The sequence below is a fragment of the Bufo gargarizans genome, chromosome 9 (assembly GCF_014858855.1).
Source record: "Bufo gargarizans isolate SCDJY-AF-19 chromosome 9, ASM1485885v1, whole genome shotgun sequence".
NCBI lineage: Eukaryota > Metazoa > Chordata > Amphibia > Anura > Bufonidae > Bufo > Bufo gargarizans.
Genome location: NC_058088.1, coordinates 107,399,846 through 107,544,024, shown reverse-complemented (window position 1 = coordinate 107,544,024; position 144,179 = coordinate 107,399,846). Strand labels below are relative to the sequence as shown.

General features: G+C 44.0%; 1 protein-coding gene across 1 annotated transcript; it reads left to right on the top strand.

Moving 5' to 3' along the window:
* Positions 1–70,193: 70,193 nt before the first annotated feature.
* Positions 70,194–130,989, top strand: LOC122919565 (wiskott-Aldrich syndrome protein family member 3-like). The gene is made up of 8 exons (XM_044268655.1): positions 70,194–70,326; positions 88,144–88,278; positions 111,160–111,313; positions 117,163–117,280; positions 122,325–122,500; positions 122,861–123,121; positions 129,203–129,588; positions 130,832–130,989. The coding sequence occupies exons 1-8, from the start codon at positions 70,194–70,196 to the stop codon at positions 130,987–130,989; spliced, it is 1,521 nt and encodes a 506-aa protein (XP_044124590.1).
* The last annotated feature ends 13,190 nt before the right edge of the window (positions 130,990–144,179 follow it).

Below are 144,179 nucleotides of genomic sequence, written 5' to 3'. Positions count from 1 at the left end.
CTAAGGCTTTGTATGACAAGCATGGAGTATTAGTCACATAATCAGTAGCTATGAGCAGAAGTGGATCTGCTTATAGAGTTGTGTAAATCTTTATCATAGAGCATCTGTTAGGAGTCAGAGACACAGATGTGCAGGGAGTCTGGCTGAGAAGCCATCCTTTCAATATACTCTTACAATCTTTTTATACTTCCCACATGTCTAGACAATAACGCCAATTTATATCTGCTTTTCTTTGGTTTAAAGGATCCCTGTACTCTGAAAAAACTTGTGATCTGTCATAACATAGTAATCAGTGGGGATCCGCGTGTTCAGACCCCTACCGATCACTAGAATGAGGACAGAGAAGGGCAGTTTGTCCTTGGTGCAGGAGACTGAATCAAGATGAACTCATCGACTTTGTATTGAGCCTGTGTCCTGCAGCGAGGAGAGACGGCGCTGTACGTGAGTGCTTCTCTCTCCTCATTCAAGCCATCAGTGGGAGTCTCAGCTCTCAGACCCCCACCAATGAAAATCTATGACATGTATTTTTCATCCCACTTTGTTGGTTTAACCTGGGAGCCCAAAAGATATCTATATATTTCTCCTATTAGCAGTCAAAGTACCCTTGTAATAAACACCATAAAAGTGCCATCCGCAGTGCCCCGTATAAGTGCCATTTATATAGTCCCATAAAGGTGAATTTACATTATGAAGAATTGCCAAGGAAATCTGAAGGCGTGTACAGTGCAATACATGTGGATGGGGTTTCCTGCAATTGATGGGAGTTTCAGTAATTCAGACTCTCACCGATCAAAACATGTAATTTAAATGCACTGTAACAGTACCAGACAATGGCCCAGAACTTACCTGCAGCATTATGATGAGTGTGTGCTCACCTGTGCGCTGTTTTCCTGGCAGCAAAGACGAGCTGTGGTCTCAGATAGCTGTTTTCGCTAAATTACAAATGATTAACAGAAGCAGTGAGTCCTGTGATCACTGTTACAAATAAAGAACAACTAGTCTGGAATTTGGGACACAGTTTTTAGACATGTCTGTCAATGCTTAATGAGACAACGTAAGGGTAGGTTCACACCTCTGTTGATCCGGCAGGCTGTTCTGGACTTTGCTGCAGAGGAGATACCAGGCTTCTACATGTTGGATTCATCCTTGTGTGTTTGACAGCCAGTCCACATGGTTCAGAGACACCGATACAGAGCACTGAAGGATCAGGCAATCTCGTAGTCAGTAACAGGCCAAGGTCAGGGCAGGTAGAGTACGTGCGTATCCGAGAAATAGTCTGAAGGTCAGGGCAGGCAGCTCACGGTCAATATGATAAACAGACACAGGTCAGGAAGCAGAGGGTCAGAATCCAGGAATTGGGCAGTTGTTGGTACACAAGCAGATAAATGTAAGCGGGCACATCCTTGTAGGAGGTAGCAAGCTAGGAAACTTATTTCCAAGGGTAGGTGCCTCAAGCAGCCCAGGGTTACCAGCCACTGGCTGGCAAAAATTAGGGTGCACGCGCTGGAGGCATGTAGTATCTATGCACCCTATGGGAAGGCTGTAGGGTCCTAGCAGGCAAGTGGGCCGCGGACTGCAGCAGAAGATGGGACCAAAGAACTGTGGCTGAGCCCACTGCTAGAGGACAGAGAAGGGCTAGCAGGTCCAGGCTGCTGTAGAGCTGTGGTGGCAGCAACAAGGAAATTTAATGGTGCCCATCCCAAGGATGGCGGCGGGCATGGGCTGCTGACCTAACATTTTTTCTAAAGAAAATATTTAATTGAATTTAGAGATTAGCATTTTGTGACATCTGTTATGTCTGCACCATGTTATTGGTCCAGATTTTATGCATTTGTCTTGTGTAATATCCTGTCCTTGCATGATAACGTAAGGTTGGCCTCTTCTCTTGAAGAAATGCCTCATGGGTTATACAACAATATATATACTGAGTTGTACATTCTAGCAATTATCTGTAAAATGCACAATTAATTAGTCAGTAATATGTGCAGAATTCAATGTCTGATGATTCAGAGGCCGGTATATTACTTTCACTACTACTACGTTTTCTTTTGTCTGAATTAAGCTCTGACTCCTATATTCAGGATTATTTTGTTTTGAGACAAATCTATTTTTAGTTTTTGAATTTGTATTTTTACAACAGTTTTCTAAGGGAGTTAAATTAGATAATAGCTATCTTATATGTATGACCTGCCTGAAGGTGGCCATACACCTTCAGCAGCTGTTGGCCAAAAGCTTGGTCAACCAACATCTACTGTATTCCTCCCAAATCCACATGCCCAGTTGGCTTGGCCATGTGTCCATGTATTTTCAGTTGTGAGAGGTTAATAAGCTGCTGCAAGATACCCCTGGAATTGGCTTATCTCTCCTGGTAGCAAGGGAACAGGAATGTTGATTAGGCATGTTGATGTCTAACATGCCTAATCCTTTTTTTTCCCGAATATCTACTTTTGGAGGGAAAAATCTGAACCCTCACATACATATGACATAGATGGGTGATCCTATTGAAATTGGCAAGTTTGCTCACTTTCCTCTAATGTGTATGGGCACTTCCAAAATTGGTAAATTGTAAGAAGTCCTTACAGTAAATGTCATGTCTATGTTGCACATTTATGACTTTTTGTGTGGCGTTTTTAAGTTTAAAATTTTTAAACACACAAAAAAAAAAAATTACATTTCTCCAGGACACCCCCCCATCGAGACTGCTTTTCAAGTGGTGACGGTCAAACCACTAATTACCCAGGGTCATACCCAGACCAACTCTCCACAGACAATCTTCTGTTGACCAATTTTTACTTCTTTTGGATGGGTTCAGAAGTGGCAGATACGCTGTAGATTCGCTGTTGCAGATTTTCATGCAGCAAATCCACAGCATTGTACCGTACCAGGAAAGTAGGCGAGATTTTAAGAAATATCATCAACATGCCGCGTGAAAATAAGTGGTGTATATTCACCTGCGATTCGGTGTTCAAATCTGAATTATGCCGCTGATCTCCACCATGGCTTTCACTCTTTTCCACAGCCATTTCCAAGTCAAAATACGCGATTTTTGCTGCATCTTTTGCCGCAGAGGACTTTCCTCTGTATTTTATGTCCCATGTAGATGTACCCTAAGAGTATTTTATTTATAGGCATGTTGCCAGGTTCTCATATGTATCTATAGATAGATGTACAGTGAATACACAGGAAAGGCTGTGTTTAGATTTTCAACAATACGTGGTTTGAAGAGGAAGGAAACTGCCTGGAGTTCTGGAGTGCCTGAGGTTACCATGGTAATGGTGTTTGTATGGCGTATTTTTTGTCTTGTTTTGCTATTCTGTGAGCTCCGGCTTATCCCCACTTTATTGCTACTCAACCCAAGAAGAACATACAAAGGGGGGAATATTCAGAGTCAGTTTTCCCTGAGTCTGGATTTCCATACTTTGCGCCAGATTTGTCAGACTGTGCACATTGACCCTGATTCATCAAGGCCAGCATATGCTTGATGGGCCTGGCCTGTGCTGCCAGAAAAGCCATGTAATTTATGACGAGGATCAGGCCTCCTCTGGCTCTCCATGCGCCAGAATGAAATCGGCAGCAGCTCGGAGCTGCCATAGATCTCAGTCATTACTTATGCCTCTTTTTGGCGAAAATAATGATGAATGAGCTAGAGTCAAAGTTGGATTTGCAACTTTTTTATGCCAAAAAATGACGTAGGGAAAATAATGAATTTTCCCCATGGTTTATTAAATCCAGCTCATCTTTAAGGGGCTTCTGGCACACTGAGGAAGGAGCGGCCAAGCGAGCGTCCTCCTCTCAGTGAGCCTGCGCCGATTGAAGACCGGTACGGCGCAGACGCCAGATTTTGAACGCAGACAGGGCTAGCCAGAGGACGAGTGCATTCGCTTGCCCTATCAATCAACATGAGGAGGGGGCGTCTTTATGAAAGGAGGATGCGGCTGCTACCAGCAAGTAACCGCCCTACTTGCTGGTAGAGAGGTAATTTACATATTATAAAAGTCAGTTTTTTAAAGAAACTGCTGAACGAAAATGAGTAAGAGCATTATATATTGATATATCGCAGGATAAGGAATTTAAGTAGCCAAAAAAAAATGTCTTTAGTGGGGTGACAGAAGCCCTTTAAATCTAACTTTTTCTGTCTAGAAATTTTACTTCAGTTTACTGCACCACCTGCCTGCTGTAGAGGCTTTGGGATTTTTAATTTTTTTTTTGCGAGTTTAAAAAAAAGCCCCAGTCAAATACAGGGAGTGAAACTCATTAAAGAGCGTCTATCAGCGTAATCAACCCTATTAAACCAGATATATTGCTGAGTATGATTCTATATTTCTTTTCTCTTTGAATAGTTACAGAGATATATAGATTTTTATATTTATGCAGATTAACTAGTTGGAGACCCCTTGTGAATTTAAAAAATATAAGTATTCATACAGTACAGACCAAAAGTTTGGACACACCTTCTCATTCAAAGAGTTTTCTTTATTTTCATGACTATGAAAATTGTAGATTCACACTGAAGGCATCAAAACTAGGAATTAACACATGTGGAATTATATACATAACAAAAAAGTGTGAAACAACTGAAAATATGTCATATTCTAGGTTCTTCAAAGTAGCCACCTTTTGCTTTGATTACTGCTTTGCACACTCTTGGCATTCTCTTGATGAGCTTCAAGAGGTAGTCACCTGAAATGGTCTTCCAAAAGTCTTGAAGGAGTTCCCAGAGATGCTTAGCATTTGTTGGCCCTTTTGCCTTCACTCTGCGGTCCAGCTGACCCAAAACCATCTCGATTGGGTACAGGTCCGGTGACTGTGGAGGCCAGGTCATCTGGCGCAGCACCCCATCACTCTCCTTCATTGTCAAATAGCTCTTACACAGCCTGGAGGTGTGTTTGGGGTCATTGTCCTGTTGAAAAATAAATGATGGTCCAACGAAACGCAAAATGGATGGAATAGCATGCCGCTGCAAGATGCTGTGGTAGCCATGCTGGTTCAGTATGCCTTCAATTTTGAATAAATCCCCAACAGTGTCACCAGCAAAGCACCCCCACACCATCACACCTCCTCCTCCATGCTTCACGGTGGGAACCAGGCATGTAGAGTCCATCCGTTCACCTTTTCTGCGTCGCACAAAGACACGGTGGTTGGAACCAAAGATCTCAAAGACTCATCAGACCAAAGCACAGATTTCCACTGGTCTAATGTCCATTCCTTGTGTTCTTTAGCCCAAACAAGTCTCTTCTGCTTGTTGCCTGTCCTTAGCAGTGGTTTCCTAGCAGATATTCTACCATGAAGGCCTGATTCACACAGTCTCCTCTTAACAGTTGTTCTAGAGATGTGTCTGCTGCTAGAACTCTGTGTGGCATTGACCTGGTCTCTAATCTGAGCTGCTGTTAACCTGCGATTTCTGAGGCTGGTGACTCGGATGAATGTATCCTCCGCAGCAGAGGTAACTCTTGGTCTTCCTTTCCTGCCATAATACAAACCGGATTCCCAAAAAGTTGGGACACTATACAAATCGTGAATAAATACTGAATGCAATGATGTGGAGATGCCAACTTCTAATATTTTATTCAGAATAGAACATAAATCACGGAACAAAAGTTTAAACTGAGAAAATGTACCATTTTAAGGGAAAAATATGTTGAATCAGAATTTCATGGTGTCAACAAATCCCCAAAAAGTTGGGACAAGGCCATTTTCACCACTCTGTGGCATCTCCCCTTCTTTTTACAACACTCAACAGACGTCTGGAGACAGAGGAGACCAGTTTCTCAAGTTTAGAAATAGGAATGCTCTCCCATTCTTGTCTAATACAGGCCTCTAACTGTTCAATCATCTTGGGCCTTCTTTGTTGCACCTTCCTCTTTATGATGCGCCAAATGTTCTCTATAGGTGAAAGATCTGGACTGCAGACTGGCCATTTAAGTACCCGGATCCTTCTCCTACGCAGCCATGATGTTGTGATTGATGCAGAATGTGGTCTGGCATTATCTTGTTGAAAAATGCAGGGTCTTCCCTGAAAGAGATGACGTCTGGATGGGAGCATATGTTGTTCTAGAACCTGAATATATTTTTCTGCATTGATGGTGCCTTTCCAGACATGCAAGCTGCCCATGCCACACGCACTCATGCAACCCCATACCATCAGAGATGCAGGCTTCTGAACTGAGCGTTGATAACAACTTGGGTTGTCCTTGTCCTCTTTGGTCCGGATGACATGGCGTCCCAGATTTCCAAAAATAACTTTGAATCGTGACTCGTCTGACCATAGAACAGTCTTCCATTTTGCCACACTCCATTTTAAATGATCCCTGGCGCAGTGAAAACTCCTAAGCTTGTGGATCTTGCTTAGAAATGGCTTCTTCTTTGCACTGTAGAGTTTCAGCTGGCAACGGCGGATGGTACGGTGGATTGTGTTCACTGACAATGGTTTCTGGAAGTATTCCTGAGCCCATTCTGTGATTTCCTTTACAGTAGCATTCCTGTTTATGGTGCAGTGTCGTTTAAGGGCCCAGAGATCACGGGCATCCAGTATGGTTTTACGGCCTTGACCCTTACGCACAGAGATTGTTCCAGATTCTCTGAATCTTCAGATGATGTTATGCACAGTTGATGATGATAAATGCAAAGTCTTTGCAATTTTTCGCTGGGTAACACCTTTCTGATATTGCTCCACTATCTTTCTGTGCAACATTGTGGGAATTGGTGATCCTCTACCCATCTTGGCTTCTGAGAAACACTGCCACTCTGAGAAGCTCTTTTTATACCCAATCATGTTGCCAATTGACCTAATTAGTGTTAATTGGTCCTCCAACTCTTCGTTATTCTCAAATTTACTTTTTCCAGCCTCTTATTGCTACTTGTCCCAACTTTTTGGGGATTTGTTGACACCGTGAAATTTTGAATCAACGTATTTTTCCTTTAAAATGATACATTTACTCGGATTAAACGTTTGATCTGTCATCTACCTTCTATTACAAATAAAATATTGACATTTGCCATCTCCACATCATTTTTATTCACGGTTTGTATAGTGTCCCAACTTTTTGGGAATCCGGTTTGTACAAATTCTAACAGTCTATTCAGTAGGACTATCCACCTGACTTCTCCACAACGCAACTGATGGTCCCGACCCCATTTATAAGGCAAGAAATCCCACTTATTAAACCTGACAGGGCACACATGTGAAGTGAAAACCATTTCAGGTGACTACTTCTTGAAGCTCATCAAAACAATGCCAAGAGTGTGCAAAGCAGTAATCAAAAGCAAAAGGTGGCTACTTTGAAGAACCTAGAATATGACATATTTTCAGTTGTTTCACACTTTTTTGTTATGTATATAATTCCACGTGTTAATTCATAGTTTTGATGCCTTCAGTGTGAATCTACAATTTTAGTCATGAAAATAAAGAAAACTCTTTGAATGAGAAGGTGTGTCCAAACTTTTGGTCTGTACTGTATATCTCTGCAACTATTCAGCCTGGAGAAATAAAGAGGGTAATTTATTAAGACCAGTGTTTTAGACGCCAGTCTTAATAAACCCATAAGCTGGTGGTGGATCAGCCGAAGTTATGAAGGGGCGCAGGCCAATATCTATATTTTGCTGATTCGTGCTTTGCGCACCACAAAATACATACGGTCGTGTGTTTTAGCCTTAATAGGGTTGGTCATGCTGACAGATACGCTTTCACATAGCTAACCACACCCACTTTTCCATCTATTTTTCAGAACTGGAGTGGTGTAAAAATGCGAAAAGGCACAAAAATGTAACACCTGGCCACAAAAGCCCTGTTCAGCAACTTTTTGAAAACAGCATTCTGGAGCAGGGCTTGATAAATTCCTGCAAAACTCTTTACATGTAGTTAGTTGCCTGGTTGAAATTCCTGCTTACCAAGAATTACGCGCTTCTACAACAGCCATTTAATTTATGACGATTTGCAGAATGCCTCTTCTGGCAGTCCATGTTCTAAACTGACATCTAGTCTAGCTCTTGGCTGGCATACATGATAAATGTGCTGGAGCAGGTGGCCTTACCAAAAGATGCCAGCAGCCCTGACCTGCCGTAGATTTCTAGCTTCATATGAAGATAAATTTTTTGCGGGGGCTGATCACGTCCCCTTCCCTGCCTTGGCCAAGTCCCCTGTTTGGAAACTGTCAACGGCAGCATAAAGATGCTAGTTGCAACTAAATATAGTCACAAAACCATTTCAAAAGTTGCAAAACCAGGTTTTGTGACTTTTTATAGGGGTTGTCCGGGATTGGGGACATTGCTGTAATAGTACTAGAGTGACATACATATTACATACATGCATGTCCTACCTTTGCCACATATTTCTGAAGCCCCGTTTTCATATAGGAAATTCTTAGCAGGAAGTGACTGTTTTCTTATACTCAGTGATTTACCGGGTCTCTTGCAGGCGAGCTGAAGCCTCTTCTTCTGGCTGCTCAGGGAGCCCGGTAACCTCACCGGCACTGATGGGCAGGCTTTACCGCTGCTCTAGCCAGTAAAACGGCTAGGGCAGTGCTAAAGCCCGCCCATCAGAGCCAGTGACGTCACCGAACACACTGCTGGGTGGAAGCTTCCACCCAGCAGTGTGTTATTGTAAACGAAAGAGCCTTTGCTCTGCGTGATATAGCGTAGGGCAAAGGAGAGCATCGGAGCATGAACTGCTCTGATGCTCAAGTCAGGGGCGCTGCCTGGGTGGAAATGGAGGTTTGTCCGGGTTCAGAGCTGAACCAGGACAACCCCTTTAACACTAAATCGATGGCATAGGGGAATGATAGATTTCCCTCATTGTATTTTTAGCAGCTGACTTATTGACACTTGCTCCATCTATAAATCTTAGTATTTTTCATCTCCATCAGCTGGCGAAGTATTTCCTGCAGATCAGCCAGCTGATTTCTATCCAGATGACAGCTTTGTAACTTATTGATTCTGGAAACCTAGATCTTCAATGAAGATGTAACAAGATGAACAGTTCGAAATGGAGAGAGAGACTGACTCATGGTGCTGCCTGCAATTCTAAGCTAAGGTGGCAGAATTTCAGAGACATTTGGCAGCTTTATTTTATCTTCTTAAAGGGGTCCTCCCACAAAAAAAGTATTACTGAGCAATAAATAGGGCATTTGAAGTAGTATTGCAATATACTGTACATGCAATAAAAATAATATTTTATTAAGAGTACATTTTCCTCTATGGTAGCGCTCCCTGCTGTGGATCATTCTACACTCAGTGATGGACCAGACGTGCTCAGTAGCTTCCCTGCTCCCTTCTCTCAGTGCTGGCATGGTCAGCGGTAGACTGGCCATAGGTCCTCCCAGGAAACTCCTGCAGTGGGTCTATGCCCAGGGGACCACTTGAGATCTCCTCTCAGCCTTACGCCAGGTACATAGTGGAATAACACTCCCACATTAAGTACTTATTACCATGCCGGTGGCCACAGGTGTGCTCCCAAATTCAACTGTGTCTCGGTCATCAGGAAGGAACTATAGTTAAAGGGGTTATCCAATCCTAAATAAAGCCCCCCTATGTGCCGGGCCCCCCACACGAAATATACTTACCTGGGTACCCGCTCCCTGTGCCACTCCTGGTCCACGGATGTAAACATCCGGTGTCGAGGGGAGCAGCCAATGACAGGCAGTGACGGGGACGAGCCTTCCTAGCATCGCGGGTGACCAGGAGCAGGCGCAGGGAGCGGGGACCTGGGTAAGTATATTCAGAGTTTTTTTTAGGATTGGATAACCCCTTTAAATACTGAGGTGGTACATGAGAGCCAATGATACCCTGCTCTGAAGTTCACCCTTAAGACAGTGATGCAGTGCATGAACGGCACAGGAGGCTGTGGAGTGATGACATTATCGTAACTGTGTGTGCCGGGGTCACAAGTGGCATGATGATGTCATCAGGACCGCCTATGCTGGGACGCTGACAGTGCGATTGTTCCACAAAATGTTGATTGCGCTGCCTTATGAGTGTAGAGTTCCAGTCTCCGACCCTTCTTTCCAATGTTCAGGTTAATCCACCTTGTAGCCAAACAATCGGTAACCAGAGGCTGGTGCACTCACGTACAACAGCACCCTAGAGGGAAGTTATAGCACAAATAGTGAAGTTCCACCAGGTAGTTCCGCAACCAACAGGTTTTATTGTACTTACAAAATATAATAAAATTCAAGCCTAAAATCAAATTGCTTTCATCAGAGATCCACAGTGCGATTGCAACATGGAGCATCTTTTAGTTTTCTTCCATTGCATTTTACATTTCTAACCTGGACATGGTGATCTCATAGTAAACACCTTTCATTCATTTGTCTCTACTTTTAAATTCATAGCTATATCTCTCTCTAGACAGTGGAGAAGGAAATGGGTGGGGGGGGCATTATATACCATAGTGCTACTATTTATTAGTGGAATTGCTGGGGATATATGTGAAGGACTGTGAGGGCAAGGAGAGGTTGACAAGAGCTCCCTACAATGCATTTATGGGAGATGCTGGTGCTTGATTGTCATGTGTGATGGGCCTGCCTACGGAAACTGAAGAGGCCAGAGTTGACGATAGGGTGAGTGAGGGTGAAATTACCCTGCAGAGCAGTGTTTTTTTTGTGTTGTTGTACTGTAGTTAAATTAGAACTTCCACAAAAATGTTTATTCTCTAACCAGGTAGAAAGGTTAATGATGTAAACTGTAGTAAAGGTAATCTCATTGGTGATTGTATTTGTGAGTTATATCCTCTCTTCTAAACCTCAGCTGTGTCATGTGACCAACACTCTGCCTCTTCAACTGACATACGACAGGAAGACAGTTACTTCTCCATTCATTCCTGTGAGACTGACATTGAGGCTCCCATAGGAATACATAGAGAAAGTGACTTCCTGTCCACACTGTGTTATTTGAAGGGTCACATAACACAGCTCAGGATCAGAAGGGAGACTATAACTCACAACTACAGTCACTGGTAAGAAGATTGCTTTTACTACAGTTTACATCATGCACCTTTCTAACAGGTCAGAGAATACATTTTTTTGTAGGAATGCTACTTTAAAATAATGGTGTCCATTGCTACATCTGTAGTCTTTGAATGGAGTGGCAGGGTGCATGACCACCGCTCCATTCAAATACCTCTGGAACAGGTAGCTCTGGATCCCTGTTCTAGTGATTGGTGGGGGAGCTAGTGGGACCCCCGTTGATCATAAATTTATAACCTATTGTGTGGATAGGTGATAAATGTTTGTCGTTGAATAGCCGTTTAATGTATTCTTGCTTCACAAGTCCATATTTTTCCTTGGTAGCTAATTCTCATGCTCTGCTGTGCTTAATGATAGCTTAGTGATAGAATGCAAAAAATGGTAATTTAGAGCAATTAACAGCAACGTCACTGTAGAAGAAAAAAGCTTTTATGTGCCGCTTTTGCCGCTTATTTTGTTTATAACATGAGCTGCGACTACTCGCCAGATGATATTGTACCGTGCTACTCCTACCTATGTCCGGGCACCTTTATTCACAGATCAAATCAGGGTATACTTCGTCAATGGGAATAATACAGCCTTGTGTCAGACTTTGAGAACAGGTTCCTGTGGTGCTTTGCGTGTAGAGTGATTTGGCCTGAAAGGTCACGATCTCATCCGAAATGCCAAATTCCACGTGTGAATATTCACAGAAAGAGCCTTCTCTGACAAGCTTCCCTAGGGGTTTTTCCTTTTAGACAAAAAACATCAGATACGAGCTTCAAGCTACACCTCTGGTGTTATGGGTCCAATAAATGAACCATCTATTACAGAGCACTGTTCAGTAGAGCTACCACTGCTTGTAGACAACTATTGACATTAGTGCTACTGGTGACTACCCTGTAATACTTTAATGGACTTTAACACACAGAGGGTTGTCCGTAATTCTGGTCTTCCATCACTTATCCAGAGTGGTGAATAGATATAAACAGAGTTTCTCTCTTGGGGGACAGCCATGGATCATGTAACACTTCATCTCCCCTGTTGTGGTGCTTTAAAATTGAAAGCTTTCTGCCAGGTTTTCCATAGACTTCATTCACATTTATTTGTCCATTTGATGTCAATGAAAAATTTGGTCTGTGTTTCATCCATGAAGGGTCTGTGTTTGGTCTGTGTGTCTGTTTTTTGCAGTCTGTGTGTCATTCTTATTCCATGGACTATATGTGGTCATTGAAAAACAGACCAAACATTGATGCCATAGACTTTAGTGGATGTGTGTGGTCCACATAACAGACCAAAGTAGTGCATGTCTCTGTGATTTTTGTCACGGACCCACAGTCAAAACATATTGAAAATGTGGACAGCACATGTCAGTGAAAATCAGAAATGTTAACAAGGCCTTATAGTGGTTGTCACATGAAAAATATTGTCAACTCATAATTATGATATTTTTTTATATTTACACTAATTAAAAAAAATGCTCATATGCAGAGATATTTCAGGAATAATGTAAGAATAGCTCCATTTGTTGTTTCGATGGAGCAGCCTTTCTGTGTCCAGGTCATTAGACATGCACAGGTGGTCACACAGGCTCAATCTTGCCTTCCCTCTACTTCTTTGGATGTGTGAGTGGTCCCTGGTGTGATGATCTAGATGTTTCTGAAGCCACAGCATCTTCTCTGACAAGCACAGAAAATTCTGCAGCTTCAGAAGTAGCCGGCTTTTCTCACCAGAAATCCCTCTTTTACACCTGAAGAAACATAAAGAGAAACAAAATGAGCATGTGTGTCCACCTCTACACATTTACTGAGGTGGATACATCATGGCTGTTAAATAGAAACATCAGGTGGCGCTATACTAACATAACTCCTTGAATATTTAGGGGTATAAACTTTGTTTGATAAATGTAAATCCCCCCCAAAAAAGTTTATAATTATGGGCTGGATTTAACTATAAACAATTCTTTGTAGGACAAACCTTTAAGATTATAGCTGATCATGGTATCCCATTTGATTGGCATGCTGTGATCAGATTATTTTTAGGAAATCATTATAAATACAGATTTTTCAAAGTAGACATGCATCTTAATATCTTACCTTAAACATTGTATTGCTCAATTACTGTACTTTTGCTGCATATACCATAGTGAAGTGGATATTCTGTCACTCAATACCAGGAGTAACATCTGCTGTGGCAGAGATCACTGGCTCCAAAGGTTTCTTGCTTTTGTATTCAATAGGAACTTTTCCCAACTTTTCCTTGCATATTTCTCCTACTAAGAGATTTTTGAGATCTACCTACAATTAAAAAAATAATTACATCTAGGACAGTGAAGACCATTCGAAAACCAGTATCTTCTTCTGATGGCTTTTGTCTGCAGATCATGGTTGTAGATGCAAGACAGCCAGATACTCCTTTAATGAGATCTGTCACCATGAAAATCGGCCATGAACTACTATAATGTGTGGATAACTGAATTCAAATTTCAGATTCCAATGATGTAATTATTGTTTCTGCACTTACTTTTACTCCCCCACAGAAAGTTAGCAAACAGCCTCTGTATACTAATGAGACAACTAGGAATCCTTCTGTACAGTTTGTCAGAGCTTAAAGGGCCTTTCCGGTTAAAAATCATTTACGAAGGAAACTCATTTTGCAATGTGTTTTTTTATCTTTATTGCTCCTATCTTCCGGGCTGTGGGCTTCCTTATTTCCTATGAGTTTATGTTCATGCCCGTGATAGGGGAGTGTCTATGTAACTAGCTGGCTGGGAGGAGCTATAAACTACCTGGGCGTTCCTAGAGCTGTGGCAGAGAACGGAAAAGTTTATCGTAGGTTTGGTGGGCTACAGTAACAGGAAGTGCTACATACAGGATGTGAACAAACCAGAGTGATTGGTATACATAAAAATGGGTCAGAAAAGTCCAAATTGAAAAATAAAAAAAGGATGAGCAAGATGAACATGAGCAAAGCACTGTATGAACATGTTTATTAAAAATTAATCTCAGAAAATCCCTTTAAGAGTCCGGGGTGGGGGAGGGGGCATTACAATGTAGAGCCTGACCATTTGCTACAGTGAAAATGATTTCAGAAGTAATAAATTACATATTTGGAATCTACGTCTCCACAGCTATCCACATATTATAGTAGTTCGGGGGGACTTTTCCTGTTGACAGGTCTTCAAATGGACTTCAGTTTTATAACGTGAATTCAAAAGATTTGAGAATAAATAAGCTTACTCAGGCTAAGTGAATAAATATATTTAGTAAATGTGAAAATATATAAAACAAAAAATTCACATGCAGAGTAGTAAAAGTAAATTACTGGCCTGCACACAATATGGGGGTGACTTTGGTAACACATGGTCGACACCCCAAGGTGATACAAGAAAGAAATAGTGTTTCAGCCGCAATATCCTGCCTGGATGTTTTTCCTCAATGGAGTGCCTATTAACTGTCTGTGTGCAGCAAAGTTTATACCTTTGAGCCCCTTCCTCTTGAGGATGTCCAGTGTGAAGCACGCTCGTCTCTGAGATAATGACTCAGGAATGTGGCCTTAACAGCACAATGAGTGGTTTGTATATGTTATATAACCAAACTATCCCTAACTCACTACATTACAAATAAAAAAATAAAAAATAATATATATATATATGAAGAAGGTCATATAATAATTAAAAAGGAGACACAACCAATTAGTACTTAAAATACCCTTACAACACAACTTCATTGTTAGAGACTTAAAGGCTATGTGTCACGGGTGAAATTGCAGATAGCTGGAACTTATAAATAAACAACCGACTGGCTTGATCCCAAACTAAGGAGCATATAGGTGAGCCCTATAAAACCCTAAGAGCTCTCCCTGACTGCTGTGCACATGCAAGGGTCTCAGTGGTAGACGATTGCATGCCCACGTGCCTAAGACTGTGTGACACCTGAAAATCCTATAATAGTGAGGGGACACGACCACCGGCTCCCTGCACTAAATACGGACGGAGTCAGGGTCACCTAGAATCAAGCCAGCAGGGAAACACCATAAAGTAAAAGACTTATCTGAGCAAACAGCAGCAGCAGCCTCCAGCAGTGAACACTTTATCCAGGAAGTAGTATAAACCGCAAAGTGAGGCAGTATGGGAGGGAATATAAAAGAAGACGATTAGTCTAAATAAGTGACACCTGGCCGAAGGAAAAGAGATGACAAAGTGAAACCAAAACAAAGAACATCATACAAGAGGTAGAGAAGAACGTCTGCCAGACCTTCTCACAGAACTGGTGGTGACACTATGTACACCTATGGAGTCAATTTTTTTATGATTGCATTTAACTTATTTTTGGCTAAAAATCATATTTTCAATTGGTCTTTATTAAAAAATATTGGGCTACTGAGTCACAAAGGGTTAACTTTTTTTCTAACTGTGTAACTTGTAATTTCACTTTCACTTTGTGCTGGTCATCTAATAACCCTTATTTCTAAACTATTGAGAGTCATAAACACTGATTTAAGCCACATTCTTATCAGTAAGATAAGGATTGAGCTTTAATGAGTGTTTATAATGTGTGAAAGCATAAATAAGAAGTCCGTCTGCTCCTCAGATCACTGAAAGGACAAAAAAAATCCACAGGCAGCTAGTAGAGAAAAAAGTATTCCATATTGTTAATAAAGACCAAATGAAAAAATGTTTTTAGCTCAAAATAAGTATAATGCAATAATAATAATAATAATAATAATAAAAAATGCCCCCAAAAGGTTTACATAGACTTTAAATACCACTGAAAACTTGTTGTTATTGATATTTGTCTTTCAGGGTGAAATTACTGGAAAACGTAAAAAGGGCATTTAAGTAGAAGCATGTAATGGTGATTTCCTCATCTCAAACAATTTATTGAAACAAAAGCCAACAACAGTGGTGGGTATACCCCATAAAAAAAGTCAATGACTCAAAAACTTGGCACGTGGCCTTAAGCATTATGGTATTCAAGTAGTATGGGCTTGTTACTATACCATTCACAAAGTGTAGGGCAGTGCTGTATTAAATAGACACACCTGCCCACACTTTAACCCCACCACCACCAGAGGCTTGTCTGGTGACAACAGTGGCTGATGCATAGCGCTATCTTTGACGTTTCCAACATTGTTGGCCGCCATAATTTCTGCTCAGCGTGAATTAACTTTCATCAATTACCAGCACTGAGGACCACTGGTCCCTTGTCCAGCGTAGATGCTTCCAGGCCCATGAAAGACATTGATGCCTGTGCCTGGTGGTGTGGTCAGGTACCCTTGCCGGTCATCTAGCACGCACACAACGCTGATGTAAGTGGTTTCAAATGGTCTGATGTGACACTTGGGTGCCTCTCACCTCCCTTAAATGAGTTGTGTGGCATTCATGATTCTGTTCCACAAGGCATTGTTCACAATAAAGTGGTCATCAGTGTGGGATGTGGCCAGAGAGCGTTCACTCCTATGCCTTTCTGTGACTTCCAGTCTCTCTGTATCTCTGTTGCAAACTGCTGATGACACTCTGTGACACTCTAAGCTCAGTAGCCATTTCCGTCTGAGAACATCCTGCTTGACGTCCCACAATGGCGAGGTACTGTTGATCAATTGTTAGGTGTCTTCTTGGTCTCAAGGTTTAAAAATGTAAACAGCATGACGAGGAGGGCTATTTAAATACCAATTCTAACTGAACCAGGACTTTTATTGGGCGATTCATCGGTCAAACACACCTGTTGTGAATTTTGCCGTTAAGCTCCTTGTTACAGAACAGCAAGTTGTGCAAAAAGTACTGAAACATTGAACAGTTGGACATGTGCATTCGAAAGTTTAGAAAAGGTCATATTATGTTCACCTGTAAAGGATAGAGTGTATTTTAGGTTTATCCTGAAATTTCACCCATAAGCCAAATATCCCTAACTGTTTGTGAGTAGTTTATATGGTTTATGCAGAACCAACCACGAATATAACTGAAATAGAAATGTTCATCAAGGATTAATAGGGAAAAGTTCCTAATTAATACAGAATCTAGTTACAAGAAACATTTGCTTTTGAAAATGCCCAAGCCCATCGCCCTTTCCTGTGGTTTTTTCCTCCCCTCTCCCAATGCAGGGGAGGAAGCCTTGGGAGATTAAGGGAGGAGCAGGCAGCAGGAAAGGGCGATGGGCTTGGGCATTTTGAAAAGGACAGCCTGCCTCTCACGTTTGGGTGTGCGAGGGAAACACCACACTGAACATAGGAGGGAAGGGGATGAGGGAATAAGGGTCGGAAACTAAGGAAAGGAGATGGACACCTCCTAATAAACTCCTAATCAAAGTCCTGACTAACTACTAGTATGAACAGACCCCAGAGGTAGGGGAGTTCATACACAGGAATACCTATTGTCCTAACTCAACCGATAGGACCCTGGTACTAATGTCAGGACTGAGACAACCTGTTCCTCCAAAAGGAAGGATGAACAGGAGTCTCCCTCAGGCCTTAATACAAATGACAGGGAAATGCAATACACAAAATAACCCAAACAAAATACAAAAGGGAAAGAAAACACTTAACTTCAAGTGGCTATGGCAGCACCAGGAACTCAGCCGAGATCCACACACCAGCTATCCACAACTCAAACTGAAGCTATAAACCGCATAGCATAGTGGGAGAAACAACAATAAATAGAGAAAGTTAAATGACCATAATAGCCACACCTCGGGAAAGAAGATGTAGCAAGCACCAGAAACAACACAGATGTGATTTGATCCAAACAGAAAACGTGTCGGATCAAACCACGTGTTGCCAGTCTCATCGATCTCCTGTCGCAGGAACATCCGTGACACTGCCCAGCTGGGCACTTGGGAGCCCTTTTTCACAGGAATGAAAGTGCTTTTCTTGGACATGGAATAAACACCCAGATGACATAAAGTTATGGTCGTAATGGTTTCACATCGTTCTGATGGCCACTGCTGTTAGCTATATTAATGAAATCTACGTGACAGACTCCCATTAAGCTCTACTATTGGTTTTAGTAGGTCATACATTTGCAGTGATGTGGGATCTTTACATCAGCCGGTGTTAAAGACAGTGTTTTATCTATTTATATCTGCCATCTATTTCGCTTCATGTGGCTGCTTATTCATGTGCACACACTGCACTATGCAAATATTGCCTCCCGATGAGACTCAGAAATGTGGCTAAGCTGAACTGTGCTGGGAACTTTAAAGCAAACCTTTCACCTGCATTTCACTTAATAAGCTATCAAAAGTACCTTATAGATCAGGCATGTCCAAACTGCGGCCCTCCAGCTGTTGCAAAACTACAACTCCCAGCATGCCTGGATAGCTTACAGCTATTATAGCATGCTGGGAGTTGTAGTTTTGCAACAGCTGGAGGGCCGCAGTTTGGACATGCCTGTTATAGATCATCCTCATTGTGTTATCATACAGTCTTGTCCCGCTTTTCTGCCATGTATATGCATGAAAAAAATCGCCATATAAAGTACTCTTCTCCAGCTCCACAAGTCACGATAGAAGTCACTTCTATCGTGACTTGTGGAGCTGGAGAAGAGTACTTTATAAGGCGATTTTTTTCATGCATATACATGGCAGAAAAGCGGGACAAGACTGTATGATAACACAGTGAGGATGATCTATAAGGTACTTTTGATAGTTAATTAAGTGAAATGCAGGTGAAAGGGGCATGACTGTGACCATCCTCTACTACATACACTAACTACATATCATACCCTAATACTAACAGCATTTTAGGAGGGTAAACAAAGAGAGGTAGCTCCTTTGTTTCACCCCTATCTACCCTGGTATTGCCATTGCCAGGACTGATGATTTTCAGCCTAGGGCATTAGCCCCATTTGCTGCCCAGTGCCCAAAAGTACAGTACTCCAGAGATCATAGTGACATCACCATAGTCACCCCCAAAATAATATTGCCATACAGATAATGCCCCAAAAATATGAGTATCACACACATACAGTCGGATGCGAAAGTTTGGGCAACCTTGTTAATCGTCATGATTTTCCTGTATAAATCGTTGGTTGTTACGATAAAAAATGTCAGTTAAATCTATCATATAGGAGACACACACAGTGATATTTGAGAAGTGAAATGAAGTTTATTGGATTTACAGAAAGTGTGCTATAATTGTTTAAACAAAATTAGGCAGGTGCATACATTTGGGCACTGTTGTCATTTTATTGATTCCAAAACCTTTAGAACTAATTATTGGAACTCAAATTGGCTTGGTAAGCTCAGTGACCCCTGACCTACATACACAGGTGAATCAAATTATGAGAAAGAGTATTTAGGGGATCAATTGTAAGTTTCCCTCATCTTTTAATTTTCTCTGAAGAGTAGCAACATTGGGGTCTCAAAACAACTCTCAAATGACCTGAAGACAAAGATTGTTCACCATCATGGTTTAGGGGAAGGATACAGAAAGCTCTCTCAGAGATTTCAGCTGTCTGTTTCCACAGTTAGGAACATATTGAGGAAATGGAAGACCACAGGCTCAGTTCAAGTTAAGGCTCGAAGTGGCAGACCAAGAAAAATCTCGGATAGAGAGAAGCGACGAATGGTGAGAACAGTCAGGGTCAACCCACAGACCAGCACCAAAGACCTACAACATCATCTTGCTGCAGATGGAGTCACTGTGCATCGTTCAACCATTCGGCGCACTTTACACAAGGAGATGCTGTATGCGAGAGTGATGCAGATGAAGCCTTTTCTCTACCCACAGCACAAAAAGTGCCGCTTGAGGTGAGCTAAAGCAAATTTGGACAAGCCAGCTTCATTTTGGAATAAAGTGCTGTGGACTGATGAAACTAAAATTGAGTTATTTGGCCATAACAAGGGGCGTTATGCATGGAGGAAAAAGAACACAGCATTCCAAGAAAAACACCTGCTACCTACAGTAAAATATGGTGGTGGTTCCATCATGCTGTGAGGCTGTGTGGCCAGTGCAAGGACTGGGAATCTTGTCAAAGTTAAGGGACGCATGGATTCCACTCAGTATCAGCAGATTCTGGAGACTAATGTCCAGGAATCAGTGACAAAGCAGAAGCTGCGCCGGGGCTGGATCTTTCAACAAGACAACGACCCTAAACACTGCTCAAAATCCACTAAGGCATTTATGCAGAGGAACAAGTACAACGTTCTGCAATGGCCCTCTCAGTCCCCAGACCTGAATATAATTGAAAATCTGTGGTGTGACTTAAAGAGAGCTGTCCATGCTCGGAAGCCATCAAACCTGAATGAACTAAAGATGTTTTGTAAAGAGGAATGGTCCAAAATACCTTCAACCAGAATCCAGACTCTCATTGGAACCTACAGGAAGCGTTTAGAGGCTGTAATTTCTGCAAAAGGAGGATCTACTAAATATTGATTTTATTTCTTTTTTGTTGTGCCCAAATTTATGCACCTGCCTAATTTTGTTTAAACAATTATAGGACACTTTCTGTAAATCCAATAAACTTCATTTCACTTCTCAAATATCACTGTGTGTGTCTCCTATATGATATATTTAACCGACATTTTTTATCGTAGCAACCAACGATTTATACAGGAAAATCATGACGATTAACAAGGTTGCCCAAACTTTCGCATCCCACTGTATTAATCCCAAAAATAATGGTGCCCCAGTAGTATTAGTGCCTCCAACAATAACCCTGTCAAGCAGATAGTGACACAATGTGCCAGCCACAATAATTGTGCTCAGCAGATCAATAATAATATCCCCATATTGTTAAACTATAACTGTACCAGGGTGCTATCATAGTGCCTAGAAGTGTGCCCCCAACAGTAAGTGCTGTCATAGTTTCCCCAAGATAATGCTACCAACCAGAGTGCCCTCATCATATTCCCATAATGCCCTAACATTAATAGTACCTATATGGTGCCCCACAAAATAATTGTGCCAAATCAGAGGTCTCCATAGTGTCCCTAACATAAATAGTTTCCCCTTGTGTTTCTAAAACCGCCATAAAATTTAATAGTTCTTAACACTATGTACAATCCCCCCTCAAAATATTCACCTAACCCCATTCCCAAGTTGCACACACAAGGTTGACCTTTTAATCTCATGTACAGTCCTGTGCTAATCAGTTCAGAGGGAGGTCTATGAGTCACAGGTTTCTGTAATTTTGAAATGATATTATTTTCTAAGAAACCTCAGGGAAAGGCCTCTTGCCCATGAATGTAAGGGTTCCATGCGGTCCGCAATGCACGGGCACCGACCGTGGGAAAGCCGCATGCGGAACGCAGACCCATTCACTTAAATGGGGTCCGCAATCCGTCCGTTCCGCAAAAAGATAGAACAAGTTCTATCTTTTTGCGGAACGGAACACCACAGAAGCATTCCATAGAGCTTCCGCAGGGTTCCGTTTCTTGCTTCCGTTCTGTTCCGCACCGAATCTCCGGATTTGCGGACCCATTCAAGTGAATGGGTCTGCATCCGTGCAGGGCCGGTGCAAGGATTTTTGCCGCCCTAGGCAAGATAAAAATTGCCCCCCCCCCCTTATCAGATGATCTGCCCATATCATGACATCACATATGTTCGGATCCGCAATTCCGATCCTGAAAAAAATAGAACATGTCCTATTATTGTCCGCAATAGTGGACAGGAATAGGCATATTCTCTTAGTGCCGGCAATGTGCAGTCCACAAAATGCGGAACGCACATTGCCGCTGTCTCTGTTTTGTGGATCCGCAAAACACACACGGATGTGTGAATGGACCCTAAATGTGAGGTAAATTAGTTTCCAATGTAGTAATAATAATTAAACAATTAAATAATAAACATATTGCATTGTCTACTTACCACCAGGACAATAAGATGATCTGGTCTCTGGCTGCAGTCTGGCTCTTGGTCTGGCTCTGGGGACTCCCTTGTCACTCTCTTCTCCCCCCTCCCTCCCTTGTCACTCTCTTCTCCCCCTCCCTCCCTTATCACTCTCTTCTCCCACTCCCCTCCCTTGTCACTCTCTTCTCCCCTCCCCTCCCTTGTCACTCTCTTCTCCCCCCTCCCCTCCCTTGTCACTCTCTTCTCCCCCCTCCCTCCTTGTCACTCTCTTCTCCCCCCTCCTTGTCACTCTCTTCTCCCCCTCCCCTCCCTTGTCACTCTCTTTTCCCACTCCCCTCCCTTGTCACTCTCTTCTCCCCCCTCCCTCCCTTGTCACTCTCTTCTCCCCCCTCCCTCCCTGGTCACTCTCTTCTCCCCCTCCCTCCCTTGCCACTCTCTTCTCCCCTCCCTCCCTTGCCACTCTCTTCTCCCCCTCCCCTCCCTTGTCACTCTCTTCTCCACCCTCCCTCCCTTGTCACTCTCTTCTCCCCCTCTCCCTTCCCTCTTCTCCCCCCTCCCTCCCGTGTCACTCTCTTCTCCCCCCTCCCCCCTTCCCTGTGTCACTCTTCTTCCTCGTCTCCCCCCTCCCTCCCTTGTCACTCTCTTCTCCCCCCTCCCCTCCCTTCCCTTGTCACTCTCTTCCCCCCCTCCCTCCCTTGGCACCTCCTTCTCCCCCCTCCCTCCCTGTCACTCTCTCTCCCCCCCCCCGTCACTCTCTTCCCTCCTCTCCCCCCTCCCTCCCTTCACTCTCTCTCCCCCTCCCTCCCTGTCACTCTCTTCCCCCCTCCCCTCCCTTGTCACTTTCTCTCCCACCCCCTCCCGTCACTTTCTTCTCCCCCCCCCTCCCTTGTCACGCTCTTCTCCCCCACTCCCCTCCCTTGTCACTCTCTTCTCCCCCCCCCCTTGTCTCGCTCTCCCCCCGCCCTCCCTTGTCCCGCCTCTCCCCCCCCCCTCCCTTGTCACCCTCTCTCCCCCCCCGCCCTTGTCACTCTCTTCTCCCCCCTCCCTCCCGTCACTCCGCTCCCCCTCCCTCCCGTCACTCTCTTCTCCCCCCCTCCCTCCCTTGTCACTCTTCTCTCCCCCCCCCCTCCCTTGCACTCTTCTCCCCCCCTCCCTTGTCACTCTCTTCTCCCCCCTCCCTTGTCACTCTCTTCCCCTCCCTCCCTTGTCACTCTCTTCCCCTCCCTCCCTTGTCACTCTCTTCCCCTCCCTCCCTTGTCACTCTCTCCCCCCCCTCTCCCTTGTCACTCTCTCCACCCTCCCTTGTCACCCCCCTTCTCTTGTCACTCTCATTTCCTCCCCCCTCCCCCTCCCTTGTCACCTCTAGTGTAATATGGCCAAGCTCTGTTCGATCCGCGGTACAGGAGCATTTGTTTCCTGTACCCGGCTGGACTGAAAAGAAGTGCACACTAAGTGAGAGCTTCCTGTCAGTCCGGCCGGTTACAGGAAACAAAAGCTCCTGTACCGCGGACCTAACAGAGCTCGGCCACGCTACAGCACAGAGCAGACACAGCAGGCGCAGGCAGGCTGCGCAGCACTGAGCCGGCGGCCGGAGATTCTTTAGAGCGGCAAACGCTCAGCTGCTCAGGAGGCGCAGCATGAGGGGCGCCGCCGACCGGCCGACCGAACTTATATAACCAATTATTTTTTTTTACACCGCAATGGGCGCCCCCTGCTAAATGGCGCCCTAGGCGACTGTCTAAGTCGCCTTACTGGTGGCGCCGGCCCTGCATCCGTGATGCGGAATGCACACGGTTGATGACCTGTGTATTGCACAACCACCGTATGCGGTCCGCAGCACGGGCACGGAGCCCTTACGTTCGTGTGAAAGAGGCCAAAGAGTGTGAGATCTAGTTCCCTAGGAATTCACTGACTGTAAGGATTAAGTATGGGCCTGCATACAATTGCAAATTGTTTTATGTAAATTATTTGCACAATTATGCACACTTATGATAAACTATGGAGGGAATAGCCCAATTTATGAAAATGACATATTATTATTTAGTGTCAAACATAGAACTATACTCCACACATGCAGTCAAAAATGTCATGCTGCATGAGTCCTGCATTACTCAATATACAGTGGCATGCAAAACTTTGGCCACACCTAGGTCAAACTTAGGGTCCATTCACAGAGCCGCAAAATGGGTCCGCATCCATTCCACAATTTTGCAGAACGGGTGCAGACCAATTCATTTTCAATTCACTTCCGTTTTGTCCTATTCTTTTCCACAGACAAGAAAAGGCATTTCTATCATAATGCCGGGCATGTGCGGTCCGCAAAATAAGGAACACACATGGCCAGTGTCCGTGTTTGGCGGATCTGCAATTTGCGGACCGCAAAACAGTTGCGGACGTGTGAATGGACCCTTACTGTGAACAGTTAAGCAAGCTGAAGATGAAATGATCTCCAAAAGGCATACAGTTAAAGATGAAACACACTTTTCAACATTTTAAGCAAAATCAGTGTTAGAGTTGCACTGGGTATCGAAGTATTAATACCCAATCGATACTTTTAGATCGGGATCGGTCCGATACCGGGGTTTACTATTTAACGATACTAGGCTGCTCTACTGCGCAGGCTAGTATCAGTTAGAGAACATGGCACGCGCTGCGCTCAGCATGCACCATGTTGTCCTCAGCAGCACAGTGGCAGTTGCCACCAATGAGATCATTGTACTGAGAAGAGGGGGAGGGACTGTGGTCACTGTGCCACCAAATAATGTGATTAACACAATATTTCAAGTATAGGCATCACATACCAGGCACCTGGCCTTAATAACAGGGCAGTGCGATCCACCGAAGCGAGGCAATTAACTTTAACTGGTTAATTGACTGGGATCGCAACGTCATAGAGGCCAGTTGCCGGGTATGTGATACCGCCACCGGCACCAGCTGCCTACATTTGAATTAATGTGTTATTTATATTCATTGGTGTTGCAGTGCGCCTCCCCCCAACCCCAGTATTATAAATTAGAACCATTGGTGGCTCAGTGCGCCCCCCAACACCCCAGTCATTGGTGGCAGTGGCCACAGGGCCCCCTCCTCTTCATTGGTGCAGTGGCTGTTCTGATCGGAGCCCCAGCAGTGAAATCGCAGGGCTCTGATCAGTTACCATGACAGCCAGGATGCTACTGAAGCCTTGGCTGCCATGGTGAGCTCCCTGCTGCCGTGTTTACAGAGCACAGGGCAGCAGGGAGAGTGTAAAGTCATATTCACCCTAATAGGGTTCTAAACTAGTTTTGGTTGAGCAACAAAGTGCTTGGGTGATCGATTAGAACACCTCGGCTGAGCACCCGAGCACAATAGAAGTCAATGGGAGAACAGGAGCATTAAACCAGGCACCCCCTGCTCTGAAGAGGGAAGGGTCTCTGGTTCACAGGAAAAGGTCAGAAATTGATGGAAACTCCACTGAAATGGTTCGGGAACAGCATGGGGAGGATGTCTGGATGCATCTTGGACTCCCAGATCGCTGCTGGGAACGATGTTGTCAGAGTAGTACGCCACTTTTACAGACTGACAATAATACACACAAAACCAAAGATAAAATCGATTTTAGAGTAAAAATGGTTAGGAAACATTCTTTCCTGTATATTTACTTATATATAAAGTGCAAGTGCTGCCAAAATTTACAAGGGAGAGGCACTCCGATACAACCTGTATATCACACGAAGGAGGCCCTCATTGTGGTACAATAGTTCAGGTAGTGCAGTAGTCCTACACTCATAAAGCCTATGCACTAAGTGAAAGGGGTGCCAAAAATTACAAGGAACCAGCACTACAGTACACCCTTTATTACACATAAAGGAGGGCATCATACATACCACATGATTGATGGCCTGCTGGTGACCCTCAAAAACTATTGGACTAAGGGCCTGCTGATTTGACCTTCTAAAACATTAGGGACGAGGTTCTGCTGCTGATGTGACCATCTAAAACATTAGGGGTTAGGGTCTGCTGCTGGTGACCCTCAAAAACATTAGGAGCAAGGGCCTGCTGATGACCCTCTAAAACATTAAGAACAAGGGCCTGCTGGTGACCATCAAAAACATTATGGGTGAGGGCCTGCTGGTGACCCTCAAAAACATTATGGGCGAGGGCCTGCCAGTGACCCTTAAAAACATTATGGGTGAGGGCCTGCCGGTGACCCTCAAAAACATTATGGGCGAGGGCCTGCTGGTGACCCTCAAAAACATTATGGGCGAGGGCCTGCTGGTGACCATCTAAAACCTTATGGGTGAGGGCCTGCTGGTGACACTCAAAAACATTATGGGCAAGGGCCTGCTGGTGACCCTGAGAAACATTATGGGCGAGGGCCTGTTGGTGACCCTCTAAAACATTATGGGTGAGGGCCTGCTGGTGACGCTCAAAAACATTATGGGTGAGGGCCTGCTGGTGAGCCTCTAAAACATTAAGAACAGGGGCCTGCTGGTGAGCCTCTAAAACATTAAGAACAAGGGCCTACTGGTGACCCTCAAAAACATTATGAACGAGGGCCTGCTGGTGACCATCTAAAACCTTATGGGCGAGGACCTGCTGGTGACCCTCAAAAACATTATGGGCGAGGGCCTGTTGGTGACCCTCTAAAACATTATGGGTAAGGGCCTGCTGGTGACCCTCAAAAACATTATAGGCGAGGGCCTGCTGGTGACCCTCTAAAGCATTATGGGTGAGGGCCTGCTGGTGACCCTCTAAAGCATTATGGGTGAGGGCCTGCTGGTGACCATCTAAAACCTTATGGGCGAAGGCCTGCTGGTGACCCTCTAAAACCTTATGGGTGAGGGCCTGCTGGTTACCCTCAAAAACATTATAGGCGAGGGCCTGCTGGTGACCCTCAAAAACATTATTGGCGAGGGCCTGCTGGTGACCCTCTAAAGCATTATGGGTGAGGGCCTGCTGGTGACCCTCAAAAACATTATGGGCGAGGGCCTGCTGGTGACCATCTAAAACATTATAGGTGAGGGCCTGATACTGAGCTGACCCTCTAAAACATTAGGAGCGAGGGGAGCCTAATAAGTATGTTAATATAATGGAGGAAGAGGACGAGAAAAGGGACATCGAACCATATACCAGACTGAGAAACACATACCCCTTGGCCAGAGAGATTGCCGCAAGGGGGTGCTCCGGGGACAGTTGCGGGCCTGTTTGGTGTGGCCTTCTACCTTTTGCCACCCCACTGCCTCTTCCATCCTGTTGCTGTGCTGCAGATCCCTCCCCCTCTGTATTGCTGTCCTCGCTCGGCTTGCCACTTTCCCAGGTTGGGTTAGTGACTTCATTGTCCACCACCTCCTCTTCCACTTTCTCACTCTGGTTACCCTTCTGACTTGTTGATCTAACAGCAACCTCAGTGTGACGAAACCAACCTCGCCACAGTGTTTTGGAGGGGGATGGTTGCTAGCCTCTTGCCTCAGGATTATGGCCCATACTAACTTTAAAGAAAACAGGCCGGCCGCACAGCTTAAATCTGTCTTTGGAATTGTGTTTTATGTTATTATGCGTTCAGTTAAATTGTATGTTATGTGAGGGCACCCAGATAGCTAATATTATTGTATTCGTGTATTCTGAGTGCCATTCACCTAATGATATGCACTCAGACTTGAGCTATCTGGGGATATGTTAAATGTCTGTGTTTGCTGTGGGGGTGTGCCATTGTGTATTTGGGTGGTGATTCCTGTCCTGTTGTTCCCACATGTGTATTGGTGTTTTCCCTTTGTCCTGAGACATAATTGGATTGCTCCTCGGGTGTCGCCAGGCAGAGAGGAGGAAACCATGATGCATTGTGGGGATGTGTTGTGTCTGTGTATCCTGAATTTCTGCATATCTGTACTGTGTCGCAGTCTCCATTCTGGTCCCCTAAGGGCGTGGCCACCAGATGGGGACCTGCATAAATACGGGCGGGTAGCCCTCAATAAAGTGTTCCTGTTTTATCCTTCATCATGCTGAGACTGGTGTTTGGATAACTGATCAAACTGGGGGATTGCTATACGCTGAAGATTTGCTATACTCCCCTGGCATAACTACTAGCTCTTGTAAGAGCTGTTCCTGCTCTCTGGCTGTAGGAGAGGTTCACCCACTGGAGCCTGGAGCCTTGTCGTAGGTCCAGCGTGGGTGGAGGACGGTGAGACCCCAACCAAGCTGTGGCGGTTCGTGGGGTCTGCAGGGCGTACGGTGTCAAGTGGAGTGCTTGGAGTCCTCGGAAAGCACTAGGAGCATCTATCGCGGAGGTACCCAGTCGGGGTGCTAGGAGATCCGTTACACTCAGTTATTGACAACTGTGTCTCATCCTCATCATAAACCTCTTGAGACACTAATTGCGGTTTACTTATTGGCAACTGTGTCTCATCATCATCATCCACCTTGTGAAACACTAATTGCCGTTCCCCACCGTCATCTTCTTGTGACTGTGGATGCTTAAGTGTTTGGGAATCAGGGCACAATATCTCCTCATGTCTCTCTTCAAGCGGGCTTGTCGAGAGGCCCAAATCAAGCAATAGCAATGAAAAGAGCTTCTTGGAATATCTAAGTGTGGGATCACTTGTTTGCCAAGACTCTCCATAGTGGGAGGAAGGAGTATCAGGGTGAGGATTCTGTTGAACAGGCTCTTGGCTATTGAGACTGGACTTTGTGAAAGAAAGAGTGGTGCTTAACCGACTGGAGACATTATCTGCTGCAAACCAACCGATCACCTGGTCGCACTGGTCTGACTTCGAGAGTGGTGTCCTGTGCCGCCCTGAAAACTGGGACATGAAGCTAGGTATTGTGGATGAGTGTGTTTCTTTTGCTCCGCACCTTATATTTCAGATACGCAAGCGTTATACAGGAGATGTAGCGCACCGGACACCATCTACGGAAAAAGTACACTGGATGTCACAGATATTTTTAGGCTGCGCACACATTACACGGGAGATTTAGCGCAGATAATGTTGCTGTCTGCCGCGGCCAAACAATGGCAAGCTATTTAGCGCAGGTTGCGCTAAAAATATATATTACTGCCAGATACAATAGTCCTTCAAAGGACTTTTGAGTCTCTCTAACAATTCTACGCAATTTATCGCAGGTTGCGCTAATAATTATATTGCTGCCAGATACAACAATAGTCCTTAAAAGGACTTTTGGGTCTCTAACAAGTTTTTTCAATTAAATATCACTATTTCACTCCCTACACTATCTGTCCCTTCTTCAGCACAGCACTCCCTGACTAAGACTGAGCCGAACAATAGCTATATAGCACCCGATGACGCGTTTTGGCCAGCCAATCACTGTAATGCCAGTAGCCAGCATGGCTACGGAATTACAGTGAATGGCAGTACACTGTAGGGGTGAGGAGACTCGAGCATCGCGCTTGAGCACACGTGGTGTTCGGCCGAACACGGAGATGTGCCGAGCATCACGATGTTTGAGTAAAATTAGTTTTCAGCAGAGCATGCTCGCCCAACACTATTCTAAACCTCTAAGGAGGCTAATAGGAAAAAAAAAAAGTTTCTAAAAAAAATAATAATAAAAGTTTAAATCGCCCCCTTTCCAAATTTTACATATACTTTTTATAAATAATAAAAATAAACATATTACATATCGCGAAGCCCGAAAAAATGCGATTTATTGAAACATTTTAAAAATTTCCTATGCGGTGAACGCTATAACAGAAAAAAAAATCTAAACCGCCTAATTCATCATTTTTTAGTCACCTTGTCCCCCCAAAAAATAGGATAGTACTGTTCTATTATGGGCCGGAAGTTCCATAAAATGTGGAAAGCACGCAGGTTTTTGGGTGGTTTATTTTTTTTACGTGGTATCGAATATCGCAATACTTTTTTATGGTATCAAAATTAAGTCAAAATTTTGGTATCAAGAAAACCCTAATCAGTGTATTGCTTTGGTTTTGTATAATTTTAGAGTGAAAAAAGGAAAGGAACATCTTGCAAAAGTATGGGAATACAAGGAGATTTGAGTGCTCAGATAACTTTGACTGAGGTCTCAGACTTTAAATAGCCTATTTAAGGCTTGTTCACAGTCATCGTTAGAGTGAAAAAAGGAAAGGAGTACATTGCAAAATTATGGGAACCCAAGGAGATTTGAGTGCTCATATAACTTTGATTGAGGTTTCAGGGCTTAAGTAGCCTGTTAGGGTTAGGGCTTGTTCACAATCATCGTTAGGAAAGGCCAGGTGATACAAATTTCAAAGCTTTATAAATACCCAGACTCCTCTAACCTTGTCCGTAAAACAGCAGCCATGAGTTCTTCTAAGCAGCTGCTTAACACTCTGAAAAATAAAAATGAAAAAGTTTGAGGCGCAGAACACAGGAGAATGCTAGAGGAAGATAGCAAAGCGTGTTCAGGTTGCCATTTCCTTAGTTTGAAATGTAATTAAGAAATGGCAGGTCAAGAGAAGGTATGGAAGACCAAGAAAAATTTCAGAGACAGCTGCTCGTAGGATTGCTAGAAAGGCAATCACAACTCTCGCTTGACTGCAAAAGACCTTCAGGAAGATTAAGCAGACTTTGTAGTTGTGGTATATTGTTCTAGTTTTCAGCGACACCTGCACAAATATGGCCTTCATGGAAGAGTCATCAGAAGAAAACCTCTCCTGCGTCCTCACCACAAAATTCAGCGTCAGAAGTTTGCAAAAGAACATGTAAGCAAGCCTGATGAATTTTGGAAACATGTCCTGTCATGTATGTTTGGAGAAAAAAGGCCACAGTATTTCATGAAAATAACACCTCTCCAACCATTGAGCACGGGTGGGGATCACTCATGCTTTTGGGTTGTGTTACAGCCTATGGCAAAGGGAATATTTCACGGGTAGAGGGAAGAATCGATTCAATGAAATTACAGCAAATTCTGAAAGCAAACAGCAACTGTAAAAAAAAACTGAAGTTAAAAAGAGGACGGCTTCTACAAATGGATAATGATCCTAAACATACCTCAAAATTCACAATGCACTACATAAAAAAGGTGCAAGCTGAAGGTTTTACCACAGTCCCCTGATCTGAGCATCATTGAAAATCTGTGGGTATACCTTAAAAGAGCAGCGAATGCAAGACTTCCCAGGATTCTCATGGAACTGGAAGACTTTTGCAAAGAAGAATGGATGAAAATCCCTCAAACAAGAATTGAAAGACTCTTGGCTGGCTACAGAAAGCGTTTTCAAGCTGTGATACTTGCCAAAAGGGGGGCTACTAAGGACTAAGCATGCAGGTTGCCCAAACATTTGCTTCGGGCTCTTTTCCTTTTTTGCTATTTTGAAAATGTAAAAGATGAAAATAAAAAATTATTAAATTATTTATGCTTAATATACAAAGGGATGTGTCATCTTTAACTTTATGCCTTTTGGACATCATTTCATTTTCAACTTGCTTAACTGTTCACATTAACAGTAATTTGGACTAGGGGTGACCAAACCTTTGCATGCCACTGTACATGCATGCTAGGATTAGCCAAGCATGCATGCTGTCATACGGACAGAGACATAGACTGCCGCCTGACTCCTCTTCAGAGAAAACAAAGCATTGGGTATGTTAAATAGGCTTAACCCTTATTTTATGATAACACATTGGATTGTTGGTGAAGTAATGACTTTTTTAGAAATACACAAAACTTTATCAAAGTGATGCTAAGCGTATAGAGCTAAAACAGTTCTGCCAAGCAGCTTCTTGGGGATCTTGTATAACAAGTATTTTTAGTAGGTTTCAGCTGCAGAATTTTGGTCACCAAGGAGACCTAGTCCTTTGGATATGTTGCTCTGATCATATGAAGAACAGTCTGCTGCAGTGGGCATTGCACTTTAGAAATCCAGTTCTCTGATTTATGTGCTTATAAAACCCTGAATATCTACACCGTTAGAGCTGGACAGTATTTATCAAGTCACCTTTCCCACTGTGGCTCAGAAATCCATATTGTCAGGAGAAGTGCTATATGCAACAGATAGTATCCAACAGATTTTAGCAGGGGTTGTCTGGAAATTAAAGGGGCTGTCCAGCCTTTACTTAGTGATCGACTGTCCTTGGGTAGGCCATCAGAGGCTGATCACCCCACATCACTGCTGATCAGCTTTTTGGTTTTGGCTCTGTTGCATGAACTACACAGCGCCGTCAACCCTGTAGTGGAGGAAGCTCGCTAATTCAACAATGCTCTCTATTAGGGGCTACAAAACCAAACAGCTGATTGGTGGGAGTGCAGGTTGTCCAGACCCCCTACGATCCTAGTGATAGCCTTGGCTCACGGTATTGTTAACTCATTCTCCATGTTTTCACCCCCCTAATATTTTTCTTACTCCCTAAAAATGACCATTAAGTGGATTTAATTGGCCACAGCAGCCATTCTTTAAAATACAACATAAATAACAGCAAATTCCTGACAGCTCCTGTGTTTCCAGTGTGAGAAGAGAAAGCTCAGCTGCTGCATTACCCCTACAGCCAAGCCTGCGTCCCAGGAGCATTTTGCCCACGACTCCACCGGCATCCAAGCTTTGACTGCTGCCTCCCCCATCTGCTTCCCGGGCAGGACAATCATAAGTACACCAACATTAGCACGCCAGTGTTTTCTGCAAGCGGGCCCCAATGTTCGGATTGGGTTTATTGCTAGACAGTATGTTATATCAAGCTGAGTATTAGGAGTAGATAGCTGGGAAGAGTATAATGTCTTTATCTTCCAAAGGAGAGTATGTGTGACTACCATCATTACTTACTGTCACAGATAGCCCACGCTCTTCTCCAGGGGTTTTCCTTAGACAGAATTGCAGTCTGTGCTTTGTTCCTTTTATTGCATTATCTTTATGTTCTTCACCATTGTTCACCTTTTCCTAAATAAATCTGTTGATCAGTTAACTCTTTTATGGGGTGAGTGTGTGCTGAGCTCTATCTTATAGAGCTCCAAGCAAGTTTTGGGTGGAGGCACTGCGCCATAGTGAGGTAAGAACCACCATACACCCTGCCTACCAAGGGCTGTCTAAAGATATGTTACAAATATATATAGCATATAACATATTGTCTACAACAATGAAGTCACTTCCAAAAATCCCCAAACAAGCAAACAACCTAATAACATTCCCTGAATGCACCCATTAAACCAGGGGAGGGTCCATAGATCCTCAGAAAGCTGAAGGTGGTCTGCCTCCCCTGCTAAATTACCTATAGCCGAAAAATGACAGCTCAGAGGCAGAACTATCCAACCTATGGGCAGATCTCCGCCAGATCACACGTCTGATTCCTATACCTGGGGAGGCCAGAGCCTTTTGACTCCCTCCCCACAATCACAGAGACAGAATTACCACCAGCTCCAAGGACCCCCCACTGCCATGGCTACCATGACAAAAGAACAACTGGCCGGCCATCTCTCCACTTACTCCCACCAATCCAGGGAAAACAAAAAAGGTGGGTAGGCGGGGGCTCCAATCCATGTGGCAGTTATCCAAAATGGCCACCAGCCCGCGACTTTGCCCACCCTATTAAACCTACCTCCTCCGTCCCTAAGCCAAAACATTCCTAGCCTCCTCTTTAACCCTTGGTCTCTCGTCTCTCTGGCTGCCAATCTCTCCAAACCCAGTCATGCAGGCCTCACCCCAGGCTTGCAGCTCTAGTCTGGCCTTTTCTCTTCTAAGGATATGCCCTCACATTGTAAAGGCTGTGCAACTCCTTTAAATATTAATGACCTATCTTTAGAATACATCATTATGATCAAATCGGTGAGGGTCTGACTCCTGTCACCCACTCAGTGATCAGATAAGGGAATGCACCACTTGGTTTGAGCAATGCTGCCCTATAATGGTTGGGCTTGGTATTGTAGCTCAATCCCATTCACTTAAATGGGACTAATCAACAGAAAGACGATGTAGATGCATGCCTCCTATTATACAGCATACTTGCTGTTCTCAGTGTTAGCTGTCCCTCGTTTCTTCAATACATTATTATTGCTATCAAGTTTAATATCACAATTTCAAGAAGGCCTTAATTAGGTTGGAATACTGGCACTGAAATTAAATTGATACCGTGTACCCAGCCAATCTGTTCTTTGTAAGAAGGGTGTATTCTGTAAAATGTGCTCTTTGAATCAGATTTTCTGGAGATTAAGTTTGAAAAGCCATTAAATATATTTCACGTTGTACCAGAAGCAACACATGTGAGATAAGCGGTTCCACACTTGAGTACCTCTACTTCATTACAAATCCAAAACCCGTTTCCAGACGCTCACAGCTCATACTATCAGCATTAGGAATGCAATGGATATTTCCTTCATTCATACAATTTTAGTGACATTCATTGGGGACCAAACCACACTGTAAATGTTATATAGGTAGCTGGGCTTTTCTTCCCCCAGGACATATATTCAGTTCTCTGTTATAGTCTTGCTAAATATGATGGCCAAGGCCGCGTGGCTTGCTTTCCTTCTCCCTGACACCCAGAAGTTAGTACAGATGCTCTTCATCTCTGCTTACCTCAGTCACTAGATACTCTTTAGCAGTGTAAAGTCTGAATAATTACAGCCACAGGAGAGAGAGGATGGGAGTGGTGGTTGTGGTCCTGAGAGTGGTAGTAATGGTCACAGTTGACAGTGGCAAGTCCTCCTCCTATCACCTCCTAGGTCTGTGCAAGTGAATGGATGGTGCACCCTTTCTTCTCTCAGGGCACTCCCTGACATTCTAGGGCTCCTGCCTGGTGGTAGTTGTTGTGCCCTTGATGGTGAGGTGTTTGGCAGGGTGCAAGATAGGAGGTTAAGCGAGGGCCGTGAGTGGTGGAGGCAATGACCAGGTCCAGTTTAGCTGCAATAAATTAAAATCTCACTGTACTGAATAGATAATGGGGGTGGCAAGTTCATAGAGCAGCAGGAGGCACAATTCAGAAGTATGTTACAGAGCAGAATTCTCCTAATAGTTGTGTATATGTAGCAGCAATAATGATAGCAGTAGTAGTCCTCTCTGGGTCTCACTCTAAGTTCACTTTGCAATCTTCTCAAATAACCACAGATGTGCAATTCCATTCTCATTAACTTTTTGCAGTTCCTACAGTAGTTGCTAGGTGCAGATATTAGATAATTGGATGGCCAGTCCGTCTAAAAGTGTGGCTGAATATACATGCTTTAACTCTGAAATTGCAACACCATGAAGGACAAGTCTTAAGGTTATGCAAATTGAAAAAAGTTGCAGGTGTTGCTAACATCTGCAGATACTGTAATCACATTTTTAAGCTCCCAACTTCAATCTGTGGCACGTGGGAGGGACATAAAAGCTAGATTGAAAGGAATTTTTTTTTCTAGCCACATGGAACCTCAAAAATGATTGCTACTTGTCTAATGGTACTTTCACACTTGTGTTTTTCTTTTCCGGCATAGAGTTCCGTCCTAGGGGCTCTATACCGGAAAATAACTGATCAGTTTTATCCCCATGCATTCTGAATGGAGAGCAATCCGTTCAGGATGTCTTCAGTTCAGTCTTTTTGACTGATCAGGACAGAGATAATACTGCAGCATGCTACGGTTTTATCTCCAGCCCAAAAAATGGAACACTTGCTTGAATGCCGGATCCAGCATTTTTTTTCCATAGGAATGTATTAGTGCGGATCTGGATGTGCAGACCGAAAATTTTTTGAAAAAAATAAATGCCGGATTGGTTTTTCCAGGTGACACTGGAAAGACGGATTCGGCATTTCAATTTGTAAGACGGATGAGGATCCTGATCAGCCATCAGTTGGCATACGTTTTGACAGATCCAGCAGGCAATTCCGTCAACGGAACTGCTTGCCGGATCACTCTGCCTGCAAGTGTGAAAGTACCCTAAGCTTGAAATGTTAGCACTGTTCAACATTGTGTGTCCCAGGGGTTGGGAGAACGACAATGAAATAGAATGACAGCAATAGGGTGCTCAGAGGCGAACTTCTGCATGGACAGATTGATTAGAATAATAGAGTGTAGTGATCCATTCTGTACTGTAAGTAAAATTGGACGGCACATCCCAAGCCTTAGGTGGCATTGTCTACACAAACAGTCGGCTACAAGCCAGACGTCCAGCTACAGGTGTTCCATTGACCTTACACCACCATGCTCAAAGGCTATCATAGCGCACAGCAAGAAGGCAGTGGAGGCTATCCTATCCGCAAAGATAGCTGGAGACTGGACTTGAGACCACATGGGCCTCGCTATGAAGAGGCTTTCATAAGGGAAAGTCACACCAGTCCTACTCCCATAATTATGGTGTGGGCGTGGCATAATGTTCAGGAGCTGGACCCCTCATTTCAGTTACACTAGCAGCCATTTCTCCAAAGTGTCCTAGGGGGTACTGTGAGCAGCCTGCGTGGACTAAACGTGGTACTAAGGGTTGCATTTGCATATCATTAACATGTCTACAGATCTTGTAATTTCCATAATTCCAGCCACTTCTTCCTTCTTGGTGTTAAAATTCAGTGTTGAGGAGTGTATAAGCATTGGCCCCTGAATTAGTAATCTCATTATACCCAGCAATAAGAGTGCCCATGAACATTAGATAAACGTTGGCCAAACCCGCAGATTTTGTCAGGACCAGCGAACCATTTAATGTATATAAGGGTATCCAAACTTGGTAGCTGTTGGAAAAAGAGAAGCTGTGCCAGAGAAGTCTTCCCTCTTCCCATAAAAAAAATACATGCACATTTGGCAAAGTCACGCATGCATGTTTGTGGAGTCTGAAGGAATATATGTATGACCACCTTAAAGGGGTAATCCCATTTCATAAATTGGCATATTGCTAAGCCACTGTCAGGACCTGCACCTATCCTAGGAATGGAGTCTGCAAAGTGCAGGAGGGTACACCACTCATGCACAGCAACTCTCAATTCATTTCCATGGGACTGCCGAAAATAGCCGAGCGCTGGATTGGCTATTTTCGTAAGCCCCATAGAAGTGAATGGAGTGACCTCATGCAATTAGCAAGCTACGTTCTAAGGATAGGTACGGGTTCGAGAAATGGGACTCGCACCTATCAGACATTGAGGGCATAACCTAGCGTTATGCCTCCAAGGTCCAAGATGATACAAACCCTTTAAGACTAATTTCTTAATGAGGGAAAAATGGACACTCACCACAAAGTATTTGCATGTGTGACGTGCCAGTGGGCCGATGAGGGGCTAGTAATAATACAGTTCATCGGTTTACTCACGGTTAGCAGAAAGCCTCCCTGGGCCAGCAGCACAGTGATGAGGAAGACAGCACAAAATCCTCCGGGGCACACTCTGTGGTAGGAAAGCACCAGCCTAGATGGAGGTTGAGGTGCCCTTGATGACAGCTGTGTTTAGGGTGCTTGTGGCGGCTGGGTCCCTTGGTGGTATTTGTCGTGATGCCAGTACCCTTTATGGTGGTACAACCAGTTGTAGTGGTAATATTGAAGAATGAGGTAGACAGTGGTAAAATACAACTCACAACTTTTACTGTAGCTGGTTTTAATAGCGGCATATACATCCAGACAGAATACAGTCTTTTGATATTTAGAGGAATTCTGTTGATCCACTGTTAATAGGTTTTGCTAGGTTTTGACTCAGGCTGTGATTCTGTAGTACATACTGGTAGGTGACTTTGCTTCAGGTCCCTTTTTAACCTGTGTAATTTGGTGAGGTTGCCGGTGGCTAAAGAATCCTTCACCTGGGTTCCCAAAAGGTCTTTGATGCCTGGGTAATGGTTATTATCCTTTGGTTTTAAGTCTTTCCTTTCTTTGTCCCTTCTTGGACTTGACTTTTACCTGAGCAGACTTGTGCTTGATCTACACTCTCTCAAACTAACAACAGACTGACCACAGATAAGATCTGAGCTGGGCTGGATATCCCAGAGTAGTGCTATCCCCATCTAGTGGTGGGATGTATAAAGTAGGGATCGACCGATATTGATTTTTTAGGGCCGATACCGATAATTTGTGAACTTTCAGGCCGATAGCCGATAATTTATACCGATATTCTGGGAATTTTCATTTTTGAAAAAAAAAATAAAAATTCCCACAAATCTGCTGAAAATTAATGTTTATTGTTAATGTGTATTTTTTTTTTTGTAACTTTTTTTTAACTAACTTTTAGCCCCCTTAGGGACTAGAACCCTTGTCCTATTCACCCTTATAGAGCTCTATCAGGGTGAATAGGAGCTCACACTGTCCCTGCTGCTGTGTGCTTTGTGCACACAGCAGCATGGAGCTTATCATGGCAGCTAGGGCTTCAATAGCGTCTTGGCTGCCATGGTAACCGATCGGAACCCCAGCATTACACTGCTGGGGCTCCGATTGGAGGAGCAGGGGAGAGGGGATCCTGTGGGGGGGCGCGCACCACTGCTTAATACTGGGGGGGAGGGGGGGCGCACTGCGCCACCAATGTCTGATACTGGGGGGCTTGGGGGGGCGCACTGCGCTACCAATGAAGCTTAATCTCTAATTTATTCATATACAGGAGACGGGAGCTGGCTGCAGGATCACATAGCCGGCTCCCGACCTCTATGAGCTGTAGCTGCGATCCGCGGCACCTGAGGAGTTAACTACCGCAGATCGCAGCTACAGCTCATAGAGGCCGGGAGCCGGCTATGTGATTCTGCAGCTCCCGCCTCCTGTATATGAATGAATGATAGATTAATCTTCATTGGTGGAGCAGTGGCCATAGCTCCTCCCCTCCTCCTGTCCCCTGTACTTTCATTGGCGGCAGCAGCAGCAGCACAGGGGGGGAGGAGACACTGCTCCTTCTCCCCTGTGCTGCTGCTGAGGGAACACGGAGAGCGCTGACAGCAGCGCGATCTGTGTTCCCCATACACTATCGGAATATCGGCAAAATAAATGCCGATACCGATAGTGTTCAAAATCCTGAATATCGGCCAATAATATCGGTAAATCCGATAATCGGTCGATCCCTAGTATAAAGCACACTTGACCAGCCTATGAACAGGGATACAACAGGTAATATAATGCAAAATAACATGCAATTCAGTAATGACAATGGAGCAATACATTTGCAGTTCCCACATGTCCGGAGTGGGACGATGCATACCCTCATGGTAAAGCGTGAGTCGACCTTGACACATTCTTGACTCGATGTTGTATCTTCCTGTAAGAGATAAGAGAAGGGAAAGCATGCATGCATAGAAAATAACACCATAACCTCATTCTTGTACTCATTGTATCTGAAAGTAAAATGGGTTAGGCAAACATATCTCAGGCAACACCGAAATGTGACAAAAGGTGACAAATGGGGTTGTAATTTTTCCTCGGAAAACTGACGATGAAATGGAAAAACCAGGATAGTCCTTAATGATTAAAAAAAAAAAAAATAACATCTCAGGAGGCTCACAGGGTATGAGTCTGTTCCCTGGGCACAGGAAAATGTCCAAATAGAATATCACGGAGGCTCAGGTGCGTGAAAGTCTATCTCCAGGTGCAGGCTTGAATGTTGCAAAACAGGTGCAAAGTAAGTAGTCCCTTAAAAAGTCCTTTAAGGAAATAGAACATAACAAACGTAGATCAGTCTCTTTCTTAAATTCTGGAACTCCAGACGATGTAAGTATATGCTCAACGATGAAGTGGCAGGGCTGGAAGTTGTCTTCTCGACTGCAGAGGCAGGGAATCTCTATAACCGACAGGTGGTTGTCCTCTTGTAATCCTATCGGATCTACGAAGCGGCTGAGACTCTATAGGCCTTGTTTCAAGGGAACTTGGTGTTTCCTGAGCTGTAGTAGTTACTTCTTGAGATAGCTCTTCCGGTTGAAGTGCGGTTGTGTTGGTCTTGGCAGGCAGTAAGATATTGAGCCATGGGGTAAAGAACCATTGTAAAGGATCAGAGTCTAATAAAGTTTTTTTCCAAAAGACTGTATTGATTCTTCTGAATCAGATGATTTTATAGGCTCTGGTTCCAAGGATTGAGTTTCCTATTGAACAGCTTCTTGAAGAGTTTCTTTTTGAGTATCTTCCTTGAGACACAATTTAAGGCGATTTTGATGCACTACACATGATTTGTCCTCTTGGGTTATCTCATAAGTATCAGTCTCTGGATTGAGAATAGCGGTAATGGTGTAAAGTTCTCTCTCCCATTTGCTATCTAATTTGCTGGTACGATGGTTGTTTTTTAACCACACACGGTCACTAATTTTGAGAGGTTCTGCTTTGGCAGTTTGGTTATAATCTTTATGTTTTTCATGAGCATGTTCCATGCGTTGTTGAACAATTTATTGTGCATCAATTAAAAGTCTTTGGTGCTCACTCACCCAATCAGTTTTTGGTAGAGGGTTGATTGCATCAGGCACTTGTACGCCCAAAGTATGATCAGCAGGTAATGTACCTTGTCGGCCAAACATAAGGTAGTAGGGTGTATACCCAGTAGAACAATGAATAGTGTTATTGTAGGTGTACATCAATTGAGGCAATAGAGTAGGCCAATCATTTCTTGTAGCAGGTGGTACCGCTCTTAACATCTCAATTAAAGTTTGGTTCATTTTTTCGCAAAGCCCATTCCCTTGGGGATGGTAGGCTGTGGTCCTAATTTTCTGGCAATTATTAAAGGTACACAGTTCTTTGAAGAGTTGTGACTCAAAGGCAAATCCCTGATCTGTAAGGATTTTTTTCTGGGCATTCATATGGCAACAAGAAATGTTTCCAGAAAGCATCTGCAGTTGTTTTAGCGGTCAAGTCCTTGACAGGTTTGGCTACAACAAATTTAGTGTAATGATCAATAATTGTCATAACGTATGTGTAACCTGAGCGACTTGGTTCCAGCTTTACATGGTCAATTGCAACTATTTCTAGCGGTGTTCGGCTTACAATGGGATGTAAGGTTGCTTTTTGGTCATGTTTTTCATTTCTTCCAACAACACAGGTGGAACACTCTCGACACCACTTTTCAATGTCTCCTCTCATCCTGATCCAGTAGGATCTATGGATGGTGGCTTCTACTTTCTGCACGCCAAAGTGTCCTGATTGATCATGGTACATTTCAAGAATTATTCTTGCATCTCGGCGTGGTATTAAGATTTGGTACAGACGATCCCAGGTAATTGGATCTAAAGTCCTTCTTAATAGTAGGCCCTTCTGTGGAAAGAGGTGTTTTCTGTGTCTCCAAAATTTTGACAATTCTGGATCAGCATTCCTCCTGCGGATTCTTTCTGGTGTTCTTCCGCTGGTGAAGAAATCTTGCAGTTCACCCAACACTCTGCTTTCATTTTGCAGCTTGATCCATCTTTCTTTGTCCACTTGAGATTTTGGATCCACTTGTTGTTGAAGGTTAAGGACCTTTTTCTCTGTGATGGTGATAATGTCTTGGTGGGCAAAATTTTTGTAGAAGGATGGCATCTCTACCTCTTCCCAAACATCTACTTGTGTAGTAGGGTCTTCTTGGGTCGGCATATGGGATAATGCATCCGCATTTTCATTTGCTTTTCCTGTTCTGCATTTTACTGTGAAATTGTAGTTAGCAAGGCGTGAGGCCCATCTTTGTTCTAATGGTCCCAACTTGGCGGTGTGAACATGCGCTAGCGGGTTATCTGTGAAGGCCATGAAGGGTGTTGCGGCAAGGTAATCTTTAAATTTCTCTGTAACAGCCCACACGAGTCAGAGGAATTCCAATTTAAAGGAACTATAGTTTTGGATGTTTCTTTCAGTACCTCTAAGAGATCTACTAGCGTAGGAAATGACTCTTTCTTTACCTTCTTGTATTTGTGACAAAACAGCTCCCAGGCCTTTCTTACTGGCATCTGTGTAAAGATAAAATGGCTCTTGATAATCCGGATAGCCTAAGATAGGTGGTTCTGTCAACTTCTTCTTCAGGAGCTGGAAGGCAATTTCTCTTTCGGTGTTCCATTCAACGGGTATTGGAGATTTCTGATACCTTTTAGGATGTCCTCTCAGAAGTTCTAATATTGGCTCAGCAATTTTGGCAAAATGAAGAATAAAGCGTCTGTAGTATCCTGTGAAACTGAGAAAACTTCTCACTTCTTTCACCGTAGTAGGAGTAGGCCAATCTTGGACTGCGGCTATCTTTTCTGGATCCAGTTTAACACCTTCAGAGCTGACAATATGCCCAAAGTATTTGACTTCTGGCTTCAGTAGATAACACTTAGATGGTTTGACTTTGAGTCCATGTTTAATGAGGACTTGGAAAACTTCAGCCAGATGTTTCAAGTGATCTTCATAAGATTTGGAGTAGATGATGGCATCGTCTAAGTATAACAGGACAGTTTCAAAATTGTTGTGGCCCAGACAACGCTCCATTAATCTTTGAAAAGTTCCGGGCGCATTGCAAAGTCCAAAAGGCATGCAGTTGAACTCAAATAGGCCCATAGGGGTGGTAAAGGCAGTCTTCTCACGATCTTCAGGTGCCATTGGTACTTGCCAGCATCCACTGGTTAAATCAACAGTAGAGAAGAAGGCTGAAGATCCTAAATCTGTCTATGCGTGGTAAAGGGTAAGCATCTTTGTGAGTGATTTGATTAATTTTTCTGTAATCCACACAGAATCTGATGTTACTGTCCTTTTTACGGACAAGGACTAGCGGTGCAGTGCATGGGCTATGGCTGTTTTTGATGATATTGGAGTCCTTCATCTCCTGGATCATTTTCTTTACGGATTGATACATAGTTGGTGGTATAGGCCGATACCTTTCCTTGATCAGTGGGTGTGAACCTGTAGGGATGGAGTGCTTTATGATATGTACTTCTCTGTAGTCTGTAGAATACTTACTGAAGGCACGGTGATGCTCCTTCACGATTTTCAGTACTCCCTCAACTTGGTTCTCTGGCGTTGAAGCATCTCCCACATGAAGTTCCTTCCACCAGGGGGTGCTTACATTTTGGTCCTGTGGATACTGTTTCTTGGTAAGTTGCTCCGTGGTAGCGGTAGCCACACTGATGACATCTTGAAATGTAACTTGAATTAGCTGTGCAATGGGACGGTATTTTGTTAGTGTTACACTGTTATTACTCAAGTTTAGGAGTCGATTAGGCACTTTACCTTCAGAGACGGTTACTAGGCTTCTTGCAGCTCTAACTAGAGGATGGTCTTCCAAAACAACCGTCTCTACCAGGGCTTGGTAGTCTTGACCCTGAATTCCGACTATAGCTCGGCACAACAAGAGGGTTTCGGTATTGGGTTTGAGAATCACAGGTTGATTACCTCAGATGCGGACACAGCAGAATTCTCATTTTTCATTGGCGAATCTCTGTTGCGCATTTAGTACACGGATAGTTTGTTGGATCACCTTCTTAGAAGCAGGAAAGGCAGTAGGCACTGACCAGTGCAAGGCTTCCAGCATCTCAACATAACCGTTCCTGAGGGCATTCATTCATTCCTAGGACTATTGGAGGGTTATTGTTATTTTCTTTGACTTGCACTACAATAATGCCTTGTCGAGATAGTGTAGTTCCTCCTACTTGAATGGTAGGTTCCCAATAAACATGTATTGGTACGGGTTTGCCGTTACTGGCTATGAGACTCAGCCAGGATTCTGGGGGCTGGGTAAGCTGATTTTGGTCCCAGTAGTTTTCAAATGGTGCTTGTTGGATGGTAGTGACTTGGGATCCAGTGTCAACTAGGGCAACAAAAGGAACTCCATTTAGAGTGTCACTTCTGGATGGGATCCTACGTATCTTGGCATCCAATAGGGATCTTCTGGACCTATTGATTTACCTCCCGAGGGGTGGTCCTTGGCCTCGGGGGTCGTCCGTTTAACTTCCAGCAGGTTGCTTCAGTATGACCTGGCTTGTGACAGTATGTGCAGATAGGCCACTTAGGGGTACTAGTGCGGTCAGGAGGGCGTCCCCCCGAATTTCTGGAATAAGTCTCTTTATAGTCAGGAGAGAAGAGTCTTCTGGACACAGGTCTCTCATCCTCCAGCAATAATGGTTTTTCCAACTGTTCCAACTTTTGGTGAACTTTCTACAGACTTCTTCTAGTCAGGAATTGGACTTGCTCAGTAAGGGCAGCAACTGCGTCGGGAATTGGAGCTTGGGTTGCCTGAGTGACGACGGGTAAAGGTTTTAAAGAGGTGACCAGCTGTGCTACTGGCACTACAGCGGATCTAACAGGTTCGTTCGGTGGATTTTTTCCCAGTATACTGATAGCTAATTCTTTAAAGTCTAAGAAAGCAGCACTTGGGTGCTGGGCGGCTAACATTATTAGCTGGCTCTTTAAATTGTCTGTATTGACGCCTTCAATAAATTGCTCTTTCAGGGTTTTGTCCTGATTCTCTGCCTCACGGGGGTCTACTTGGACAACAGCTCTAAGGGCTTCCTGCAAAAGATAATGCAAAGTCTCTGAGTGACTTACCCGATTGTTGTTTCTTAATGAAGAACCTCATCTTGACCTCTGACACGGTTCTGGGTTCAAAGGTGGTGTAGAGACGTTCAAATATCTGCTCCAGTGTCCTCCTTCCTGAGCTTGGCCAGGATTTGACTTCTCTGAGAGCAGCTCCTTCCAATTGCGCAAGGAGGATCTCCATCTGTTGTTCTGGGGATACAGGGTACAATCTGAACACAACAAGAATTTTCTCTTTAAAATCCCTTAAAGTGTGAACTTCTCCAGTGCTGCAGCAGTTGGTATTGCGCTGGGACCAGCTGCGGCTGCCGCAGGGGGTCCGCGGAGGTCAGGCTGCACGTTATCATCCTGCACAGATGTAGCGGTCAGAGGAGGGAGAGACCGCAAAGCAGGATTCAAGTACAGTACAGCGGACAAGGAGACTGAAGCAAAAGCCGGCTTTATTAAGGAGCAAAATGAAACTGCCGGAAAACCTGAGTAACAATACAGTACCACCGCACCAGCGGCACAATGGGTCAATGACAGGAATGGTATGAACAGGTGAACATAACACAACACCAGTGGTAATGAGATTTTGTATAGACACAGAATAAGCTAAACAGCAAACCGTCAGCTTGCAGGCTACTCTCACTACCAATTACCTATCTAGCCCTGCTACCCAGGGGACTCTTCTACAGCGCACTGACTAAGTCCCTGACTCTATAACCTATCACAGATAAGCACCGGTGCCACTCACAGTTCTGCAGATTCTCTTGGATCCAATAAGATGCAGTCTGGATCCAGGTCCGGTTGCTTGCTTGTCTGTCTTTCTCTCTCTGGTCACAACAGATGCAGCTCTCCACCTCTGGCAGGAGGGATCCGTCTGGTCTCTACACATGGTCCCACTTCTCTGTAACACACTGTGCAGTCTCTTTCTCTGGGTCACAGCTGCAGCACTTCAGTTCAGAGTCTATCTTGGCCTGTCTCCAGCACAGCCAGCTCCTCAGGACTCCATCAGTCAGGCTCCATGTCCCATCACTAGCATTTACTTGGCTCCTAACATGGCAGCCATCCTCTCACAGCTCTCAGGGCACTCCCACCTCTAGCCAGGACTCAAACTCCAGGAACCTGGCTCCTCCTACCTCTTGTGTAGCTCAGAAACAGTTCAGCTTCCTCATTCTCAGAGCCACAGTGGCCTCTAGTGGCTGAAACAAGTCATCACAGTCTATGTAACACCATATTGTAAGATATCTGTGACAGATACACAGACATGGTAACAGCAGGTGAATTATGGTTAGGTAAGTTAACTGTTGCTATGGGCGACCGCTATCTTGCGGGTGTATGGCCCTTTAAGAAACTTGGTGCCGGCTGAATTCAGTGCCTGAGTAGCGCATGTTTAAATCTCTGACCGCTTCTGGCTATCGATGCTCCTTATGATTAGTCGGGGCAGATCGAGTACTCATAGGTCGCGATTACTACTTGGGGGACGGCAAGCAATGCGATCCTCTCCTCTCTGTTAACTCGCATGTGAAATCTTGCGATTTTTGGCTATGCGCACGTCACGCTCTCCTCCCGTGCGCGGCGTCTCACTTTGATGTGGCTGCAAACAGAGGAGGCGGCGCTGCGTTTGCATATAGGATCCGCCTCCCAGAATTGATACAGCAAAGGTAGGAGGGGCTTGGCTGGACAATTTTGCATAAATGGGCAGCACTGGACTTTCCTGCTCTTCAGGGGGTGTCACTAACTTTTCCACAGTGATGGCGCAGTATCTTTCAAACAAGGCCTCCAGCGGCCATCTTAAGTGCATAGAAACAGTCCATTCAATGACAGCAAGCCGTTTTAGTAACACACAAATATCAGATTTTCTCACTTTTGAGACTGTGATTTTTATGCTGAAGACTAATATAACACTTCCATGCAACTTCCAAACAGTTTAAACTGTTCTGTGGCCCAATACAGTGGGCAATAAGTAAAAGTCTCTCAATGAAGCAAAGGGGCTTATTCTCATGCGACAGTCTTTCAAATAAGGCGCAGGAGTTAATATCCTGTTCATGACGCCAAAACTTAAGATATGGCGTGCCAGAACCGCAGAGGCTACTTGTGAGGTGCACGGTGGGCCGATGAGGGGCCAGTAATAACACAGTTCACTCACGGTTAGCAGAAAGTCTCCCTGGGCCAGCAGCACAGTGATGAGGAAGACAGCACGAAATCCTCCGGGGCACGCTCTGTGGTAGGGAAGCATCAGCCAAGATGGAGGTTGAGGTGCTCTTGATGACAGCAGTGTTTAGGGTGCTTGTGGCGGCTGGGTCCCTTGGTGGTATTTGTCGTGATGCCAGTACCGTTTATGGTGGTACAACCAGTTGTAGTGGTAATATTGAAGAATGAGGTAGACAGTGGTAAAATACAACTCACAACTTTTACTGTAGCTGGTTTTAGTAGCGGCATATACATCCAGACAGAATACAGCCTTTTGATATTTAGAGGAATTCTGTTGATCCACTGTTAATAGGTTTTGCTAGGTTTTGACTCAGGCTGTGATTCTGTAGTACATACTGGTAGGTGACTTTGCTTCAGGTCCCTTTTTAACCTGTGTAAATTTGGTGAGGTTGCTGATGGCTATAGAATCCGTCACCTGGGTTCCCAAAGGTCTTTGATGCCTGGGTAGTGGTTATTATCCTTTGGTTTTAAGTCTTTCCTTTCTTTGTCCCTTCTTGGACTTGACTTTTACCTGAGCAGACTTGTGCTTGCTTGATCTACACTCTCTCAAACTAACAACAGACTGACCACAGATAAGAGACCACAACAGACTGACCACAGACCTGAGCTGGGCTGGATATCCCAGAGTAGTGCTATCCCCATCTAGTGGTGGGATGTATAAAGCACACTTGACCAGCCTATGAACAGGGATACAACAGGTAATGTAATGCAAAATAACATACAATTCAGTAATGACAATGGAGCAATACATTTGCAGTTCCCACATGTCCTGATTGGGACGCTGCACATGTGTAGTGATGTGTCCAAATCTGTAGTTTAATAAGGGGCATCATATACACTCCTCTCAGACAGTAATAAGTGGATCAAAGCGTGACGAGATTTAGACTCCAGCACTCACTTATTTTGAAGTGTCAAGTTCTCCGTCTTTATTTAGCAAGTATTTCACAGACAATACAGGACTCAAATTCTCTCTGGTGTAGGCTGTTGACGCGTTTCAAAAGATTCTTATTCGTAACAGTGGTGTACGTCTGGTATTCCCAGGTATAAGTAGGAACATAGGTGTATCTAATTAGTGCTAAGTTCCCTCCCCCTTCAGCAATACGAGAGGTAGGGAGCGGGCGAGCACATCAGAAAGTTGGGGTTCCACCCTTTTACCACACCTTTTGTTGATAATCATCACCTGGACCACCAGACTCTTTCAACTTTAACATTTGACATTCAGAGATTTTCAAAGTGTTGCATTAAAAATATTCATACAAAATTTTCATAAATATACATGGTTCAATATATGATAAAAACTAAGTGTCATGCAAATAAAACATTGAAAAAGAAAAAAAGAAAGAAGCTCTGCTAATGGACATACTGCTTTTATAGGTACCTGTTCACATTATGGTTGCGTTACTTCTAGGTTTATAGAATAAAGCAGGTTTGTATTTATATAATATAGAAATAATAATAATAATGGTGGCCCATTAGCGGATATACTAGGACTAAAACATTGACTGCTGTATGTGTGGCTGGGCCTGGTGCTGCAGCTCAGCTCTTTTCAAGCCAATGGAGTGGAGCTGCAGTGCTAGGCATAGCGGCTTGTATGAAGGTTCAGCAAAATTAAGAACCGTCCATCAACATTATAATTTAAAACTTTCTTTAAGTTGTCCTCTTCTGTAAAATCCAAATGTGGCAACCACTAATTACAAGCAGAAGAAAGCAAAACTATCAAATTTGCTTCACCATTCTGTGAGTTCGCAATGTCATCCCTTTATTCGCTGCTGAAATCCTTCCTGCATTGTGCAGCTTCCCCCGCAATATACTGATGGGTTGCTATGGCAACCAGGGCCTAACAGAGGTATTTCACTCCAATATTATTTACAAATTTAAATATATCAGTGAAAGTTCTGGGGGGACAAAATAAATAAATAAAATGTTCTCCCTTAAAGGGAACCTGTCACCTGGATTTTGTGTATAGAGCTGAGGACATGGGTTGCTAGATGGCCACTAGCACATCCGCAATACCCAGTCCCCATAGCTCTGTGTGCTTTTATTGTGTAAAAAATGTGGCCATCTAGCAACCCATGTCCTCAGCTCTATATACAAAATCCCGGTGACAGGTTCCCTTTAATGACTCTCCCACTGTCTTTTGACGGCAGGTGGTGCATGTCCTCAGTCAGCTGCAATGTCTGCTGGCATCACTGCAGTAGAGGGGGTTTACGGCTTCCTCTCTTCTAAGAGCGAGCTGTTACTAACAGCTCCAGTTCTTAGAGCTGCCAGGATTGGAGGGACCTCTGATCTAAGAGTTTAAAGTTCCGGGATTTAAATATTGATGGCATATGCTCAACTCCCAGACAGTATAATGCGCTGCACTGTGGTATTTAGATCTGCTGGGCTGGTATATTGTGCTGCACTGTGGTATTTGGTTCTGCTGGGGTGGTATATTCTGTTGCACTGTGGTATTTGGTTCTGCTGGGGTGGTATATTGTGTTGCATTATGGTATTTTGTTCTTCAAGCAGGCTTCAGAGCCTTTTATTTGAGGAATATACCAATACAGGTCACTAGGTGGCAGCATTGTATTGTTATATTGTAATGAAGTCTTCAATGATGGCTATATAGCCATCAATGAACACAATGGGCAATCTAATGATTGCAAGTTATTGTCACCCACGGTGACTTAAAAAAGTGAAAAAAAAGTAATTTTTTTTTGTTACAAATATATATATATATAAAAAAAAGTTCAAATCATGCCCCTTTCCACAAAATAAAAATACAAGTTATACAAGTGTGGTATTGTTGTAACTGTACTGACCTGGAGGATGAAGATAACAGGTCAATTTTACCGCATAGTGTACAGTGTGAAAAAAAATCCTTCATCAGAATTGCTTTTTTTCCCAATTCTACCCCATTTGGAATTTTTTTCCGCTTCCTGCTACATGGTATGCAACTGTAAATGATGCCATTAGAAAGTACAACTTTTCCCGCAAAAAATAAGCCCTCATTAGGCTATGTGAATGGAAAAATAAAAAGTTAGGACTATGGGAAGGCAGGGAGTGAAAAACGAAAACGCAAAAAAAATGTAAAATCTCAGGGTCCTGAATGGGTTAACGCTGGGAGCTGCAGATTGTTATGTACCTGACCGGAGGCCATAAGGAGGGCTCAGGCGGTCCTCTGGTCATAAGCCCAAAAGGAAACTTCCTGGTGGGATGTGAGGCCAGTTTGCCTATGTCAGGAGGTACGGGAGCTCCGCTGAGCATGCCAAGAGCCCTTTCCCAGAAGTTTAAACCTAACTCCCGTGGGAAGTCAGGCCATTTGCATCATTTCCTTGGACTTGTACTGCATTTGTTTAACTTTTTTTTGGATAATGTATATGTAGAAAATTATTTAGTTTACTGGAAGCAGTTTTCTCATATAAAATACACGGCGTCATCCTGGGTAAATGTAACCAGAAATGAAAGCCAGAATATAAACTAAATAAAAAAAAATGGAAGAATAGATCTGAAACCTCTTTTGCTTATGACATTTTTTATTCATTGTCAGTAAGAATTACACTACTCCACTATGAATAGCTATTGATCTTGTCTATCGCTTGACATAAAACAATGATTGATCACAAGATATAAGAGGACCCAAGATATAAAATACATTATCGCTGAGGGATTCTTCAAACATAAAGTGATTTCTCTCCTTTGTTGACATCTGATCTTTGGTATGTCAGGAATAACTAGTACATACCAAACAATGTCTGTCTTCCCCATGGCAACCAATCACAGTGCAGATTTCATTTTAGTAGAGCAGCTTACGAAATAGAAGCAGAATTTTGATTAGTTACCGTCGGCTAAGGACAGTTTTTAAAAATGAGACCCACTATTTTTCGCGGTCAAGAGATGTATTCAGTACATACAGTAGATGTGTCGAACATTTGTGTGGCTATATGTGATATTAATGTTAGTCTACCTATTTCAGGTTTGCCGTTCAGTGGCTCAGAGTTTAGCACGGTTGACTTTTACTTGTTTAGTTGCCATCATATGGGACATTTAAGACCTGCCCTCACGACCTCCTTGAAATGCCCTCATGACCTCCTTTGCAATCTGACTAATCCTTCCTCAGGACTGTTGACAACTATGAGAGCAACGGTTCTGGCACAGAAAGGGGTTGTGGAGAGGTGCAGGAGTAGTATTTGTCACAGATGGTGGAACTACTCGTGGTGGGGACGGTTCCACTTCAGCGGTCCCCCGGGGACAGTGAAAAGGGGGTGTACTTATACCTCCTTAGACACATTCTGCTAAAATTCCTGTCTGATGGAAGGTGGGGTGCTCATGATGAAGAAGATGGAGAAACCAGTGCAGTTTAACATAGAACTGGCTTCTACTGCTAACAAACCTTTAGTTTTAAATGTAGGCACAGTCTTTAACAGTCTCAGTAAATTCAAGGCTGAATCATTAGCTCCATGTACCTCATCCAGATGCACCTCACTCTACTCCAGCCTGGGGATGCAATAGTCTACAACATATCTTTCTACAATGCCCATTGCAGGGTGTAGACCTTAAAAAGACCTTTAATCTGTCTCTCTGGTATGACTGGAGACCCAAGGCAAGGAGTTGTGAAGTCCAGTAGCCAAAACAGGAGCAGTACCTCCATCGCCTGTTTTCCTCACACCCTCCCGTTGCTTAACCTTCTGGGCCTATTGCTGAGGAGCTTACAAATGTAAGTCTTTATTGTTCGTTAGGTAAAATTACTGAATAACTAATCAGGGGGCAGACCCAGGTCCATCTCCTGGCTATCTATCCTCAGGATAGGTCATTAATATTTGATCCGTGGGGGTCTGACACCTAGGACCCCCGCCGATTAGCTGTTTGAGAAGGCACTGGCACTCCTGTGAGCGCCACTGCCTTCTCCATGCTCACCTAGCACAGTGCCATACGTTGTATATAACGGTTGTACTTGGTATTGCGCTCATCTCCATTCACTTCTATTGAGCTGCGCCTGATGAGCGTGTCATCACAAGGCCTAGAAATAGCTGTGAGAAGGCAGAGTTGCTACTGTGAGCGCTGCTGCCTTCTCCATCAGCTGATCGGTGGGGGTCCGACCCCCACTGATCAGATGATGATGACCTATTCAGAGGCTAGGTCATCAATATTTAAATCTTGGAAAACCCCTTTAACTTAGCAATATAACATTACATCAATTAACCCTTTGCAGTAACCCTCTTCTGGGGTACTGCATACGCACATATTAGAAAATATGTGAAAAACTCAATTATTAGCAGTAAATTCTACTGTTATCAGAGAGATCTACTATTAGCAGTGGTATCCGGGTCACTGCATAAGCACTGGAGTCCAGTTCAAGGGCAACATCAACATAAAGCATGGATATTCTCCCCGTAGTTTAATGGGATCCTTACCAGAATCCAAAAAACAAATCTGGGGCTAGGTTAATTGCCTCCCTACGAATCTGACCCTGAGAAGGAAACTATCAAAATATGGAATATATATTAGCGTTAATCATGTAGCATGGGGCGGACAAAGTGATTTTATTGGTAGACATCTTTTACGTCATTAACCCTCGGTGTGACCTTTACAGCCAGCCATTCTTCCATTCTCCATGCAATCTGTGTGCATTCCTGGGTTGGGAACAGATGATTAGATGACTGAGCCTGGCAGTAATCATGTGTATGTGGCCCCCGAGCTGCTGGCTGGATGGTACAGTGTGTAGGAATGGGAAGTCCTATTTTGGCAGTTATGCAGTGTGGTCTGATGCGTGTTTATAAAGTGAGAAGACACGTTTTCAGTGCAATGTACTCCAATTGAAATATTTCGAAAGCTGACTGATTTCACAGATCATGAATTCACACGTCTCACTCGTGTGGATGCAGAGCTTACCGTTTATGCAGCTCGGACAGACACTGGGCCCATCTGCTACTATTGCACTGATTACATTGTGCTGATAGGATGGGAGCTCTGGATATTCATCACTGATCCTTGTAGTTAAGACGATGGAACGTAGACTGCATGAGGGGCAGAAATCCGCTCATCATACTCCTTCATATATCACATACCACTCAGCTGCATGATTTCTTTGTGGATGTTACCACCCCAAGTACGTTGCACCCGGTTCCAGCATTATTTGAGCCTACCTATGTGTCCGCTATCTATCTATCTAAGATAAAGTCCAAAGGTTGTGAGCAGCACAGCAGAAAACTTTGTAAAAGGGTGTCAGTGGCTGTGGAGGCGATCCAACTTCCAAAAAGATTTTAAAAAATCCACGGCACTGGAATTTTTCTCTTGTTATCTATCTATCTATCTATCTATCTATCCTTTATTATCTATCTATCTATTATTATCTATTATCTATCTGTCTAATATTTATCTATATCTATCTATTATCTATCTGTCTAATATTTATCTATCTATTATTATCTATTATCTATCTGTCTAATATCCATCTATCTATCTTTACCATATTTACCTATATATAGGGACCTACACTGAGGAGAAAAGTCCTGTAACAAAATTTAAATAGCCCAAAATAAAAATGTGGGATTCTTTTGAAGGTTTACTATATGGCCCCACATTTCTAAAGTAGTTGCACCCATGTTTGTCCCTATTTAAACAAACTGTGTATAGTAGTTTCTTATGTCTGGATCCCTTAAAAATGGAAATTTGTGATCCCCCGATGGCTGCCAGGAAGAGTAAAGATGCATCTGTATGGCTCTGTCTTTTGTAATTTATGGGAGTCACTGACTCCTGTGTCTGCATAATTCCCATAGACTCCACATCTGTGGCCACCTTTCCTATATTTGGTTGCTGTAAGTGGTCAGATAGGGTCTGTCACCATTTTTTGTTTTTTACCAAGAGGTATACACTCACCTAAAGAATTATTAGGAACACCATACTAATATGGTGTTGGACCACCTTTTGCCTTCAGAACTGCCTTAATTCTACGTGGCATTGATTCAACAAGGTGTTGATAGCATTCTTTAGAAATGTTGGCCCATATTGATAGGATAGCATCTTGCAGTTGATAGAGATTTGAGGGATGCACATCCAGGGCACGAAGCTCCCGTTCCACCACATCCCAAAGATGCTCTATTGGGTTGAGATCTGGTGACTGTGGGGGCCATTTTAGTACAGTGAACTTATTGTCATGTTCAAGAAACCAATTTGAAATGATTCGAGCTTTGTGACATGGTGCATTATCCTGCTGGAAGTAGCCATCAGATGATGGGTACATGGTGGTCATGAAGGGATGGACATGGTCAGAAACAATGCTCAGGTAGCCCGTGGCATTTTAATGATGGCCAATTGGCACTAAGGGGCCTAAATTTTGCCCAGAAAACATCCCCCACACCATTACACCACCACCAGCCTGCACAGTGGTAACAAGGCATGATGGATACATGTTCTCATTCTGTTTAAGCCAAATTCGGACTCTACCATTTGAATGTCTCAACAGAAATTGAGACTCTTCAGACCAGGCAACATTTTTCCAGTCTTCAACAGTCCAATTTTGGTGAGCTCGTGCAAATTGTAGCCTCTTTTTCCTATTTGTAGTGGAGATGAGTGGTGCCCGGTGGGGTCTTCTGCTGTTGTAGCCCATCCGCCTCAAGGTTGTGGCTTCACAAATGCTTTGCTGCATACCTTGGTTGTAACGAGTGGTTATTTCAGTCAACGTTGCTCTTCTATCAGCTTGAATCAGTCGGCCCATTCTCCTCTGACCTCTAGCATTAACAAGGCATTTTCGCCCACAGGACTGCCGCATACTGGATGTTTTTCCCTTTTCACACCATTCTTTGTAAACCCTAGAAATGGTTGTGCGTGAAAATCCCAGTAACTGAGCAGATTGTGAAATACTCAGACCGGCCCGTCTGGCACCAACAACCATGCCACGCTCAAAATTGCTTAAATCACCTTTCTTTCCCATTCTGACATTCAGTTTGGAGTTCAGGAGATTGTCTTGACCAGGACCACAACCCTACATGCATTGAATCAACTGCCATGTGATTTGTTGACTAGATAATCGCATTAATGAGAAATTGAACAGGTGTTCCTAATCATTCTTTAGGTGAGTGTAGGTCTTCCATCATAGCATATACACAATGGAAACGTAATAAACCATATTAAATAATGCATACATCAGCTTGAATATACGTCTAAATAAACAGGGTCCGCTCACAGCATGTTCAGTATGTAATAGGTCATGTTCACATCGGTAATTGTATTTCCATTGTTCTGCTCCATTCTAGGAGCAGAAAAACAAAAATAGCAGGAGTCGGATCACTCACACGACAGACACTAAATGGTATTAAAAACAGGAGCAAATGGAACTACAGCAGCCGTCCAGAACAACTCGCTGAGCTCTTGTGAACTGCAGTGATCACTCAAACCGGAAAGTCTCCATGTAGCCTCCGCCTAGAGACCCCAATTAGTAATGAAGGGCTTTGAAAATGGCACAATTCTAAGTGCTAGATATCCAGGTTGTCACAATTCTCTGATACCTCTATTAGGGGAATACTATTTAAATACCCCTATAAAAATGATTTAAAAATCTTCAAAATCAACTTCCTTAATTCAGATTCTAGAAATTAGATGCCAATAGGAACCGAAGCACCGTTTGTTTTCAAGTGGTTTTCCACTCAACTACTGAAGTTATTCAACTAAATCCTGCTCGACTTTATGAATAACTACTTCAGCTCATCAAAGCCCATACAGTCTAAGGGTCCATTCACACATCCATGTGTTTTGCGGATCCGCAAAACACGGACATCGGCGATGTGCGTTCCGCATTTTGCGGACCGCACATCGCCAGCACTTAATAGAAAATGCCTATTCTTGTCCCCAATTGCGGACAAGAATAGGACATGTTCTATTTTTTGGGGATCAGAATTGCGGACCCAGAAGTGCGAATCCGCAATTCTGGATCTGGGCAGCACATCGTTCTGCCCCATAGAAATGAATGGAACCGCAATTCCGTTCCGCAAAATGCGGAACGAAATTGCGGACATGTGAATGGACCCTAACTAATACTGTACGGAGACAAATCTTTTAAAAAGACGCAATTCCAATAAATAGGCTGGCTGAAATGCAGTGCCATCAATTGCACACATTGCTGTTTCCCCCCATTTTTGTTAGTACAAATTGCACTTAACTACTGCAAGAGCCAGAGCCTATTTACATTAAATACCGCACCATTTTCATGGCCACGCTGAGTTTTTCTAAGGTTACGTCTACACGACGACATTTGTCGCAGCATGTTGCATGTTGCAGTGCGACACCATAGACTGCCATTATAAAAATTGGTGCAACAAAATGTCGCCTGACAAATGTCATCGTGTAGACCTAGCCTAAAACTGTGCCATGCTGGTCTGGGAGCATTTTCCTGCAGCTACTATATTGACCACAACCCTGACTGCAGTACAACTGTATTCATATAATTGGATTTTTTTAACAGTGTTACCTGGAAAAGGGAAATGATAAGTCATAAACCTCTTAACATTGCAGTATAAGGCTACTTTCACACTAGCGTTTTGGCTTTCCGTTTCTGAGATCCGATCAGGGCTCTCACAAGCGGTCCAAAACTGATCAGTTTTGCCCTAATGCATTCTGAATGGAAAAGGATCCGCTCAGAATGCATCAGTTTGCTTCCGATCAGTCTCCATTCCGCTCTGGAGACAGACACCAAAACGTTGCCTGCAGCATTTTGCTGTCCACTTGATGAAACTGAGCTAAACGGATCCGTCCTGACACACAATGTAAGTTAATGCGGACGGATCAGTTTTCTCTGACACAATATAAAATGGATCTGTTCCCCATTGACTTTCAATGGTGTTCAAGACGGATCCGTCATGGCTATAGAAGACATAATACAACCAGATCCGTTCATGGCGGATGCATGCGGTTGTATTATTGTAACGGAAGCGGTTTTTGCAGGTCCATGACAGATCTGCAAAAAACGCTAATGTGAAAGTAGCCTAAGATGGAAAACAAACATATACACCAAATGCATGGCCCAAAAGTAATGTGAGCGTAGTGTCATTGATTCATTGATTTCTGTTGCCATAGCGCCACCTGGTGGACACTTCGATTCTTGCTTCTGAGTTTTTGTAGATAATTTTCTTTAACAGAAAGTAGCAATAGCAATTATATAAACCATGTTCTGCATATCTGTCAGGGTTGAATTTAACATTCGGATAAGGTTTTATTATTATGTATCCAAGCTTTCTCAAAACGAATACCTTTTCAGCATCCCCTTATTGCATACTGAAAATTACCACTCATTTGTAGCAGGATACATTTTCTGAAGCTTTGGTCAAGTCTAGTTTAATAAATAATAAAGCATAGACTAGTGGTGGTCACAGGCATCTGGCCTACTATTAACCCCTTCAATCCCGGATTTTTTTTTAGTTTTTTTTTTTGCATTTTAGTTTTTTACTCCCTTCTCAGAACCATAACCTTTTTATTATTCATTCACCTGAAGGGCTTGTATTTGCAGGACAAGTTATACTTTTTTAATGGCACTTACTTTTGTATATGATGTAGTGGGAAGCTGGAAATAAAATAAAAATGTGGTGGAATTGAAAAAAAAAAATGCAACTCTGCCAGTTTAATGGGTTTTGTTTTTTTACGTGTTCCCTGTGCGGTAAAACTGACCTATTACCTTCATTCTCCAGGTCAATTCAATTACAGAAATACCACATTTGTATAATTTTTCTGGTATTTTAATAATTATTTCTTTACATCACCATATTCTAGCTCCTCATAACGTTTTTAGGTTTACGTCTACAGAGTTGTGTGATGGCTCAATATGGGGTGCGTATGGCTTTTTGTTCAATTTTTTAGGAGGTGAAGCAACGAAAAAGCTGTGATTCAGCAATTTTTTCCCATTACAGCTTTGACGTAGGAATAAATATTTTTATATTTTAATAGTTTATTTTTTATTCTATGGAAAGGGGGGGGGGGGGATTTTAATATATATATATATATATATATATATATATATATATATATATACATACACAGTACAGACCAAAAGTTTGGGCACACCTTCTCATTCAAAGAGTTTTCTTTATTTTCATGACTATGAAAATTGTAGATTCACACTGAAGGCATCAAAACTATGAATTAACACATGTGGAGTAATATACATAACAAAAAAGTGTGAAACAACTGAAAATATGTCATATTCTAGGTTCTTCAAAGTACCCACCTTTTGCTTTGATTACTGCTTTGCACACTCTTGGCATTCTCTTGATGAGCTTCAAGAGGTAGTCACCTGAAATGGTCTTCCAACAGTCTTGAAGGAGTTCCCAGAGATGCTTATCACTTGTTGGCCATTTTGCCTTCACTCTGCGGTCCAGCTGTCACGGCTGGCGGTGGGGGAAACCCCCAGCCGTGCGGTGCCAGGAGATGGTAGGGTTACCCCTTGGCCGGGACCACAGAGTTAGGGAGCAGGTCACCTCCTATTGCGTCCCTAACGCTGACCCTGTCTCCTATCTGTATGAGCCGACCTTGGTGGTAGGAGGACTCATACGCCGGAACCTTAAAGTCCCTACGAGCCCTCAAGTCGGCCCTGTACTAGGGGACAGAGTAAGACGACCTGCTCCTCCTAGGCACGGGGGAGCAGGAGTCTCAACGGCCAAGCAACACAGGGGAATACAATAACAGACTTATGGCAGTGATAGGCAAATGGGACCAACACATCACTCACCTGCCACAGACAACAAACCCTGGATCCCATGTGCAGGTGCTGCGGTTCAGACACCAACGAACACAGCACACACCAGACATCCCACAGGAACCCAAGACCACAAGCTGCACTAATATAAAACCCCACACACACCTAAATACACCGTGAAACATAGAAATTCCCAACAGAGGTTTTATGACCAGAAGGATGGTCCTCACCAGGCAGATGGAGGAGACAGGAGGCTGCTCCAGCCAGCATGGCTGAGAGCAACCTACTGAAGCCTGCAAGAGACTCAGGCTATATAGGCCAAAAGGCCACACCCACCAGTCAACCACACCCAGTGACATCACACACACTGGGAAGGAAGTTAACCCTTCCAGCACACAGAAGGGAAAACACACATATTAGGCCTCCTGCACACGAACGTTTTTTTACACGGTCCGCAAAAACGGGGTCCGTAGGTCCGTGATCCGTGCCCGTTTTTTCTTCCGTGGGTCTTCCGTGATTTTTGGAGGATCCACGGACATGAAAAATGAAAAAAAAATCTAAGTCAAGTTTGCCATTGAAATGATAGGAAAAAACGGACACGGATCACGGACACGGATCACGGACACGGATGACAAGCTTGTGTGCATCCGTGATTTTCACGGACCCATTGACTTGAATGGGCCCGTGAACCGTTGGCCGTGAAAAAAATAGGACAGGTCATATTTTTTTCACGGCCAGGAAACACGGCTCACGGATGCGGCTGCCAAACGGTGCAGTTTCCGATTTTTCCACGGACCCATTGAAAGTCAATGGGTCCGCAAAAAAAACGGAAAACGGCACAACGGCCACGGGTGCACACAACGGTCGTGTGCAGGAGGCCTAAGGGGAAGTGCACATAATACATAACTCACACCAACCCACTCACCTGTTACCGCCAGCAACGGCATGCGTGGCCACCATGTACTGGGGAACAGCCCGCAGGCCGAAACCCTGCCACCACATGCATACAACAACAGACGTTGCCGCGGACAACCACAGGTGAAGGGAGGTGTCTACGTGCATACAACACATAACCTCGTGCACCACAAAACGACAAAGGGAGTGCACATAAAACACATTGCCAAGGGCAACCGCACGCATGCCTATTGTCCGCGGCAACCGCACCTGAGGCAAACAACTAAGTGCTCCCAGCTGCGGTTGACAACGGCAAACCGCGGGCAACAGCATGCGGCTCCCAAGGAGTCACGACCATGGCCAAGGGTCGTGACACCAGCTCACCCCAAACCATCTCGATTGGGTTCAGGTCCGGTGACTGTGGAGGCCAGGTCATCTGGCACAGCACCCCATCACTCTCCTCCATGGTCAAATAGCCCTTACACAGCCTGGAGGTGTGTTTGGGGTCATTGTCCTGTTGAAAAATAAATGATGGTCCAACTAAACGCAAACCGGATGGAATAGCATGCCGCTGCAAGATGCTGTGGTAGCCATGCTGGTTCAGTATGCCTTCAATTTTGAATAAATCCCCAACAGTGTCACCAGCAAAGCACCATCACACCTCCTCCTCCATGCTTCACGGTGGGAACCAGGCATGTAGAGTCCATCCGTTCACCTTTTCTGAGTCGCACAAAGACACGGTGGTGGGAACCAAAGATCTCAAATTTGGACTCATCAGACCAAAGCACAGATTTCCACTGGTCTAATGTCCATTCCTTGTGTTCTTTAGCCCAAACAAGTCTCTTCTGCTTGTTGCCTGTCCTTAGCAGTGGTTTCCTAGCAGATATTCTACCATGAAGGCCTGATTCACACAGTCTCCTCTTAACAGTTGTTCTAGAGATGTGTCTGCTGCTAGAACTCTGTGTGGCATTGACCTGGTCTCTAATCTGAGCTGCTGTTAACCTGCGATTTCTGAGGCTGGTGACTCGGATGAACTTATCTTCCGCAGCAGAAGTGAATCTTGGTCTTCCTTTCCTGGGGCGGTCTGCATGTGAGCCAGTTTCTTTGTAGCGCTTGATTTTCCCAATTTTTCGGACTGACTGACCTTCATTTCTTAAAGTAATGATCGCCACTCGTTTTTCTTTACTTAGCTGCTTTTTTCTTGCCATAATACAAATTCTAACAGTCTATTCAGTAGGACTATCAGCTGTGTATCCACCTGACTTCTCCACAACGCAACTGATGGTCCCAATCCCATTTATAAGGCAAGAAATCCCACTTATTAAACCTGACAGGGCACACCTGTGACGTGAAAACCATTTCAGGTGACTACCTCTTGAAGCTCATCAAGAGAATGCCAAGAGTGTGCAAAGCAGTAATCAAAGCAAAAGGTGGCTACTTTGAAGAACCTAGAATATGACATATTTTCAGTTGTTTCACACTTTTTTGTTATGTATATAATTCCACATGTGTCAATTCATAGTTTTGATGCCTTCAGTGTGAATCTACAATTTTCATAGTCATGAAAATAAAGAAAACTCTTTGAATGAAAAGGTGTGTCCAAACTTTTGGTCTGTACTGTATATATATAATATTTGTAAAAAATAAATAAAAATTAAACTTTTTAAAGTCACCCTAGGCTCAGGCCAATTACTAACATGGATCGCCTTCCCCAATCTCAGACAGGGAAGGCAGCTCGGGTTAGGAAGCATGTGCTTCTGGTTTAAGTTCTCTCAGATGACAGCATCTGAGGGGATTAAATTAGTGCGATTGGTATTCTCCAATTGCAAACATTAGCCCCGGGTGTGTGCTGTTTAAAACAGCAAACACACAGTGGCTAAACATGTATGGCAGCAGGGAGGGGTTTAAAGATGGCGCCGACTTGTGAGTGCGGGGGGTGCTCTCTTTAAACCACTCACTTCTGCTGTACATGTACAGCGCTGGGACTGAAGGTGTTAAAAATGAGAAAAATTAAAATTAATAGTTATAAAAAGTCATATTCATAATTGCACTGTTTTTAAACTCCCGACCACAGGGGATTCTGAGAACCAGTTACTGGTTTGCGGTGTAATGGCTATTGATCGCTCTTTACACTGCAAACTGTAAGTGGCCAAAGAGCTAAGATTTTGTTCAATCTTGACAAACTAAAGTTTGGTTAGATGAGTGGTTATATGGTACAAGGGTTATGGAATGGTACAAGGGTTAACAGCTGAAATCCATGGTTGTGATCTAGAATAGGAAGAGGTTAATTTATTTGGTAGTCTAGTTAGGTGATAGTTTCTAATATCTGAGGGAGAAATGGGACAAACCTGTCACTTGGTTTGGGGCCACAACATGACCTTATGCAGCCAGGGTTTAGGGTCCCAAAGCTGGACATATTAAACCCATCAATCCCTGCAAAGTATATTAAATTACTGGGAGATGAGTCCCATTGAGGACCATTGCACTGATGGAGCTGAGGACTGTTTACCTTGCTTCACTGTGAATGCGTCCGTTGTGTAGGGCATTGTTATAGATAGTATGTGCATGTGTTATGTGCAGTGAGTGTATTGCAGTGTCCCAGGGGGTCAGTAGTGTATGCTGGGCTTTGTAGTGCAGATTGACTCACTAACCTGGGATCCACTGTCGTCTTCAATTGGGGCAAATACTGGAACAGGCAGGTGTTCAATGTTCGTGACGCCAGTGTCAGTTTAACGGTGACACGCCGTGTATAGTAATGTAGAATAACGGAAGCAACCACGGGATAGCCAACCAAAAACTGGAACTTTACTGAATATCAGTGATTATAATACATGGACGCAGTTGGAAGCGCCGTTCCATGAAAGACAGTTGGTTACTATTTGAATACAGCTGGTTCTTAGAAGTACAGAATGGCCGGTCTTAGCAATGTTCTTTACAGAGTGTTAATTACAGGAGATGCAGTACAGGCGGCTTGCATACTATTCCTGACTGGTCCTGAAACATGTGACTTATCCTCCAAGGTCCAATGCCCTCTATCTGGCGTATCCTTGAAGCTGTCCTTATCTAGTACCTCCTCTGTTATCTTGAGTACCTCTTGCTTTATCTGATCGGCCTCTGTAGTATTCTGTGTCCCGGCTGGTTACTTGCTTATGATGTTTCAGCTAAACGGATGATGACTCAGGAGGGGAACCTTTTCCTTGGATCCGGAACCCGGTTACAGGGCTTACTACCCTCTCCTAGTCGGCAGGCTTCAGGCCTGCCCTACTCTCACAGGCCCATAGCCTGGCCTTGACTCAGACACAGGATCATCTCTGACCTCTGCTCCCACTGTCTGCCTTACTACTACTTCCTGACTGGGCCTTATATAAACTAGGGTTCCCTAGCTCCCTCTAGTGACTCAGAGCTGGAATGACACCCTAGCCGGCCTGCACATGCACATTTCACAGTAACAGGAAGTACATAGCATTACAGTACAAGATGTTTTATACCAACCTCCCCTTAAATACAGGGGGAACGACAGTACCCAAGTGACCCTTCTGTAGTGACAGGGTATTACTCTCCCGTACACTACATACCCCGCTGCTTTAAGCTGAGTACGACCTCGTACTCCATCAGGGCCCGCCCAACTGGAATCATGACCTGAAATAGAGAAAGACACATGCATGCATACATATATGTCAATTACACTCTTATCAGACCCAATTGGCAAAGGTGAAGTGCGGTGACAAGGGGCGTCGTTCTCTTCTTCTCAGGATAGTGAGTGGAACGGGGGCGCTGACCTGGCACAGCGAATGTTAAAAACCAGGATAGTCCATGACAATAAATAAGTCCATAATAAAATTAACCTCTCAGAGGCTTGCACATAGGAAGTCCATCTCTGGGCACATAGACGTGAATAAAAAACCGGTTACTAAATACAGTCAGCAGCACATATATAAAATGACAATACAGGACTCTGACAATACCAGGGCCATGTTATCCTGGCAAGTCCTGTTTACCCTTTAAAATAGTGCTGACATAACAATGTCTTTCAAACCTGAAATGGGGGTAAAAAGGGGTAAAATGGTGCAAAACTAAAGGCACAATTGGGATTTTAGCAGCAGACCGGATGTCCCAAACGCAACAGGGGCAGCTGGAAGCTGTGGTATGCAGTGGCACCATCATTCAGTTAGAATGCCACCGGCCGTGTATAACTGGCAGCTAGCTTGACCAGCTCTGCCAACCGGAGGGACAAAACGGCCATTAGGGAGACGGACATGAAGAAAGGCTTACTCACAGCCGAGTGTCATACTCCTCCTCTGATGAAGAGTCGATGAACGGAACTTGCAGCAACTGTTCAGGCCTAGCCGGCCATATCTGGAAACCATCTCCTCTTACGATCTTTAAAGGGGGAGGCTTGTCCTTCATTGCCTCCATCTCGGCATCCGTCCTGGGAAACGGGATACATTGCACGCATCCTGCGTACCCGAGGTCCTCTACCCAATAAACTCTTTTACGTAGAGCCTCTATGTCAGCCTTGGTGCAGGTCATCGGGGCTACCGGAGGTCCGGTGACAGTGGCCTCTGGGGTAACGGTGGCTGCCGCTGCTTGTCGTCGGGCCTCTGCACATTCTTCCGCCCGCTGGCAACTGTCCTGCCGCTCTTTCTCCTCTTCTCGCCTCACCGCATCAGGAGGGGGATATCGTTCCTCCAGCCCCTGCAAAACGATGGGCTCCCAAAAGACATCGGGACTTAGGTAAACCTGGCTATGCAGGTGGGTGGTTCGGGCCGATTCAACTTTCACTTCCTCTGTCTCCCTCAGATCTATCTCCTCTTTTGATGGGTCCCAGGTCTCAGCCGGCGCCTTCGGGCGAGTGACTGCGGTAGCATAGGGGCCCCGTAAGCTTTCGGTGGGGGTATACTCCACTATCTCTCCCATGGTCAAATTATGGAGATGCTCCGGGAGGTAGTGCCGCTTCACCGACCGCCGGTTCACATAAAAGTCCCGGCCAGTTCCCAACTCCTGGATGAACCCGTATCCTTTTTCTTTATCAAAGGACACCACGATCCCGCGGCGCCTTTCTAGCTGGGGCTTACCCAGAAAGGAGTCCCCTTGGATGAACTTGGCCATTTCCTCGAACCTCTTTTTCCGGCTGGTGTTCTTCTTAGCCACCGCGGCTTTCAATTCGGCCATGATAGTCGGCCATTGCGCGTGCCGGCGACGGATCGGTGGGGACTGAGGACGGGTTATACTCAAGTCCATGGCCTGTCCCCAGGGGGTGGCCGTCCAGGCTAGAGGGTCCCATGGCCCCAACTCGGGATAGTCCGGTGGAGTGGCGCCCCACTCACACGTGGTCTCTACTTCCAGCTCCTCGGCGCACGCCATCTCTTCTCTCACTGGGTGCAGAGTCGACACTGACTCCTCCCACACACTGGGCCGGTCTACCTCCATCTGAGGCCCGCCTCCCAGGCGTAACTCTCCAGGGAAGTCAGCCGCATCATCACTCCTCAAAGTGGGTGGCGCTCCAAGACAATCTCCTCCTCCTTCTTGGAGGGTTTTGGCGCCAAATATTCGCGCCTCTGTACATCGTGATGGCGCAGTAAAAAGCCTCATGGCGTCGGCGGCCATTTTAGATGTCCTGATGCTACAATTCAATGACAGCAAGCAGGTTGATGAAAGTCCAATAAATCACAGTCCACAAATACGATTCTCTCTCTGGGGGTAGCGCGACACAGTACAGCGCCTCCAATTCCTCCCAGGCACAATTGTAATCCACAGTTTTGGGAATAAAGGTTACAGTCTTTGCAATACGGTGGTGGAATAGTTAAAGCACACAGTTCACACTTCTCTGCACTTCAGAAGTATGCGTATCCTGTTCGTGACGCCAAAAAGAGCGATGCAGTGTCCCAGGGGGTCAGTAGTGTATGCTGGGCTTTGTAGTGCAGATTGACTCACTAACCTGGGATCCACTGTCGTCTTCAATTGGGGCAAATACTGGAACAGGCAGGTGTTCAATGTTCGTGACGCCAGTGTCAGTTTAACGGTGACACGCCGTGTATAGTAATGTAGAATAACGGAAGCAACCACGGGATAGCCAACCAAAAACTGGAACTTTACTGAATATCAGTGATTATAATACATGGACGCAGTTGGAAGCGCCGTTCCATGAAAGACAGTTGGTTACTATTTGAATACAGCTGGTTCTTAGAAGTACAGAATGGCCGGTCTTAGCAATGTTCTTTACAGAGTGTTAATTACAGGAGATGCAGTACAGGCGGCTTGCACACTATTCCTGACTGGTCCTGAAACATGTGACTTATCCTCCAAGGTCCAATGCCCTCTATCTGGCGTATCCTTGAAGCTGTCCTTATCTAGTACCTCCTCTGTTATCTTGAGTACCTCTTGCTTTATCTGATCGGCCTCTGTAGTATTCTGTGTCCCGGCTGGTTACTTGCTTATGATGTTTCAGCTAAACGGATGATGACTCAGGAGGGGAACCTTTTCCTTGGATCCAGAACCCGGTTACAGGGCTTACTACCCTCTCCTAGTCGGCAGGCTTCAGGCCTGCCCTACTCTCACAGGCCCATAGCCTGGCCTTGACTCAGACACAGGATCATCTCTGACCTCTGCTCCCACTGTCTGCCTTACTACTACTTCCTGACTGGGCCTTATATAAACTAGGGTTCCCTAGCTCCCTCTAGTGACTCAGAGCTGGAATGACACCCTAGCCGGCCTGCACATGCACATTTCACAGTAACAGGAAGTACATAGCATTACAGTACAAGATGTTTTATACCAACCTCCCCTTAAATACAGGGGGAACGACAGTACCCAAGTGACCCTTCTGTAGTGACGGGGTATTACTCTCCCGTACACTACAGTATTCATGCTGAATGCGAGAATGTCCTGAGTGTGTGCAGAGTGTGTGTCAGGTGTATTCAGGTACGTTTTGTCAATATACAAGTAAGTGTAATGTCTATGCATATATTCAGAGCAAGTATGTCTGTGCGCAGAGTGTGTGTATGAAGTGTGTGCATTGTGTGGACAGAGTGACTACAGTTTGCAGGTGTATTGTATGTGTGTGAAGGTGTGCATTATGTGGCTACAGGTGTGCAGTATCTACAGTTTGCAGGTGTATTGTATGTGTGTGAGGGTGTGCATTATGTGGCTACAGGTGTGCAGTGTCTACAGTTTGCAGGTGTGTTGTATGTGTGTGAAGGTATGCAATGTGTGTATGGTGTGTGCATTGTGTGGCTACAGGTGTGCAGTGTCTACAGTTTGCAGGTGTATTGTATGTGTATGGTATGCGCATTGTGTGGCTACAGGTGTGCAGTATCTACAGTTTGCAGGTGTATTGTATGTGTGTGGAGGTATGCAATGTGTGTATGGTGTGTGCATTGTGTGGCTACAGGTGTGCAGTGTCTACAGTTTGCAGGTGTATTGTATGTGTGTGAAGGTGTGCGCATTGTGTGGCTACAGGTGTGCAGTATCTACAGTTTGCAGGTGTATTGTATGTGTGTGAAGGTGTGCGCATTGTGTGGCTACAGGTGTGCAGTATCTACAGTTTGCAGGTGTATTGTATGTGTGTGGAGGTGTGTATTGTGTGGCTACAGGTGTGCAGTATCTACAGTTTGCAGGTGTGTTGTGTGTGTGAAAAGGTGTTCAGTGTCCGGAGTGTGTGCAGTGTGTGTAATACATGGGTGCATGTTTATGGAGTGTATGCAGGTGTGCAGAATGTGTGTACAGTTGTTGGTGGAGGATTGCTGCCATGCCGGGTGTACTACCATGGGCTTTCACCGTATTCACCATTTTTCAATAGTAGGTGTAGTTTGAATAGTAATTAGCTTTAATATTTACAGTTATCACACTGAGCTGCGCAGGAGGAGCAGTTTGAGTATAATTTAAAGCTATTGCCTTGCCCACCCCTGTATTCTGTAATTGGCTGATTGGACTCAGTATCTGTAAGAGACCCTATGGGAGTATACAGATGTGCCATGGTTAGCACTCCCGCTGTTAACTCATTTCATTATCTTGAGACAAAAGCCATTGAAAAGCAATTGAAGGTGTTTGCTTAGATTAGATAACACAACTCAGAAATCTCTGAAAAAAGGAGTGCTAACCATGTAACAAATGATAGAGGGGGTCAAAGTGGGTTCCTTTCACCTTAGGAAGAACAGGCATTATGGGGAAGATGTATCAAAACTGGTGTAAAGAAAAACTGGCTGAGTTGCCCATAGCAACCAATCAGATTCCACCTTACATTTTCCATAGGAGCTCCAAAAAATGAAAGATAAAATATGATTGGTTGCTATGGGCAACTAAGCCAGTTCTACTTTATACCAGTTTTGATAAATCTACCCCTATGTCTCTCCCTGCAGTGGACAGATTTCATGAGGGGCCAGTAAACCATGTATGGACCAGAGAAACACCCAAAAGACAAAGCAGATAAAAGGTAGAATGGCATAAAACAATAAAATAAGCATTACTCACCTCACTGATTCCCCATCAATGGCGTCACTCTGCTTACAGGGTCCTCCTGGGTCTCCACTTCTAGGCCCTGGCTTGAGACACAGGAAAAAGCAGGAGATCAGCCAATCACGAGTCACAGCAGTGACCCGCCTGGTCTGTGATTGGCTGAGCGGGCATCTCCTTCCATTTTCTATGTTTCACCCTGGGACCAGGAATCAGTAAGTGTTGGACTTGCATCTTATAAAGGGGTGGCATATCACTAGGATTTGCCATCACTTTATGATGGGTGGAGGTCCAGCCTCTGGGACCTCCGTTCCTGATTCTGAGAATGAAGGGCTGGTGTAGCGCTAGTTTTCCACTGCATACACTTCGCTGTTTTTTGCCTGCACGGTGGCGCCCAGATCACCCACTGTTCAGAGATGCCACAATGCAAATAGCAACAGGACTGACAGAGTGGTGCATAAATACACAATGGCACCAGTGCCTATAGTTGACATGTATACATGCAATTATAAATCCAGTGTATTTTTTGTTGGGCACTATAAGTCAAATAGTAAAATACTTTTTATTTTTTGCCATTTGGGCTAACAGTACAGGAGACCTGTCATTGTAAGGGTCGGTTCACATTAGCGTTAGGTACTCCGTTATGGCTTTCCATTATAACATGGTTATAACGGAAAATAACGGAATCCATAAGACAGAAGGACGGATCAGTTCTTCTGCCTATATTATGACGGGATGCAAAACAGAAGCCTTTAAAAGGCATTCCGTTTGCTTTCCGACCTAATAAAAGTCTATGGGAATCAAAACGGATCCGTCTGGTTCCCGTTATGCAAGACGGAAAACAAAGTCCTGTCGACAGGACTTTGTTTTCCGTCTTGCATAAAGGGACCCAGACGGATCCGTTATGCTTTCCGATAGACTTCTATTAGGACGGAAAGCAAACGGAACGTGCCTTTTAAAGGGTTCCGTTTTGCATTCTGTCTGGGTATTCCGTTATTTTCCGTTATAACCATGTTATAACGGAAAGCCATAATGTAATCCCTAACGCTAGCATGAACCCACGCTAATATGTAGCCCGTCAACAAGGCAGCATGTTATGGTGTCAGATCCGCTTCAATTATGTATTCATTTACTATGGATTACTGCCTGGTCCACATTATCTGTAGACTTTTGCTAAATGTAAATTACCTTAGGTAAACGGTAACAGCGACAGTCACCTCTCACATCTCTCTTATTGTCACCCCTGATGTCCTAGAAGATTGCACCCTGCAATACGTGAAGTTAAAGGGAAACTGGCACGTTGAACATGGTGTCTGAGCTGACGGCAGCATGTTATAGAGCAGGAGGAGCTGAGCAGATTGATATATAGTTTTATGGGAAAAGATTCAGTAAAACTTGTAAATAATCCGTTCATATCTGTGCTCATTCGGGGCTTTGAAGTCCAGGAGGCGGTCCTATCAGTGATTGACAGCTATCTGTATACGCAGTCATAGAGGGAAGGCTGTCAATCACTGATAGGACCGCCTCCTGGACTTCAAAGACCAGAATGAGAAGGAATTTAAATGTATAAAATGTAAATTTTACTGAATCCTTTCCCATAAAACTATACATCAGTCTGCTCAGCTCCTTCTGTTCTATGCTGCCTGCAGATAATTTTGCATATTCATGGTGACAGGTTCCCTTTAACTAAGCATGAAGTCCATTATAGCCATAGCACTCACTTTACCGCCATCTCTTCAGCATGAAGTCCATTATTGCACTCACTTTACCGCCATCTCTTCAGCGTGACCAGCCCGCGTCACAAGGTGCCTGATTTGGTTACAGTGTATAATTTACTGAGTACAGGTCCGTTGTGCAGGACCAAAGATCCTACTGTAAAAATCCAGTCTAGGCTCCGTTTTTGCATAATATTCTATGTACTCGGTGTATTATTTCCTCAACATTTTCAAGATCTCCGTTTTCTCTCACTGGATTGAAACCTTCTTTGAAGCTGAAAGCCTGTCATGTCATTGTCATGTCCAATTAACACAGTTCATGGCTCATTACATCATATCAGAGGCCTATCTTGCAAGCTGTGACACCAGGCAAGGATCTGTCAGCTTAAGGTTGTCCAGAATTAGAAAAAACATGGCTACCTTCTTCCAGAAACAGCTTCACGCCTGCCTAAATGAGTTGTGTGATATTGCAACCCAATTCCATTAATTTCAGTGGGTCTGAACGGCAATACCACACACAACCTGTGGGCAGGTGTGGCGCTGTTTCTAAATCTGGACTAACCTTTTCATAGCTGCCCTATGTAAGAACAGCATATTGCAGCTACAGATCGGTACTACTAATATCCAAAATGGCACAGAAGATGCTATGCTGTTTGACTACAAGGGGAGCTAAGAGAATACACTAGACCCAGCCTGGTATATCCACATATATATCTATGTATATATATTCACAGGATAGGGGATAACTGTTAGATCACTGGGAATCCTGCTGGTACCCCCACCGATCACAAGAACGGGGGTCCCGTATCCCCTGGAGCGGCTGGTCACACATGAGTGTGGCCACTCTATTCATTTCTATGGGAATACCGGAGATAGCGAAGTACATTGCTGGATTATCTCCAGAATTCCATAGAAATTAATGGGGCAGCCACACGCATGCCCGACTGGCTGCACTGTTCATTTCAGGGGGGCTGCAGGGGATACAAGGCCCCTGTTCTCGTGATCGGTGGGGGTCCCAGTGGTAGGACCCCCACCGATATGATAGGGGATAACTTCTAACAATCGAAATGCCACTTTAAGTGATGTTATATTAACTGGATTTTTACTAGACAGCAGGGGGTTAATGACATATGCATTATAAAGGTTAGCTGATTAACAAATCTTCTGTGTTAATTTCTACTGTTATTTATGGATTTGCTATTACAGATGGTGGAAACATTAGGTCTCTTTTATTGTCTTTTCAGTTCCCCTTTGATGTTCTGTTCATCTGAACCCAACAGCAAAAAATGCCATTGGTTAAGAGAAATATAGAACCGCGGCATTTATGTCGTGGGATAGTGCCAGATGGAGTCACCAGTGAGTTGGAGTGTGTCACCAACAGTACCCTGGCCGCCATCATCAAGCAACTGGGAAGCTTAAGTAAGTGCAGATCTGTTATTCCGTGGGCATCTGTCAGCAGATTTGTACCTATGGCACTGGCTCACCTGTTACATGTGCACTTGTTTCCATGGTTACCACCACCATGTAATCCAGCAGCAGTGGCCGTGCTTTCATGCTATACGAAAAAGTCCCAGCCTCTCTCATTACGGGACATGTTTCTATCATAGTTTTAAATTAGCGGGGCAAAGGTTTAAAAGTAATATCAGGAAGTATTACTTTACTGAGAGAGTAGTGGATGCATGGAATAGCCTTCCTGCAGAAGTGGTAGCTGCAAATACAGTGAAGGAGTTTAAGCATGCATGGGATAGGCATAAGGCCATCCTTCATATAAGATAGGGCCAGGGGCTATCCATAGTATTCAGTATATTGGGCAGACTAGATGGGCCAAATGGTTCTTATCTGCCGACACATTCTATGTCTATTATAGTGTGCAAGCATGACCACAGCTGCGTGATTTCAGGGTGGTCATAACCATACAAACCAGAAGTGTATAATGTGATGGAAAAATAAATCAAGCCAGCAAAGAAGGAAATACAGACAATCACAATACATTAGTACTTGCCTTGTATTAACTTTATCTACATAATAAATGTGATTTTCTGAAGTGACACAACCCCTTTAATATTAAACTGATTAGATAAATCCCATGCTTATCTATCAAATAGCCTTACAATTCTGGTTGTTAATGTGTACATGAAAATAATACCCATATCGTAATGTGTTCTGGTATTTTCTTTAAGGGGAGCTCACAGCTAGAGAATCCATGTTTGAAACCCGAAGTTAATAATAATAAGTCTGATCGCCAGGGGCGGATTGGCCATAGACCCTACAGGGAAATTTCAGTTCTTGCATGATGTATATCCTGTCATTTTTAAAGTAATGTTGGGTGTGAAAATAGAATCTGGAATTAGAATTGTCCTATTACATAAGGGTTTGTAAATATATTTAAAAAAAAATCTTTGCTTTTTACATATTATTATTCTTTTTTTAGGTACACAGTTTAAAAATAATTTATCAAATATAACCATATGGGAGTACATAAGGGAAAGCACATCAGGTTTTGTTCTACACTTCTAAAAGAAAAAGGGATTTTGGTGGGTTCACAGATAAGAAAAGTTCTTAAATTCCAGTGTGAACAACTCAAATGAACTTCTTCAAAAGCTGTGATTGCCACATTAGGACCACCATACTTGTCCTGCTGATTGGGTCATGGTTTATAATATACAATTGCAACCTGCTGTAATGGTGGAGAGCAGAGGAACCTCTGATCTTCCCCATTGGATGCCATGGTCAACAGCTACCAGGGCATCTAAGGTGTTTGACAAAGGAAGGGGGTTCTCTTGTCAGCCTTTCCACCCCCAACCCCCACAACACAATTGCAGGTTGTCAAGGGGTTGTTATGGCAGCCAAAGGCCTTACAATAGCCTTTTGGTCTTGCCAACTACGGAAGCCTGTTAGGCCCAGTCAGATAGGCTTCCTGTCAGTGTAAAACTAACCCCTCTACTGCAAGTAGTTTCTTTCAGCTATTGGTGTAATAAGTTCAAGATAAGTCCACTTTTGGGACCGAAAAAGAAAATGTGAAAAATGTTTGATTGAATGTTAAAGAAACACAAAAATTGCCTTTACAGATTTATTATGTAAAAAAAAAACAACAACATAAATCTACACATCAGTGATAGTGTCACATCTGGAATGACCCAAACAGTAAAATTACCCAATTAACCCACAGTGTAAAAATTAGAATAAAAAACAATGTCAGAATTACAGTTTTTCTGTTAGACCCACCAGTGCTTCAAAATGGTAATAATGATAACTCATAAAACAAGCCCTCACACACCTATGTCAATTTTTTTTTTGTGACGTGCTTTTATTGTGTAACTGTAGTAATACATAAATAAACTATATATCACTGTAATTGTACTGGTCAGCAGAATAAAAACAACACCCTAAAAACAAGGCCCCAAAACTGTGATATTAGTGTTGCTTCCAGCTCCCCCCTCCAAAAAAAAGTTTTTCACAATATACTCGAAAATGATGGCATTAAAAATACAACTTGTCTTGTGAAAAACAAGCCCTCATACAGCCAAGTTCATGGAAAAATTATAAAGTTATAGCTCTCAAAATGTGATGAAAAAATGCCAAAAAATACTTGGTCACTAAGGCTACTTTCACACTTGCGTTCGGAGCGGATCCGTCTGGTATTTGTACAGACGGATCCGCTCCTATAATGCAAACGATGGTATCCGTTCAGACCGTTTGCATTATATTTCACTTAAAAAGTCTAAGTACAATTTGTATTCAGACGGATCCATCCAGACTTTACATTGAAAGTCAATGGGGGCTCGCCTCCTCAGCACTCCCTTAGTGCGCCTGCGCCGATGACGTCACCGAAAGAGAAGACGTCATCGGCGCAGGCACACTGAGGGAGTGCTGAGGAGGCGAGCCTCCTTATCTCAGAGCGCCTGCGCCGAATCAACACAGGCGCGCGATTTTTGAAATGCTGACAGGGTCGGCCGGAGGAGGAGATTGCAGCTGGCCCTGTCAATCAACAAGAGGAGGGGGTGGTTTTCTGCGGCTGCTACCAGCCTTGCTGGTAGAAAGGTAATTAGCATATCATAAAAGTACATTTTTTGCAAAATCTACTGAACGAAAATTATTAATAGCAATATCGCAGGATAGGGATTTTAAGTACACAACAAAAAAAAAAAAATCTGTTTAGTGGGGTGACAGAAGCCCATTAAGGAACCGGAAAAGAGGACAACTGCTATATGTTCCATAGTGAAAGATCTCCTGGCCTGGAGAACTACAAAAAACTACTGTAGGTTGTAGAACAACAAACTCAAAATTTGCTTGAATCTCCACCTGCACATACTTCCACCTGAGAGCCTTCCAGTGGGAGTTTATGGACCTATGGGAATACCTGATGGAATAAACAGGGCCTGTCACCTTTCTTGTCATACTCTCCAGTCCCTACAGTATCTTGGTGGGAGAATTGCCCCAGTTAGAGATCTTTTCCACCGATAACCCAGAATTACATAACTACAAATGTCTTCCACTGAGGCTGAGGATCTCATCTGGACAGTCCCGCTGTGAAATGTTCCTCCCAGGAGAGTCTGATGCCCACCGATCTATGGGAGTTAAAAGCAGTCAGTAACAAGACCACAGCTGCAAGCAAAAGATAATCACGACCAGCTCCAATGCAGAGGTCCATGCACGGAAAAACGTGGCACTCCAACAAATGCAAACTGAAGAAAAAGTTTATTCCAGCCTCCGGATAAAACAATGGAATCCTTTATTGAAAAATAGTCATAAAATCCAGGTATGCCAAACACATAGTGCACAGAAAAACGCACCTCCTGTGATGCGTTTTGGATGTCAATTCGCATAAAACTTCGTTAGAATACTGTACAGAGCGCTCGCTCAGATGAGCTGAAGTTATTACTTTGGAAAGTCTCGCGAGACTTCGGGTAATAACTTCAGAAATTAATTTCTACTGTTAAAACCCTTTTACCGAACTCAGGTTCGGTTCCATGTTTTATGCGAATAGACTTCGGATGTTTCATCCGAAGTCGATTCGCTCATCACTATATATAACACTCTTAGTCATTCCATTGTTTTATGTGGAGGCTGAAATAAACTTTTTCTTTAGTTTGCAATACCACAGCTGCCTCCTACATCAACAGACAGGGAGGTACAAGATTATTCCCCTACTGCCTACTGAACAAGGCAGAGATAATCTTTTGTTTGGCAGAGAATTATCCGAATATCCTTATTGCAGAGTATATTCCAGGGAACCTAAATGTTCTGGCTGACAGTTTAAGCAGAGGCTTAACAGTATCCAGAAGTGTTCCATCAGATCAGTTTGGAAGTTGGACGTTTCAGTGGTGGATCTTATGGGGAAATGCAAAGCTTGTGGTCTTCTGCTCCCTGTCCAATGAAGACAGTCTACTGGTTCTGGACACAGTGTTAATCCCATGGAATTTTCCACTGTCATATATATTTCCTCCAGTAGCAATGATTCAGAGAGTGATACTAAAGCCCTTCAGGATGGTCTTCTCGCATTGCCATAATCCCTTACTGGCCCAAAAGAGCTTGTTTTTCTCAACTAATGCCATTGAGCCAAGGTCAGTTTTTGATACTCTACTCAGGCACAGTCAGATGTTTCAAGGCAGCCAGAAATGACACAACCTGCACAGCTTGAAGTTAGCTGCGTGGAGGTTGACAGAGAGCTCTTGAGATATCAAGGACTTTCTGAAACCCTAATGCAGACCCTAAATAATTCCAGGAGATCTTCTACCAGCAAGGTCTATTCCAGAGTGAAGCCAGTCTTCATAAGTAGGGATGAGCGAACTCGAACTGTATAGTTCGGGTTCGTACCGAATTTTGGGGTGTCCGTGACACGGACCCGAACCCGGACATTTTCGTAAAAGTCCGGGTTCGGGTTCGGTGTTCGTCGCTTTCTTCGCGCTTTTGTGACGCTTTCTTGGCGCTTTTTGAAAGGCTGCAAAGCAGCCAATCAACAAGCGTCATACTACTTGCCCCAAGAGGCCATCACAGCCATGCCTACTATTGGCATGGCTGTGATTGGCCAGAGCACCATGTGACCCAGCCTCTATTTAAGCTGGAGTCACATAGCGCCGCCCGTCACTCTGCTCTGATTAGCGTAGGGAGAGGTTGCGGCTGCGACAGTAGGGCGAGATTAGGCAGATTAACTCCTCCAAAGGACTTGATTAACTGATCGATCTGCAGCTGTGGATCATTGAGCTGCTGATCCTCAATTGCTCACTGTTTTTAGGCTGCCCAGACCGTTTGTCAGTCACATTTTTCTGGGGTGATCGGCGGCCATTTTGTGTCTTGTGGTGCGCCAGCACAAGCTGCGACCAAGTGCATTTAACCCTCAATGGTGTGGTTGTTTTTTGGCTAAAGCCTACATCAGGGTGAAGCTGTCACACCAAGTGCATTTAACCAGCAATAGTCTGTTTATTTTTTGGCCATATACTACATCAGGGGCAAGCTGCGCCTGTCACCAAGTGCATTTAACCCTCAATGGTGCGTTTGTTTTTTGGCTAAAGCCTACATCAGGGTGAAGCTGTCACACCAAGTGCATTTAACCAGCAATAGTCTGTTTATTTTTTGGCCATATACTACATCAGGGGCAAGCTGCGCCCGTCACCAAGTGCATTTAACCCTCAGTAGTGTGGTTGGTCAAGCTATCACACCAAGTGCATTTAACCAGCAATAGTCTGTTCATTTTTTGGCCATATACTAAATCAGGGGCAAGCTGCGCCCGTCACCAAGTGCATTTAACCAGCAATAGTCTGTTCATTTTTTGGCCATATACTACATCAGGGGCAAGCTGCGCCCGTCACCAAGTGCATTTAACCCTCAGTAGTGTGGTTGGTCAAGCTGTGACACCAAGTGCATTTAACCAGCAATAGTCTGTTCATTTTTTGGCCATATACTACATCAGGGGCAAGCTGCGCCCATCACCAAGTGCATTTAACCAGCAATAGTGTGGTTATTTTTTGGCCATATCCCAGTCTAATTCTGTCACTAAATCCATACCGGTCACCCAGCGCCTAAATACTAGGCCTCAAATTTATATCCCGCTAAATCTCTCGTTACCGCTGTCCTGTTGTGGCTGGGAAAGTTATTTAGTGTCCGTCAAAGCACATTTTTTGTTCTGGGTTGAAATACAATTCCCAATTTAGCAATTTAAAAATTTAGTGGTTTCTGCTGTATCAGAGCTATTTGAAATCTATCCCTAAAAGGGTATATAATATTCAAGGTGCACATAGGGTCATTCAGAATAACTTCACACACCCGCTACTGTGCATTTCCAAGTCTAATTCTGTCACTAAACCCATACCTGTCACCCAGCGCCTAAATACTAGGCCTCAAATTCATATCCAGCTAAATCTGTCGTTAGTGCTGTAGCTGGGCGAGTTATTTAGTGTCCGTTCAAGCACATTTCTTGTTCTGGGTTGAAATACAATTCCCAATTTAGCAATTTCATAATTTAGTGGTTTCTGCTATATCAGAGCTATTTGAAATCTATCCCTAAAAGGGTATATAATATTCAAGGTGCACATTGGGTCATTCAGAATAACTTCACACACACCCGCTACTGTGTATTTCCAAGTCTAATTCTGTCACTAAACCCATACCTGTCACCCAGCGCCTAAATACTAGGCCTCAAATTTATATCCAGCTAAATCTGTCCTTAGTGCTGTAGCTGGGCGAGTTATTTAGTGTCCGTTCAAGCACATTTCTTGTTCTGGGTTGAAATACAATTCCCAATTTAGCAATTTCATACTTTAGTGGTTTCTGCTATATCAGAGCTATTTGAAATCTATCCCTAAAAGGGTATATAATATTCAAGGTGCACATTGGGTCATTCAGAATAACTTCACACACACCCGCTACTGTGTATTTCCAAGTCTAATTCTGTCACTAAACCCATACCTGTCACCCAGCGCCTAAATACTAGGCCTCAAATTTATATCCAGCTAAATCTGTCCTTAGTGCTGTAGCTGGGCGAGTTATTTAGTGTCCGTTCAAGCACATTTCTTGTTCTGGGTTGAAATACAATTCCCAATTTAGCAATTTCATAATTTAGTGGTTTCTGCTATATCAGAGCTATTTGAAATCTATCCCTAAAAGGGTATATAATATTCAAGGTGCACATTGGGTCATTCAGAATAACTTCACACACACCCGCTACTGTGTATTTCTAAGTCTAATTCTGTCACTAAACCCATACCTGTCACCCAGCGCCTAAATACTAGGCCTCAAATTTATATCCTGCTAAATCTCTCGTTAACGCTGTCCTGTTGTGGCTGGGAAAGTTATTTAGTGTCCGTCAAAGCACATTTTTTGTTCTGGGTTGAAATACAATTCCCAATTTAGCAATTTCATAATTTAGTGGTTTCTGCTATATCAGAGCTATTTGAAATCTATCCCTAAAAGGGTATATAATATTCAAGGTGCACATTGGGTCATTCAGAATAACTTCACACACACCCGCTACTGTGTATTTCTAAGTCTAATTCTGTCACTAAACCCATACCTGTCACCCAGCGCCTAAATACTAGGCCTCAAATTTATATCCTGCTAAATCTCTCGTTAACGCTGTCCTGTTGTGGCTGGGAAAGTTATTTAGTGTCCGTCAAAGCACATTTTTTGTTCTGGGTTGAAATACAATTCCCAATTTAGCAATTTCATAATTTAGTGGTTTCTGCTATATCAGAGCTATTTGAAATCTATCCCTAAAAGGGTATATAATATTCAAGGTGCACATTGGGTCATTCAGAATAACTTCACACACACCCGCTACTGTGTATTTCTAAGTCTAATTCTGTCACTAAACCCATACCTGTCACCCAGCGCCTAAATACTAGGCCTCAAATTTATATCCTGCTAAATCTCTCGTTAACGCTGTCCTGTTGTGGCTGGGAAAGTTATTTAGTGTCCGTCAAAGCACATTTTTTGTTCTGGGTTGAAATACAATTCCCAATTTAGCAATTTCATAATTTAGTGGTTTCTGCTATATCAGAGCTATTTGAAATCTATCCCTAAAAGGGTATATAATATTCAAGGTGCACATTGGGTCATTCAGAATAACTTCACACACACACGCTACTGTGCATTTCCAAGTCTAATTCTGTCACTAAACCCATACCTGTCACCCAGCGCCTAAATACTAGGCCTCAAATTTATATCCTGCTAAATCTCTCGTTAACGCTGTCCTGTTGTGGCTGGGAAAGTTATTTAGTGTCCGTCAAAGCACATTTTTTGTTCTGGGTTGAAATACAATTCCCAATTTAGCAATTTCATAATTTAGTGGTTTCTGCTATATCAGAGCTATTTGAAATCTATCCCTAAAAGGGTATATAATATTCAAGGTGCACATTGGGTCATTCAGAATAACTTCACACACACACGCTTCTGTGCATTTCCAAGTCTAATTCTGTCACTAAATCCATACCGGTCACCCAGCGCCTAAATACTAGGCCTCAAATTTATATCCCGCTGAATTTGAATACAATACATTGGGCCAAATAATATATTTGTTGTTGTGGTGAACCATAACAATGAGAAAAACATCTAGTAAGGGACGCGGACGTGGACATGGTCGTGGTGGTGTTAGTGGACCCTCTGGTGCTGGGAGAGGACGTGGCCGTTCTGCCACATCCACACGTCCTAGTGTACCAACTACCTCAGGTCCCAGTAGCCGCCAGAATTTACAGCGATATATGGTGGGGCCCAATGCCGTTCTAAGGATGGTAAGGCCTGAGCAGGTACAGGCATTAGTCAATTGGGTGGCCGACAGTGGATCCAGCACGTTCACATTATCTCCCACCCAGTCTTCTGCAGAAAGCGCACAGATGGCGCCTGAAAACCAACCCCATCAGTCTGTCACATCACCCCCATGCATACCAGGGAAACTGTCTCAGCCTCAAGTTATGCAGCAGTCTCTTATGCTGTTTGAAGACTCCGCTGGCAGGGTTTCCCAAGGGCATCCACCTAGCCCTTCCCCAGCGGTGAAAGACATAGAATGCACTGACGCACAACCACTTATGTTTCCTGATGATGAGGACATGGGAATACCACCTCAGCATGTCTCTGATGATGACGAAACACAGGTGCCAACTGCTGCGTCTTTCTGCAGTGTGCAGACTGAACAGGAGGTCAGGGATCAAGACTGGGTGGAAGACGATGCAGGGGACGATGAGGTCCTAGACCCCACATGGAATGAAGGTCGTGCCACTGACTTTCACAGTTCGGAGGAAGAGGCACTGGTGAGACCGAGCCAACAGCGTAGCAAAAGAGGGAGCAGTGGGCAAAAGCAGAACACCCGCCGCCAAGAGACTCCGCCTGCTACTGACCGCCGCCATCTGGGACCGAGCACCCCAAAGGCAGCTTCAAGGAGTTCCCTGGCATGGCACTTCTTCAAACAATGTGCTGACGACAAGACCCGAGTGGTTTGCACGCTGTGCCATCAGAGCCTGAAGCGAGGCATTAACGTTCTGAACCTGAGCACAACCTGCATGACCAGGCACCTGCATGCAAAGCATGAACTGCAGTGGAGTAAACACCTTAAAACCAAGGAAGTCACTCAGGCTCCCCCTGCTACCTCTTCTGCTGCTGCCGCCTCGGCCTATTCTGCTGCTGCCGCCTCGGCCTCTTCCTCCGCCTCTGGAGGAACGTTGGCACCTGCCGCCCAGCAAACAGGGGATGTACCACCAACACCACCACCACCACCTCCGTCACCAAGCGTCTCAACCATGTCACACGCCAGCGTTCAGCTCTCCATCTCACAAACATTTGATAGAAAGCGTAAATTCCCACCTAGCCACCCTCGATCCCTGGCCCTGAATGCCAGCATTTCTAAACTACTGGCCTATGAAATGCTGTCATTTAGGCTGGTGGACACAGACAGCTTCAAACAGCTCATGTCGCTTGCTGTCCCACAGTATGTTGTTCCCAGCCGGCACTACTTCTCCAAGAGAGCCGTGCCTTCCCTGCACAACCAAGTATCCGATAAAATCAAGTGTGCACTGCGCAACGCCATCTGTAGCAAGGTCCACCTAACCACAGATACGTGGACCAGTAAGCACGGCCAGGGACGCTATATCTCCCTAACTGCACACTGGGTAAATGTAGTGGCAGCTGGGCCCCAGGCGGAGAGCTGTTTGGCGCACGTCCTTCCGCCGCCAAGGATCGCAGGGCAACATTCTTTGCCTCCTGTTGCCACCTCCTCCTTCTCGGCTTCCTCCTCCTCTTCTTCCACCTGCTCATCCAGTCAGCCACACACCTTCACCACCAACTTCAGCACAGCCCGGGGTAAACGTCAGCAGGCCATTCTGAAACTCATATGTTTGGGGGACAGGCCCCACACCGCACAGGAGTTGTGGCGGGGTATTGAACAACAGACCGACGAGTGGTTGCTGCCGGTGAGCCTCAAGCCCGGCCTGGTGGTGTGTGATAATGGGCGAAATCTCGTTGCAGCTCTGGGACTAGCCAATTTGACGCACATCCCTTGCTTGGCGCATGTGCTGAATTTGGTGGTGCAGAAGTTCATTCACAACTACCCCGACATGTCAGAGCTGCTGCATAAAGTGCGGGCCGTCTGTTCGCGCTTCCGGCGTTCACATCCTGCTGCTGCTCGCCTGTCTGCGCTACAGCGTAACTTCGGCCTTCCCGCTCACCGCCTCATATGCGACGTGCCCACCAGGTGGAACTCCACCTTGCACATGCTGGACAGACTGTGCGAGCAGCAGCAGGCCATAGTGGAGTTTCAGCTGCAGCACGCACGGGTCAGTCGCACTACAGAACAGCACCACTTCACCACCAATGACTGGGCCTCCATGCGAGACCTGTGTGCCCTGTTGCGCTGTTTCGAGTACTCCACCAACATGGCCAGTGGCGATGACACCGTTATCAGCGTTACAATACCACTTCTATGTCTCCTTGAGAAAACACTTAGGGCGATGATGGAAGAGGAGGTGGCCCAGGAGGAGGAGGAGGAGGAGGAGGAGGAAGAGGGGTCATTTTTAGCACTTTCAGGCCAGTCTCTTCGAAGTGACTCAGAGGGAGGTTTTTGGCAACAGCAGAGGCCAGGTACAAATGTGGCCAGCCAGGGCCCACTACTGGAGGACGAGGAGGACGAGGATGAGGAGGAGGTGGAGGAGGATGAGGATGAAGCATGGTCACAGCGGGGTGGCACCCAACGCAGCTCGGGTCCATCACTGGTGCGTGGCTGGGGGGAAAGGCAGGACGATGACGATACGCCTCCCACAGAGGACAGCTTGTCCTTACCCCTGGGCAGCCTGGCACACATGAGCGACTACATGCTGCAGTGCCTGCGCAACGACAGCAGAGTTGCCCACATTTTAACCTGTGCGGACTACTGGGTTGCCACCCTGCTGGATCCACGCTACAAAGACAATGTGCCCACCTTACTTCCTGCACTGGAGCGTGATAGGAAGATGCGCGAGTACAAGCGCACGTTGGTAGACGCGCTACTGAGAGCATTCCCAAATGTCACAGGGGAACAAGTGGAAGCCCAAGGCCAAGGCAGAGGAGGAGCAAGAGGTCGCCAAGGCAGCTGTGTCACGGCCAGCTCCTCTGAGGGCAGGGTTAGCATGGCAGAGATGTGGAAAACTTTTGTCAACACGCCACAGCTAACTGCACCACCACCTGATACGCAACGTGTTAGCAGGAGGCAACATTTCACTAACATGGTGGAACAGTACGTGTGCACACCAATCCACGTACTGACTGATGGTTCGGCCCCATTCAACTTCTGGGTCTCTAAATTGTCCACGTGGCCAGAGCTAGCCTTTTATGCCTTGGAGGTGCTGGCCTGCCCGGCAGCCAGCGTTTTGTCTGAACGTGTATTCAGCACGGCAGGGGGCGTCATTACAGACAAACGCAGCCGCCTGTCTACAGCCAATGTGGACAAGCTGACGTTCATAAAAATGAACCAGGCATGGATCCCACAGGACCTGTCCGTCCCTTGTCCAGATTAGACATTAACTACCTCCCCATAACCATATATTATTGGACTCCAGGGCACTTCCTCATTCAATCCTATTTTTATTTTCATTTTACCATTATATTGCGAGGCTACCCAAAGTTGAATGAACCTCTCCTCTGCCTGTGTGCTAGGCCTAAATATATGCCAATGGACTGTTGCAGTGGTGGCTGACATGAAGCCTGATTCTCTGCTATGACATGCAGACTAATTCTCTGCTGACATGAAGCCAGATTGTCTGTTACGGGACCTCTCTCCTCTGCCTGGGTGCTGGGCCTAAATTTATGACAATGGACTGTTGCAGTGGTGGCTGACGTGAAGCCTGATTCTCTGCTATGACATGCAGACTGATTCTCTGCTGACATGAAGCCAGATTGTCTGTTACGGGACCTCTCTGCTCTGCCTGTGTGCTAGGCCTAAATATATGCCAATGGACTGTTGCAGTGGTGGGTGACGTGAAGCCTCATTCTCTGCTATGACATGCAGACTGATTCTCTGCTGACATGAAGCCAGATCGTCTGTTACGGGACCTCTCTGCTCTGCCTGTGTGCTAGGCCTAAATATATGCCAATGGACTGTTGCAGTGGTGGGTGACGTGAAGCCTCATTCTCTGCTATGACATGCAGACTGATTCTCTGCTGACATGAAGCCAGATTGTCTGTTACGGGACCTCTCTCCTCTGCCTGTGTGCTAGGCCTAAATATATGCCAATGGACTGTTGCAGTGGTGGCTGACGTGAAGCCTCATTCTCTGCTATGACATGCAGACTAATTCTCTGCTGACATGAAGCCAGATTGTCTGTTACGGGACCTCTCTCCTCTGCCTGGGTGCTGGGCCTAAATTTATGACAATGGACTGTTGCAGTGGTGGCTGACGTGAAGCCTGATTCTCTGCTATGACATGCAGACTGATTCTCTGCTGACATGAAGCCAGATCCTCTGTTACGGGACCTCTCTCCTCTGCCTGTGTGTGTGCTGGGCCTAAATATATGCCAATGGACTGTTGCAGTGGTGGCTGACGTGAAGCCTCATTCTCTGCTATGACATGCAGACTGATTCTCTGCTGACATGAAGCCAGATTCTCTGTTACGGGACCTCTCTCCTCTGCCTGTGTGTGTGCTGGGCCTAAATATATGCCAATGGACTGTTGCAGTGGTGGCTGACGTGAAGCCTCATTCTCTGCTATGACATGCAGACTAATTCTCTGCTGACATGAAGACAGATTCTCTGTTACGGGACCTCCCTCCTCTGCCTGGGTGCTGGGCCTAAATATATGCCAATGGACTGTTGCAGTGGTGGCTGACGTGAAGCCTCATTCTCTGCTATGACATGCAGACTAATTCTCTGCTGACATGAAGACAGATTCTCTGTTACGGGACCTCCCTCCTCTGCCTGGGTGCTGGGCCTAAATATATGCCAATGGACTGTTGCAGTGGTGGCTGACGTGAAGCCTCATTCTCTGCTATGACATGCAGACTGATTCTCTGCTGACATGAAGACAGATTCTCTGTTACGGGACCTCTCTCCTCTGCCTGTGTGTGTGCTGGGCCTAAATATATGCCAATGGACTGTTGCAGTGGTGGCTGACGTGAAGCCTCATTCTCTGCTATGACATGCAGACTGATTCTCTGCTGACATGAAGCCAGATTCTCTGTTACGGGACCTCTCTCCTCTGCCTGTGTGTGTGCTGTGCCTAAATATATGCCAATGGACTGTTGCAGTGGTGGCTGACGTGAAGCCTCATTCTCTGCTATGACATGCAGACTGATTCTCTGCTGACATGAAGCCAGATTCTCTGTTACGGGACCTCTCTCCTCTGCCTGTGTGTGTGCTGGGCCTAAATATATGCCAATGGACTGTTGCAGTGGTGGCTGACGTGAAGCCTCATTCTCTGCTATGACATGCAGACTAATTCTCTGCTGACATGAAGACAGATTCTCTGTTACGGGACCTCCCTCCTCTGCCTGGGTGCTGGGCCTAAATATATGCCAATGGACTGTTGCAGTGGTGGCTGACGTGAAGCCTCATTCTCTGCTATGACATGCAGACTAATTCTCTGCTGACATGAAGACAGATTCTCTGTTACGGGACCTCTCTCCTCTGCCTGGGTGCCGGGGCCTAAATATCTGAGAATGGACTGTTCCAGTGGTGGGTGACGGGAAGCCAGATTCTCTGCTATGGAACCTCTCTCCAATTGATTTTGGTTAATTTTTATTTATTTAATTTTTATTTTATTCATTTCCCTATCCACATTTGTTTGCAGGGGATTTACCTACATGTTGCTGCCTTTTGCAGCCCTCTAGCTCTTTCCTGGGCTGTTTTACAGCCTTTTTAGTGCCGAAAAGTTCGGGTCCCCATTGACTTCAATGGGGTTCGGGTTCGGGACGAAGTTCGGATCGGGTTCGGATCCCGAACCCGAACATTTCCGGGATGTTCGGCCGAACTTCTCGAACCCGAACATCCAGGTGTTCGCTCAACTCTATTCATAAGATGATATGAAAACAGAGGGATGACATCTAGTCCTCTATGAGTGATTTCACTCCTGGAGCGAACAAGGGTTTGACAGGTGTCTTAGTTCATCTATCCTGCAATTCTGGATTGCCACTCTGCCTCCCTTGGCATAAAATATTCTCAAGATCATCTATTGAAGATATTTTATAATGCAGTCTCTAAACTCATGCCCAAAGTACTCCATCCTATCTCCTCCTGGGATCTTCTGTTGATCCTATTAAGGTTGTATGAGGGCTGTATTGCACCAATAGATTGTCTGACCAATTTCTGTCCAATCAGACCAATAGCTGGTGTGTATAACAAAAAAATCAGTGTTTGCAAATAGCCATCTGACAAATTATAGTTCAGAAAATCTGTCAGATAATCTGTTGGTGTAAATGCACCCTAAGTCTCCCTTTGAGAATCTTCAGGAATCCTCTCTTGATTTTCTCTTGGAAGGTTTCCTTCCTGTTGGTAATAACTTCTACCAAACCAGTTAGTGAACTTCCAGCACTTAGGTCATCAGAGCAAGGTACTTCTGAAGTTCAGTCTTGTTTAAGAGTATTCTGTACAGAAGGACATTCAGTGGTCTTCCCTGGTCGTGTCAAGGTCCTCCATGTTCCACTGGGTGGAGAATCTTTTCAAGGCCTCTAAGCCTCCATTTCTCCAGACAGTTGATTCTGGACTTATTTTTTCCTATGGAGTAAAAAAAGTTGCAAATTACAGCACATTTTATATTTTAGACTTAATTTGTGGCTTTTTGGGGGTCATCTATTAGAAATACACCTAAATTAGGCATGTTTCTGGCACAGATTTATACGCAAATGTGCTTTGCGTTGCAAGTTTGCGACTTTTCCCCGCTCATGCCCATGCAGAGGCTACCTCTCCTCTCCGTGCCTGCTGCCCCCCTAATCTAACATATGAATGCATATCTTGCTTTGTTCTTAAAAACTATACCTTCTACATGTGCGCCACTGACTGTGTCCCAGCAACTAGTTAGTTAGTGAGCATCAGGAAGGTAGAGGTACCCATTGGCACTAAAAGTAAGTGTTACACACAGGGACACATGTAGGCTGTATAGGTTTTCAGTTCAAAGCAAGATATACACAGTCGAGTCCCATTATTAAGACCACTTCCTACTTTCAACATCGGCAGCTCATGAAGAAAGTCACGTGTGTAGAGCTGGCTTGGTGGATATATAAGGTGTGGATAGGCTGTCTGCACACACATCCTTTGTTGCTGTCATGGGTAAAAAGTAGGGATCAACCGATTATCGGTTTTACTGATATTATCGGCCGATATTCAGGTTTTTGAACGTTATTGGTATCGGCATCTATTTTTCCGATAAATACCGATAACGTATTGGGAACATGGATCGCTCTGCTGACAGCGCTCAGGGGAGAAGGAAGCAGTGTCTCCCTCCCCCTGTGCTGCTGCTGCCGCTGCCACCAATGAGAGGAGTGAGGACAAGAGGACGTGAGGGGCTGTGGCCACTGCGCCACCAATGAAGATAACTCTCTCATTAATTCATATACAGGAGGAGGGAGCTGGCTGCAGAATCACATAGCCGGCTCCCCACCTCTATGAGGCTCTGAGCGGTAGCTGCGATCTGCGACAGTTAACCCCTCAGATACTGCGCCCCCCCACCCCAGTATTAGACATTGGTGGCGCAGTGCACCCCCAACCCCAGTATTAGACATCGGTGGTGCAGTGCCCCCCCCCACCCCAGTATTAAAGACATTGGTGGCGCAGTGCGCCCCCCCCCCCCCACCCAAGCCCCCAGTATTAATCATTCGTGACAGTGGCCACAGGGTCCCCCTCCCCAACCCAAGTAATTTTATTGGTGGTGCAGTGGCAGTTCTGATCAGAGCCCCAGCAGTGTAAGCCTGGGGCTCCGATCGGTTACCATGGCAGCCAGGATGCTACTGAAGCCCTGGCTGCCATGGTAAGCTCCATGCTGCTGTGTGCACAAAGCACAGAGCAGCAGGGACAGTGTGAGGTACTATTTACCCTGATAGAGCTCTATCAGGGTGAATAGGACAAGGGTTCTAGTACCTAAGGGGGCTAATAGAAAAAAAAAAAAAAAGAAAGATTTACAAAAAAAAAAAAAATACTACATTTTCAGCAGATTTGTGTAGGAGTTTTTTTTTCAAAAATTTAAATTCACAGAATATCGGTATAAATTATCGGCTATCGGCCTGAAAGTTCACAGATTATCGGTATCAGTATCGGCTCTAAAAAAATCTATATCGGTCGTTCCCTAGTAAAAAGGGCGATTTATCAGAGTTGCAAAAAGGGATTATTATTGGCTTTTGGGTCAAGGGTGGCAGTATTTTTAGAGGTGTATAAAGAGGGAACAAATGACACCATGGCAAAAAAAAAAGATGTGGAAACTAGGGTGCACCACGTCCCATTGATGAGAGAGGTGAACGTTGGCTATGAAGGTGCACAAGGATGGACTGACACACTACAGGGGAGCATCTCACTGCCAAAATGAACCAGGGGGCTGCCAGACATGTGTCTAAAACAACAGTTCAGGAAACCTTACTGTGTATGGGGCTCCAAAGCAAATGGATTATCACTGCATCTCTGCTAACGAAGTTGCATAATCATCAAAGGCTTACATTTTATTGGTTTTGTAATTGGACCTCCGCTGATTGGCAAAGGGTTAACTTCTCTGATGAGTTTTCTGCTACATCAAACGGATAGACGTTGGCATGTCAGGTGAAAAACATCAGAAAACAAACACCCTGCAACCATTGCTGGAAGAACACAAGTTGCTGGTGGCAGCATTATGGTATGGGGAATATTTTCATGGCATTCTCTGGGTCCACTCATCCATGTGGAAGGTATTCTCAACTGATTCATCCTTGCAGATCACGTACACCCATACATGCTGATTGTCTTCCTGCAAGACAATGCAACATGTCACATGGCGAGAAATGTCCTACATTGTTTGGAAGAGAAGTACCAAGACATCCAAGTACTACCCTAGCCCCTTAATTCCCCTACCTGAACCCAGTGGAGCATCTGTGGGACCACCTTGATCATCGTGTTCACTCCGTAGATCCTCTGCCACGCACCCTCCAGCAGCCATGATATGCAGTGCAGTCAGCATGGCTCTAGATTCCTGTGACAACCTACCAGGAACTTACCTAGTCACTCCCAGCCGGTCTAGCTGCTGTCTGTGTTACTCTGGATATTAGATGGTGGTCATATTAATGTGACTCGACTGTGTATATGTTAGATGTAGGGAGGCAGCAGGCAAGGAGGGAAGATGCAGGCTGAGACGTCTGCCTCTGCATCTTACAGTTATCTGTATTCAGCGTACAGTATGGGATTTCTTTGGTAACGCTCAGAGAGTTGCTAAAGGGAACATTTTAGAGTCTGCTTTTTAATAAATGTTTGCAAAATTCCCTAATAAGTTACAGTATTTTACAAAAGTTCATGAAATCACTTTTCCCACACGTTTAAAAAATGTATTGACAATTATATTTTCAGAATTATATTCCAAACTGCTGCTAACTCATAGATGCCCACATACTGTACTTTGGATGAGTATTAGAACTGCTGCCGTTATATTTCCGATGTGTGATTCATAGTTGAAAAATGAGCCCAGTAGAGATTAACTATGATTATTTATGATGAATTTATTAATTGTTCAATTAATTCATTAATTGTTGTAATTCAATTTCATAGTTTGCTGCACCGTTGTCACTTCTGGTAATTGAATGAGTAATTTATGTATTTGCATTGCCCATGATGTAGGCCGACATGCAGAGGACATCTTTGGAGAGCTGTTTAATGAAGCAAACAGCTTCTACATGAGGATGAATTCACTGCAGGAGAGGGTGGACTTGCTTGTCATCAAAGTAACTCAGTTAGACTCCACTGTGGAAGAAGGTAATCAATTCACGTGCTATCCCTGCCATTATTATTATGTAGTAATTATATGACCAGTGATTCATGTAAAAGTAATTTTTACACGTATCTGTAACTTTCCTTTCACCATTCAGCAATGTTCATTGTGTTATCGGAGGGTTTCAGATTCAGATCATCCCTCGATTACAAAAATCCAAGACCATTTAAGGACTTGGTTGTCAGTGATACAATTACCTTAATAGTACTCTTCATAGGGGTATAGTGCGAGTAATATAATACAGTGAAAGTGCAGAGGCACAGCACTTCCGACAGGCGGTCCGCACAAGTGACCCCCCATATCATAGACGGTTACTGCTGGTGGTGGCTCCAAAATGAAAGTGCATCAACAGCGTTTAACCCTTCATCAGCCATGTCCAAGTAGGTAAGCAATTAATTGTATTCTGTGCTGAAATCCACATGAAATCTGTGTGAAACCCATTGTTTACACGGCTATGTTTTTTCCACTTGGACGTGAAGTCCACAACAAGAAGAGGAAACTGCAACAGGTTAAAGGCTACTTTCACACTGGCGTTTCTGGGTCCGCTTTGAGATCCGTTTCAGGGCTCTCACAAGCGGCCCAAAACGAATCAGTTCAGCCCCAATGCATTCTGAATGGATAAGGATCCGCTCAGAATGCATCAGTTTGGCTGCTATGGTCTACGTTCCGCTTTTGAGACGGACACCAAAATGCAGCTTGCAGCGTTTTGGTGTCCACCTGAGGATGCAAAGCCAAATGGATCCGTCCTGACTTACAATGTAAGTCAATGTGGACGGATCAGTTTTCGCTGACACAATATGGTGCAATTGAAAACGGATCCATCCTCCATTGACTTTCAATGAAATGTGTGAACATACCCCAATACCTAGCTGCTATCTACAGAACCCTATCATCGTGCCTCAGTATTGGTTGCAAATAGTAGTGCATAGAGCGGACTGTTGGCACATATTACCGACACAGTGGGTTAAATCAATGGAGTAATGTCAGAAGTTTATTACGTTATTAACACAAAATAACAAAATGTTGTGTTAGTTATTCTTTATTAAAGAGGTTTCTGTGAGTTTGATAATGATAGTATATCCATCATCTGATTGGAGTGTCTCCAACTTCCGGCACCCCTTCCAGTCAGCTGTTTGATGAGACTGCAGTGCTCCAGTGAGCGTCACGGCCTCTTCCTAGGACAATGGCGTCACGTTCATTAGTCACATGGCATATTTACAGCTCAGAACCATTCAGGTGGGCTGCATTACTAAGCACAGCCACTATACAATGTATGTTGCTTAGATCCACAGCCTCTTCAAACAGCTCATTGATGGGTGGACCCCCACCATCCAGATATTGATGAACTCCTGAAAAACCCATTAATCTACTACCAGCAATATCAGATTGGCAGGGGCCCGACGTCTCACACTCAGCACTGGGAGTCTGCTCCAGAACTACAGTACACAGCTCAGTCCGTTGTGTAGTGGATGGGGCTGGTAACTGCAGTGTTGCTCCCATTCAGAGGAATCAGCGCTGCAGTTACCAGCTCCATCCACTACACAATGGAGAGAGCTGTGTAGTCCCAGCACCAGAGCTATATAGAAACATAGAATGTGTCGGCAGATAAGAACCATTTGGCCCATCTAGTCTACCCAATATACTGAATACTATGAATAGCCCTTGGCCCTATCTTATATGAAGGATGGCCTTATGCCTATCCCATGCATGCTTAAACTCCTCCACTGTATTTGCAGCTACCACTTCTGCAGGAAGGCTATTCCATGCATCCACTACTTATCGCCTTTTTTCACTGACTGAGCTAATTTCTCTTCTGCCTGTGCTTTAGAAGCTCTTATAACTTGTTTGGCCTCTCTCTGCCTAATCTTATAAATTTGCCTGTCATCCTCATTTTTTTTATTTTTATTCCTAAATGCTATCTTTTTGTTTTTAATGATTTTGGCCACTTCTGCTGAGTACCACAGCAGTCTCTTCCTTTTTTTGCTTTTGTTACATGGTAACAGCTGATTGTTCAGAGTGGGGGGATAGATGCCCGCCGGTCTAATATTGATGGAGTATCCTTAAGACAGACCATCCTGTACAACCCCTTAAAGTTGTCTTAATTCTGTATCATGTGTGATTTGTGTGCAGATTTTTCATGTGTATCTGACAAATTTAGTGGTTTTATAGTAATATTATTATGCAGTATGTTTTTTTATCATAACTTTGGAGTCTTCATTTGCCTCTGAAATTAAACAGTATTTTTTGTATTAGTCAAATGAAATGAATTCTGGCACGCCTCTAAGAGACGATTGCTAAAATTTCTTAAGTAAACTAAATTACCCATGTATCTTCAAAGCCTGGCAGTAATTGATCAGATGAGAAGTTCAATTAACTGAGGCACTTCTGCCCTTTTGGCTCAGAATCGGTGGTGAGACCCAGGCATTTGTTTCTGGCATGCTCCATTTCCCTGCTATGGGTCCTGTTCATTTATTAATCAGACTATGTGTTCATTAATTGGAAGATGAGTAAACTGCTATAATGTAATCCCACTTCTTGAGGAGAGACCAAAATTAGCAAGGTTGTGTCATCGGCACATTACAGATCATAAAACCTTCTCTAGATAAATCCCTGTTTGATTCTCATTAGACACTGCAGAACAAGAATGTCAGGGCGCTGTAAGATACCCATCGCATCATTGCTCCACAATTGGTTGTCTTTATGTGTTATACTGTACATCTTTTCAGACTGTTTGATTCACTTTATTGGACTGATGTAGGAATACCTAAATGTAATCCATCCCAAACAATTGTCCAAAATGTTAGAGATGGTGGCAATGTGTATAATACCACCCGGGAGCATTTGATTCTAGGAAAAAGGAAAGAAATGCTAAAAGGAATGTCACTAGGATAATTAGTATCAAACCAGGAACCATGCCTGGTAGAGCTTCCTCAGTAAAATCGATGGATACCTTTCTCCCTTCTCCTATCTGTTGCACCAGTTCAGAGAAAAACAGCTATTAGTAGATATGGTAATCAGATCTAAAGTGCACTGAGGTCGGGACGTTTTTCTATAGAAACGCCACAACAGATGGAGGGGAGAAAGGTATGCTAATACTGTGTAATAGTAAGACAGTATCAGATCGGTGGGGGTCCAACTCCCAGGACCCCCGCCCATCAGCTGTTTTAGCATTGCATCCGCACACCGTCTAGCTTGTATCAGCAGACGGTGTAATTGTCACTTGAATGGGACGAGCAGTTGTAGTTACACTGCATCACCGCCAGGGGGCGGATTAAGTGCATCATAGGCCTGGGGCTGTTTCCCTAACTTGGGCTCTTTTCCTCTATTTATCAATGACCCGATCCGACCCCCATTCTGTGTTCTGCCCCATAGTTAATTCTATTTATAGTAAATATTTAAGAAGAAATATACAACATTAAATTCTTTCCAAAGTTCAACCCTTTATTCACGTTTTTAAATGGTCATTCAAATAATATATTAAATAAATAAACATTTATTAGAGGGGAAGATTTATTAAAACTGGAGATAATGGAAAACAATTGAATTCCACCTTTCATTTCCCAAAGGAGATCTGAAAAATGAATGGTGGAATCTAATTGGTTGCTAGTGACAACTAAGTCAATTTTCCGTAGAACCAGTTTTGAAACTTCTCCTCACACATACCCAGCCCAGCGAGGGTTTGAACATCAAAATGGTGGATTATTAATCCCTGTATCATTCAGGGATTAATAATTCCCCATTTTGATGTTCAAAAACATGGTGTGCTGGCCTGGGCATCTGTGAGGAGCTTTGGCCGCAGTGCTCATCCTGGCTGCTGGCAAGATGGAGGTTGCTGGCTGCTGATGCCGCTCCCGCACTGCACACAGACCCAGACCACGGTCTGATGAAGCTGGCTGGCGCTGAGAAGGAGGGGCGGGCATTAGTGAGGTCACAGATGGGGTGGGCATGTCGGCGGCTGGCGAGGATAATCAGCTTCGCCTTCTGTGCTGGAGGAGGTGCAATGAATCATGTGCCCCGCTTCGAGACCACACTCTTCTCACTCTTGTTCATGTTCTCACTCTTCCTTACTCCTGGCTTCCACCACTGACGGGGACAGGGCCCTGCTGTTACTGCAGCAGGCAGCGCATCAGCGTATTGCCAACTGCAGAGCGCAGACATATTACTTCATGTGGGCTGTGTTGTTGAATTTTGTGGCACAAATGGGGCGTTAGGGATGGAGAATTGGTGATGGGCCCTTCACTCACCCTGGGCCCGGTGCTGCCAACCCAAACGCCCCTATTATAATCCGCCACTGATCACCGCAACAAGGGATACCACGTGCAATGAAGACAACGCCATGGCCTATTCAAACGGCTGATCAGTGGGGGTCCAGCTTCCTTAATTAAAGGAGGAGGAGGGACGGGGGAGGTAATAAACTGCTGCGCCGTCTGACTCTGAGACGAGTGAGCGCTGAGTTCAGCGAACGGCACCAGCGGCAGCGGAGCAGCCTCCTCCGTCCTGACTCCTGAGTCACCCACACTTGTCTTGTGTGCTGCGCCGTCTGACTGAGACGAGTGAGCGCTGAGCTCAGCGAACGGCACCAGCGGCAGCAGAGCAGCCTCCTCCTCCGTCCTGACTCCTGAGTCACTCACGTTTGTCTTGTGTGCTGCGCCGTCAGCCCGAGCCCCAGAGTCAGTGAGACTGAAAAGCAGCCAGCCCAGCATAGCAGGTACCTGGCCTAGCCCACAGCCAGACCCAGTGCAAGAGTGATGATTAGCCTGCCTCAAAATAAAGGCAGGCAAAAACCATATCTTTAAGGAAGACAGCCAGCAAGATTTGGGGTTAATGTGACTCATTAACCCCAATCTTGCCACTACCCATGTTTTAAACATGATGGGGGTCACTTATTTTTAATGTCAGGCTGGGCGCATGCTTTTGGAGTCTTTGGCATGGACCCCATGTGCCTCACATTAATAGTAAGTGACCCCCAAAGTACCATCTAAGGCTACTTTCACACTTGCGTTTGAACGGATCCGATCATATTAATGCAGACGGAGGCTCCGTTCAGTACGGATCCGTCTGCATTAATAACTTAGAAAAATTTCTAAGTCTGAAAGTAGCTTGAGCGGATCCGTTCAGACTTTCAATGTAAAGTCAATGGGGGACGGATCCGCTTGAAGATTGAGCCATATGGTGTCATCTTCAAGCGGATCCGTTCCCATTGACTTCCATTATAAGTCTGGACGGATCCGCACGGCCAGGTGGACAGCTGAACGCTGCAAGCAGCGTTCAGCTGTCCGCCTGGCCGTGCGGAGGCGAGCGGAGCGGAGGCTGAACGCCGCCAGACTGATGCAGTCTGAGCGGATCCGCATCCATTCAGACTGCATCAGGGCTGGACGGAGGCGTTCTGCTCCGCTCGTGAGCTCCTTCAAACTAAGACTACTTTCACACTTGTGTCTGAGGCGGATCCGCTCATATAATGCAGACGGTGGCTCCGTTCAGAATGGATCCGTCTGCATTATATTGTTAACAAAAATTCTAAGTGTGAAAGTAGCTTCAGGCGGATCCGTCCAGACTTTTACATTGAAAGTCAATGGGGGACGGATCCGTTTGAAGATTGAGCCATATTGTGTCACCTTCAAACGGATCCGTCCCCATTGACTTCCATTGTAAACATTGTAAGTCTGGACGGATCCCCACGCCTCCGCACGGCCAGGCGGACACCCGAACGCTGCAAGGAGCGTTCAGGTGTCCGCCTGCTGAGCGGAGCGGAGGCCAAACGCCGCCAGACTGATGCATTCTGAGCGGATCCGCATCCACTCAGAATGCATTAGGGCTGGACGGATGCGTTCGGGGCCACTTGTGAGAGCCTTCAAACGGACACCCGAACGCTAGTGTGAAAGTAGCCTAAGGGGGGAAATAGTTATTAAATAAAAAGTGTAAAAAAAAACCCCACCAAAATATGAAGTATAAATGACCCCCTTTTCCCAATTTCACATATATAAAATATATAAATAATAAACATATTACATATCGCCACGTCAGAAAAGTCCAAACTATTAAAATATAAAAAAAATCTAGGTGGTGAACGCCGGAACAGAAAAAAATTAATAAAAACTGCGCAATTCGCCATTTTTAAACATGTGGAATGCACGTGGCTTTTTTGGTTTATTTTTTTTCGCGTGGTATCGAATGGTATCGAGTATCGCAATACTTTTTCATGGTATCGAAACCGAATCAAAAATTTGGTATCACAACAACTCTAGGATAGACATCACACTTCTGTACCACAGGAGACCGGTACCACAGGTCAGAGAATAAACATTTTTGTGGGAGTGCTTCTTTAAGCAAATCTTCAGATTTGAACCATAGAACCAGTCTTAAACTGAACCCATCACATTGTACATGCAGGTCAATCGGCCAGCTGCATGTCATAGAGCAGGAGATGCTGAGCAGTTTGATATATAGTTTTAAAGCAAAAGCTAACTTGTAACTTATTGATTGACATCCCTGCATTCTTTGGGCTTAGGGGTCCAGTGGGCGTTCCTATCAGTAATAGGACTGCCCACTGGACTCCCAAGCCCAAAGAGAGCAGTGATTTTGATCAATAAGTCACTAAATTATACTGAATAATTTCCCACAAAACTGTATACCAATCTGCTCAGCCAATCCTGCCCTATAACATGCTGCCTGCAGATTGGATAACATTTTCATAGTGTCAGGTTTCCTTTAAATATTGCATCAACATCCACAATGAAATTAACATGTTTTTGCACTGCAATGAATTAAATCTCTCGGGAAAATCCACGGCATTCCCACAAAAGATAGGGCATGCTGCAGATTTGCTGCATGCCTATAATTATGCCCACTTGTTAACATTCCACTGTATTTTGTTGTGGAAGTACGCAGTGTGTGAACCTGCTCCAAAAACATGGCCTATTGAGATTCTTGGAGGACTTGGTTTGGAAACACTGCTCTGAACGAGTAGAAGTTGAGCAAAACTGAGCATTATTGCACGAGAGACATGCATTTATGTAACATTGTTTTATATTAAAGGATAACTGTCATATTTTCATAAAAAAATACATTTTAGCATATGCATTATAAAGTCACAGAATGAACATAATCCTGTTCGAGGGAGTATAGTAGAATCAGGTCAATTTATAAACAAACGTCACAGGATAACTAGAGTTGAGCGAACACCTGGATGTTCGGGTTCGAGAAGTTCGGCCGAACATCCCGGAAATGTTCGGGTTCGGGATCCGAACCCGATCCGAACTTCGTCCCGAACCCGAACCCCATTGAAGTCAATGGGGACCCGAACTTTTCGGCACTAAAAAGGCTGTAAAACAGCCCAGGAAAGAGCTAGAGGGCTGCAAAAGGCAGCAACATGTAGGTAAATCCCCTGCAAACAAATGTGGATAGGGAAATGAATTAAAATAAAAATTAAATAAATAAAAATTAACCAAAATCAATTGGAGAGAGGTTCCATAGCAGAGAATCTGGCTTCCCGTCACCCACCACTGGAACAATTCTAGTAAGAAGCAGGGCGGCAATACCAGAGGGTTAGACGGATCGTTAGTGATAGGGATATGTGTCAAACAAGATTAGACGATATGACCAATAAATTTAGAGAGCGAGGCTACCCCCCTGATCTATTGAAAATACAGCGTAATAAAGCTGAGATTACACCACCAGATAGAACTAAGAAAGAAACAAGGATCCCCTTAGTGATTAAATACCATCCCTGGTCCCAGCGCCTTAGGACTATTGTTAATCAACATTGGCACATATTATCTAAGTCCTATCCACGGATAGGAGAGTTCCAGAGGCCACCCATGATATGCTATAAACGGGCAGAAAATATTAGGGATAAAATAGTCCGGGCGGATGTGGGAAGTAATAAAATAGAAAGAGGACAGAGTACTTTATCTACACCTAGACGGGGCACTTTTCCTTGTTTAAACTGTGTCAATTGTTCCAGCGTTATAAAGGGTTCATGTTTCTCCCACCCTCACTCAGGTGAAAATATTCCAATAAGGGGCACGTTCACTTGTGATAGTAGATTTGTGGTTTACATTCTTAAATGTCCATGTGGATTACTATATGTGGGGGAAACCTCAATGAGAATGAAGGACAGACTAAGTAAACACAAATCTACTATCCGTAAACAGAATTTATTACTCCCAATACCCCTTCATTTTTATGATAAAAAACACAACATCTCGCAGTTGAGGTATCAGATTATTGAAGGTGTATCATTACCCCGTCGAGGGGGTGACAGAAATAAATTGTTATTGAAAAGGGAGGCTTACTGGATCCATCGTCTTCAGACAATGGAGCCCAGGGGCCTCACTCGTGAGTACAATGTGTCCTGCTTCCTATAAGGCATTCGGCCTTATGCAATCTGATAAATATATTTCTTTTTTTCTTCAGCGTGATTAATCACTGCAAGAATGGACTATGTGACTGAAAATCTTCGCCAGTATAGAGTGGATATGTTTTTTGCGAATTTTCAATTGCGAATTTTCAGTTGCGAATTTTTAGTTGCGAATTTTCAATTGCGAATTTTCAATTTTCAATTGCGAATTTTCAGTTGCGAATTTTCAATTGCGAATTTTTCAATGCGAATTTTTCATTGCGATTATTTGATATGCGAATTTTATTTAATGAGGGAGGCGGAGCTTCTTTGATGATGTCAGTTCCTTTGTGTTTCATTTATGTATAAATAGCTGGAGTGTAAGATGTTTTATGCAGTCTGATGAAAGCACATCTGTGCTGAAACGCGTCACTATGCCATTTTGAATATGTGACTGAATAAATCTACATTGTGATCTACATCAGCGAAGTGCCGGTCCTTTCCTTTGAAACCACCACTGGAACAGTCCATTCTCAGATATTTAGGCCCCGGCACCCAGGCAGAGGAGAGAGGTCCCGTAACAGAGAATCTGTCTTCATGTCAGCAGAGAATTAGTCTGCATGTCATAGCAGAGAATGAGGCTTCACGTCAGCCACCACTGCAACAGTCCATTGGCATATATTTAGGCCCAGCACCCAGGCAGAGGAGGGAGGTCCCGTAACAGAGAATCTGTCTTCATGTCAGCAGAGAATTAGTCTGCATGTCATAGCAGAGAATGAGGCTTCACGTCAGCCACCACTGCAACAGTCCATTGGCATATATTTAGGCCCAGCACACACACAGGCAGAGGAGAGAGGTCCCGTAACAGAGAATCTGGCTTCATGTCAGCAGAGAATCAGTCTGCATGTCATAGCAGAGAATGAGGCTTCACGTCAGCCACCACTGCAACAGTCCATTGGCATATATTTAGGCCCAGCACACACACAGGCAGAGGAGAGAGGTCCCGTAACAGAGGATCTGGCTTCATGTCAGCAGAGAATCAGTCTGCATGTCATAGCAGAGAATCAGGCTTCACGTCAGCCACCACTGCAACAGTCCATTGTCATAAATTTAGGCCCAGCACCCAGGCAGAGGAGAGAGGTCCCGTAACAGACAATCTGGCTTCATGTCAGCAGAGAATCAGTCTGCATGTCATAGCAGAGAATGAGGCTTCACGTCAGCCACCACTGCAACAGTCCATTGGCATATATTTAGGCCCAGCACACACACAGGCAGAGGAGAGAGGTCCCGTAACAGAGAATCTGGCTTCATGTCAGCAGAGAATCAGTCTGCATGTCATAGCAGAGAATGAGGCTTCACGTCAGCCACCACTGCAACAGTCCATTGGCATATATTTAGGCCCAGCACACACACAGGCAGAGGAGAGAGGTCCCGTAACAGACAATCTGGCTTCATGTCAGCAGAGAATCAGTCTGCATGTCATAGCAGAGAATGAGGCTTCACGTCACCCACCACTGCAACAGTCCATTGGCATATATTTAGGCCTAGCACACAGGCAGAGCAGAGAGGTCCCGTAACAGACAATCTGGCTTCATGACAGCAGAGAATCAGTCTGCATGTCATAGCAGAGAATGAGGCTTCACGTCAGCCACCACTGCAACAGTCCATTGGCATATATTTAGGCCTAGCACACAGGCAGAGGAGAGAGGTCCCGTAACAGACAATCTGGCTTCATGTCAGCAGAGAATTAGTCTGCATGTCATAGCAGAGAATGAGGCTTCACGTCAGCCACCACTGCAACAGTCCATTGGCATATATTTAGGCCCAGCACCCAGGCAGAGGAGGGAGGTCCCGTAACAGAGAATCTGTCTTCATGTCAGCAGAGAATTAGTCTGCATGTCATAGCAGAGAATGAGGCTTCACGTCAGCCACCACTGCAACAGTCCATTGGCATATATTTAGGCCCAGCACACACACAGGCAGAGGAGAGAGGTCCCGTAACAGAGAATCTGGCTTCATGTCAGCAGAGAATCAGTCTGCATGTCATAGCAGAGAATGAGGCTTCACGTCACCCACCACTGCAACAGTCCATTGGCATATATTTAGGCCTAGCACACAGGCAGAGCAGAGAGGTCCCGTAACAGACAATCTGGCTTCATGACAGCAGAGAATCAGTCTGCATGTCATAGCAGAGAATGAGGCTTCACGTCACCCACCACTGCAACAGTCCATTGGCATATATTTAGGCCTAGCACACAGGCAGAGCAGAGAGGTCCCGTAACAGACGATCTGGCTTCATGTCAGCAGAGAATCAGTCTGCATGTCATAGCAGAGAATGAGGCTTCACGTCAGCCACCACTGCAACAGTCCATTGGCATATATTTAGGCCTAGCACACAGGCAGAGGAGAGAGGTCCCGTAACAGACAATCTGGCTTCATGTCAGCAGAGAATTAGTCTGCATGTCATAGCAGAGAATGAGGCTTCACGTCAGCCACCACTGCAACAGTCCATTGGCATATATTTAGGCCCAGCACCCAGGCAGAGGAGGGAGGTCCCGTAACAGAGAATCTGGCTTCATGTCAGCAGAGAATTAGTCTGCATGTCATAGCAGAGAATGAGGCTTCACGTCAGCCACCACTGCAACAGTCCATTGGCATATATTTAGGCCCAGCACACACACAGGCAGAGGAGAGAGGTCCCGTAACAGAGAATCTGGCTTCATGTCAGCAGAGAATCAGTCTGCATGTCATAGCAGAGAATGAGGCTTCACGTCAGCCACCACTGCAACAGTCCATTGGCATATATTTAGGCCTAGCACACAGGCAGAGCAGAGAGGTCCCGTAACAGACGATCTGGCTTCATGTCAGCAGAGAATCAGTCTGCATGTCATAGCAGAGAATGAGGCTTCACGTCAGCCACCACTGCAACAGTCCATTGGCATATATTTAGGCCTAGCACACAGGCAGAGCAGAGAGGTCCCGTAACAGACAATCTGGCTTCATGACAGCAGAGAATCAGTCTGCATGTCATAGCAGAGAATGAGGCTTCACGTCACCCACCACTGCAACAGTCCATTGGCATATATTTAGGCCTAGCACACAGGCAGAGCAGAGAGGTCCCGTAACAGACGATCTGGCTTCATGTCAGCAGAGAATCAGTCTGCATGTCATAGCAGAGAATGAGGCTTCACGTCAGCCACCACTGCAACAGTCCATTGGCATATATTTAGGCCCAGCACACACACAGGCAGAGGAGAGAGGTCCCGTAACAGAGGATCTGGCTTCATGTCAGCAGAGAATCAGTCTGCATGTCATAGCAGAGAATCAGGCTTCACGTCAGCCACCACTGCAACAGTCCATTGTCATAAATTTAGGCCCAGCACCCAGGCAGAGGAGAGAGGTCCCGTAACAGACAATCTGGCTTCATGTCAGCAGAGAATTAGTCTGCATGTCATAGCAGAGAATGAGGCTTCACGTCAGCCACCACTGCAACAGTCCATTGGCATATATTTAGGCCTAGCACACAGGCAGAGGAGAGAGGTCCCGTAACAGACAATCTGGCTTCATGTCAGCAGAGAATCAGTCTGCATGTCATAGCAGAGAATGAGGCTTCACGTCACCCACCACTGCAACAGTCCATTGGCATATATTTAGGCCTAGCACACAGGCAGAGCAGAGAGGTCCCGTAACAGACAATCTGGCTTCATGACAGCAGAGAATCAGTCTGCATGTCATAGCAGAGAATGAGGCTTCACGTCACCCACCACTGCAACAGTCCATTGGCATATATTTAGGCCTAGCACACAGGCAGAGGAGAGGTTCATTCAACTTTGGGTAGCCTCGCAATATAATGGTAAAATGAAAATAAAAATAGGATTGAATGAGGAAGTGCCCTGGAGTCCAATAATATATGGTTATGGGGAGGTAGTTAATGTCTAATCTGGACAAGGGACGGACAGGTCCTGTGGGATCCATGCCTGGTTCATTTTTATGAACGTCAGCTTGTCCACATTGGCTGTAGACAGGCGGCTGCGTTTGTCTGTAATGACGCCCCCTGCCGTGCTGAATACACGTTCAGACAAAACGCTGGCTGCCGGGCAGGCCAGCACCTCCAAGGCATAAAAGGCTAGCTCTGGCCACGTGGACAATTTAGAGACCCAGAAGTTGAATGGGGCCGAACCATCAGTCAGTACGTGGAGGGGTGTGCACACGTACTGTTCCACCATGTTAGTGAAATGTTGCCTCCTGCTAACACGTTGCGTATCAGGTGGTGGTGCAGTTAGCTGTGGCGTGTTGACAAAAGTTTTCCACATCTCTGCCATGCTAACCCTGCCCTCAGAGGAGCTGGCCGTGACACAGCTGCCTTGGCGACCTCTTGCTCCTCCTCTGCCTTGGCCTTGGGCTTCCACTTGTTCCCCTGTGACATTTGGGAATGCTCTCAGTAGCGCGTCTACCAACGTGCGCTTGTACTCGCGCATCTTCCTATCACGCTCCAGTGCAGGAAGTAAGGTGGGCACATTGTCTTTGTAGCGTGGATCCAGCAGGGTGGCAACCCAGTAGTCCGCACAGGTTAAAATGTGGGCAACTCTGCTGTCGTTGCGCAGGCACTGCAGCATGTAGTCGCTCATGTGTGCCAGGCTGCCCAGGGGTAAGGACAAGCTGTCCTCTGTGGGAGGCGTATCGTCATCGTCCTGCCTTTCCCCCCAGCCACGCACCAGTGATGGACCCGAGCTGCGTTGGGTGCCACCCCGCTGTGACCATGCTTCATCCTCATCCTCCTCCACCTCCTCCTCATCCTCGTCCTCCTCGTCCTCCAGTAGTGGGCCCTGGCTGGCCACATTTGTACCTGGCCTCTGCTGTTGCCAAAAACCTCCCTCTGAGTCACTTCGAAGAGACTGGCCTGAAAGTGCTAAAAATGACCCCTCTTCCTCCTCCTCCTCCTCCTGGGCCACCTCCTCTTCCATCATCGCCCTAAGTGTTTTCTCAAGGAGACATAGAAGTGGTATTGTAACGCTGATAACGGTGTCATCGCCACTGGCCATGTTGGTGGAGTACTCGAAACAGCGCAACAGGGCACACAGGTCTCGCATGGAGGCCCAGTCATTGGTGGTGAAGTGGTGCTGTTCTGTAGTGCGACTGACCCGTGCGTGCTGCAGCTGAAACTCCACTATGGCCTGCTGCTGCTCGCACAGTCTGTCCAGCATGTGCAAGGTGGAGTTCCACCTGGTGGGCACGTCGCATATGAGGCGGTGAGCGGGAAGGCCGAAGTTACGCTGTAGCGCAGACAGGCGAGCAGCAGCAGGATGTGAACGCCGGAAGCGCGAACAGACGGCCCGCACTTTATGCAGCAGCTCTGACATGTCGGGGTAGTTGTGAATGAACTTCTGCACCACCAAATTCAGCACATGCGCCAAGCAAGGGATGTGCGTCAAATTGGCTAGTCCCAGAGCTGCAACGAGATTTCGCCCATTATCACACACCACCAGGCCGGGCTTGAGGCTCACCGGCAGCAACCACTCGTCGGTCTGTTGTTCAATACCCCGCCACAACTCCTGTGCGGTGTGGGGCCTGTCCCCCAAACATATGAGTTTCAGAATGGCCTGCTGACGTTTACCCCGGGCTGTGCTGAAGTTGGTGGTGAAGGTGTGTGGCTGACTGGATGAGCAGGTGGAAGAAGAGGAGGAGGAAGCCGAGAAGGAGGAGGTGGCAACAGGAGGCAAAGAATGTTGCCCTGCGATCCTTGGCGGCGGAAGGACGTGCGCCAAACAGCTCTCCGCCTGGGGCCCAGCTGCCACTACATTTACCCAGTGTGCAGTTAGGGAGATATAGCGTCCCTGGCCGTGCTTACTGGTCCACGTATCTGTGGTTAGGTGGACCTTGCTACAGATGGCGTTGCGCAGTGCACACTTGATTTTATGGGATACTTGGTTGTGCAGGGAAGGCACGGCTCTCTTGGAGAAGTAGTGCCGGCTGGGAACAACATACTGTGGGACAGCAAGCGACATGAGCTGTTTGAAGCTGTCTGTGTCCACCAGCCTAAATGACAGCATTTCATAGGCCAGTAGTTTAGAAATGCTGGCATTCAGGGCCAGGGATCGAGGGTGGCTAGGTGGGAATTTACGCTTTCTATCAAATGTTTGTGAGATGGAGAGCTGAACGCTGGCGTGTGACATGGTTGAGACGCTTGGTGACGGAGGTGGTGGTGGTGGTGTTGGTGGTACATCCCCTGTTTGCTGGGCGGCAGGTGCCAACGTTCCTCCAGAGGCGGAGGAAGAGGCCGAGGCGGCAGCAGCAGAATAGGCCGAGGCGGCAGCAGCAGAAGAGGTAGCAGGGGGAGCCTGAGTGACTTCCTTGGTTTTAAGGTGTTTACTCCACTGCAGTTCATGCTTTGCATGCAGGTGCCTGGTCATGCAGGTTGTGCTCAGGTTCAGAACGTTAATGCCTCGCTTCAGGCTCTGATGGCACAGCGTGCAAACCACTCGGGTCTTGTCGTCAGCACATTGTTTGAAGAAGTGCCATGCCAGGGAACTCCTTGAAGCTGCCTTTGGGGTGCTCGGTCCCAGATGGCGGCAGTCAGTAGCAGGCGGAGTCTCTTGGCGGCGGGTGTTCTGCTTTTGCCCACTGCTCCCTCTTTTGCTACGCTGTTGGCTCGGTCTCACCACTGCCTCTTCCTCCGAACTGTGAAAGTCAGTGGCACGACCTTCATTCCATGTGGGGTCTAGGACCTCATCGTCCCCTGCATCGTCTTCCACCCAGTCTTGATCCCTGACCTCCTGTTCAGTCTGCACACTGCAGAAAGACGCAGCAGTTGGCACCTGTGTTTCGTCATCATCAGAGACATGTTGAGGTGGTATTCCCATGTCCTCATCATCAGGAAACATAAGTGGTTGTGCATCAGTGCATTCTATGTCTTTCACCGCTGGGGAAGGGCTAGGTGGATGCCCTTGGGAAACCCTGCCAGCGGAGTCTTCAAACAGCATAAGAGACTGCTGCATAACTTGAGGCTGAGACAGTTTCCCTGGTATGCATGGGGGTGATGTGACAGACTGATGGGGTTGGTTTTCAGGCGCCATCTGTGCGCTTTCTGCAGAAGACTGGGTGGGAGATAATGTGAACGTGCTGGATCCACTGTCGGCCACCCAATTGACTAATGCCTGTACCTGCTCAGGCCTTACCATCCTTAGAACGGCATTGGGCCCCACCATATATCGCTGTAAATTCTGGCGGCTACTGGGACCTGAGGTAGTTGGTACACTAGGACGTGTGGATGTGGCAGAACGGCCACGTCCTCTCCCAGCACCAGAGGGTCCACTAACACCACCACGACCATGTCCACGTCCGCGTCCCTTACTAGATGTTTTTCTCATTGTTATGGTTCACCACAACAACAAATATATTATTTGGCCCAATGTATTGTATTCAAATTCAGCGGGATATAAATTTGAGGCCTAGTATTTAGGCGCTGGGTGACCGGTATGGATTTAGTGACAGAATTAGACTTGGAAATGCACAGAAGCGTGTGTGTGTGAAGTTATTCTGAATGACCCAATGTGCACCTTGAATATTATATACCCTTTTAGGGATAGATTTCAAATAGCTCTGATATAGCAGAAACCACTAAATTATGAAATTGCTAAATTGGGAATTGTATTTCAACCCAGAACAAGAAATGTGCTTGAACGGACACTAAATAACTCGCCCAGCTACAGCACTAACGAGAGATTTAGCAGGATATAAATTTGAGGCCTAGTATTTAGGCGCTGGGTGACAGGTATGGGTTTAGTGACAGAATTAGACTTGGAAATACACAGTAGCGGGTGTGTGTGAAGTTATTCTGAATGACCCAATGTGCACCTTGAATATTATATACCCTTTTAGGGATAGATTTCAAATAGCTCTGATATAGCAGAAACCACTAAATTATGAAATTGCTAAATTGGGAATTGTATTTCAACCCAGAACAAGAAATGTGCTTGAACGGACACTAAATAACTCGCCCAGCTACAGCACTAACGAGAGATTTAGCAGGATATAAATTTGAGGCCTAGTATTTAGGCGCTGGGTGACAGGTATGGGTTTAGTGACAGAATTAGACTTGGAAATACACAGTAGCGGGTGTGTGTGAAGTTATTCTGAATGACCCAATGTGCACCTTGAATATTATATACCCTTTTAGGGATAGATTTCAAATAGCTCTGATATAGCAGAAACCACTAAATTATGAAATTGCTAAATTGGGAATTGTATTTCAACCCAGAACAAGAAATGTGCTTGAACGGACACTAAATAACTCGCCCAGCTACAGCACTAACGAGAGATTTAGCAGGATATAAATTTGAGGCCTAGTATTTAGGCGCTGGGTGACAGGTATGGGTTTAGTGACAGAATTAGACTTGGAAATACACAGTAGCGGGTGTGTGTGAAGTTATTCTGAATGACCCAATGTGCACCTTGAATATTATATACCCTTTTAGGGATAGATTTCAAATAGCTCTGATATAGCAGAAACCACTAAATTATGAAATTGCTAAATTGGGAATTGTATTTCAACCCAGAACAAGAAATGTGCTTGAACGGACACTAAATAACTCGCCCAGCTACAGCACTAACGAGAGATTTAGCAGGATATAAATTTGAGGCCTAGTATTTAGGCGCTGGGTGACAGGTATGGGTTTAGTGACAGAATTAGACTTGGAAATGCACAGAAGCGTGTGTGTGTGAAGTTATTCTGAATGACCCAATGTGCACCTTGAATATTATATACCCTTTTAGGGATAGATTTCAAATAGCTCTGATATAGCAGAAACCACTAAATTATGAAATTGCTAAATTGGGAATTGTATTTCAACCCAGAACAAGAAATGTGCTTGAACGGACACTAAATAACTCGCCCAGCTACAGCACTAACGAGAGATTTAGCAGGATATAAATTTGAGGCCTAGTATTTAGGCGCTGGGTGACAGGTATGGGTTTAGTGACAGAATTAGACTTGGAAATACACAGTAGCGGGTGTGTGTGAAGTTATTCTGAATGACCCAATGTGCACCTTGAATATTATATACCCTTTTAGGGATAGATTTCAAATAGCTCTGATATAGCAGAAACCACTAAATTATGAAATTGCTAAATTGGGAATTGTATTTCAACCCAGAACAAGAAATGTGCTTGAACGGACACTAAATAACTCGCCCAGCTACAGCACTAACGAGAGATTTAGCAGGATATAAATTTGAGGCCTAGTATTTAGGCGCTGGGTGACAGGTATGGGTTTAGTGACAGAATTAGACTTAGAAATACACAGTAGCGGGTGTGTGTGAAGTTATTCTGAATGACCCAATGTGCACCTTGAATATTATATACCCTTTTAGGGATAGATTTCAAATAGCTCTGATATAGCAGAAACCACTAAATTATGAAATTGCTAAATTGGGAATTGTATTTCAACCCAGAACAAAAAATGTGCTTTGACGGACACTAAATAACTTTCCCAGCCACAACAGGACAGCGTTAACGAGAGATTTAGCAGGATATAAATTTGAGGCCTAGTATTTAGGCGCTGGGTGACAGGTATGGGTTTAGTGACAGAATTAGACTTGGAAATACACAGTAGCGGGTGTGTGTGAAGTTATTCTGAATGACCCAATGTGCACCTTGAATATTATATACCCTTTTAGGGATAGATTTCAAATAGCTCTGATATAGCAGAAACCACTAATTTATGAAATTGCTAAATTGGGAATTGTATTTCAACCCAGAACAAGAAATGTGCTTGAACGGACACTAAATAACTCGCCCAGCTACAGCACTAACGAGAGATTTAGCAGGATATAAATTTGAGGCCTAGTATTTAGGCGCTGGGTGACAGGTATGGGTTTAGTGACAGAATTAGACTTAGAAATACACAGTAGCGGGTGTGTGTGAAGTTATTCTGAATGACCCAATGTGCACCTTGAATATTATATACCCTTTTAGGGATAGATTTCAAATAGCTCTGATATAGCAGAAACCACTAAATTATGAAATTGCTAAATTGGGAATTGTATTTCAACCCAGAACAAAAAATGTGCTTTGACGGACACTAAATAACTTTCCCAGCCACAACAGGACAGCGTTAACGAGAGATTTAGCAGGATATAAATTTGAGGCCTAGTATTTAGGCGCTGGGTGACAGGTATGGGTTTAGTGACAGAATTAGACTTAGAAATACACAGTAGCGGGTGTGTGTGAAGTTATTCTGAATGACCCAATGTGCACCTTGAATATTATATACCCTTTTAGGGATAGATTTCAAATAGCTCTGATATAGCAGAAACCACTAAATTATGAAATTGCTAAATTGGGAATTGTATTTCAACCCAGAACAAGAAATGTGCTTGAACGGACACTAAATAACTCGCCCAGCTACAGCACTAACGAGAGATTTAGCAGGATATAAATTTGAGGCCTAGTATTTAGGCGCTGGGTGACAGGTATGGGTTTAGTGACAGAATTAGACTTAGAAATACACAGTAGCGGGTGTGTGTGAAGTTATTCTGAATGACCCAATGTGCACCTTGAATATTATATACCCTTTTAGGGATAGATTTCAAATAGCTCTGATATAGCAGAAACCACTAAATTATGAAATTGCTAAATTGGGAATTGTATTTCAACCCAGAACAAAAAATGTGCTTTGACGGACACTAAATAACTTTCCCAGCCACAACAGGACAGCGTTAACGAGAGATTTAGCAGGATATAAATTTGAGGCCTAGTATTTAGGCGCTGGGTGACAGGTATGGGTTTAGTGACAGAATTAGACTTGGAAATACACAGTAGCGGGTGTGTGTGAAGTTATTCTGAATGACCCAATGTGCACCTTGAATATTATATACCCTTTTAGGGATAGATTTCAAATAGCTCTGATATAGCAGAAACCACTAAATTATGAAATTGCTAAATTGGGAATTGTATTTCAACCCAGAACAAGAAATGTGCTTGAACGGACACTAAATAACTCGCCCAGCTACAGCACTAACGAGAGATTTAGCAGGATATAAATTTGAGGCCTAGTATTTAGGCGCTGGGTGACAGGTATGGGTTTAGTGACAGAATTAGACTTGGAAATACACAGTAGCGGGTGTGTGTGAAGTTATTCTGAATGACCCAATGTGCACCTTGAATATTATATACCCTTTTAGGGATAGATTTCAAATAGCTCTGATATAGCAGAAACCACTAAATTATGAAATTGCTAAATTGGGAATTGTATTTCAACCCAGAACAAGAAATGTGCTTGAACGGACACTAAATAACTCGCCCAGCTACAGCACTAAGGACAGATTTAGCTGGATATAAATTTGAGGCCTAGTATTTAGGCGCTGGGTGACAGGTATGGGTTTAGTGACAGAATTAGACTTGGAAATACACAGTAGCGGGTGTGTGTGAAGTTATTCTGAATGTCCCTATGTGCACCTTCAATATGATCTACCCTTTTAGGGATAGATTTCAAATAGCTCTGATATAGCAGAAACCACTAAATTATGAAATTGCTAAATTGGGAATTGTATTTCAACCCAGAACAAGAAATGTGCTTGAACGGACACTAAATAACTCGCCCAGCTACAGCACTAACGAGAGATTTAGCAGGATATAAATTTGAGGCCTAGTATTTAGGCGCTGGGTGACAGGTATGGGTTTAGTGACAGAATTAGACTTGGAAATACACAGTAGCGGGTGTGTGTGAAGTTATTCTGAATGACCCAATGTGCACCTTGAATATTATATACCCTTTTAGGGATAGATTTCAAATAGCTCTGATATAGCAGAAACCACTAAGTTATGAAATTGCTAAATTGGGAATTGTATTTCAACCCAGAACAAGAAATGTGCTTGAACGGACACTAAATAACTCGCCCAGCTACAGCACTAAGGACAGATTTAGCTGGATATAAATTTGAGGCCTAGTATTTAGGCGCTGGGTGACAGGTATGGGTTTAGTGACAGAATTAGACTTGGAAATGCACAGTAGCGGGTGTGTGAAGTTATTCTGAATGACCCTATGTGCACCTTGAATATTATATACCCTTTTAGGGATAGATTTCAAATAGATCTGATACAGCAGAAACCACTAAATTTTTAAATTGCTAAATTGGGAATTGTATTTCAACCCAGAACAAAAAATGTGCTTTGACGGACACTAAATAACTTTCCCAGCCACAACAGGACAGCGGTAACGAGAGATTTAGCGGGATATAAATTTGAGGCCTAGTATTTAGGCGCTGGGTGACCGGTATGGATTTAGTGACAGAATTAGACTGGGATATGGCCAAAAAATAACCACACTATTGCTGGTTAAATGCACTTGGTGATGGGCGCAGCTTGCCCCTGATGTAGTATATGGCCAAAAAATGAACAGACTATTGCTGGTTAAATGCACTTGGTGTCACAGCTTGACCAACCACACTACTGAGGGTTAAATGCACTTGGTGACGGGCGCAGCTTGCCCCTGATTTAGTATATGGCCAAAAAATGAACAGACTATTGCTGGTTAAATGCACTTGGTGTGATAGCTTGACCAACCACACTACTGAGGGTTAAATGCACTTGGTGTGACAGCTTCACCCTGATGTAGGCTTTAGCCAAAAAACAACCACACCATTGAGGGTTAAATGCACTTGGTCGCAGCTTGTGCTGGCGCACCACAAGACACAAAATGGCCGCCGATCACCCCAGAAAAATGTGACTGACAAACGGTCTGGGCAGCCTAAAAACAGTGAGCAATTGAGGATCAGCAGCTCAATGATCCACAGCTGCAGATCGATCAGTTAATCAAGTCCTTTGGAGGAGTTAATCTGCCTAATCTCGCCCTACTGTCGCAGCCGCAACCTCTCCCTACGCTAATCAGAGCAGAGTGACGGGCGGCGCTATGTGACTCCAGCTTAAATAGAGGCTGGGTCACATGGTGCTCTGGCCAATCACAGCCATGCCAATAGTAGGCATGGCTGTGATGGCCTCTTGGGGCAAGTAGTATGACGCTTGTTGATTGGCTGCTTAGCAGCCTTTCAAAAAGCGCCAAGAAAGCGTCACAAAAGCGCGAAGAAAGCGACGAACACCGAACCCGAACCCGGACTTTTACGAAAATGTCCGGGTTCGGGTCCGTGTCACGGACACCCCAAAATTCGGTACGAACCCGAACTATACAGTTCGAGTTCGCTCATCCCTAAGGATAACCATTATTCTAAAATATAGCCTTTAATAATAACTATTAAAAGAATGGACCCTTTCCATTCTTTTAATAGTTATTATTAAAGGCTATATTTTAGAATAATGGTTATCCTGTGACGTTTGCAGCAGCATTATGCATAAAGCAATCTTTAGTTTCTTCACTTACCACTGTTTTCCTTGAGTTTTCCCCTTAGTTATGGCTGTTTTGAATCCTACATTATGAGGATCTTCTCAAGATGGCTCCTCTGCCAGTTCTCTGAGGCCAAAACTGCATTCCCTGAGGTCACATACAAACATGCTGTAGCCACCAGCAAATCAGAATGGATTACTGAGAGACACGCCTCCTCACTCTGAAGCCTAATGCAGGCATACAGTGTGAAGGACCGCCCCTCTGTCTTCCTAGCCGGAGACAGATGAGCCATAGCAACTATCTTTAAGGGAGTAGTGGAAAGGGACAGGAGACATTAACGAAAGCTGTTATTCTAAGTTAATTACAGATCTTTTGGCAATCATTGACAGACTAACTCAAGTATACATGCCTAGCTCTAATAAACTAGCAAATAAAATAAAATATGACAGTTATCCTTTAAGGCTGTTGAGGTGGCCACACACATTAGATAGAAGTTGGTTGATGATTGAACAGCAGTTGAACAATCAAACATCTGGTGAATGATGGTTTCACCGACATGGCCATACACACTTCAGTCCATACTGGCCATTACAGTTATTCAAACTGGCCATACATGTTCAATGAAACCAGTTGATGGACAAAAGATCTTTCTGAGAACAGTTCTTCCCTAGAAATATCTCGTTCACAATCTTTCTTTGAATAAAAGATCTTTTGTCTGACTGCAGAAAATGTCAAACACGGCTGAATTCTTTTCAGACGATGATGGTCTGTCACCTTATTTTTCACTTGACAAAAGATTGTAATGGTTGAAATCTTTAGGCTCATGTGTATGGTTAGCTTTAGAGAAGTTCTACTATACATTTGGCTGATGCAAAGCCATAAAGTTAAGTTGGGCATACAAACCCAATAACTGTCGGCTTATCTCCCCCGACATCATCTGTCAGGGAGAGTTGATGGCTCCCCATACACATCAGAGTGTTGGCCGAACCTGATGTTCTCGGAGGGATGGGTTGACAATGCACTAATGCGTATGGAACCCTTTAGTTGAAGCTTTTTAACAGCTGTGAGCTGCTTTAGTTATTTCATATGTACAGAATTGTTATGATATGTATTGTTTTCATTCTGCAACTGTATGCAGTAGGGTCTTGTGTAACACATCTCTTTCTCTTTGGCCTTCTTTTGTGCTTACAGTATCGTTGCAAGACATAAATATGAGGAAAGCATTTAAAAGCTCCACAGTGCAGAATCAGCAGGTGGTATCTCGAAATTCCATACCAAATCCAGTTATGGAGATGTACCAACGAGGTGACAAGCCTCCACCACTCAACATCCTGACCCCATACAGGTGATATATAGAATATGAAGCCATGAGGCATTTCCATTTGTTTATATGGCACCAACATAGTCCGCAGTGCTGTACCAGAGATATCCCAATCGTATACACATGTATACACAGCACATGATGTATGGTACTATTATGGTATATGGTATTGTTATAATACTATGACTACTATATGGTCTGTTTAGATCCAAGTCATCCATACACTGCAGTTCAGGTGTGTAGCAAACTTTTTCTGTCTTCATCAATCCCTAAATCCTATTACACTACCCGATGTTTGGGTAGAACAAGCACCATTTGTTGATAAACTTATTGATTGCCGCTTGTTTGCACTGGCTTGGCTGGTGCAGAGTTTATGGGGAGGGGGGATGGTTGCTACCGCAATTTTCCTCTCCCATTTAGTTGTGCTGATTATCAGCAGCACATTCCTGATTACACAGGGCAATGTGCTGCTGATAATAGGACATGCTTCATGAAAGATGCAATCAGCCGACAATCAGGCGTTTGCTCGTTTGTTGGATGATCTGCAGCACAGTTACACTGACCAATCATTGGGAGCAAGTATTTCCGCTAATTGGCCTGAAAATCAGGAGGGGAAATAGGCCCTTTACTACAAGGCCAGCCAACCATTTTTAGGCAAATACGACTGCACACTCACTAGCTCATTGGGCCACAGTAACAGTCCTGGCTTTCCCTATGGACTGGTACAGTCCACGTACAGTAAGTGTTTTGCACAGTAGATATAATAGAGACATGTGTAAATAGCTGTCTGTAGAGGTGCGCTGTGCATTTTCCTACACAGATGAAGATAACATTGCTCTTCATACATCCTGAGAATGCTTAAAGGGGTTGTGCAAGAATGGGGTGGTTTTTGGTAAAACCCTCAGTCTGCCAGACCTACAAAGGGAAAATGACTTACCTGCTTCTCGGCACTGCAAGCTCCTTCTCCTGCAGGACTGCAATGCTCCCCTGGGCTCCATCAATGTCAGTATTCGGTTTGACATTATCCAGCAAATTAGGATATATATATATATAAGGTGGGTTATGTATTCAAAGTCAATAAAGTCCAGCTAATAAATAACCCTAACAGGATAAATATTTATAAATTTTATTACTATATAAACAAAATGTCCCAACATGTCCAGGCGTACACCAGGCCATCCAAATGATTAGGCCAGAGTGTATGTCTTAGGAAGCCCTAAGCTGTAAACCTAAATCTTGGCCCTTAGCCCAGGGGCGGCCCCTGATGGTGGAGACCCCCTGTCCTCGAACCTAACTATACACTCCTATTGTACCCTAGTACATTAGGTTAGTTAGTGGCCTAGATAAAAATGTGGTGGGCTGGTATAGGCGTGGACACGGCGGATCAGTGAAAAAAATGCACAGTGTATACAACCCTGCCCATGCAAAGATGAGCAGGTACACGGTGCGACACGTTAAATCTAAAGACACCAACAAAAAAAGGGGATGGTATACAATGTCACAGATTAAATCTGTATAAACCCCAACGCGTTTCCCCCACTGTGTGGGATCATCAGGGGGTAGGTAGAGATACGGTAGATGAATGAGAAAAACAGAAGAAAATAACCCTGTCAAACGGAAGGAAGTCCAAACAGTGTTGGCATATCCATGATATATCCGTATGGCAGGTGGTGTCACAATAAAGACATATAAGATTAAAAGATTGGACAAAAGAGATTCCTGGGAGGACTTAGAGGGAAAGGGAATATTAATACCAGACGTCTTGATCTACCAAATTTGTGCATGTCACAACAGAAAGATGGATATCTGTAAAGAAAAAGAAAGAAGGTACATGCTACATAAAGCGTCCAAATGTATTCAAACATAGTCACCCGGTAATGTGAGACGCCACCACCAGCATATGCCAAATATCAGGAGGTAACTCACTGAGTCAAGACAGGATATAGAGCACAATGGTGGCCAGAATTGATACCCAGAGGCACACACCACAGTCTTCAATGTACTGGTACTCTCAGTCTTAATTTGAATGTCCGGAATAAGCGTGACGATACACTAAGAGGTAATATAATACCACGTAAAGGTAAAGTCAAATAGGCCAACGGCCAGATGTACAAAATGCGGAAGTTACCTTAAGGTGTTGATTAGATGGCGTGACCCGACCTCTCAGGATATGGCCATCTACTGGTTAAAGTCCACTTAGTGGCAAGAAAATGCATGTCACAGATAGAAACATGAAATCAGCTCATGTATAGGCGTCATGTAATAGGTTTTACTCACTGTTGATGGTGAATCCCTCAAATAAGGTGGATGTCCTAACCCTCCCAGGGTCCAATGGTCAATCACTAAAAATTGGGCCATATTTATACTGAACGCCTAATTGATAAATGGCGTTACCTGTCTTAGGGCAGTCCCTCCGATGCATAAACTCAGATTCCCGCCATGGATAAAATCTGCGCTGCAGTGAAAGCGGCGTGCACTCCACTGTGGAACGCCTGCCGCCGGTTTGACATTGCTGCAGCTAATCATAGGCCAAAGAGGTGTCCGGCTCCCCTTGTATCGCGACAAATGTTGACATCAATGGACCCCAGCGGAGCATTGCAGGCCTAGAGGAGCAGGAGGGGGAGCCGGCGCCTGGAAGCAGATAAGTCATCTTCACTTTGCAGGTCTGGCAGAATGGAGGGGTTTGCCAAGAACCCCTCCATTCTTGCACAACCCCTTTTATGGGGTTTTCTGGGATTTTAAGAAAGTTTGCTGAAAGCAGGAAATGGGTTAAAAATAAAAAAATTAACCATTATTTACCTGTTACATCTCCGATGGTCCTGCAGTGATGACCATAATTGACATGACCACTGTAGCCAATCACTGACCTCATTGGCCATTGCTGTTCCTGCAAGCATCCCCACTTAGGCCAGTCATAGCTTGCAATGGTCATGTGAATGATGTAGATAACATCATTGCTGCTGTGGGATGTGATGGGTGAGTAAGGCCTCTTTCACACGGGCCTCATGTTTTTGGCCTGGATAAGATGTGGCGTGCGTTGCCAGAAAATGCACAATTTTTCTGCGCGAGTGCAAAACATTGTAATGCATTTTGCACACACAAGAGAAAAATCGGCATGTTTGGTACCCAGACCCGGACTTCTTCACTGAAGTTCAGGTTTGGGTTAGGTGTTGTGTAGATTTTATTATTTTCCCTTATAACATGGTTATAAGGGAAAATAATAGCATTCTGAATACAGAAATAATTTAATTCACCGTAATCCACTTGCTCGCACAGCCGGCTTCTCTTCTGTCTTCTTCTTTGAGGAATAGGACCTTTGATGACGTCACTGTGCTCGTCACATGGTCCATCACATGATCTTTTACCATGGTGATGGATCATGTGACGGACCATGTGATGACCGCAGTCACATCACCACAGGTCCTTTTCCTGTGCACAGCAAAGATGAAGACAGAAGAGAAGCCGGGCTGCGCGATCAAGTGGATTAAGGTGGGTTAAATTTGTTTTTTATTTTTTTAACCCCTCCAGCCCTATTGTACTATGCATTCTGTATTAAGAATGCTATTATTTTCCCTTATAACCATGTTATAAGGGAAAATAATAAAGATCGGGTCTCCATCCCTATCGTCTCCTAGCAACCATGCGTGAAAATCGCACCACATCCGCACTTGCTTGCAGATGCTTGCGATTTTCACGCAGCCCCATTCACTTCTATGGGGCCTGCGTTGCGTGGAAAACGCACAAAGAGGAGCATGCTGCGATTTTCACACAACGCACAAGTAATGCGTGAAAATGACCGCTCATGTGCACAGCCCCATAGAAATGAATGGGTCCGGATTCAGTGTGGGTGCATTGCGTTCACCTCACACATTGCACCCACGTGGAAATCTCGCCCGTGTGAAAGGGGACTGGTTATTTTTTTTATACTATTATCTGCTCTTGACCAACTTTTTTTTAAATTCTGGAATATCTTTTAACATAAGTTCAGAGTTTATTCAGCTCATACTGCTCATGAAACATCATTTATTTATAAAGGCCAAGCATATTCAGAAATTCTGTTGCAACGCAATTAAAAACTGAGCAGGTGTAAAAATTGCAGTGAGATCCCTGCTAATGGGAAGAATAAACCAAAATGTAGCCTCGTACACAGCAGTGGCCGATAGTTATTAATGAGGTCAGCTGGCGAACTGATCAGAGCGGCAGAGACTCTTAGCCTTTTCATCCTCTGCAAAAAGGTCAGGTATTATGTCGTCTCTGTGAAGTGGCATTGCGGTAGCTTCTGGCTTCTTCTATAAGGTATAGGAATTAGAAGGGCATTAGGTAGCTGCAGATACTATAGTAAAATGTATAATGTGCACTTTGAAGTCTGTTAGAAATAATGAAGGACAAGTATAGGCTGCTTCTGGTCTGCAGGCCTTTGATAGTCATACTGCTTTGACAAGTATGTCAAGGGCAGGATTAAGACCCACAGAAAAAATAAAAGAGTCCCCTTCCTGATGTGGCTCCTAACTACCCTTTCCCTATGTAACCAGAACTGTCATAATGTAAAGAAGCATGAATACTTTTATGAAAGCACTAATGGCAGGATGGAAAGTAGTACCTGTAGATAAAATAGTATGTATGGTGGTCACCTATTTAAACAAAAAGCTATGGAGGTACTAATAGTGTCTGATTAATTAACAAGCACTCTCAGCATTTGAAGTTGCATAACAAAAAAACTAATATTTGAATTATAAAATTTAAATTTAAATTGTAAAAAAAATGGTCCTATTGGAGTTAAACGAGAATGCACCAACAGTATATTATCCCCAGTAATTCATCAAATTATATCACTCATTAAATTATCAACATAACATCACATAATTTCATATAAAACTTGTCAACATCAATTATCAATCTCATTTTGCTTCAATTGTATGAGTTTTTTATGAAGTTTTATATTAAATTATGTGATGTTATGTTGATAATTTAATGAGTGATATAATTTGATGAACTACTGGGGATACTGCAGTCTCTTTTAACCCCAATTGGACCATTTTTTTGCAATTTTAATTTTATAATTCTAATATTTTTAATGCAACTTCAAATGCTGAGAGTGCTTATTAATTAATCAGCCACTATTAGTACCTGTAGATTATAGATGTTCTTGGAAGGAGGTTGTGTCCTGTCAGCCTCTCCGCCTTAAGGGTCCATTCACAGTCAGTGTCAGTAAGTGTTTGCTCAGTGATTTCCATCAGTGATTTGTGAGCCAAAACCAGGTGTGAAGACTCCGCAGAGATAAGGTATAAGGGAAACATCTGCACCTGTTCTGTATGTAGACCTGCACCTGATTTTGGCTCACAATCACTGATGGAAATCACTGACCGAACACTGACAGTGTGAATGAGGCCTTAGACCGGATTCACATGCCTTGATCTATGATGCATTGTTAAACCCAAGCAGGGAAATACGTCTGGAATATGGACTTGGGAATCCATACATAGTATTCTGGTCTTATAGCAGATGCTACACATGTAGTTCCACCCATGTGCCTATGCGCACCTTCAGCCGCATACAAGACTTATACTCACACTCCTTAATTTGTGATGATTAAAGGGGTTGGAGGACCCTAGGAAATAAATTCAATGATTTTAGCCCAGTAATAGCTGTCTATAAATGCCATCTGCAAAATGTACTGTGATTCCATCATGGTCTCTTCTAAAAAAAAATATTACACTTTACAGCAGTGCATCTTGGTAGCCATCTTCATCACTATGTGCATCACTATGTGCTTGCTGGTGGGGTCTATCTATATCGGACACCAGTACGTTTAGTCCCAGTGAATTCCGGATTTGTGTTTGGTTCACCTAAAATAATAGTTTTCTACATTTTAGGGATGATAGGAAAGATGGTCTTCGATTTTACACAGATCCTTCATATTTCTTTAATTTGTGGAAGGAAAAAATGTTACAAGCTACTGAGGACAAGAGGAAGGAGAAGAGAAGACAGAAAGTAAGTGTTACAAAACCTGCGCTATTTTTTCCAATCTCATCTACAAAATCTTCAGATTAAGACCTCATGCAAATGACCGTAGTCTCTGTCTGCATCAGATCCGCATGTGTTGCGGATTGGATGCAGACCTATTCATTTCCATCTGCACTTCCGCTCCGCGGCCCCGCAAAATAAATAGAACATGTTGCATTCTTGTCCATTTCTCTGACAAGGATAGGACATTTCTACAGAAGTTAGAAAATAAATCGTGGCATGCACTCGGCCGGGATCCATGTTTTTTAGATCCACGATTTGCGGACCACAAAACACTTACAGCTGTTCGCAGGAGCAGACAGAGTTATTCCACCCAAAAGCATTCGTCCTCTGTCTCTGAAGCCGTTCGGCACCTCCGCTTACGGGTGGAATTACTTTTTTCGGCCCCAGCGCACTGTGAATCTGCGACACTGCAAGCACTGAGTTTATGAGGCACAGTGTAGGCGCCAGAAGACAGGGCAAATAATTTTGCATTACTGTTCCCAAATATAATTGGGGTTCTGTGGCCAAATTTGGGAACACCATAACTAAATAATAACATTTCTGTGCTCAAACTATGATATGGGCATAATAACAGATACACCCAATATATACAACATATACATGTGCCTGGGTAATTTTCTAACTTGGCATGAGTGGTGCTATGTATGAGAAGACAGGCATGTACCAGAGCCAGTGCAGCACCAACTGGACACTTTAATAGGCCTATGTTGCACTTACACTTTAAAGGGGTTGTCCGGGTTCAGAGCTGAACCCGGACATACACAGAATTTCACACAGGCAAGATCATCCTTTGCATTTCATCCCCTGACAAGAGCATCCTTTGCATTTCATCCCCTGACAAGAGCATCCTTTGCATTTCATCCCCTGACAAGAGCATCCTTTGCATTTCATCCCCTGACAAGATCATCCTTTGCATTTCATCCCCTGACAAGAGCATCCTTTGCATTTCATCCCCTGACAAGAGCATACTTTGCATTTCATCCCCTGACAAGATCATCCTTTGCATTTCATCCCCTGACAAGAGCATCCTTTGCATTTCATCCCCTGACAAGAGCATCCTTTGCATTTCATCCCCTGACAAGAGCATCCTTTGCATTTCATCCCCTGACAAGATCATCCTTGCATTTCATCCCCTGACAAGAGCATCCTTTGCATTTCATCCCCTGACAAGAGCATACTTTGCATTTCATCCCCTGACAAGAGCATCCTTTGCATTTCATCCCCTGACAAGAGCATCCTTTGCATTTCATCCCCTGACAAGAGCATCCTTTGCATTTCATGCTCCGATTCTCTCCTTTGCTATGGTAAATAAAAGAGCCCTTTCCCTACGCGATCCTGCGCAGGGCAAGGGAGACCCCGGAGCATGACATGCTCCGATGCAAACATAAGAGGGCTGCCTGAGTGAAAATATGGGTAAGTCCGGGACCAGATCTGAACCCATACAACCCCTTTAATTATGGAGCAGTAGGTGGCAGGCTGCACCTGCCCCTCTTTTACGTATATACTCCTAAAACATACATAAATGAAAAAAATCTTTGTATTTGATATATTTGTCTAAAAAAAGGTATGTGTTTGAGGTAGTTGCCTAGGGTGAATGGCTTGATAGACAGGAGCAGTCCTATGGAAAATGTTCATTGACAAAACAGTTCTTCCATTACTATGCTGATGATAGAGATCATGACAGGAACAGAACAGTGTGTACTATGCAGGGAACGTATGGCACAATCCTTTCAGTCTGACAGTCCTATTCTACATCTTCTAATAGTACAGGAACTGCTGACACTTCTAGGGCGGGATAATAACAACCATGAAATAAACAGTGCGGAGAAAGTGTAGTGCGCATCTCTCTGATGATTATATGTTGTGACGTGTTAGCGTCTCGTCACCTAGACATGTCACGCAATGCCATAGTAATTTGAATTTAGTCCCAGCAGGAACATTGTCTCGAGCTTATCTGTGTGCACAAAAGAAGCAGTGTGGATTTCAGCTCCAGGGTCTTGTCTATCTTATCTGAATTTAAATTTAGAAATAGAGATGATGAGATATGTATATTTCCAGCGCACTGCTGTTTCAGTAGCTTCTATTGCAGTGCATTGGAGCTATAGAAATAGCATAGCACAGCAAAGCTATACCGTTTCCAAGTTAGGATACGTTCATATGACTATGAAAAATAGATAAACTGTCAGTTTATCATGGCCATTTTGCATCAGTTTATGCATCCATTTTCTGGCCGTCCATTTATCAGTTTTTAGTGCTCGTTTTAGGGGGGTACTATCTCTCTTTAGGGAGAGAGCGCCTTAATCAGCGTGAGGAGACTTATAGGCCGTACATGCTCCTCTGGAATTCTGGGAGGGAAGGGATGCAAATGAGCTTCTAACAAGCTCCGCCTCTATGCCACCAGATGTAAGGCAGCTATCCTATAAGTCAATGTCTTAGTGCCCGTTTTGCATCTATTTCTAACAGCCATTAAAAATTAATGAATTTCATATGCTTTTTTCTTTTTTTAACATCCCCACCCCTGCAGTGCCCTCACAGTATACATAATGCCCCCTAGTGCCCCTGGAAATCAAATGACCACCATAGCCCCCCAATGTAAATAATGTACCATATTGTGCCACCCAGTATAAATAATGCTCCCAATTGTGCTCCCCCCCCCCCTCCCAGTATAAACAGCTGCCCAACCCCGGTAGTGCTGACAAAACAAATATATAAAAAATACTCACATCATTCACTTGCACGCAGGGAACACTAGATTCGCACTGAAGTGACCAGGACTTGCCTCTTCCAGCGTAGTGACGTCATGGGAGCTTCAGATCCTGCTGCCTCCAGTGTGGATCAAGCGTTTGCTCGCGTGCAAGTGGTTGAGGTATTTTTTTGAACCTCTGAAGGGCCCTTTTTAACATAGTATACCTATTTTTTATGGTCGTTAGACGGGTGTCAAGTGGAAAGTATTCAACAGTAAATAATGTCACAATAGCAAAATGACAATGACTTTGGGTAATACATGAAAAACATTAACACCAAATACACAGAATAAGAAACAATCATGTAAATGCAAAACGTGTTATAAATATGTTGTACCATAAATGATGGTTGTGGAGGGAAAACACATAGGGCTAAATAATAAAAATAATAGTGCTGCAGTAAATCCCAGCCTGGTCCAAGTTTACGATGTCTAAATCAGGGATCAGCGAACTCCGGCGCTCCAGCTGTTCTGAAACTACAACTCCCAGAATGCTCCTTTTACTTCTGTGGGAGTTACAAGAATAGCTGAGCAAATGTGCATGCTGGGAGTTGTAGTTTCACAGCAGCTGGAGTGCCAAAAGTTGGTGACCAATGATCTACTGTACATATTAGACAGGATTAGTAAATCCGTCCTAATGTATGGAATCCTGACAGGGCAGCACAAATACATGTTAATCTCTGAAATCATAGCTATACAATGATGCAATTCTTATTGTCTGCAGCCACCACTGAATGTGTACAGCTTATATTAAACTCGGGGAAAGCTATATAAATTCATCTGCAGTAACCTCACGCTATTGTTGGCCTGCACGTAGCCTGAATTTAATAATTTAACTCTATGGACAAAATCAGTAGAGCAGGGGTGCACAACCTGCAGCTTAGGGGCCACATGCATTCTGTATGGCCCCCAAACATTTGGACATAGAAATGCTTTTCTATGTGTGGGTTCATGTATGGTTTCCATGTCAGAGAGTAGTGGAAAACAGCTCAGGATTGGCAGGTACTGATGGTGCACTGTGTATATGAGTTAGTGACCCGACCATATATACAAGTGACTCTCTCCACTGTAGTTTATGAAAATTGTAAAATGTTAGGCTGTTAGCACAACACCCTTAGGGTCCATTTACACATCCGTGGAATGGGTCCGCATCCGTTCCGCAATATCCGAAACGGGTGCGGACCCATTCATTCTCAATGGGGCGGGAATGGATGCGGAGAGCACACTATGTGCTCTCTGCATCTGCATTTCTGGAGCGCGGCCCAATCTTCCGGTCCGCAGCTCTAGAAAAAAATTGAATATGTCCTATTCCGGACAAAAATAGGCATTTCTATGGGGGTGTCGGCAATTTTCGGATCGGCAATGCACTACGGACGTCTGAATGGAGCCTTATCTACAAGAGCCACTTGCATGCATGGTCTTCCCACCTCTAAATTGCTGACTGGGGAGAAGGGCACCCCGATTCTACTGAAAGATGGGAGTCCAAGAAGTGGAGTCAGCACCAATCAGACATTTATGGCATATATTCTTAAAATGCTATAAATGTCTAAGATGGTAATACCTCTTTAACGTTTACTGTGGCCCTTGGGGTTTAATCTGACAGTGCAGCCCTCAGACCAGGAAAGGTTGGGCATTCCTGCAGTAGAGCTTCTGAGCAATGCCTGTCCAGGTTCAGAAAGACTGCTGTAGCCTGCGCGCCCTGTCTCTCTGGTTCTCATGTGGTTGTACAAGTTGTGATTTCTGTAAAAAAATACAGTTTGCAACTTTCCTTATCACAAGATGTGTATGAGTAACCCTAAAGGCCCCATACACATTAGTGTATTGTCGTCCGAACCCACTGAGAACGGGGCATTAGGCAGACACTCTAATGTGATGGGGAGCTCCTTACTCTCCCCCAACAGATGATGTCAGGGGAGAGAAGGATCGGGTATCCTGAGGATAGATCAACAATATTATTAAAGAGGACAACCCCATTAAGGAGACTAGAGAGATAGCTGTCATCGTTCGGCTGATGGCTATTGAAAGCTCAGCTTAATCGTCTCTGACTACAGAGGAGGAGGAAGATAAATAACTGCCGGATCTGAGTACAGGAAGCGTTTGTGTATAGTCTGTAACTATGGTATCAACCTGGTGCACATAAGTCTACATAGGAGCTCTTATAATACCTTCTGGGATTCGCGTCCACCACCTATCCCTTGGTTGAACTTGATGGACTTATGTCTTTTTTCAACCATATTAACTATGTAACCTCTTGTATGTCTCCAGGAGCAGAGGCAAGTGGAAGATCCCACCCGGGAAGTGAAGAAGGTTCGGAAAGCTCGGAACAGGAGGCTAGAATGGAACATGATGGCCTATGATAAGGAGTTCAGGCCAGATAACAGGTTCTCACCATCTCCATATCATGTGACTTCATCCGAGGGATCACTGTCCCCTGATAATAGGCAGGTTCCACACACAATATGTCCACACTGAAATATCTTTTGGCTGTGAAACAGACGGTAGTTTCATATTTTTGGGGTTGTTGGAGGGGATACGCTCCTCATCATGTCCCAAAAACATATGTTAAAATGTAAGCAACGTTTACCATGTAAATGCATATGTGTATGTTCTAGTCCTACCTTTCTATAAAATATACATTTTGCTGTTGTACTTGCTAATATTCCCAACAACATGCATTTATAAATCATCCTTTCTGTACTTGGAGCGTAGCATATTTATTTAACCCCTCTCATCCTGGGTGGGACGTCAGCACCATTAGATATAACTGATCCTATGTACTTCCACATATTGTATTTCTGCAGGTCGCATGCTTCAGATCTTGATCACTCGTATCCGGCCAGTCCCAATCACCCCACTCAGCAGATCCTGGCTGCTATCCCGCACCTGACCGCAGAGAACAAAGAGATCATACTAATGGCCAGTCAAGCACAAGAGCATGGCTACCGCTCATCCGCCCCGGGTAGCCGGCAGAACAGTCTGAACAGAGCCCAGCAGGCGCATGCACCACAGCCACCAGAGGCCATTCTCAATGGCCCACGGCCTCAGGTCTTGAAGGATTATGGGTAAGTGACACATTCAATCATGTCTGAAGAGAGGAAGGAGACAGCTATTTTTGATAACTGCTTCAGCACTGAAAACAAACCTACGTGTAGGTGCTTGCAGTAGCTGAATTTGCTGGATAGTTGTGTTCCATTTATTATGAAGTAGATTTGCATCTTCCTATTTTCCAAATCTGAAGTTTATGACTGATATGTAATTTGCAATCTGTGATATTTAATTGTTAAGGATTTCTTCATTTCGTCTCATAGATGTTGGATATTTTAAATACCGTGATCAATAGATCCATTTATTTCAGGCCATAAGAGACCATTAACCCCTTGAGGACCTCCGACGTACATGTACAAGGTACATGTACGACGGAAGTCCGTATCGCACGTGCAGCAGGCACCATAGCCGCCGGGTTTCTGCTATTTTAAATAGCAGACACCTGCGGCACATGTATGTGATAAGCCCTTTCAGATGCCGAGGTCAAATGTGACCACTGCATCAGAGCAGTCCGGAAGTGGAAGGTAACAGCTTTCCTCGGCTGAGATCGGTGAACCTGTTACAGTATTCTAATAGACCGAAGCCTCAAGCAGGTTTCAGAGTCTATAAGATGAATATACCAATACAGGCCACTAGGTGGCAGCACTGTATTGTTATATTGAAAATTAAGTGTTCAATGATGGCTATATGGCCGTCAATGAACACAATGAACAATCTAAAGATTGCCAATTATAGTCTTAAACAAAAAAAGTAAAAAAAAAGGTTTTACAAATAAAAAAAATATATAAAAGTTCATATCAACCCCCTTTCCTTAAAATAAAAATACTTACCAATAAAAAAACAATAAAAAATAAACATTATGGACATTGCTGCTTGCGAAAATGCCAGTACAATTAAAATATAAAATATCAATGGCATATGGCAACGGCGTAATGGGAAAATAAAATTAAAACAGCCAATTTGCCATTTTTTTTAAATAAAATAATATTAGCAATCATTTTTTTTTAATAAAAAAGTGATCAAAAAGTCACACACACTTCAAGTTGGTATCACTGAAAAGTACAGATCGCACCCCAAAAAATTATGCCACACAGCCCTGTACACATAACTACAAATAAGTTATAGGTCAGAATATGGTGATAAATGTAATTTTCTTCTCAAAGGTTTAAAAAAATGTTTTTCAGTATTAAAACACAAGAAAAATTATACAAGTGTGGTATAGTTGTAACCGTTCCGATCTGGAGAATGAAGATAGGCCAATTATAACGCATTGTGTACAGTGTGAAACAATAATTCTACTTCATTTAAAAAATAATAATCTGCTTCCCACTAACTGGTATGCAACCGTAAATGGCGCCATTAGCAAATACAACTTGTCCTGCAAAAAATAAGCCCTCATAAGGCTATGTGAACAGAAAAATAAAAAAGTTTGGACTATGGGAAGGCGGGGAGTGAAAAACAAAAACGCTAAAATAGAAAATCTCAGGGTTCCCTAAGAGCTAATGTTTACTCCCAAATAAAAAAATAAAAAATGCAAACTATACTAACTACCAGGTGATGTTATAGGACTGATAACACATGGTTCCTCATATGATATTTTGCCCCTATTTTTTCCAGCAGCTCATCAGTGTGTTGTTTTTACTACATCCTATGTCTGACAGTTCTTCTGACAGAATACAGGTTACCATAAACAGCAGCCTGCCATCTGCTGAAGGGTCCCCTTTCTCTACATCTCTTGCAATTCTTCCTTCTTCCATTCACACATCCTTCCTTAGGGTTCAGTCACATTGACGTTAATGGGTTTGTGATCTGCAAGATGCGACAAAAAATAGGATATGTTCTATCTTCTGAGGCGTGCAGGCATAGACCTGAAAGCACGTGGAATGGCTTCCATGTGTTTCCACGTCCCTGCCTCCGCGCCTGCCTCCGCGCCTGCCTCCGCGCCTATCTTTTGTCGCATATTGCAGATCACAAACCCATTGACGTCAATTGGTCCTCACTGAAATGCGGAATGAGCACTGCCAGTACCCATGTTTGGCGGATATACGGTTTGCATTCCGCAAAACGGTCATGGCCATTCCCACCATCATGTGAATGTGACCTTACTAAGGGTTCCGCGCATACTTAATAGGAGGAGAAGAGGGGAAAGGTAGAGGCAGAGAGAGCAATGAGAATCTATCCAGCATCTGTGGGTGACCTCAACACCACTGGACAGATAACCAATCTCCGCATACCTTTCTCTACCGCTCCAGTCTAGCTGCTACATGAGAGACCATTTTATGCGCCTCATAAACACATAGACACCATCTGACATATTTCCCAGAATTCCATAAACTATGGACATCAGTGGCCGAAGAGTTGTGCACTCCATAGACATACAGCCCTATCTCTGCAGCAGTGAGAATGGAGCTCTTGCCATATCTTAAAAGCTATGGACAACTTTGGGTGTAGTTTTTAAAAAATTGCATTCTACTCTTTTTTTTCAGTTTTTTTTTCTACAGCGTTAAACTTTCAGTGCATTTGCAGACTGCCCTGATGGCGCTACCTGTAGCCCTTATCTCTGAACTGACAGATCATAAACCTCTATTTTAAAGGGGTTGACCCATCTGGGGTCGCTAGGATATGATAGGTGCATGTGCAGTGTCCTCTCCTTCACTTTGTGGGGCCCCGTTCCCTAGATACAGGTACGACCTGCACCTATCTGACATTGATGGTATATCTTAGTGATATTCCATCGATGTCCCACATGGGCCAACCCCTTTAAGCTAAGTTCCTAAACTGATAAGTATTTAGTGCTTATGATCTGTTAGGAAAGTACAGAAAAGGGCTACAGATTGATCCATTAGCGCAGCTCTCTGACAGAGGAAGCACTGGTCTGTAAATGCACTGGAAGTGAAAGATGTTGAGGGAAAAACTGTTGAAAATCTTTAAATCAAAATTACCCCTAACATGAGCGGAATGAAAAGATAAAAAAAATTACCCTTAAAGGTGTCCATAGGCTTAGTTTAAGGTACAGTAAGGGCTCCATTCTCCCTGCTGCACAGATAGGGCATGTCTGAAGATTGTACGACTACTCTGCCACTGATGTCCATAGTTCACGGAATTCGTGGAAGTCCTGTAGGAGAAAAGTCTTCAGCACCTTGGAGAGCTCACTGACTACCTCTTTCTAGAACCAGTGACAGCTGTGAGCATTAAAGGGGTTTTCCAGGATTTTAATATTGATGACCTATCCTCAGGATAGGCCATCAATATCAGATCAGCAGCACCCCCGCCGATCATCTAGTTAAAGAGAAGACTGTGCTCCATGCCAGCGCAGCCTTCCCTTCATTGTTTAACTCTTCGCCGCCGACAGCGCAGCGGCGAGCAGATGTAATTACATTCACTTCTATGGAAGGGCTCTGTAGTATACACTTGAATAGGAACGAGTCATCCGATGGAAATGAATGCGATGGCTTGTAATTACTCCTGCTCGCCTCTGAGATTTGCAGGTAAACAATGCGCTTGCACAGAGAGCAGCCTTCTCTTCAACCAGCTGATCGGCGAGGGTGCCGGTGTTGGGCCACCGCCAATCTGATATAATATTTTATAGGATGTCACATGTTGTCAGTTTCCTGCTTTATGAATAAATCGACTTGAGAAGTTGGGGCATATGTCTATATTATTATTAGGCAGTCTTTTGTCTTATGCATGTTGGCTGCTGGCAAGCAGGGATGGGGTCGGTCTGTTGTAGAAAGGGCTCTATTTGTATGCATATAGATATGCTGTAGGGTCCCTTCTACCTGCAGAAGCTCAAAGGACAGCCTTCAACCTATGGGCTCACTACTAGGGATACTCACCAAGGCAAAGCTAGGCTTAAGAGGACCTGTCTCTTTCCTGACATGTTTTAGGAAATACTTTCTTGAGCATCTTTTCTTAGATCTCTGCATTGGGTCTGTTATTCCTCCCAGAAATGTATAAATATATTGTGATCTGGATGTTTCCATTCCACTTGTAAAAGAATACACCCCCCAAATGGTAGTACTGTACCTTGTTATCAATGAATCTGTCACCAGCTGTTTGCATAGACACGTAGCTGTGGTTCACCTGGTTAAAACAACATTTTTTTTGTGTTGATCCAATGCCCATTCCCGAGTTGTGATGCTTTTTCGTAATATGCAAAATAGGCCTTTGGTGCAATGAGGGTGTCGCCCCTTGCTCTTGTTGCACCCAAGCTTCACTCCTTTCTGTGGTCAGCCCCTCCCTCACTGCTTTGATTGACAGGAGCAGGCAGCGGCAAAGCAGCAAGGGAAGCGAAAGGCACAGAAAGAAGTGGAGTTTGGGTGCAACAAGAGTGACGTGATGCCCTCATTGCACCAACAGTTTAATATGCATATTGAGAAAAAGTATCAAAACTCGGTGACGGAGCCTGGGATCACCTGTTTTAGTCAGGTGAACTACAGCTATGTGTCTATACAAATAGTTTGATAAGGAGGTAGCTGGTGACAGATGTCCTTTAAGTTTCTAGGAGGAGTAACAGAGGAACAGCACAATGCAGAGTTAAAAAAGATGCTCCAGAATTGGCATATTAGTATACAATAATTTATTAAAATAGACATGTGAGAAGAGATGACTGGAAAACCTGGACACAACTGATACATTGTTGTAGGCTTAGTGCAGGGTCTGAGGGTGCGGTGCATGACACAGGGATTCTTTCTGTGCTGTTATCATCTGTTGTGTCGTGCAGCACCACCTCAGATCCCACATGAGGCATAACCCATGGGTGTGCCCAGGATTTAGATATTGATGGCCTATGCTCAAGATAGACCATTAATATCAGATTGGCGGAGGTTCCAACATCCTGCTCCCCTGCCGATCAGCTGTTGTAGCTCCAGCATCAGAAGTCTTCGCTGGGACTACAGCTCCGTCTGCAGCACTGCTACCATTCACCAGCTCCATCCACTACACAATGGACAGAGCTGTGTAGTTACAAAACAGCTTATCTCCAGATGTGTGGGTGTAAGACCCGCGCCAATCTAATATTGATGGTCTCGCCTGAGGTTAGACTATCAACATGAAAAGCCTGGATAACCCCTTTAAGTCTTAGGCTAATTTCAGACAAGCTTGTCCACTGTGGAAAACATGCTCCGTCATGGACACTGCTCCTTTCACAGGACCACACAGCATTATAATGATTTGCCCGATCTTACATATACTGAATTGTGCTGACATAATGCTGTCAGTATAATTCAGTAGATGCAAGGTGGGCCAGAGACACACAGCATTATAAATCATTATAATGCTGTGTGCTCCTGTAAAAGGAGCAGTGTCCATGATCGAGCATGTTTTCCACTGTGGACAAGCTTGTCTCAAATTAGCCTAAGGAGTCCTGTACACAGCCATAGCTTTGGTCCACATCCAATCCACATTTTTTGTGCATCAGATGTGAACCGATTTATCTCAGTGGGGCAGCAAAAGATGCGGACAGCACACCCATGTGTTGTCGCGTCCGTAAGTCTGTTCCACGGCCCTGCAGAAAAATAGAACACGTCCTATACTTGTCTGTTTTGCAGACAAGGATAGGACATTTCTGCAGGAGAAAAAAAATGGCGGCAGGGTCTCGGCCAGTTTCGGTGTTTTACTAACTACAAAAACGGATATGATCGTGCGCAGGAGCCCTAACTCAGAGAGTTCTTTGAAAAGGGCCGGTGTCATGCATCTTGCTCTGCTACATAGCCAGGCTAGGCAGTATTTTTGGAGAGACAGTTATAACTGAGCTGTGTAGGCAAACAAGAGCGGGATGAATTTGCAAAGACATGAGAGGAAGTTTTACGCAGATATCCCCTGCAGTGCCAGAGGACGCTCCTAACTTATGATGGGTTAATAGCCGCATCATAATTTAGCCTCATTTCCAGCAGTCCGTGCGTCTAAACTGAAATCTATGCCAGCTCGGACATGGCGTAGATTTCAGTCTTCTTTTATGTACGACACAGAAGATAAATGTTTCTAAAAATAGTGACTTTATATATGAATTATGGTGCCTACATGTCTAATTATATGGATATATTACAGATTACTGAATTATTCACTCACAGGAACTGTAATGTGTTTTTTTCTTTCAGTGGTCAACAAGGGACAGTGACTGAATATTTTGTGCCTCCTGCACCTCCACCGCCTCCTCCTGTAATTCCTTCTGCACAAACAGCTTTTGACAGCCCAATCGCTGCCCCTACTCCTGTAGCTCCCAATGTAGCTGCCTCCATGTCCTCATATATCCCTGCCCCACCTCCAGCTCCCCCCTGCCCATACACTGGTTCTCCTCCTCAAATTGGTTCTTTGGGACCACCTGTAGCACCTCCCCCACCGCCCCCAGGTCCTCTAACTGTTACCGCTTCCCCTGTTCATTCCGCTTCCCCACCCACGGTCACTGTGGAACCAAGGAAACCTCAGATTCCGCTAATTCCTATGAGTGATGCCAGGAGTGACCTTCTAGCTGCAATCCGCAGAGGTAAGTGGACTTTTCTCTGTCATCATAATTGACCTGGGTATTTATGGAAATACTTCAGATGCATTGTTGCTTGGTTACTTGTAACCAAAATGTTTTCTATGGAAACATTTGAGAACTGATTTCCTCTCACGTTATTCTGGGCTCTGAATCTAATGCTCATACAGTAATATAGTGGGCATCTAATAATACGTCTGCCAGGTTTACCATGTAGATGTGTAAGAAAGCCGACGCGATGAGGCGGTAGGTTTGGCCCTGCAGTATATTACAGAGTTGATGTACTAGAGTCACCATCTGAACCACAGCCAGTGAACCCAAAAACTGCTATCAGCCTTCCAAAACCACTCTGGGAGGTATGAAACTAAGACTACCCCTAGGTAGTCACCAGTCCGCTGCAAGGCAGGATGGACTTGGTTGCTAGGGACCCAGAATACTTCTGAGGCTTAATGTGGACACACAAGTAGCAGACCTTCCGGAATGACCAGGGAGGTGCAACAAAAACAAGAAGGGTCAAAACCAGGAAAAAGACATACACAGTAAATGCAGAGCACGGGTCAGTTACCAGGTGAGTCTATATAAACAGGAACAGCAGGCATAAGAGTAAATCCAAAAAACAAGACAGAAATCAGATCTCCAAGAATATCAGCATGAAGTCACACAGTGTAGAGCCTAGAATGCTAACTGCAATCTCAGGCATGGTTGAGAGGAAACAGCTGTCTGTCCAACTAGCTCTGGGATTGGACACAGAGTCAGAAACGGAAACCTGATTGACTTGGTTTCCAGTCACTCTGACAAGTCCAGCAGATGGGACTTGCCTGGTAGGAATGGCAACCCTCACAGTACAGCACTGCATAGTGATGTGATGTGAACGCCTGACACTTGTCCAAAGTGAGTGGACACGTAGGCGTGGTTAGCAATTTTAATGAATTTCAATCCATGTTTTTCACAAAAAAAAATCATAAACTCACTCCAGTAGGGGGGGTGGCATAAAAAACTGGAGCATTTCTAGATAAAAGTTTTAGTTTTAAAAATGAGCCAGATTTAACAAACAACTTGCAAAGTACACCAGCACAGCCTCAAGCAAAACTGACTTCAGATATTGCCTTCATGATCAATTCCCCCAGTTATGTTTTTCAAGAACCTTGTTTTAATTTGAATGAAAACTATAGAGCAAATTAGAAATCGGTTTCCTCTCTCGGCACTCGTATTTTTAGTCTTAAAGGCTGCGTTTCTGGTTGTTGTTTAGGTATCCAGCTTCGGAAAGTCCAAGAGCAGAGAGAACAGGAGGCAAAGAAGGAGCCAGTTGGAAACGATGTGGCTACAATCCTATCCCGCAGGATTGCTGTGGAGTACAGTGAGTCTGATGACGACTCGGAATTGGATGAGAATGAATGGTCTGATTAAAGAATTGGAATCTCCGTGTTTCTTATATTGTCAATGCCGACTCTCACATAACTTCTGCAGTGGACACAAAATGGACACAAGATGCATTCATTATACAGTGTAACTCACTAGTGCAGCTACCAATATCACTGAGCTCTGCCTGTTGATGTCTGTGTATATACATGGCTGAGAATCTCCACTTGTGTAGATGTGTCAAATTTACTATTATATGTAAGATTATAGTCAACTGCTGTGTCCTGAATGACAGTATACAGAAACATGTCGTATTTGGACAAGGGATACCTGAGCTGCACAAGTTTGGCCTTTTATGTATTATTGGTTTAAAGTGGCGATATAAGAGACAAGAAACTGCGTCATGTTATATTAAAAGCACAACCCTGCGTGCCATAGGATGTTGTCTGACAGTGCTACAGATGTAGCAGGGTTAACACACAAACTCTCTCAAATTTCTTAACTCATTGCGTTATCTTGAAACAAAAAAGCCATTGAAAAGCAATTGAAGGTGTTTGCGTAACGCATTTATTTTAGATAACACGTCTCATAAAGCATGTGTGTTAACTCTACCACATCTGTACAATATAGCTAGAGGGTTTATGATTTAAAGAGAATGGTTTATAGACATGAAATCTTTCAAGACTCAAAAAAATGGCATTGGTGACTTACTCAGATCTGCCGACCCTATACAGCGTGGCGTAGGACTACTATTTTATGTGTCCCCAGCTTCTCCGCTGTGAGATCCGGGCCACCTATAGTTAAGATATGACTGACTGTACAATATTCATTTAGAAAATATTCTATATGATTTCTTCATCATATTTATTATCTAGAGGTTTTTCCAGCGCAAGCTACTTATAATGCTCCACTCTAATATGTCGAATTCCCTCTCTATGAGGGTCCTGTGTCTTGAAATGAGGCTCATCTAAGAATGTCAAAGCTAAAGTATATGGATAGCTTTTGTCTTAGGCTTCATGGACATCTGTTAGTCTGTTCCAGCAGAGGAGCAGACCAGGAATTACCAGCATAGCTGGACACTGCCGAGGCCCACTAGATCCCCTCCATTCATGTCAGATATTTGCTGGAAACCTGATAGATCCCATTATAGTGAATAGGGATCCAGAAGGCCCCCGTGGTATCTGGCTATACCAGATATGATAATTATGGTAGTCTGCTCCTCTGCCAGAACAGTCTACCAGAATCTAGCCTTGCCCAGTCAGACTTTCCTGTTTCTTTGACTTAAAGGGTTTGTCCGGGCTAATAAAAAAAAAAAAACTTGTCTGGCAGCAGTGTGTTAAACAAATCAAAAACTCTCATTTAGCTTTCTAGATGCTTCACTTGAAACAACATGCCGGTCTTGCATATATAACCATTGAGGCCATTGATTGTCTGTATTGGTCTTGTCACCAAGAACAGATCCCCATAATTAGACAATATAACCCCTTGAAAAGAAACCAGTCTCTAGTTCTTTGGATTAAAGTGCTTTTTAATTTTAATATCACAGCTCAGTGCCCATAAAACCCCAAAATTTCGATCAGGAGGCTTCAGAATAGCTCGGAGCACATTCCTCCACCCAAGACCCCTCTTGGAAGTTTAGCAGACCCAAGACCACTGGCTTTAATGACCAGTACAATTTTGCCAGTTTTTTCATGCACTGGTCACACTTCTATAAATTTTTATTTTTTATGTCATTAAAGTGATTTTCGCATTGTTTTTTCTTCTTGACTATCATGGATTTAATTTTTTCATTCTTTTTTACCAAACTGCAATAGTTTTTTTTAGTAATATTGGTATTTTATTCTGTGACAAAATTTTTTTTTTCCACATTCAAACTATTTTTTTTATGAGATAAAATAGAAAAATTGATAAAAATTTAAAAAAATTTGCAACAGTTATTTTGATACGTGACATACCCTAGTTAGAGTCACTGCGTCAGGGGAAGGGATTTGCATATTATTTGGAGGGGATTATTTTATTATTATTATTTATTATGCTTTGTTAATTTTACAGCTTAAATTTTTTGTTGTAAACATTTTGGTGATAGACATTTTGTCTAATAGCATTTTTTTCTTAATATGTTTATTGCCCTTATACTTGGAGTTGCCATAGCAGTCCCATTTGCAGAGAAAAACAGCTCTGACAAGTAACAACTGTCACAGTCAGGGCTTTGCTGATTCTAGTTGGACCCAGCTGCATGTTCATGTGACCTGTCACCCGATGATCACGCGCCCACCATGACCAAAGAAGGCAATGACAGTGATAGCATATGAGTCCCATCCACTAAGCATTTGGAAAGGCAGGAAAAGTAAAATACCACTTCTGCCTTATTATTGGTGCCTGACTGTTTCTCCAATGCAGCTGCTATTCTAGAGCTCCATAAAAACACAGAGCTCTAGAATAAGGCCTGTTAGTGACCACCATTAACAAGGCATATCAGTGGTCATTAAGGGATTAAAGCCTCATACACATGGTTGGATTACAGATCTGTGTTGTATGAAGCCACAATGGGGCACCTATAGAGGTGCATGGGGCCCTACTGTACCTCTCGTGTCATGCAGTGGTTTCCCAAAATACTGCAACAGAAGCAACACACAGAATCAATCCCTGTGACTACGGAGTACAGAACCGCACGGGACTATGTAGCCACAGTGCATATTTTGTTGCTCTTTATCTAATGCAGTTTTTGCCACAGGAAACCTCTACATTACCTCTACGGTAATGTAGAGGTTAATAATTAGTGGCAAGTGGCTTACTAACCTCCTCAGGCTCCAGGCATGTCCTGTCTCTGATACAGATTAGTGCAGAGCAGGGATAAGGAGTGTTAATAAACAGCAGCACTGGAGCAAAGGGAGTGTGTACCTCCCTTATGCCTAAAAATTGACCCATTATAGTTATACATGTGTAAAAAGACAACAACTTCAGAGCAATATGTGCTCTTATCTCTTCAAGAGGACCCGTCACCTTTTCTGATATGTCTTCTAGCAACTACTTGCATTCTCTGTGTAATAAAAATTCTGTACACCTTTTCATATAGCTCAACGTTATGCCATTCCTCCATTATTTATTCTAGAAGTTTATGAGTGAACTTCCAGCAGTCTGCAATAAAGGTCCTTGTGGGTGTTACCAGTTGGAGGTGTGTCTCTGCACCTGACAGCACTGATTGGATAGTGTCAGGCTATGTAGGGACACACCCCCAACTAATATGACCTAAGTCCTAGAGGAACCTTTATTGCAGACTTCTGGCAATTCATTCATACTCTTTAAGCGGGAATACTAGAGGAATGACACAACATAGATTTATATGAAAAGATGCTCCGGAATTGTTATTACTAAAACAGACACGTCAGGAAAGGTGACAGATCCTCTTTAATATAGTGTCTACTAAAATTTGTCCCAAATTATCACATAAGAAGCAAGTATGATGTGAGACATTTCCTGCCCATTTGGATAAGATGTAAGCAATTAATACCAGTCTCTTTCTACAGACATCTTATGATATAAAGAAATGAGTGCATGTTTATCACTCAGTAAGAATCTGTAATAAAAATGTCATAATCAAAGGACAACAGCAAGTTTCATTAGGCATTAAAATGAGAAGACTGTGGATGTAATTCAGCCCCATGCAATGGAATCTGCATTGTGTGAGGCTGTGATGCCTGAGTGCTATGTAAGCACAGCCTTTATTAGTAATAAGACACTCGAGATATTTTCTATATCACCCACTTCTGAGACGGCACGGGCCGACTCCTCCTTCTCATGAAGTTCACTTCATCCAGTCTCCTTGGAAACAATATTTCAGCTGCAACATTAAAGCTTTTCCCTTGATTTCCCCTTTGCATCTTGTTGCCGAATCATACAGCACATCCTAAAATAGCAAGCCCCCGCCAGTTATTTTTATTTTTCTCATTCACATTAAATCCTCATTTCCTGTATTCAGAGCCCTAATAGATGAGCAGATGTCATCTTTGTTATTAATATTAATATTTCCCTTTTCTGTACATTCTCTGTATTCTGTATATTAGAGGAATTCTAGGGTTTGCAACAAGTTGGCTTCAATCAAAACAAGTTAAAGGGGGTTCTTATAACTCACTCAAATGAAACGATAGCTAGTTGAGTCAGATAGGCTGTGGTTTTAAAAGATCTTTACCCCTATCACTGTAATAAATGAAAGTTACCAAAAAAACTTTCAATAAAACTCAAGATCCTGGACCCACTTGCCATAGAGACTATTATTCTGTTGGACCCAGGTAATGCATTTATGACAGGTGTTGGGGGAGGTGACATCACTTTAAAATATGTAAATGCATTCTGTGTTACCATTTATGACCCTCCAAGAAGTGTGTACCTTTTATGGATAAGGCTACTTTCACACTAGCGTTCGGGCGGATCCGTTCTGAACGGATCCGCTCATAATAATGCAGACGGAGGCTCCGTTCAGTACGGATCCGTCTGCATTATTTTTAGCATAGAACAGCTAAGTGTGAAAATAGCCTCGTACGGATCCGTCCAGACTTTCAATGTAAAGTCAATGGGGGACGGATCCGCTTGAAGATTGAGCCACATTGTGGCATCTTCAAACGGATCCGTCCCCATTGACTTACATTGAAAGTCTGGACGGATCCGCACGGATCCGCACGCCTCCGCACGGCCAGGCGGACACCCGAACGCTGCAAGCAGCGTTCAGCTGTCCGCCTGTCCGTGCGGAGGCGAGCGGAGCGGAGGCTGAACGCCGCCAGACTGGTGCAGTCTGAGCGGATCCGCCTCCATTCAGACTGCATCAGGGCTGGACGGCTGCGTTCGGGTCCGCTCGTGAGCCCCTTCAAACGGAGCTCACGAGCGGAAACCCGAACGCTAGTGTGAAAGTAGCCTAAGTTCACACATGCCCGTGGGTCGCTTTGGCCAGAGTCATACTGGACCTCTAGAGTACCAGAGAATCCTTTCGTGGACTCAGTCTCTGAAGCTATGGTGGGCCCATAACTCAATGAGACAAAAAACCCACTTGGAGCTGCATTTTGAGCCAATCACTTGCCTCTAGGGACTATTTCTTTGATTCCAAACCTATTAGATTTTATTGATGATATACTGGTTGGGCCCTGAGAATAATTTTCTCTGGTGGGCCCAAGGTACCCCAGTCTAACGCTGATATAGGCAAGGACTGGGTGTAGAAAGGTAGTGTTTCCTCTAGTCTCCTTATTCACTGTCTGAAAGGCAGAAAGCTGATTGGTAAGACCATGGGACACCTACAGTGGCAGTCTACAATGCCATCCACCATAAACAGGCCCCCAAATTGAAATATGGACAATGTGATGGCCATATTTCTTTTCAATTTTTCACAGATCTAAGCCACATTTTAGAAACTAAATTTCCCCCATAAGTGTAGAATAACTGCTTCTTCAGCCATCTCCCTTCTACATTTCCAGTAAAACTTCCAGTTTGCTACCATACAGTATATGAAATGAGATGTTTCTAAGACCCAAAACACAGGGGTAGCCATAACATTAGCAATATTGATTGTCACCTATCATTGAAGAGTAGCTAATGAGCCAATAATAGCTGAGGAAAGATTCAGTATGTGTCAGCCTACCTTATAGTTAAGAGAATCCTTAGAAAAACCCCAGCTCTCCCAGTCTGAATGTTGGTTCCCAAAGAAAAAATGTAAATATGAAGTGCTGCAAAATCTGCGCCTTGTTCCTAAAAGCTTACTTTATTTAAGAGGCCTCTTGTCACTCACTGATGACTTATTCACAAACTAGAAATAGGAAGAAGAGAAACCAAAGAAAAACGTCTCCCCCCTGCTGACCTATTTTTCTGTTTTGTCAAATAAAAAAAAATATAAAAAAGTATGGAAGGGAATGTAGAGGTATGTGCTTATGTATACAAGCCCTTAGAATGTAATGGATGCTAGCCACCATGCAGCCACTTTTTTCAGGAGGTCCTAATCAGCTGACTCCTCACTATTACCCACATGAGATCTGTTGACAAAGGGGTTGTCAAAATGGACAAGCCCTTTAAATGCACTAGTTATTAAGAAATGAGGTTTCCTTAAATAGTATGCCTCCATCTTTCAAGACAGATAGTAAAAGTCCTGAGCTGTACCTGACATGAAAGGTGAAAAATTGGTTCAGCTTGTTCTTAATGTAAGCCATACTTTATCTCAGAATGTCAGAACTATGATATGATGTTTACGTCACATTCCTTTTGAAAGGTTAGCTTTAGCCAAAACATAGCGTGCCTCCTGATGGGCATAACAGGCCATATTACAGTACAGCCAGTGGGTCTGTCTAGGCTTTCTTTCCTATGTTGTACTGCACAATACTGTTGCACTTTTCTGTGTTACAATGCACATTTAAATGTAATTTGGGCAATGAAGTACATAATGCTCATGCAGATGTTTATGTATTTGGTGAGATAATATTTTGGAACTATAAAGACTAATACAAGCAGAGTTCATCACATACAGTACTTAAAGTTCTATATTAGAGTAGTAGGGTAGAGAGATATACCTGTATTAATTCTGGATACGGTAAGTATTTCTTGCTTAGATTCATGCAAAGCAATGAGTATATTTTGGGGAGGATGTTAAAGGGCTTCTGTCAGCAGATTTGTGCCCATGAAACTGGCTGACCTGTTACATTGGCGCTTGGCAGCTGAAGACATCTATTTTGAGCCCATGTTCTTAGGTGCCTACGTTGCTGAGAAAAATGATGTTTTAATATATGCAAATGAGCGTCTAGGAGCAATGGGGGCATTTCCATTGCAGAGAGAGGCTAATTTGCATATATTAAAACATCATTTTTCTCAGCAATGCGAGCACATATGAACATGGGACCAACACAGATGTCTTCAGCTGCCAAGCGCACATGTAACAGGTTAGCCAGTTTCATAGGTAAAAATCTGCTGACAGATGCCCTTTAAGCTTGAGAAATATTATAAAATTTGTGATATGATGGACATGGTTATATACCTCCAATTTTTTGTGGCTATTGGGCAAGTGCCTAATGTTTCCTTATGGAAATTATAAATTTGCCATTTCTAAAATTAAATAAAAACCACCTTTAAATTTAAGCCATACACTTAACTATACTATAATCAGTAAATTTAAAGGAGTATTCCGGTTGTGTGATGTTATCCCCTATCCACAGGATAGGGGATAACTATTAGATTGGTGGGGGTCCTACCACTAGCCCCATGTTGTACTTGGCTATCTCTGTAACTCCCATAGAAATTAATGGAGCAGCAGCGCACATGCCTGACCGGCCGCTGCATTCATTTCAGGGGGCTCCACATGGTACAGTGTCGCCGTTCTTGTAATCAGTGGCAGTCCCAGTGATAGGACCCCCACAGATCTAATAGCTATCCCCTATCCTGTGGATAGAGAATAACTTAACATAAAAAGTAAGCCAGTTGTTAAAAATTCCATTCATCCATTTGTTAGCTATATTTATGAGTTGGTGGATTCCAATAGTGATAGTTTAGATGCTAATGGAAACAAATGGGTTGTCTAGTAGTACAGTAGTATTGGAGTAGTATTTATTGCTGCACAATTAGGCAGAAATCTGATATTGATCTATAGCTAAGCAGTGGCTGAAGGGAATTTGTAACATGTTGAAGAATTTACAGATGATTTTTTACATTTTATTTTAGGTGTACTTACATTTTCAGCTATTTAGTATGTAGATTGAGGAGTACAGGGTGGGCATTTTTGTGAAAGTTGTATATAAAATAGCATTTGCCATTAGAAATGGTCCTGCAGTCCAGCATTGCTAGAAATTACAAAGTGTCTGGAAATATGAACTCTCTTATTACAACATGAAATTATTTTAACAAGGTTTTCTCACTGTGGGTATATATGGCAAATGCACAGGTGTCCTTCCTCTGGTTCAGCCCCAATGTTTCCATAACACCCTTAAAGGGATTGTCCACTCCTTTACATGTGATGGCCAATCCTCAGGATAGGCCATCGATATGTGATCAGCAGGAATACAGGAAGCTCCCTCCACTACAATGTTGACGGTGCTCTGTAGCTCCACTGCTGACTTCAAGTGACGGAACTACAGTACACAGCATTACACAGAGCAACTGATCAGCAGGGGTGTCAAACCCCCGCCTATCAGCCAGTGATAGCTTACTACTTAAAGAGTCACTGTTCTTTCACACAACTTTACATAAATCAATAGTACAAGTGACTACAAGAAACTTTGTAATATGTTTTATCAGTGAGAAATGTTTTTTTCTCATGTTATCACCTGTTTTCTCCCACCCCACCCTTGCTAATTGCCTTTCACTTTCAAAAATGCTTTCAATTCATCTCCAGAGAAGGATCATATTACTTATGTCAAGACAAATCTATGGAGAGGGGAGGGGGAAGGAGTGAGCAGGAGCACATTGAGACAGAGGAGACAGGCACAGACTTTACAGCCGACAATCTAATGTATAGGAAGGTCTCAACTCTTCTCTGACAGATCATCTCAGCATGTATAGGGAGCTCCTCATACACAATTCAGTGCTTGATCCATTTATTCTCAGGTGAAAGTTACTGCACATAGTGTGTGGCAGAGGCTTTCTCCTCTCTCCTCATTAAAAGCACCAACACACTGTATGTGGGGTGGGGGTTGGAAGAGAGAGCTGTTGAAGGTGTCTGGACACCTTCAGACTTGAATGGAGAGCTGTATACCAATTCTCCATTCAATTTCCTTCTGCATGGTATAGATATCAGCTAACTCATCTGGCTGAACAGGTTCAGAGAACTGCTGTGGGTGTCACAGAGTATGGACCACTACCTGTTTAATATTTATAGCACCCAATGTCTGTGATTCTGTATCATTTATGCCACATATGGTGCACCGTACAGCATTTCGGAGATATTCTCTGCTAGAAGTAATTGGGGAGAATAGATTTCTAAGGGTACTTTCACACTAGCGTTTTCCGGTATTGAGATCCATCATAGGGGCTCAATACCGGGAAAAAAACGCTTCAGTTTTGTCCCAATTCATTGTCAATGGGGACAAAACTGAACTGAACAGAACGGAGTGCTCCAAAATGCATTCTTTTCCGTTTAGTTGTGTTCCCAGACCCGAGAGCAAACTGCAACATGTTGTATTTTTTTTTCCGTTCTGGGATGCAGAGCAAGATGAATCCGGCATTACCCCCAATGCAAGTCAATGGGGACTGATCCGTTTTCTCTGGCACAATCTGTCACAATAGAAAACGGATCCGACCTCCAATGACTTTCAATGGTGTTCATGACAGATCTGTCTTGGCAATGTTAAAGATAATACAGCCGGATCCGTTCATAACGGATGCAGGCGGTTGTATTATCAGTAACGGAAGCATTTTTGCTGAACCCTGCTGAAAAACACTAGTGTGAAAGCAGCCTAAGACAGCTCTGCACAAGTACATGATGTGCATGCACATGTACATAAGTCCTAAGAGTATCCTTAAGCCGGGGTACACTTAAAGCAAGACTTTCTGCCAGTACAATTACCCATAGAAGGACATCATGAAAAAAAACTTGCAATGACGAGCAATGCATAGAAAATCAACTTTCTGCTCTTTAGCACCTGGTGTACTACATTTCCCATAGGCTTCGGAGAGCCGCGTCATGGATGATGTAGCTGGGCAAACACGATGTTAAGAAATTTACCAATTCTAGAATAGACTTACCTCAAGAGACCAAGTGGACAAAGCCAAAGTGAGAGGCTGCCCTTCCATCAGTGAAGGAGTGAGCTCATTCACTGTCTGGTGGATCTCACGTGATTTTTGGTATATATGTTGCTGCCTGTATTTCTATCTTACTGTACACAGCTGTTATCTGTAAGTAAGTGCTCCGTGTAGTGGACGGTGTAGTGTATGCGCACACTAGCCCAGGACACATACAGTATCAGTATAAGCTTTATTACTATATTATTGTCCATAAGACCACAATGAAATGCTGCTTGTTATTATAGTATTTAAAGAGATTGATGTATTTGTATTACTACCACAGAGACAATGGCACTGATTGCATGTGTTCATTCATGACAATAAATATATTGAGATGGTGTGTGTGGCTTCATATAATAGGGCAATGACTCCTGGGCTGCACCACCACTGGGGGTCCAAATGATGGCTGATCTGTCCATAGACTGCTTCATACTGGACCATGGATTCACAGGTTTCCTCTTACTTGGGGAGAAGACATTATTTGGGTCTGTTCTTGCCACCAGTTATATTAAGCACAAACCGAACAGATCCCAGAAGAAAAAAACAAAAGTCTTTGATAAGTTTTTCCTTGGATGTGCTTCATTTTTGTTAAAAAAAAAATAAAAAACTAGGGGTCCATATTATTCACACGCATCAGATTCAGGGATTGGGAAATCCAACACTGAAGTACAATACAATGCACATGAATGGAGTTAAAGGGATTGCTGTCCGGATATTGCTGCTTCTGGCCACATCTCTTGGCAAAACACTGTTGAGCTCGTCTCTTAGGCCTCATGCACACAACCGTATTTTTCTTCACTGTGCCAACAGTCTTTAAAACACTGACCTATACAAGTCAGTGGAGCTATGCGCACATCATAGGAACATAGAAGACTGATGGTCCAGCGATCAGCAACCTCCGGCACTCCAGCTGTTCTGAAACTACAACTCCCAGAATCCTCATTTCACTTCTGTGGGAGTTACAAGCAGCCAAGTAAGTGTGCATGCTGGGAGTTGTAGTTTCAAAGCAACTGGAGTGCCGAAGGTTGCTGTTCCCTGCCTTGGCCCATTTAGTCTGGCCTTATATTATTTCTTATTTAGGATAGAAATGCTTTTATACCAGGCATGTTTAGGGCCCGTTCACATGGTGTTATTTGCTGACGGCTGCGCGTTACCTGCGTCCTATTCATTTCAATAAGAGGCAGCACTGAAGATTACAGAGTGGCGGTTTAAAATCGTGGCCATGCAGAGAACGGACATGATCCTTCTCAGTGCGGCCGTGGCTTTAAACCGCCACTCTGCAATCTTCTGTGCTGCTTCCAATTGAAATGAATGGGAGGCAGAAACCAAGCGGTCGCTGCTCCAAAATGTTTGAATGGGCTCTTAAATTCACTTACTATAGATTTCCCAACCACATCTGATTTACTACTGCACTCTTGCAGTGTAAGGGCCAGTTCACACTGAGGTTTTTGGCACATTTCTGTTACAAAATAAACTCCAAAATAGTCTCAAAACAGGCTCCCTTTCATTTCAGTGGAAGCAGCACTTGGAGAAAAGAAGCATTGAAAAAAGAAGCCCTATCTTGGGGCGGAATCTGCAACAAATATCCCATTAAAATTAATATGTTGTGTTTTCTGTATAATTTCTGGTGCAGATCTGCTTTGTACTGAAGTAAACACCCCTGACCTGTCCACACATGCGCTTCTTCTCCCTGCATTTGTTGTACTACGCTATCATGGGAGTCCGCAGAGCAGTCAGTAAGATCTGCTGTACAAGGACTCCCACACCGTATGGGCAGAGGGAACATCTCCTGCCTGCTGATAACAGTATAATCATGTACCAGTGTGCAGACAGGAAGGTGTCTGCCTACACATTGTAGGGAAAGAGAGCTAGCCCTGGCATGAGCACTGATTCCTGGCACATGGGCAGTCTGCAGACTCTAGAGGCATACCCCCAGAGCAGATGGAGTGGCTGCAAGTATCCTGTCTGACACCAATCCTGAAGGATGTCTACAAAAGTGAACAGAGCAGCGTGCTGTGCATAGGAAGCACGTGTAGCTGCTGAGCCAAAACTCTACAAACTTTATAAACATAGTCAATTGGAGAAATCATTAAAAAACAAATAGTTGGCGAAGGTGTCCATAGCCTAAAATGAGTAAAATTCAATGCACACAAAAAATTGCCCTCAAAGGTGCACATAACGTTTATGTCCAAAATTTGCTTCATTCATAAGGGGTTGATTAAAGTTAATTGTAATGCAAAAACAGTGCTATGTGCTTTTTTTATTTTTAATATTGCATTATTGGATATGGACACTTTCAGGGAAACATTTTTTAATTATTGCATTATACTTCTTTTAGATTAATTTTTTTTTTCAATGGGTCTTTATTAAAAATATTCAGCCACTTTCCCAGCATAAGAGTGTAATCTGTGTATTTGCAGCACAGCAGGGTCCAATGTTTACACTGAATCCAGTCATCTGACGGCTCATGTGTATCCCTTATCTGTGATCTTCTAAAGCTCATTAACACTTATTTAAGCCATATAACTATGAGTGCGACAAGAATTGAGCTGTAATGACTATTTTTGAGCTATCAAGACTTCATAGAACAGATACACTGTAAATTAACCCCTGTACTAAAAGAACTGCAGGTCATTTTTTATAAAGACCAATTGAAAAAAATGTATAATAAATAATTTAACAAAATGGCCCCAATGGTGTCCAAAGCCTTTTTTACTGAACTGTATAATATATGTTGTTCAGTGCCAAGTTATGTTTGTTTGTTTTTTTGGTCTTTTTGTATTTAATTTTTCTTGTGCTTGTGGATATGCTACGAATGCCTGAGATAGGAATATGCCTTTAAGGAACAAAGTTATTCAGCACTCATAAGACCCATATGACAAATAAATTGGCCTCTTATACATTTTAACAAAAAAAAAAGTGAAGCAGTTACCATTGTGCCAAGATCAAGGTTTACAACACCATTACCTCAAATAGAAAAGACCTGAAAAAAAAGGTGACTCTTCCCATGAGTGGTTGACATATTGCTAACATCTTCAATGACATTTTGATCTATGGGGGTTAAACCTCTGGGACCCCATCCATCCTGAGAACAATGGAACAGAGATCCCGACATCTCTCTGGTATTGATATTTGCTATTTATCCTTCATAGCGTAAAAGCGGGTTTAGATGGAACAGCCGATTGTCGGGAAGGAAGCGTTCCTTCCCAACAGTCGGCTGCTCGATCAGTAAAGGAGACCACTGCATTTACATTTACATGTACGGTATGAGGACGAGGGATGGCTATAGCGATCCCTCACCCCCATACAGAATCATTGTTTCTGGGCAGAAGATTGCTGTTCAGCTAGCACGATCTGCTGCCCAGGAACGATGATTTATGTGCCTGCATGAACGACAGGATCACCCCTTAACCCGTCAAACATTTTGCTCATTCATCGGGTCATGGGTGGCACATTTAGATGGCCAGATTATCAGGAACGAGTGTTTACAGGAA

What these genes read in the sequence shown, in the direction of transcription:
- LOC122919565 (XM_044268655.1), top strand. Translation starts at nt 70,194, where the DNA reads ATGCCATTGGTTAAGAGAAATATAGAACCGCGGCATTTATGTCGTGGG. An exon ending in CAAGCAACTGGGAAGCTTAA is followed by an intron (nt 70,327 to 88,143) that starts GTAAGTGCAGAT and finishes CCCATGATGTAG; the next exon opens with GCCGACATGCAGAGGACATC. An exon ending in AGGAGAAGAGAAGACAGAAA is followed by an intron (nt 117,281 to 122,324) that starts GTAAGTGTTACA and finishes GTATGTCTCCAG; the next exon opens with GAGCAGAGGCAAGTGGAAGA.